Genomic DNA, 144179 nt, shown 5'->3' on the forward strand with positions numbered 1-144179 from the left:
GCGCGGCCGGGCTCCCCTCCAGCGGGGAGGGCGGCCCAGAAAAGCGCTGCTGCGGCAGCCCCGCTCCCCGCGCCGCCGCCCGGGGCATTCCCCGCGCTCCGCCCTGACCCCCCCGTTCCTCGCGCAGCCGCCGGCTCAGCCGGGGCAGCCGCGGCCGCCAGGTGTCGCCGGCGCACGGGCGTCCCCGCGGCCCCTCCTGCGCCCGGAGCCGGCGGGGCTGGCTCAGTGGAGCGGGCGGAGGCGTCAGCCCGCAGCGGGGACGCGCAGCCCAGCCCGGCTCGCCTCGGCTCGCCCCATCCTCGCACACCCCCGCGGCCCGGCTCGGCTGACGCTCTCGGCACCGCCAGCGGCCGGCCGGGCGGCTCCCGAGCACGGCCTGCGGCCGCTCTCCGGTGGCTGGGAGCCGCGGCGAGGAGAAAGCTGCTGCTGCGGCGGCGGCGGTGGGGGGAGCAGCCATGTTGGAGCGGGGAATAAAGTGACTTTCCTCAGGGAGGGAGCGCGGCCGGCGGTCCGGCGAAGGCTCTCGGGCTGCGAGGGGAGGGGGGGGTTCGGCTCCCGGCGGCCGGATACCGCTCCGAGGCGGAGGAGAAAGGGAAGGAGAAGGGGCAACGGAACCGCCCCCGGACCCGCGAAGCTCCGGCGCTGCTGGTGAGTTGTGGCTGCTCATTGTCTCCCGGCCCCGGGGTGCGGGTCCGGCTCGCGGTGGGGTGTTGGCTCTCGGCCTGCGGTGCGTGGGACGTCGCGGGGGGTGAGGTGACAGCGCGGCCGCGGAGGAGGGGGAAAGTGATGGTGGTCGTGGGGGAGAGCCCCGCGAGGGGGCCGGGGGCTGCCCGGGGAGCCCCGGGCGCGGGGAGCACCGCTCCGCGCCCCCGGGCAGGAGCGGGCCGGGCTGCGGGGGATTTCCGCTGCCCGGTGGCGGCTGGGAGCGGCTCCCGGAGGCTGAGCCCTCTGCGAGCGGAGCCGAGCGAAGCCGGGCCAGAGGGGTGAGCCGGGGATGCAGCCCCTGAGCGCTGCCGGATTTTTTGGTGATCCTGCGTTCGTCACCGTCCTTTCCCCACCGCCTCCTCCTCTTCAAGCGAGGCAGCGTTCTCCTGACAGCTCTTCTCCTCGCAGCCTCCGCACGTATGACACATTCGCTCCTACTGCAGGTCTCCCCCCACACGCACACCCAAAATATGTAGGTTTAAGTGCTTGGCATTCGAGTTTTTCTGCTCTGAGCTTTTGAGTTCGAAGGTGACAGGATACGTGAACACTGTCTGACCCTGAACTTCTGTGAACTCCTCCCTCCCCTTCCTTGCTCAGATATGTAATGGCTTGAGACCGGTGAGAGCAAAATGGTTCTCTTGAAAGGACGGGGAAAACCAGGTGGAATCATGTATCTTTTATATTTCTTGCAAATTTATTACGCCCCACCAGTGCCAATACCGTGTTCATAGGAGTGGATTAGCTGTTGTGTTGGAAGAATGCTGACCTTGATCCCCTTTGTCTCTCCTGCAACAATTTTGGTAGCTGGCTGTAGTTGTTTTAAACTCATTGCTGTCTTTGGCACTTTGCTAATGGTTGTTAGCAGTGTTGTGGGCGTTATGAGCAAAGCGGGCCTGACTTATAATCCAAACTCAGTGATTTAAAAAGCATTCATTTCATCTTTAGTATTTTGTGAATAATTTCTATTCTTTTGTAGTTTAACAGAAGATCAGTAGCAACATTCTTGTAGGTATCACGGTATAGATATGAGAGCAAGCCTGGTTTGATGTTCTTCCATTACTTCTCTCCCCCGTCACTTCTTTTTCAATTGTATTAATTGAACTGGAAACTGTATCACCAAAGGTTAAATACAGGGAAGATGCAGGGCAGAAGAAACATTTATGAAAGTAGACTTAGTATCAGATTCAGATTTGTTTTTCTTATTAGAAATGGGAAAAAAAGGAAGTAGGTGATCTGGTATTTTATGTGCTTAAGATGTTAAAGAAATTGCCATATTGCTTTGTTATAAGAATTCTCTGTATTCACACACAGCTCTTGTTATTTACATCTGCACTTCAGTAAGTGACATGAGAGAGGCTTGTTTTGAATAATTAATGTAGAAGTAACTGATATGAAAACATAAAATCACATGTTTGAATACATGGTGAAATTTTTCCTTAAAAATTGTTGGTGCTTGAAAGAACAAACTGAATTTACTTTTCCAACATAGATAAGCCATTATAATGTTAACTTGGCATTAAAAGGGCCACTTAAATTGGAAAGATGAAAGCATCTTTTGCTGGCATTATTTAAATACGGCTTTGACGATAATGAGTCTGACTTACAAAAACCTTTAGGAAGGATAACACAATGAGGTTCATACCTTGTATTTGCATATTGTGCTGTGTAGCCCTGTGTTTACCCAGGATGTAGCTCTATGCAAATAATGAGGTGGGTTCTGCCTGCATCCATACTGAAGAGTTTGCAAATTAAAGCCCTTGTTGTCTGAAGCAAATTATAGTTTGAATGTGGGGAGTCATTTATTTTAAGCTTGGCTAAGAATGTAGTGTATTAATTAATCTTTTTAATATGTAAAATGCCACTAGCGTATAGTGAAATACTTAATTTATAATTGCAAATATAATTTAGATTGAGAAACAGGTCACGGCTGTGTATTTCCCCTGAATGGCTCTGGCTTCAGTTTCTGCCTGACACTGCAGTGTGTAAATATGGAATAGCTTATGACAGGGATGTTAAGATGCTAAGTCTGCATGTGTTACTGTTATGATGTGGAGCTCTTACAGTAAAACTCTGCAGAATTTTTTGAATGGCCTAGTAACATACAAAACCTTCTAATTTCTTAAATGACTACATGCTGCTAGGAAAAAAAAATAATGTTTTGCTCATCTTAATAAGTTTCTGTCCAGCAGTATATTTGAGTAATTGCACCTAAAAAGTGCAGTTGGGAAAGGCTTTGTTGACATCTGATTCAGTCAACAGTCTACATTAAAATCTTTCAGTGAGTTTTCTCTTGACCCTCTTTTCATTTAGTAGAAGCTGTTGATATTCCATGTACCAATCAGCTTCTATTTTTTGTCCAAGAAAGCTAATGAGCTGTATTTTAAAAAGTTGTATATAGTAGTTGTGTGTTTATTGAATGCTTTATATGGTATAATGTGAAAATGGACAAGATCATGTCTAAAAATCAAGCTCAATAATGATAAAGCTTTTCTAGCGTAAACTCTCTAAATGTTGCTTACAGTTCTTAAGTTATGGGTATCTTAACTTGTTAGCTGGATGCTTTCTAATGGTTACTCTTTATTTCTGCAGCAAGCCTTGTATAGCTATTGAGGCAGCTGGACACCACTGCAGTCAGTGGCAGCTCAGAGTTTTATATAATACACTACAAGTTTAGCATGTAAAAAGGCTGTTAAAATGCCGAATGTTTACTCAACAGTTATGGTTCACATCTGAAAAACAAACTAAACCACTCTATTGTCAGCAATCACTGCCTTATTCTGCAGTGCACATAATCATAGCAATGGCTTTTTCCTTCTGAGTGTAAGAAGTGGGATTTTTTTTTTTTTTTTGGTGCCTTTCCACATACGGATACAGCAACTTGGATGATAGAGGTAAAAGCATTTTATATTTACATCTTTTGATCACTAGACAATAATTTGGTTTTTAAAAGTAAGTCTAGGCCTAGGGGGCTTTTAAACTTTGAATATTTTCTATCCTGTTATTTATTCCTTTGGGATCCTAGTAATGGTTTTCTGGGCTTTCTCCAGAAATACACTCTAATGCTGTGGGATGGGGTTTTTTTCTGTTTATTTTGTGAAGAGTCATGATGCGCTTTGGACAACTTTTATCTGAAGAATCAAAGTTAGTGCTTGTTTGGACAAATGACTTTTTATAATTCTGTATTGAATACAGATTTATATATACTCATTCTTAACTAACTTGATGGACTGGCAATTCTTCCAGAGTTGTTGGTTTCCTGAACTTCTTTTAGCAGTGATGTCAACTCCAGAGTTTAGTAGAACTGGCTAATTAGAACATTTACAAACAGCAATGTAAACCACTGGTATTCACAAGGAATAAGCAAGACTGGTACTTGAGCTGATTTGTCAACTTGGAGCAGAAGAACATTGGGAAAGAAAAAAAAAAGAGTTCTTTAGTTCTGTGATCCCTTTATGTGGAAAACAATGACCATAATGGGTGCATAAATCAGGTAATTTGCATTGGATCAGCTTTTGATACATCTGTCCTTGGATAGTAAGGCTTTAGCCACATCCTTGGAAATCATTATACCCTATACCTGTATTATAAAATACAGTAGACAAATTGATACTGGAAATCGTTGTAACAGTGCTTTACTGGCATATTTGGGCTTTTGTGGTGTAGTGCTTGCTTTTAAAGGATTAGAAATTTCATTCACTAGGAAACATCAGTTTATCAGGGGTGCTGTGCATAAGCACGCATGTTGGAGAAAAAAGAAATGTGAATTGTCAATGCAGCACCAGAAGAAGCAGCTGTCGAGTTGTGTTTTAATTTTTCACATGGTAAGACAGAATTAGGCAAAATGACTTTAAGAAGACAGAAAAGTACCAACTTTATAACATTTTTAACTGAACACTCAAAGGCTTCTCTGAATTTCAGGACAATTTTCTGCTTGCTTATTTCAATAATACCTTGAAAATGCTGTAAGCTGAAGGACAGTTTTATCTTATGTTTTGATTATGACCTTTTTGGTTTCCTTTTTTATTTATCTTCTCTGGAACAACTAGTTTTGCATATTTTATGATCATCAGGGCTGTGTTATTATACCAAAACAAAGAAATGATGTGTCTTTCAGTTGCACTCCTAGCCACAGTTCTTGCCTATCTTTAATTTTAGGTTGAACTTCTTAGGTATTTTGCGTAAGTGAATGTTACTCTGTGCCCTCTAATCATATTGCATTTAATTATTTTCTATACCTCATAATTATACTCCTTTCTCTGACTGCAGTTGTTTTCAAAGGTTTGGTAGAGTTGCACGATGGTCTCTGATTTTTAACATCTGCATTTTGTCAGCTTTGCTAAGGATGCTTGGATGCTTTCAATTTGTATTAAAGTTGTCAGAATCATGACGTTCTCTTCTTTGCTTGGTGGATTAGAGCATTTTGCAGGCATGTAGCTGTATTGAGACAGTAATATCATAGTCAACTGTCATAACCTGTATAGTCTTTCAGAAATGTCTTTTCCCAAGTATTTCTGACTTCCTGTTCTTATCTTACTGATCTGGAAGTATCTTTGTTTGGATGTTATTCAGGTATGTGCAAGGGGTCTTTATATAGCAGTCATTGAAGCTAAGATTTTGTGAGGTTTACAGTTAATTGGTGTTCACTGAAATAAATATCTTTGCAAAATATGGATTACTGAGAATTATCAAAGAATATTAGTCATCAGCAATACTGTTATCCTGTAATTGAGAGAAAGCTGTTTGGATTAAAAAGTTACAATGGTCTATAGCTTAGTTTGCAAAAATGTGAAGAAGCCAGTTTACAGAAATGTAAAGAAATAGACATTGAGATCAATTAATAAGGTTTATAAGAGAGGCTAAAGGCTGTGATGAGGAAAGCCCATGCTGTCACCAGCTATTACAATTAGGTGTATTTTAGGATGAAATTGAATTCTAACAAAGCCATTAGCCAGTTAGAAAAGCTAACGAAAATGTTATCATTTGATGTTCTTAGAATAGGTGGATGTTCATGAAATAGTGTTGTATTCTTAAGTAAACCAGCTGATAGTCATATGTGGTTCTCTGAGGCATTTCCTAAGGGAACCTGAAGGTGTTAAACAGCTGTCACTGAAGTTGTGTGGTAGGAATTGTACAAGGGCACTTTCTGGAGTGGAAATGCTGGTCGTATATCTTGGTATGTCTCAGAACACTGAGAAATTATGTAATTTCAGCACAACTAAGGTTTCTTTCAGTGATTTTAGAAGTTAGTTATATGCATAGTAATGGATATTGGCAGAGCGGGAGATTAAGCAAAGAAAACAACTGTTGCTCAGCATGTATTTATAGAGGACCAATCTTGTGAAATTAACGTCTGGTTCTCTTGATAAGATTAAATACTTCGTGTGGTATGTTGTTGATATTGCAGACAGGCGTCACTGACATTTTTTATTTGGTTCTTACGTGGCATTTTGATTATGGAACTAAAATGGTAGATCAAGTGTCAACACATGAAATGGTTTAAAACCCAGTGGATAATGTGAATCAAGTGGTTAACTATAAATAGTTGCCGTTACGTAACTGTATGTGATGAGGGCTCCTCATCGTCAAAGTACGTTCCTGAAGGAGCCCTGGGAAACCTGCTCACTGTCAGCTGTTGGGCATTGCCACTAATGAAGTGAAAGTCAGTGAAAATTGCTCATTATTTCTGTAGCTCCAGAAAATTGGGAAAACAATAGATACTGAAGAATGAGTCATTAGCGCAGGGTGGATGCTTGGAAAAATGGCAGCTTCCTGTTTGTTTACTTGATGTAGTATTTTATATCAGGCTTTAAAAGATTGAATACAGTGTATTAACTTTTAAAATAAATTAGTTGTATTTGGTAACTATATCAAATATATGCAGCTATTAATATTAGCTTTTAGTTGGGTATTTATTTTGTGAAGGTTTGGCATAGTTTCTCATGTATAATACAGAACAGATACTAAGTGTTGATCTGTATTCAGTATGTAGGGTTTAGGTAGAGCTTTTATTTTGAAGATATAGTAACCAATAATGTAATTCGTGGTACACAAGAAGAGGAAAACCAGTTATGAAATAATAGATTACATTTTATATTTCTATCAGTTTTCTGTATATGTTGAAATGAAGTTGAGTTTCTCAAGGTAGAGTTCATAAATATTCTGTGTAGGCCAAAAAAGATGTCTGTATATACATTTAACTGGGGAAAATGAGAAGTCATTTTTTCAGTCTGTTGTTAGCTTATTGCCAGTGCAGCTTCCTCTGTCCTTTCTCTCTTTGTCGGCATGTGGTTGTCATAAACAGCAGTAGAGTATCTACATGTGCAGGGGGCCTGTTGCCTGCTTAGCTGCTATTCAGTCTTAAAGCTATGTCATAAATATCGTACTAAATGGTTCAAGCATCTCCTTGTAAAGCGTGAAACTATTTCATAATTCACCTTATTTATGTTTGCTCTGAAACCCAAATACAAATTTAAAGACTTCCTATATGACTATGGGAGACTAAGCTTGAGCTGCTGCTGCCTGTGAATAACTTAGTTGCACCACAGAAGTTCAACCTGGCATAACTCTGGTGCTGTCACTCAAAGCCGCGGTGATTTTCACCATTGCTGGCTGCCACTCTCATCCCCACACTCCTGCCTTTGTACCAGCAGGTGTCCTGTGCCTCTGTCAGGGAATTGGTGCAGGTTACATTGTGTGTTTGGGTTCAGCTTTACTTTCGTGTTTACAGGTAAATAATAGTCACTTTCTGCAGTATCAATGGAAAAACAGCAGTTTGTAATTATTTATTTTTTTAAATATCCAGAGCAGATGGGAGGGGAAACTTCCTGCGTACAGAGAGGAAAGGAGGTGCTCAGCTGCTAAATATATCAATCATACATGCTGTATTAAAGTCTTTTAAAAATGAAGTGTAAAACAGCAGCTCAAAAACTTAGTTTGGTACTGGCTAAGAAAGGACAGTGTGGAAAAAATTACTGCTATATCTTATAAAAGATATTCTTAATTTTTAATATGGGTACACGTTTGAGGTGAGAGTTATGAATTGAAATAGGATTTTTGGTGTGGAAATCAGTGTTGGAGGACAGACATCTAAGAAAACTACAAATACTTTTTTTTTTCCTAGTAAATAATATTTAAACTCTGAACTAAATAAGCTGAAAATAAGCTACAGTAGGAGTTTGAAAATATTTGGAAGATGCAACAATAAAAAAATGACTTCATAACTATAGTGTTCATATTTTAAAGGGGCCTAGTAGTGGAGTGGTGCAGGGTCCTTGTTTTGTTTCTGAAGAATTGATCACCTCTAGAGAGACGAGATCATTGGCTTCACTGAAGCCACAGTTTGAATTTAAATCCCTGAAATTCACACTCACTGTTCTTGAGAATAATGACCTGTACAATACATAGGTAAAGGGATTTCAGAGGCAATTCCAAAAAGTTAAGGTTTTTCATAATGTTTCATTACCTTTTTCGATGTGATTCAGTAGGTTATGGCAAAGAAGCAAAATATTTTGAAGCTTATGTTATTTACCTTCAGGATTAAACAAGATAAACAGCTTAACAGTGTTCCCATTTGCACAAGTCACAGTATTTTTAAACCTGCTGCTTGTAATTCTGGGTTGTTTATCAGGGAATACAGTTAAGCTAAATGTTTTTGGAGGCTTGTTTTTGATACATCTCAGTATAATTCTCAAAACCAAAAATGATTGATCAAAAAGCCAAGAAATAGCTTTAAAATGTGTTTAGTCAGAAGGTGGCCTTTGGCTATTAAGCACAGTCTTTCTCTTTTCTTTTTTTCATTTTCCCTTCTGAGCTGAGGAGAAACAGCAGAATGGCGTATAGTAATTAGTTTGTTCAGTAGGTGTATGCCTTTCTTCTTGTTCTTATGCAATTTTAGTATTTTAGAAGCAATACAAAGTAGATTATGAGTTCTGAAGATATGGATTTGATATGCTTTGGTAGTAAGCTTAATCACTGTATTTTAAAAGGTGTTTGAGTATGGTTTGTGTATAAAACACAATGTGCTGTTAATTAAGTGTTCTGAACCTGCTTCTTTTAAGAGGGGCTTTTTTTTTTTCCCTTTTTTTTTTTTCTTGGTGGTCTTACATAATAGGAGTTATGGCTTCCTGGTATTTGGGAATATTTCTGGTATTAGTTGAAGGATTTAAGTCATTAGTTGTTTGTCACTGTTAAAAGTTAATTTGGGCATGAATGGATAGCTAGTGATCATTTTGACCTGTAGCTGCACCTTAACAAAATACCTATATTCTTCTTAATCATCTATTTCTAGCAGTGGGTAGATAAAACCTAAAATTTTTTTCAGTAAATAAGTTATTTGCACTAAAGTATGAATTATGCCAGATTGACTGGTGTGCATTGTGCCTTTTTTTTAATGCATATCTCTGTAATCAGTAGAAAGAAATAGATTCAGAGGGTAATCCAAAGATCTTATTACAGAGCTGTCTTTCTTTCCACGTTTACCTTGGAGGGAGCCCATAAGAACCATTGTTTTTGTATTACAGCATTACAGTTTGTGTTGAATTAAGTGCTTATTTCAGAATAATTTCTGTTGCATCAGTAAACTGAAGAGGTTTCCACACCTGTCTACATTACAAAGTTGATGGTGAAGAAGAAAGAGAGAGACTGGCTGGGGGATGGTGCTAAGCATTTTCTTACTGGTGGTGGGAAACTGTAATGTCTCCGGCACTGGCATGAAATTTTCCCTTAAGTGCCTCAGGTGCCTAAAGATGAAGTGTGTCAATTCACACCCCCTTCCACCTCCCCCATTTATGCTTTTAGGTCTTTTAATATGTAAGCAATAAAACATGCAGATTTTTCTTTATTCATCACTCTTGCTTGCAAGTGCTTAGCATGAATTAAAATTCTAGTCATGTGAGTAGTACTGATAGTATATTTTAATATCGAAATAGGTTCTTGAATGAACTGTGTTCATGTTATGTCTTCTGGCAATTTCAGAAGCTAGGATTGGAAGGACAAATAAAAGTGATCTGGTTTTTTGTAGTAGGAGAATCTTATTCTTTGAATATATGTGCTCTGTGATAAAATAAGTGAAGATTTGAGCGTATGTTACACCTGCAGTTGATGTTCATTCTTGACTTTTTAATGATACTATACTGCATTAAGTTAATGGTAAATTTACATCTTCACATGATTGGATTGTCATACGTACTTTTGGTAACTGGAATTGTATCTTAGTTCAGAGTTTGTTGTTTGTTGTTTGTTTTTACTTGAAAGATAGGATGTGGAATCTTCCTTGTACTTACATATTGAGAATTATTTTCGTGGATTGGTTGACATTATTTGCCAAGTTCTATGCTAGTTTAGATTACTTGTTGAACCTTTTTTAAAATAGAACCGCAACAGGTTTTGTGTCATGACATTGGCCAGTTCTCATGAAAAGTAGGGTATCACTAGCTAAAGAAGTATGTAGGAATGGATTAAGTCAATTTTTGGTTATTTAACTTGAGGCTTCTTTAAGATACTGATCTTAAGGGTATAGGTGCTGAGGATGTTTTGAAAATCAGCCTTAGTGGGGTTGTTTGCAGAGACTCGTTAATAGAAATGTTTACCAGAATCTATGCCACTAGGTTTTCAGACACGGTCAGGGTATTATTTCTAAGAAAAAAATGAAGGTGAAGCAAAGATAATGTATCTATAAAATACTGCTAAGCCACCTTTATACAAACAGAATGACCTAGCTTTTCCTTTTTCTATGGCAAGATGTTATCTTGCTCTTGTTCTGTTTATACCAATGTAAGTGAATCTAACCTGGATTATTTAATGTACATTAATGCTTTATGTCTCAGTGTAGTTAATTGCACGGGGCCTCTTCCAGTCATATGTCATACAGAACTAACATAATATGTAACCTCACTGCTTCCAGCCAGATCTGAAACACAGACTTGGAAAACAGCCCCGTTAACTGTCATCAAGGGAATGTTTTCTCTTGACTACATTTGATATGCAGGGCTTCCAGTAGCAAGCTGTTTTAAAAACCCCCACAAGGTCTTTGTCACTGAAGGAGGAAAAAAGCCTCAAACGTCTGATAAAGCACAGGAAGCAAAATTGTTGACAGAGAAAATTCCTTTTCTGTATAGTCACTTTTATGAGAAGAGCCACACCCCAAAGGTAATACATTTAACTGTTAGTGGATCCTGGTGTCATAATAGATTTTTCTTTCTCTTGTATTCAAAGGTTTAAGAGGGATAAAGAAAATTATGTATGTTAATATTCTTCCAATGTTTTTTGTGGTATTTTGCTGTGTTGTGCTATGTTCTAGTTTATAAATGTTTGCCTCTCTATGATCATAAAAGGCTTTGGAAGAAAAACATGTTCTTTTTCATGCAGAAGGGGGAGACATATATGATGGTCTTTTCATTTTGTTTAACTCCTGTCAAAGCTCCTTCCACAGTGTGCACAAGCCTTGCTTTTTCTGCTAGATAGTAATATTCTTCCAGTTGGATTGATTTATCATGGCTCTTTATCAGAAATTCTGGGAAGCTTTCTGATTAAGCAGTCTGAAATACAGAAAAGCTGCACTGTTTCACAGCATAGAGATACATTTTTATTTTTAATAATGTCCCTTTCCCATCTTTGGATGAGTGGCTCTGTTGTATTTTTGAACCAGACCCTAGGGTTAGCAGTGGTTTTGTTGGGTAGCAGAGGGGACAGGTGTCAGAAATGGGGGAAGGAGTGCATAACCAGGACCAAAAGAGACCTTTTCAGGTAGGGCATGGTGTTCTGTGCACTCATCCAGAATTGGGTATTACTGGAGTGTGTTCATGTGAAATACTGGGAATCTGGTGGGGTGTTGTTTCTTGGTTTTTTTAGGTTTTGTTTAACTTTTGGTGTTTGTTTGTGGGGGGTTTTTTTTTGTTTGCTGGTTTGGGGTTTTTTTGATTTTAAGCCAGAAGACGACCTAGGGGTTGTCTTAGGGCTCTGCTATCTGTGCAAATATCAACAGTGTTTTGATCTAAAAAGTCAGACATTGATGTTTATCTAGTGAAACACAAGTACATCTGCTCTCAGATCCTTGTAATGCAAGTTTTCTTTGAGAGCTCATGTGTACCGTATTATTCATGATACATGCTGATTATCTGTTCTAAGAATAATAAAATGTTTTGAACTCTAGTAGGCCATAGGGATGTATCCAGGTATTCTTTTTTCTTCTCTTTTTTTTTTAGATTACTATCATGAAACACTGTAGATTGAATAACACAATGTTGTAGAGAAGCTAGAGGTGATTACTGAATGATGTTGATTGATGTCAAACCCATGCTCTGCAGCATCAAAAGACAGAAGAGATTGAATTGACGCTAAGAAATGGTTCATGTGTGCTAATGCATTGTCTTACAGTGATATTGGTTGAATCTTATCCAGGGTTCTGGCACAATTTTTGGTTGACCGACCCTTTAGTAGAACACTGCTCATTTCTGCATCTCTACCCATGAATGGAATGCTGGGCTCAAGATCAGGTTATAAAATGCCTTGTACCAGTTCTCTTTTTTCAGTGCCTTGAAGCTTTAAGGATATGAAAGGTGGATATTGGGAATTCCATTAATAAGGTTTAAAATGCCGAAAGGCGAAAAGCAGATTTTCTCCTTAACAGTTTTGCTACCTTTTTTTGTCTGTCTGTATTTTAGGAAGTGCTGTGTTTCATCAGTAGGGGCATGCTATATAGTAATTGGAGATTTTTATATACCTAAACCTTTGCAACTTACCTGTTTTTTTTGTCCTTGTCTTTTTTAGAATTTGGCTGCTACTGGAAATGACTAATATTTGAATGTGAAATTTAGATTTTTAATTTTAGAATTTTGAAGAGCCCTCTGAATATTTTTTATCTGCCATGTTGATCACAGATCTGATGGTTTTGGTGTTACTTCAAGTATCCAAAATCCCTGAGAGGCAAAGTGATTATAGAGTCTTTATCTCAGCCCAGGTTTTCCTTACTCTTTTCTGGGTTTTGCTACATATGTTGTGCAGAAATTTGTTTACTTAAATAATTCCATGAGATTAGCTGTAAGAATTTGTACTTTTGTAATAAAGATGGAAACTTGCAGCTTCTGATCAGGGAAAGCTATGTGTGAAAACAGTACAAGATTGCCCTGTAGAATTACTTAGTTCTGTGTCATTTCAAAACACTACTGAGGGACAGTCCATCTATTCCATTGAAGGGGGGTTTTATGTTGAATTTTGTTTTTAAAATGTTATGCTATCTAACTCATAAATTCAAATAAGAAAAAGGAGGAAATATGACGTAGATTAAACATTAATTAAATCAGTAGAAAAAAGAAAGGCAGATGGATAGAAATTCTGACCTTGTAGAAAACCAAAGGTATTCAGCATTATAGTAAGCATTAGTAGGCCTTTGTATGCTTTGCTTACGGAGTCTGAAAGTAACCCTAATAAATGTGACCTATATTTAGATTTTGGACTATTGAAAATCCTACTTACGATGTATTTGAAAGTGGTCTTACTTGAAAGGTGCAATGAAAGTTTCAGGTATTTCCTTAGTGAAACTTTTGTGTATTTTGAGAGGAGGTGGTTTAAAATTGCAATCTTATGCCTGGGTGAAATTTGTATCTAGCTAATGAGATGTAAAGAAAGGCAACCACATATTCTTCACACATGCAAGTGCATGTTCTGTAAGCAGTTTCTGCAGTTACTTTTGTTGCACACTTCATGATTAGTTAATGCATGTTGGGCATGTTATAAATGCATGTCTGGCATATCGGAATATGATTTATACTGTGTAAATCATAAATACTTCATTCAGTATTTTTACTGCTCATTACACAGAATTGTCTAGCAGAACTTGAGAGAGTAAATGAATTCTCTTAAGACCTAAATGCTGTCATCAGCAATATCTCTGTGTTTACATTCTCTGCTGCATGGACCACTTTTTGAAATTACCCACTGTGCAGATAAAGAATACCAAAGTCTTTGTCATGCTAAAGTAGGAGTTTAATACAAGCACTAAATAAATTAAAAACACCATTCTTTTCTGAAAGAAATTGATGTCTCAAATTTAGATATCCAATCTCAAAACAGCAGTATTAATCATCTAGTTGAGTTAAAGAGAAAATTGCTTTTAAACAGCTTTTGGTAGTTACTCAAAGTTAATCGTGTATTTTAAAGGGGGAAGTGAACTTTCTTTGTATGAAATGGTGTACAATGCTGAAATTAACCTGATCTGTAGCATGTTAAACAAAATGATGCACCTTAATTTAGAATTGTTTAAGAAAAAAGCAATGTCTTCTAGGTGTTTTTATTTTTACAATCAGATCAACATAAATAATCTGAATTAAAACCAAAATTTGAGTCTTATTCACAAGAGGTCGTGCCTCTCTAGAAATACAGGTATGTGGGAGTGACATTTCTGTCCTGGAAGGTATGAGACTGAGTCAGGGCATGGTGGGGACCAGGCTCCTCATAGCCTGGCTGTGCCATGGGGGTTATGTGGCCACTCTGGCTTCCCTTCTGGTTCCTCTGGTGGGTGTAATCTTTAATGATAAAACTAGCTTGCCACTTTAATGCTCAGAAGAGCATCTTAAATTGTTGCTTTAATGCTTTTTTTTCAACTAGTGATGTCAGGTAAATTCTTGAGTTCTTGTTCCTGTGTGAATTCTCACTAACTTGCTAATTTCATCTTCCTAGCTGGCAGACATACACTCAGTTAAAACTTAATGTTGGTACCAATGTAAAGAGATCTCTAGGAAAGAGACTAGGTTGAGAATAGTGTGAGCTGCAGGAGAATGAGCCTTCATTTGCAGGGTATTCATCTATTCGGAGCTATACTTAAGGATAAAAAGAAGTTGTGGTTTAAGCGTAGAAAACCTTTGAAGTAAATATGTATTTGCTATCACCTCCAAATGTCTTTACTGACTAGGTTATGTACCAATGTGGAAGGGGTCCCATTGTGATTAAACGCTTTCTTAGTTAACTCCACCTGTCCGTAGAAAAGGTAGCAAATCTGTGTTACTCTGACTTCTGGGTTTAGTTCATAAAGCTGTAATGTGAGGCACAAACAAAAACATTGCTGTGGTACTATAAAAAGTGTTCTTGAACTGAGGATTTGTACCTGGTGTTAGCCCCAGCTATCCTACAGATACAGCACAAAAACGGATTCTAAGCCTGCTCTAGTGATGCCGGTAAATATCTTTATATACAAAATCTGGATAGGGGTGTGCATGTGTTTGTTTCTTAGTAGAAGACTGTCCTGAAGCTGAACCAACTTGAGTAAATTCTTTTTTTCCCCCTGCTGCATTCTGCCTGACGTTGAAAATAGCTTGCTTTAGCCTAGTCCCTACATTGTGTTTTCCATCAATGTGATGGTCATAAGGGTGGAGTAGAAAGATGGCCTTTTCCATCACCTGATGCTCCAGGACAGCCTTCCTGCCCTGCAGACTTCAAAGGACTCCCATGGTAGGGGGATAGCACACAGGGTGGTAAATACACTGTGATTTTCTCTCTGAGTGGGAACGTTATTTAATGGCATTTAGAAGAGTTCATGTTTAGTCATCTCATTTTGTTGCATGAGTTATTTGCTGCAAAGCTCTTTCCTATATATGCTCATTGACCTAAGCATTAATGTGTCAGACTGCTGTTCATCAGACCTGTGCATTCCAAAAAATGGCACATTTTTGATTTGTCCTCCAAGATGCTCTGCAAAGTGCACATAGTGTACTGCAAAACAAAGGGAGGTCCTTAGGTCTTTTAGCTGACTTGGCGATTAAATCAGGTAATTCTCATAGAGGATACTTTGACTCTGGTCATAAACGAAGGGATCCCGTGAAACCTGTTCTTTACAAGCCTAATTAATAAGAAACATTTATTCTACCCTTACACCTCATGCATAACCTCATCGTTTTAATAAATGTCAGCTAGTATAATACATAATTAAACTGTTTTGAACCATTTTTCAGTTATCATACTAAATTGTGAAACAAATAATGTCAATCCTTTAAGTCATATCAAAACAAGTGGTTTTGGGCTTACTGTGCTGTCTTAAGGAAATATGTTCAATGAAAATTTTTGCTGGTGGTTTGCAAAGCATGAACTGCACAAGAAATTAAGCTTCAGAAGTTTGTTGAGCTGTAGTTAGAGTAATACTCTTTTGATAGTAGCAGACTCTGGTCCCTATTCTTGCTTTTATTTTACTCTGAAGACTCAGTGTTTGAGTACAAGGGGTTCAGCGTGGTATTTACAATTGGGCTTGTTTGTTACACCTGAGAATGGAAAGTTTAGCTTTTAGATGTCTTGCTAGTAAGTATGACAGGAAGTATCTGTTTCAATTCTTGCCACCCTTTTTCTTTTCTTTTCTTTTTTTTTTTTTTTTATATGTTCAATTTGCTCTGTATTCCTGTGAAGAAAATGTAGTAACATTTATTTCAAAGAGTTGATACAAGATATTTCAAGTGTTTATAAATCCTCAGATTTGGCTTATAAAATTTACTTAGTCTCTGTATATACTAACTGCATCAGGATGCCACATGTATGTAGCTTAATTTACTAATCTTTGGATTGGGGATTTTTATCTCATAAATCTTCTACCAAATGAAAGCTTACTACTGCATTTTGATATTTTACATCATCTTGCTGGGATACTCATGAGCATCTATAAGGTTAATTTTCTTTATATTGGAATTTCTAATCAACTAAAAGTATTTTCTGCTTGACTTCTGTACTTGTTTATAACTCTGTCATGTTTCAATAGTAAGCAAGAGCTAATCTAGTGTGGAATGGAGCAGGATACCTGGTTTATGTATAGGTTTCCACAGCATGCAGAGAGTATGTGTAGCAAGAATAGACTTTAAAAGAGTTGGTCCCAACCCTTCTTTGCTTTGTAAATCAGATTTGAATGTTTAAAATGCAAATTTAACTATAAATATAAATTCCAAACCAAATCAATGGTAATTGTATTAACCCTGTAGAGGGGAGAATCTTTAATAGAATTATATAGGTTTTTATTTTGAAGTCTTGTTAGAGTGATCAAGAATGTGGACGATGGATGTGGGAAAAAGGGCAGCTCATCTAGATCAGTCAGTCTTACTCCTAGGGCATCCTGACTGTGTCACTGACATTCAGCATGTGAACTCTGCCATTTTTTTTCTCTGATGTCTAATTTGAGACAAGTAGCTAATTTTAATTGGTTTGAATTCAAAGTTTAGAGCTTTTTCTAGCAGGTTATCATGTAGTTAGTTGTATGTTTAGTTACCTCAGAAGTTAACTATGTGACTATGTTAATTGTTTCTTGTTGAAGGGGGAAGTTGCTTTTCGGACATTGCTTTTTCAGGTGCAGTATAAATTTATCTGCATGCTTGCTGTCCTCTACATGCATCTGAGATCTGCAAGCTGCCTATAGTTATGTTTGCAGGTTCAGTATTTTTTTCTTAGTCTCTCATACTTAATGAAGTTCTTCAAGCTTGTTACAGGTACAGATTAATTCTTGGGAAGTTAGTTGATCTGTACCTACAGAATTTATGTTGCATGTGGGAATCATATTGTCTTTGTTATAAGGATCTGATTACAGCTCATGGAAGCATATAATGGGGAATTAGGTGTTGGGAAAAGAGGTCCCTCTATGCTTGCTTTGTTTCAGATTTGCTTTGGTAATGTTTGACTGTCTTTGCTTTTATGCTGTCAAAATGTCATTATTTGGATCTTTCCCAATGTTTTTATTCAAGTGATAGGAAACAGAAGGGAAGGAACTAATTGGTGCATGTCTCGGAAACATGCTCTGAATACACGTACAGCATTTGTGCTTTCTTATCCAGATTTCCAGCATGTGAGATGTGTGATGGCAGAGGCATTGTCGACAATATAGTTACAGCTCATCGGGAGTCCAAAATGTATTTTCATCCCTGCTGCCACTAAAGCAAAGTGTGTATATTTCTCCTTAGTGAGGTTCTCTTAAATTCTTGCTTTATAATGAGGAGCTTGTCTTGTTAGTTCATGAGTAATGGCTACATCCTACCATCTCTTTTGTCAGCAGAGGGTAGGATTTCCTCCTACACCGAGGAAAAAAGAGAAAATTAGAGTGATAGAAGGTAAAACCAAAATAAATGTGAGAATAGATAGGCCAGATTAATCACTGATTCTGTAAGACAGCAGTTCTTTCTTTAGGTGAGAAAATTACTCTATTCTTGATAGTGCTATCTTTAGGAGGCTGGGCAACACTGATGTTGCTGGGCAGAGGATACTTCCATGTATTGATGTTACATATTTGATTAAGGCAGAATGGAAAGCTACCTGCAGTTCTGAAGCACCTCATACCTTGGTTGCTTCATTGCAAGAGGCTAAGGCACTTTAAAAACTCAGTAAAATCCTAAACTGTGAAAGCTTATAATTCTATTTGTGCCCAGCATAATTGTGAGGATAGTATAGGTGGCAACAATTTAAATAAAAGCATGAGGGGAAATAGTTTGTGGTGGATTTTTGTGTGTGGTCTTTTTTATTATCTTCTGTGTGTACTGCAGTCACTGCAGCAGTGATACCTGAGCTGGCTATGGAGTAAATGGTATGCACATTGCTACTGACAGAAGCTTTTTGTTGGAAGTGGTTCCAAAAAATATTTTAAAACTTTCTATGAAGTCTTACCAGTCATCTCCCTCCATGACTTGAGGTTTTTTTATTTCTTGCAGGTTAAAAACCTTCCACTTTTCAATGTTCCATTTAACTTCAGCATTTGGAGACTGAGTCAACGTTTTTTTTCAACAATTAAACTGTTTCATGATTCACTGACAGCAAGTGGGCAGTGAATGTTTATTTCCCCGTCACCCCAACAATTTGTTACACGATTTGAAAATACAGTCTAAATACACAGAATAAAAATAGTCCATGTCATGCTGAAGTTGAGATGTTTGCTGAAGCTGTGCAAAGCAAGAGCGTGTTTGAAAACTGTGTATTTTGTTGGATTGTCATCACCTGCTATCGTATTTCAAGTTTTCAAATCTAAAATGAAAGTATTCCATTGTCAGTCCTGAAATAAGCAATATCATAATGTTACCTGGGAAGTAATATTTGACAATCCTTCTGATATTCCTTGCTCTCCAGTGTTGTTATGCTAATAGGATTTTTTTCCGGTGGGGGTAGACAACTTAAAACATCCCTATTGGGGAAGTGTATGAGCTGAAGTGGTTATGAGCTTAAGTGGTCACGATCTCCATTTGAATCACTGGTAAGAGTTATGTTAGAAAACAGGTAGTGTGGCATTGCTGACACTTCATTCTACTGAATGAGAAAATTGCTTGTAACTTCTTGCCTGTAAACCAAGCTTTCCCCTCCATCTCCCATCACATCTGGAAGGCCAGGTAATTGGTTTTTTGTCTTTTTCCTTCTTTATTTATGCGTTAGCTTGGTTATTTTGTTTTTTGCTAGTCAAGTGTCCTCAAGCATAATGACTTAGCTTTAGCTGACTTTCATATTGTCATTCTATTGGCAAGATTTAGATGTAAGTTTATATGGAAAAGACAAATAATACTTACCAAAAATAGAGAGGGGAGAAAAAGTACTCTTTTTTAAAAATGTTTTTGGTAAATATTTAGATTTAGAAAATTCCTAGTATTTTAAGGTTAAGGTGAAATATTAACACATTTCTGTTGATTTTCCAGTGTATATGATAATTATTGATTCTTGGGAGTCAGTACTTGGGCTGAATATTTTGATGGTTGATAAATTGATTCAATATTTCAGATTTTCTAAATTACAATTTGTTAGATTTGCAAGTTACAGATTTTCACCAGAAAAATTAAATCAAATGTGATCTTTATTTTTCAAAAGGATTTGATTGTGTATATCCTTCTTATAATCCCTGTTAATTTCTTCAGCTCTTCTTTACAATAACTTACTTGATTCAAGTTTGGGAACTTCAGAAAAATGATATGATTTCTTACGTATTTCCTACGTATCCTGAAAAGGGTAGGATTTCCTACGTAATTCTCTCAGCATCTCTCAATACTAAAAATAGATCTGTGAAATTCTTCCCATTTTTTGGCAATTTTTCATTTGTGATTGTGCAATTTTGGTTATTTTTATTTCTAATAAAAATTTATAGCTGGTGTTTAAGCAAACTAGGCTAGCACGAAAGTGGGAATTTTTAAAATCAAAGCTAAAAGTGGAAAAAAAATGCTAAAAACATTTCTCAAGATTTCAGCATTAGAGTAGTTAATTTCTGATGCTTTCAGTAGAAGCCTCTCGCAGATTACCATTTTATTCTTTTTGTTTCAAGTCTTCATTGTAGCTTTGCTTATTTGACTACAACTATGTCTTTACTTCCAGAAAGGTTACCTTCAGCAATTCAGGAGAACTTAATCCCTCGCCTATCTGGTGCAATCAGAAATAAGCTTTGACACACAGGGAAGAGTAAGCTAAAGAGCAGAAATGCATATTAAAGTACTCTTACATAAGGAGAGTATTTTTAAATGATGCTGGCTTAGTGGTGTGGATTTTGTAAAGGCACTCATATGGTCTTGTAAGCACATGCAGTTAAAAAACAACACCGTCTTAAGCATGAGAATTTTTCTGTAGAGATCAGGGAGGGCTGAGAGACTAAATCCATTGTCAATGTTCTTTGTCATTTTACTTGGAAGGTTGGAGGGTTATTCACTGGGTTTTTTTGTTGTAGTTTTTACTTCACAGCGAGATTCAACTTGCACGCAATTTTCAAGAGCTTTCACAATTTCCTTTTTTGATGTTTTTATTAAAAGAAGAAAAAAAGGAGAGAAAATGATGAACACAAAAAAAAAAATTCACTACCTCTAAGGCATACTTAAGAGTCTGAAAATGCTTTTCTGAGCAGTGTCCATCATAATGGAATCTGAATCAGACTAGGAGCAACTGTAAAATCCATTTACTTTCTTCCATTGTTAGAATAGCAAGATGTGAACTTCAGCTGTGTTCTGGGCTGCATCCAAAGCAGCGTGGCCAGCAGGGTGAGGGAGGGGATTCTGTCCCTCTGCTCTGCTCTGGTGAGACCCCACCTGCAGTGCTGCATCAGCTCTGGGGTCAGCAGCACAGGAAGGACATCAACCTGTTGGAGCAAGTCCAGAGGAGGGACACAGAGGTGATCAAAGGGATGGAGCAGCTCTCCTACGAGGGAGGAAAGGCTGAGAGAACTAGGATTGTTCAGCCTGGAAAAGAGAAAGGCTCTGAGACGACCTGAGTGCAGCCTTCCAGTACCTGAGGGAAGACAACAAGAAAGGTGGAGAGAGACTGTTTCCAAGGGCATGTAGTAACAGGACAAGGGGGAGTGGATTAAAACTGAGAGAAGGTTTAGGTGGGATAATGAGATGAATCTATTTACTGAGAGGATGGTGAGGCACTGGAACAGGTTGCCCAGAGCAGCTGTTAATGCCCCATTCCTGGAAGTGTTCGAGGCCAGGCTGGATGGGCTTTGAGCAACCTGGTCTAGTGAAAGGTGTCCCTGCCTATGGCAGAGAGGTTGGAACTAGATAATTTTAAGGTCTCTTCCAACCCAAACCATTCTAAGATTCATAGAATCATAGAATGGCCCATTCAGTACACCTAAATGTGGCTTTAATATTTGTTGATGCTATTAAAAAAGGTAAAATAATAATAGATTAGATAATGGGGGAAAAGATGGAAAAAATGGATTCTAAAAGATCGTTCATATTTTATGCTTCGATGTCAGGCTAGTAGCTGAATTTGTAGCTAGGTAAGCAGTCCTGAAAATTGTCAGGAAAAATGGGTATGTTTTTGTAGTATTGACTTACTAACCACTTTGTACAGTTCTCTGTTTGATTTTGATCCATAACTATTCTGAACATGTTTCCTGTTGCAGTTCCTTGAAAGCTTTCATCCTAGCATTGAATCCCAATTTGTCTACTGGATGACTTAAGTGATCCCTACAGAGAACTGAGGATTGCTACACACATTTATCCAGAGCAAATGCTTCTTTGAAGATTAGTTTATAGATACGTTGTTTACATTATTTTATTTCCAGAAGTATTGTTTTTGATGGCATACTTTTCAACAGTGAGAATGCAAGTACAGTGAAGTTACTTTTTTTTTCATATTAATATTTTTCTTGTTAAATTTATCCATTTGTGGCAAAATGGTGAGACTGTCCACTTCCAGAGATCCAGTAGTTGGTTAATACGGCTTTATAAATTTTATATGTATATGGCTATGTATTTTTTCCATCTATTGTTTAGCCATACCTGCTCTTACATATTATGATCAAATGCTGCAAATGTTTTCAGTAACTGTACCTTCAGTAATAATGCATTTTTTTCCAAGTAGTCTTGTTGCTCCTTTGCTGAAATAGTTTTATAAAATGTGAAGCACTGAGAAAACAGAAAAATCATCAGTGGTGGCCAAACAGCCTTTAGCTGTAGTGTATTACTTTTCATAGTCAAGAAGAATCATTCTTTCTTCCTTGAAATCAATTCCATTATTAATATGTATGCTTCAGCAATGTGCTATTGTGCAACTATTAGTGTATTCATATATATGTCATATTTTATGGATTCAAACAAAAATTCATTGTGGGTCAGTAGCTTATTGTATCAGAAATTTTAGTTGTAGTTACTTCAAAACCAGATAAAAATATGCATTGTGACAATGTTGAAATTATGTGAAATATCAAATGTTCCTATCAAATTGGCTGAGTCACATATTTATCTCAGCTTTTCTTTTTTTATTCTTTCAAATTTAAGGAACTGTTTTGCAGCATACAAGACAATTAGTAATAATAACACACTTCAGTATTTTTACTTTGAATAGTTTCAACTGCATGAAATTTAAGTTGGCCATCTAAGGTAAAGGACTGGACACAGACGGCAGAGCAATGGCTGGCTAGTGATCTACTTCATAGTTTAAAGGAGTGCTTTAATTTTACAGGCAAGGAAGTCTAGTTTTAAAAACAGACTAGAAGAATTAATTTTTTAGAGCAAGCAGTTTAAGAGCAAAAGGATACATGATATTAAAACTGAATAACTTCCAAGTGCTTTGCCTTTGCTTTAAAATATATCTGATTTACCAAAACCAGTAAATTTATTTGCAGTACACATTGAAAATTTTACCTAGGCAGTGTAAGAGGTTTGCATATTGCTCTGTTTCTTACTCTGTGTAAGATTTGGCATTTGTTTTTGTGCTGGCATCCTCATAAATCACAGCATTGGTCTTTTGCTGTTTCTGAAAAGGAAAGAAATTGTTGGTTTACCTGCAGGGCACGAGTTACAAGTCTGTTAGGAAACCGTTTTGAATATTACCTTATTTCCGAATAAAACAAAATTCCATTGATTTGATAAATCTTTTTAGACTGTATTCTTTACTTCAGTTTCTCATGGTCTGGCTTCTTGTTTCATCACATTTTTGGGCTTTCCACTGTTTTTAAGGATGTAATAAATGAAGAGAGTACCAAAATGGAACCTGCATAATGTATTTGTGTCTCTGAGGAATAAGACCAATTTCTGTGGTATCGGTGGTCATCATTCCTTTGACTAAATGTTCAAGTGATTTTTAGAAGATAGTAATTCTGCATTGACTGAAGGCTTCCTGTGCACAGTAAAGGAAACCAGAGATCTGTGAAGCACTGGAGACCTTGTGTGTCATTCCCTTTTGAAGATTAAAACCTGACATAGGCACTTAAGGGTTCTCTAATTAGATGTGGCAAATCATTAGCATATTTTTCAATAGGTTGAAGATTTATTACCGCTTTTATTCTTTCTTGCATTATTTTTATAAGAAGACTTCACAACTACAAACTAGCCCAAACTTCGTCGTTTCGTCTTTTGTGTCCTTCTTAGGAGTGATTTCTGAAGGAACAACCCCTTGAGGCTAGACACTTCATCGAGATCTGACTAATTTTGCAAAGTTAAATAAAAAGCAAAAAACATGACACTGAGTAAAGAGGAGAATGGTATCTTGACTGAACAATTCTTGTTCCTGTGCAAGACAGAGGCTTAGTTGCAAGATGGTCTTGGTTCTTAAACTTAGAAGTGGTTCTTGAACTTTTTTTTTTTTTCTTGAAATCACTTGAGAAATGGGAAGGTGAAGGTCTGGAAAACAGAAAAATTCATATTTTACTATAAAATTTCATGAGCTGATGTAAACTTTTGAAAACTTCCATTCTCAAATGAAATTTAAAGCAAGGCTTTTAGTCTGAGGTGTGTTATGTTGGTCTAATGGTTCTCATGGAAGTTGATGAGAGTTTTAATGTCTTCAGTGGGAGAGTAAGTCAACGATAGAAATAAAAAGCAGGAAAAATTTTACTCAATGGTGGAAAAGATTTTTTTAAAACAAAATACAAATTAAGAATGTTAACTCATAAATGGACTTCTTGCAAACCATTGTTTCTTTGATGTGTGGAATAAGGCTACTTAGGGAGCCATAGGGTTTTGTGGTTGCTGTTTTACTCTGGAAAGCTGTGACTACAGCTCTCCCTCTGTGGGCTCCTGTACCTCGGCTTACAGCTGCACCTCCAGCAATAGTGGATTTCTTCATTACGCTCCCTGCAGGATCACCCATCAGTGCAAACTAGATCCAGATCAAGTGTAAGCAAATAATAACACTTCTGTTGACTGGATCAGAACATGCAACAATGCTGCCTTTCAGCTTTGTGGTGGCTGTGGTAGCACAGTTGATCCTCTGTTCAGTGTCGGTTTGAAACAGAGTTATACTTACAGTGTTTTGAACAAATTTCGTACAGAAAAGCTGGGAAACTCTGGTGCTATGCATCATGTGAGTGTGTGGGCTTTTGATCTAGTAATTAGGCAGGCTAATACCCAGTTTACTGTCTTGAAATGTAGATCAAATCTCTGTTGTTTTCCTCTTTATTGGTGAGGGAACTTGTTGCATACAGCTTACTCTAGTCCTTTCTCTCACTGTTTTTCAATACCTTGTGAATCTTCTCTCTACTTCAGTTTCTCCTCTCTTTTCATTTTGATTTGCATCTGGCTGTCATTCATTGCCCATTGCAGTTCCTGGCTGGAACTTAATTCTCCAGTGCTCTAGTTGCTTTGTCATGGAAACATCAATATGTGTTTAGCTTTAGAACTTGTTTTGCTGTAACTTTTTAAATTGTAGATTCCAGAGTAACTTCCCTATCAAGAACAGATTTGTATGTACTGCTTCACAGTCTTTTTTAGTAAATGCTTAAATATTGGTATGATACTAACAATGAAAATAACTGATTTATTTTTTTTCCCTAAGACTGCAGAATGATAGGACATAATTTCTCTTTTGTAGCTTATATGCTTTAGTGGAATTGAAGACTGATCTGCTGAAGAGAGTTGAGGTAGCTTTTATATAAATTATAATGTGGACAGCAAAGTACAGGTTGAGCTGTTAAAGTGATCATTACAATGAGGTTAGGATTGTATTTAGATCATTATAATCTGTGCAGTTCTTTCATATTATCTTGGTCGCTTGCCACTTGCAAAGATTTTTGTTTGAGATTTTGCTCAGTTTCTTTTATGTTTGTTGGTTTCAGGAACAGTATACCAAGATAATATATATTTTTACTTGTTATTTCTCTGAAAATTGATTATTTTTTTTTTTTAGCAAGCCCTGTTTAATTTAGCAAATTTGGTCTTGATTCTTGGAAACAACCTTCACTTTCATTAACTTCAGTATGTTTTATATTTTTTGCACAAAGCAAAGGTGATTATACTTCTACTGCAATTCGTCTGACACTTCATGCCTGCCACATGTGCTGCCATCATCAAATTTCTTCTACTGTTCTTTTCTTAATAGAGCTAATGAATTCAGAAGGGAAATACTTCATAACCGCATAACAATTTGTGTCTGTTTTATCATTATTTGTGATAGATAGCTATCTCTACTGTTGGAAGCAGGGTCCAAAATGAAGCTAAGTTGTGAAGATCCAATGGTCTCTTGATTCTGTAGGACCGATCATAGAATGGTTTGGGTTGGAAGCGACCTTAAGGATCATCTAGTTCCAACCCATCTGCCATGGGCAGGAGCACCTTGTACTAGACCACATTGCTCAAGGCCCCATCCAACCTGGTCTTGAACGTGGCCAGAGGTGGGGTAGGGGTCCACAGCTTCTCTGGAATGTGCTAGGGACATACTGGTTCATAGATGGACATTTGAGAAATGTTATTGTAGGTGTCAGCAGTGGTGTGGAATAAAAGATACAAATATCCCAATAAACCTTGAGCAGTGAGATGGTCCCAATTGTTTGAAATTACAATAATAATGATAATAATTTTTTAAAAGAGTCCGTGAGATTAATCCAGTCAACTGATATCCAACTGTAGTATTTTTTAAGTGAAATTTCTAAATTTAATATTTTTAAAGTAACAAGATCTGGAAATAGAACCTCAGATTTGCACTCAATTCTAGTAAATTTGGTCAAAGGGTATGGCTTGTTCCAGTGAGTCATTCTGATGCAAGAAATGGTAATGCCTAGAGGATTACTGTTAGAGATAGTACCTGTATAACATGAACCATGAAGAATAAGATATGAGTTCATTGTGCTGTATGAATATACAGTATACCTTTAGGTGCCATATTGGTTGGACTGCAACCCAACAGTTTATTTCATATGATTAAAATCAGAAATGGCAGAAAGGAGAGTGCATGTCAGCAGTTCAACAAAAGGAAGCATGCATAGTTCAGTAGACAGAAATAATTCAGTTTTTCATTTCCCTGTTGCATGGTTGCTATAACCAGGCCTTCCTTAAAACCACTATTTCTTTGTAACTAGCAAGGTTTGCTTACTATTATCAAACACAAGCATAAAATTACCTAACTCTGTACGTGTATCTCGTTTCTCTGTGAAGCAAACCTATAGTTTACTGCTGTATGGTAATAGTGCCTCTACTAATAGAAGCCTCTGGCATTCTGGTTTACCATCCAGCTGATGAGAAGTTTCATTCTCAAGTCTTGTTATAAAATGTATTAAAAAGCTAGAGTCCAGGGAGAGAAAAAATTAAGGCTCACTTCACGGTAACAGTCTGGCAGATTTTTATTCTTCAGTTTTCATCAGAATGTAAGAGCGAAATAATTGCATAATCAGAATCTTAAAGATTTGGAGTTTTTTAGTTAAGAAACCTTCTTTAACAGCAAGTGTAGTTAGTTTTTCATAATAAAAACACTCAACAGCTTGTTTTATTTACTTCAAAGATAGATATGGTTACCACGTATTGTGCTGAAACTGTATTCAAGATGCACAACTTAAATTTCAGTATGCTAATTCTTGATTATTTTGTGCTTTACTAATGAGGCAGATGGCTGGTCCTTTAAAAGTCGTTTTCTTGGGTTCCTTTTTATTAAATAGTAATGTAGAAAAATTTTGAAGAAAGTAAAGCTATAAATCTGAATTACAAGTGAAAACTAGAAGCTTCTTGGACTGTTTAATTTCAGGCTTATGGATCCTAATTATTAAAAGGAAATAAACTGCGGTGGGAAGATTTCTGATTACTCTTCAGCATGCTTTGGTATGTTGAAAGGCAGCATACTTGGGTGGTAACACAAATACAAGCTTCCCTTAGAATGCCTGTAATATTATTTTAAAGAGTATTTTGGCAAAAGGATACTGTTTTCCAAGGCTGTTGAACTGTGTAATTCAAGATCAGCTCAAGTACTTGACGTAGAAACAGTAGTTTGGTGTAAGGGTTTATAGCATGTTCTAAATTTTTAAAGAAATAGGCCTTCAGTTACATCAGTCAAAACATGATCTTTTACTCTGAGGTGACAGATGACATCAACTGGACTTTGTATATTAAGGCCTGAATACAGCAGGAAAAAACCAACAAGGGTGTTCAAAAGGAGGCTAAGGAACAAAGAACCAAATAGATAAAAATAAAATAAATTATTAAGGTAACATCTGCTTCTCTTAAACTTGGCTTGTTAGTTTTGAATGTTAGTGCCACTTTAGCATGGATTTTCTCTGTGTCTCTCTATCCCAGCACATAAATTCCAGAAAGAGAAAAGCATTATGGAAACAGAGTTACTGAAGGAATGGAGTGGGAGTGGGAGGAAGGAATTAGAGGAGCTTGGCCATCTCTCTCTTCTAAAGGGATAGTGGTCCAAATTGTCCTTGAGCCTGTTGTGATAGGACAATGGGTGGTGGTTTTAAGCTAAAAGAAAGTAGATTCAGACTAGATAAAAGGAAGAAAATTTTTGTGCTAAGAGTGGTGAAACACTGGAGCAGTTTGCCCAGGAGGTGGTAGATGCTTCATCCCTGGAAAAGCGCAGTCAGGTTGGACAGGGCTCTGAGCAGCCTGGTCTACTTGAACATGTCTCTGTTTATTGCAGGGATGTTGGACTGGATGACCTTTGAGGGTCCCCTCCATCCCAAACCATTCTGTGATTCGAGCTGAACTGGACTGTTTTGAGAGTTGTGTCATCTAGTGACATTATAATAACAGGGTTCTTTTTTTCTCCCCTGAGTTTTCCAGCAAAACTGCTTCAGTACTTCTCCAAGTGAAAAGCCTTTTTTCAGTACAGATATTTATTAGACCATAATAGTAAATGATGCTGAAGTAAGATTCTGTAGGGAATTTGAGTCTATGTAGAAGCAGCAATTTAAATTTACCTTTTCATAAAACATTTTCTGTTGGTGAGACAGGTCTTAGAGTTTGGAAGCTTTATCCAGATCATTGACAGTAATAGCAATATCAGCCTCTGCAATGTGATTAACACCCAGAATGGAAAGTAGTTTGCTGTGCAAGGGTTTGGCTCACTGTCCTTGCCAAGATGAGACTGTGTAAGCATTAGGCTCTAACAGCAGAGAAATGATAGTGTTTATAGTTTGGAAGACATTATTTTGAAGATGAATATAAAATTTCACTTCTTTCTTCTGCCTGAGAAACAAAAGAGAGCAAATGTGTATGCCCAGCCCAAATATGTATTTGGAAACAGTACTCTGTACATCCTATTTGATTATTTCACTTTTTTTTAACAGAAATTTTTTAGTAAAATATCCATCTGTCCTTACTCTGCCTTTAAAATGTAGCTTGCAGGAGGATCCTGGGGAAATTCTGCTTTTGTTGATGATATCAGTGTTGCTTGCCTGGCACTAGTCACAGTTATTTTACCTTTTTATAATTCTATTAAAAACAGATTTGGAGACTACATGTCCTTCAGGTTATGTTTCCTAATTATTCGTGTCTGGTTTAATGTTATTGATCAACATTAATACTTGTGACTCTCCAAGGTTTCTACTGGTCTGACATTTACTTGCAGATACATAGTTTAGTTTTCTTTTTTAGTGGTTTCTGTTTGTCTCCTCTACTGAGTCCAGCTGAAGTCTTGTCACTGACTCAGTTCTATATAACCTTTTGTTGTTGTTTCTCGATCTTCCTCTGGTCTCTGTTCAAGGTCCAGAAAACTTGCTTGGATACCTCCAGGTAGAGAATTGTTTATGCTAAAAGCAGGTAATGTGAAGTTTGAGTAAGTGTCCTTTGATGTGCTAGACTGTTTGCTCTGGAAGGGGAGTGGCCTCTCAAACTGATTAACCAGAGTCGCCCAGATTGCATAGTGGTACTTTCGTTGTTCTGCGTAGTTTCAGAATCTGGGAACTTTTATCTGGACAGCCTCAGTTACCTGGAGGAAGAGCAGTATACAAGATTGTGTGTAAAAGATGCACAGGGAAGAACAATCTGCTCAGGCAAAGAAAAGGAACATCAAGCGATACCAAAAGGTCTTTAGTCTCCATATCTGTTAGTCTCCACTTAGGGTTCTTGTGCTTGAGCCAACTGTGACAGTTTTGACAGCTTGATGTATGGCAGTTGCCTACGATTTTTTCCAACGGTCTTCATATGTTTAAGTAAAGAGGTACCTTTTTTCCTTTCCCCTGGCTTCTTGAATCCTGAAAAATACCTGTTGTGAGGCTGCCACCTGTTGAGACTAAATTTGGGAGCAGGATGTTGGTGCAGGAGTAAGGAGACAGAAGAAGAGTCTGCATGTAGTTTTTGTGGTGGGAATCGTAATGGCCTGAACCCACTGCAGTGGATGAAGGCACTTGTGCTTTACTTTATCTCCTATCCATTTGTTATTTTCCCGTGTCACTTTCCCTTAACAGCCCTTGCTGTTGTCCTTTATTTTGTTCACAGATTGCTTTTATTTTGGATCCCAGGTTTTGTTTAGCTAAGCTAAATAGGCTTTAGGCAAAACTGCAGTTTCTCAGGCTATTTTTCTGGTGCACAGCAATTCTATCATAGTGCTCCCTGTGAGGACAGTCTTACCTTGGATTTGATGTGCACTAATGATCAGTCCTCTGCTTCTGTGGAGGTACTGAATTGGCTTAAGCAGCCTCATGCTTTCCTCTCTGCCTCGTAGGGCATACTGCCACCACCTTGTTGCCAGCACAGCTATTTGCAAAGCTGCTTGGAAAAACATATGTTAAAACTCTTCTTTCTTTCCCAGGTTGTCAACTAAATAATCATTTGCATTAAGAATAGTGTCATACGTGTCTAGTATCCTTGGCAATGGATACTGCGATGATCCATATGTGTATATTTGGTTGACCATTAAATGGCAGCATGAGCACTTCAGACAGATGTAGCAACATTTGTCTGAATGCTATAACAGAACAAGTTGGTGCCATGCTGGGACAATCTTGACTGCTATGTAAAAATTAATACAGCAGGGAAATACTGCAATTGACTTACTGTTCAGAGATTTTTTGTTACTGAGGAATCTCTGAAGTTGTACCAATGACGGGATTGGAGAAGGGAAGAAAAGAGAATAATTTGTGAGCTTTAAAAAAATACTGAATCAGAGAAGTTTATAAGTTTGAGTAAAAGATGTTCATGAATTCGAACAGATTTTTGAACTGCAGTTCAAAGATTATTTATTGCAAGAATGAATTTATTTACTGCTCCTCTGGAATTACCTTTGAAATATCTCAGTGGAGCTGTTAAACTTACTCAGCCTGGCAATCAGACACTGTTATAGGCTGTTGCTTCTGTCAGCAGTTGCTTTCTTAGTTGTGTCCAAGGTATTCTACCTTTCTGTTATTTCAGGAATAGTAGTTGTACCGTTGACAATATTACTATCATCAGAAATCTCTAGAAAAATACAGAATACAGAAGAAACTGATAAATCTTATGCATTAAATGTCTCAAAAGTGTCAGTTTTATCATACCATTTTTTTCTTAATGTTTTGTTTTGTGTCTCTCTGTAATGCCTTCAGTGCATCAGATCTTCTATGTGACCTGTTATTTGTTGGAAAAATATACATACCTGTCATCAGTACTGTAGAGGATGTTCTGTACCATGATGCTTATTGGTCTCTTAATTCACTAAGTGAAAATTCTTTCTGTGTTGCTGATATTGTTCTTTCTTAAGAAAAAAAAAACTCAAAACCAAACCCTATTGTGAAAGAGCTTGTTTTTCCTGGCTTGGTTTGTTAGGTTTTTTTTGTCTTCTGCATGTACATAGAATTGTAAGAGAAATGCATCCAAAGTTGTATGTTTTCAAACCACTCATGGCTCTTTGATATTATTCTTAGGCACAGAGCTGTACATACAGTAATTATGGAAGGGTTTGATTTTACATTGCCTGATTGGCTTTACTGTCAGGACTTTCTGGGTTGCTTGATGGTGCTTTTTTGTGTTCACACTATACAGAATGTGTATAGAGGTTCAACAAGTAATAAACCAAAAATTTGACATTTGGAGGAAAAATTGGGAGCTAGAAATCTAGTTTTTTACAATAGTCTTCATTTTGTCTGCAGTCTTAACAATTACAATTTTTTTTTCCTGGGATGAGTTCTCCCATGGTGGGTAATTTCCAGGTAGGCCATCCTAAGGTTTCCTCAACACCTTCCCCAGAGCAATTAATTTCTGTTCTAAGAAAAAAGGCCAAACTGTTTGGGTTTTTTTAATAGTGTTTAGAAAATTGTACCCTTGTTCTTTGTTCATCCAAACAGCTGTGTCTTTAGTTTTTATCTCAGTTTATATTGCTCTGGTGTCTTTGTCTCTTGGTGCTTGATTCAAGAACATCGAAATAAGTTGAAAGCTTTTCATTGCCTTGGGTCTCAGGCTGTAAATAAAAGTTTTTTGTTAGCACAACTAGAAGCAAATGTTGGAGGCTCTGGTGTGGGAGTTCAGATGCTTAGAGGACAGGTGGTTCTGGGCTGAGAGCTACTGGAGTTTGGGAGAAGGTTCTTTGGTATGAGATTGTTTGATTTGGTGCCTGAATTGTGATTAAAAAAAAAAAAAGCAGCCTTGAAAACTGTGCCTTTTATTGACAAAATTGCTCAGGCTCACCAAAGATTGCAGGTGCTTTTCAGTCTTAGAACCAACATTGTCTTCTTGAACCTAGAAGGAATTTTCTGCTCGGTGTTTTTCCAAAGACTTGCTTGTTTGCAAGACCGAGGAAGATTGTCCCAGAAGTGATACTGCAACATTGTAAATCTGTTGCTAAAACAGTACTCGGGAGCAGCAAGCTTTGTGTGCACAACTTTTTTTTTAGTGTTTTGTTTGGTTTTTTTAAAATTTTTTTTCCTGAAGGCTCTCTAAGGCTTTATGATTATTAATCAAAGCTCAAAAAATTACAGACATTGCTTTTGGTTTCCAGTGCTCATTACACCTTTTGAGATCTGAAGTTCTGTGACTGTCTGGTAGTATTTATGCTACATCCGTGTAACCTTTTAGTTTTTGCCTTCCCCTTCAATAGAAAAGAGACTTTCAGTTTATGGGTCTGACAGCCAGTGTAGAGCTTTGCCAGTCAGCTCATTTGTTTTCTTGGCTTAAATGTCAGCCAATCTAACCAGACTCGTACTGTGTTTTTTCACTTGGCAGTTGAGAGAACAGAGCCTTTGATAATTAATGTGCAGTTATTAATCAGTATGACATATCTAATCTGGGGAGATCTATCAAATAGTACATCTCTGTTGATTTTGCTGTTTGATATTGCTTGAATCTACATGGGAGTGAATACGTCTACATTTTAAAGAATGTAAATTTGCCGTGATTACCTAAGTAAAGCTTTTTGAGTCCAGAGAAAGAAGATAAGCATAAGATATGAAAAAAGGACTGCAAAATTTGACCTTTTGGGCAAATTTGGTGGTTTTCGGTGTTTTAAATTCTGTACCAGTTGCATAGCTAAATATGTCTATAGTAATGTTCAGTATATTTTTTTACTTAAAGAATTAATTAAAAAAAAAACAACCATGAACCCCTTTTACTAATTTCTGTCCTTCATTTATTCTTTAAATGCAAAGGGATTGGGTGTGGGGGGGAGTGAAGATAAGAAAAAGTATTCATCGTCTACATTAAATTAGGACAGGGTAATTTCCATATATTTCCTCTCTTTGGAGTGGTTCTTCCAGTTGATGATCTAGATCAGGAGCTGAATATAGATGCTCTCATTCACTTAGGGAGGAGCCTATTTGCCTATATTAACTAGTAAAACTATCCTCGGATAAGAAGTTAACCTTTGTGAATACCTCTGTACCTCCAATTTTGAGTAATTGTTTGGCTGTGATTCTATAAGTACATAAAAAAGGGCTTCACTGTGAAAGTTTAGTTCCATATTAAATATTGTTCATAAGGAAAAGGCTGTGAGGGTGCTTTTGCCCTTTTTGCACTGGGGAGGTCAGACTAAGCTGTGCTATTTGACTTCACAGTTTTCTTTCATCAGTAACAAAGGCCTTGTTTGTCAGGTGTCATTATATCTGTACAATGTCAATTCTTTGACCCAATGCAGCATAAAGCTAATAACTGTTTACGTAGCTGTGTTCCTGACAAGAGGGTCTAGTTGACCGGTCTCATGTTGTTTCCAAAGACAAAGTGTGGGAAAATGCAGTAGAAAATTTTTTTCACTGGTGTGAACAAATGTGAGTTGAGACAAGTAGAAAGAACAGATGCAATGACTAAAATTCTGTGTTTAGAATCCATTCTTGTAGAGCAGAATTGTGATTGTAAGGAGGTGCATCTGTACTTTATGTGAATTTTATGAGTGCTCAAACTGGTTGTTTGTGATCTTGGGTAAATTATCCATGCATTTCTCATTAGTGTAATTAATAGTTTGCTCTGTATTTGATGTGCGACATGCTGATGTGGTCAATAGTTGCATTTATTTTTTAAATTCAGGTAGATTGAGAACAGTTTAATATAGTGGAAATCTGGTTTTCTTTTTAGAATAAGGGGACAATATCCTTGACAGGTGTTTCCTATTTCTCTTTGTAATTAATACCATTTGCAGCAGTCCTGAGTTTTTCAGGCCTCTCTTTCTGACACAAGGAGTTCATATGGAGTGCTGTTACCTGTTTTCTTTGATGTCTTGTGCCTGAGCTTTAGTTTGCTAGCCCATCTTTAAGGGCCATGCTGTATCCATGCTGTTGCTCATGCTGTCAGGTAGGATTTCTGATCCTTTCTTCCCACTTCAGCTGTTGTCTTACAGGTGAGTTTTCCAGAACAAGAACTGCTTTTAGATGTTTGGAAAATACCTACTGCCTTGTAAAGCAGCCTGTAAAAATAGTCAGGTTGCATTTTCAGTGTGTATCTGAGTGGAGAAGTAATTTTAAAGTGCTTAATCTCTATGTAGATGGGTCTCAATGCAATATAACTTAAGGAAATGGAAGCGTCATCACTTAGACTGATCCACAGCTAATTGAAGTTGAAGGACAGGTTCCCTTTGACTTCAAAGGGCTTTGAATCAGCAAAATCTTAGTGAGCTTTCAGTATTTGTGACCCTCCTGAAATAAACTGACTAAAATTTTAGCAGTTAAATAACTTTATTGGTTTTGAAAATTTTAACTGAATTTGTTTAAATTTACAAGGATTAAGCACACATGGTAATTGTGTATGAAAATCTTAATGCATTCCTTTTTTAACTTCCTAGAAACCAAGAATCTGGGAAATTGAAGGAAGTGGTAGGGCTTTTGGAGAATTTTAGCCATTGGCATTTTAAGACCTCTAAATTTTGGTGAATACATGAGTGCAGAATCTAGCTGAGTTACTGCTTTGGAATCAAAATGCTTTCATGTCTGTCTGCTATATAGCCTGGGTGTTGTGAATATATGTGTGTGCTTAAAGAGAAGTGCTTTCCTTCAGGCATCGTGGGAAGGATTGTTGTGATTCAGAGAAAGTGAGCCAGAACACACCTGTTTAAATCTAAGCTTACCTGGATCATTTTGAAAAATGGAGTTTGTTTTCAGAACTGTATTATAAAAATTACTTTTAAAAGATGCTGGGTTCAAGAAAGGGTTTAAGACTAGTGAAGTGAACTGAGTTAATGACAGTGAATATTGGAAAATAGAAATGGTAAATTTTAGCATTGTTTTCAAGGATTAACTTACATGGGTTTTAAGAACAAAAAGACCAGTTTTTCAGGGTTAGACTGCAGATTGTTTTTAAGAAGCAGCAGTTCCTTTAATACAGTGTTGCTTCCTTTATTTCATATTGGTATAAGGATTGAACAAATATGTCTCTGCCAGCTTTTGTAGGTTGTATCAGATAGTGTCATATCAGATTGCTTGTCCTCATTCTGTCTGCAGAAGACTAGAATTTGCATTAGTTGCATTCAAGTGTATGCATCTATCTACTGTGACATCTGAAATACTTGATTTGGGTATGACTTACTCAGAGTAGAGAAATTTAAAGAATAGAATAGTCAAGCCTGTGGGCTCTGTTCTAAAACTAAATATAGAAATAACTGTATTCTTCTCAAAGTTGTTAAGAATTTGGGGAAGCATTGCTTCTACATGTATATTACTGATCAAGTAACTCTGTTTTGGATTTAAACTAGATTTACTGTTAAAGGGAGATAAGAAGTATGCATCTGCTATTAACTGGTGAAAATGAGTATCAGACAATTTGGACTTTCCTGTGAAAGTGCTGTCATTCTCAAGAACCAGTGTTAGTTTTGGACTGTATAGATCATATTTTCAAAGCTCTGATCACCTATGTCTTGTCTTGAACTTCCAAGATTGAGCAGGTTCTGCAACTTCGGCCATGAGAATAAAGAGGTCAAAAAGAAGACACATCTAAGTGCTAGATACTAGTCAATTCTTCTTCCTTTTTTTTTTTCTCCTTTACAAATCTGAACTAGCAAGAATACTGGCACTTTAAGGGAGGAAAATTTGGTTTCATATTGGTGAGCATCTTTTCCTTTAAAAAGCTGATACACATTTCAATAGAAGAAAACATTCCCTCACATGTGGATTCCCACTCCTCATCCTTTTTACTGTTAAATTATTTGAAAATCAAGCCATTAATTTATTCCAAATGTTAGCAAAAATGGTACTTCATTACTCCATGAAACCCTCCCATAACAGGAGAAATGTTACAATTATAGTTAACAAAATACTTCAGGGTTTTTTTATTAGCTTGAGATTTAGAATGTGTCCTTCCAAATTTTTTACGAAACTGGCCTTTTTAGAGAAACATGGGCCATTTTTTTCAGAAAAGTTTAAATGCAGAAATAAAACAGTTTCAAGTAAGATCTTTAAAGCCTGGTCCTGAACTGAAAAGTAAATGTTCCCTTTGGAATGTCCTCTGAATGCAGTTTCTTAACAATAAGAATATCCTGCTTTTGAGTGAGAGAGAGCAGAATTATTCATACTAAGGTGTGGCTTTATTGCACATACAGCAATGCATTAAAGGGGCAGTTTAAAAACTGCTGGCTTAACTGTATCTACAGCAGTATATTTTATTTCCTGTGTATCTGTACCCAGTGCCTGACTAATTCTGCTTTATAACAGCTGTGATTGTTTAAGATGTTAGTTAGCCTGTCTTGTAGTCCGCCTCTTTCTCCTTGGATGCAGCTGTTGCTTTGCAAGTGATTTTACTGTTCATCTAAGACTTTGGAGCTCATGTCCCAAAGGTCTTCTTTTATCCAACCCTAATGTGTTAGTTGCTGTCCTAAACAACCTGGTCTTGTGAAAGTTTAGCCTCTGTATGCATTCTCCACCAGCAGCCACTTTCAGATTTGTTCTACCAATTTGTTCTCCTTTTTATTATGGAGCAGCTAAACAAAGAGTAAGTTCCACAGTTGAAATGTGTATACTTAAAGGCATGCTGTCAATATAAATGTAATCATATTCACAAATTGTTATTAAATGTGAATCTTTGGCATATTACTTCTTGCATTTCTCTGTTTAAAGGAGAACATTGAGGAAAATTTGATTTTGTGTGTGAATTACAAAGTCTGGAAGGCAAAGAAGCTCATGGGGGAAAAATTATATGAGCATTTCAGACTTAAAAGCATGCTGTGCTTATGTTGAACACTGCACATGTTATTCTTGGAGGCTATGAGCAGATGAACAAGTTATTGTGAAATAACATCAAGGGTGAACTGTTCATATGGAGTAAGGAAAGACAGAATTGTGCCTCTTGTTATGCAAGGGCACACACGTATGGCACACCACAAAGTTCACTTACCAGCTTAGACTTGTGGCAACGTGTTTATTGACCTGGACCTTTGTTAGTATGGTTTGTTTGCTTACAACTTTCCAGGGAGAAAGTGCCTTCTGCTTTGTTCCCAGTTCCATCCTAGGGCTTGACTCTTAAGAGGAACATCCATTCTGGTCACTGTTACCAGACCCTTGCTGTCTTATTTCCTTAGGTGGGATGGTGTTTAAGAAGTGCTTTTGTGTTTTCAGAAGCACTTGCAGCATTGTCCCCTTCTTCCATTTCTGAAAAGGGCAAAATATAGAGGAGTTTGGTAAGTTTTCATCATAAAAAATTGGGCTGAAAAAGAGAAAAGGTTACAGTCTGCTGTTTCGTGGGATTAGTGACTGTGGAGGAGGCCAGAGAGCACACACAGAGCAAGTTTTCAGATGACCATTCCCTTTATTATTGGATTGTAAAACTGACAATCAAGTTAACTGTTTTCTAAAAAAAGAAAAACCCAAAGGTTCTATTTTTTCCAAACAAATAAAAATTTCAAAAGTGTATGGGCATCAACCTCTGAAAACATTCTTCTTCAGTCCAGTAGACTAACCTTGCTTTAAGGATATTGTTTTAAGTATAACTTGCATATTGCCCAATTTTTCTGTAAGCCTTCCTGCATTTTTATGTCAGTCAGTTAAACTTCATTTTCTGATTAACTGATTTTTTTCTCACTTTTTGTTGTTTATTTTTGTTTTCAGGCTTCCTTAAGCCAGACTTAATATCGATAGCATGAAAAAATTTAAGAGAAGACTTTCCTTAACCTTGCGAGGAAGCCAGACCATTGATGAATCGCTGTCTGAGCTAGCAGAACAAATGACAATTGAAGAAAACAGCAGCAAAGATAACGGTAAGCATATCTTTCACTTTGTGGAAAGCGTTAAGAATTTTGTCAGGCCCTACTCAAGTGAGCATTGCTGGGGTTCATTTCAGTTTTCACGGTTGCAGGGACTTTCTCACTAACCTTTTTTTAATTTATATTACATTCCACTGCCCTAGTTCTTTCAACAGGTTGATATGTTACTACATATTGGTTTGGTTTGCTTTGGTATTGAACTGTAGAGCTATTGGTCAAAAGCTACCTAAATTTATCTTTTTATATTGTGTCCAGCAAGGCTTATAGATGCTCTTGCAGTAAACAAACTCATTGTATGAATTTAGTAGGTCTCACATCAGCTTCATATGGCTTCAAATTCAGTCTGTTCTCAAAATCATTATTTAGTAATATGATTGACTAATTGCTTAAGCATTATGTATAAAACTGTTTACCTTACATTGGTGATGCAGTGCAGTAGTCTAAATTCTGTCATCTCTTTATGTCGCTCAGTAGTACTTCTCTTCACCAATATGAAGGTGACTAGAAGCATTCAGGGTAACCAGCTTGTCTCTGTATTCTTACATAAGTCTTTGGCTGATCCCATAAATGTGCTGGCTGCTGTAAAGTTCACGTTAATGATGATGCCGCTTTTGGATGCAATCTGCAGTAACAATGACTGGAAGAGGTTTTGTTGCTTATTCTGTTTCCTGGGCTGCAGCATTTAAGTCATATTTCATCTTCAATGCTGATTAGTGTTATTTTTTGCTCTGCTCATATCTAAGATTTTTCTCATTTATCAAGTGATCTGAATTTTATTTTTCTCCCACTTAACAACAGTAAAGGATTCTGAATTTTCCCACTGAAAACTGACAGGGCCGAGAAATTTGAGTGGAGGTAGAGGCAATGGAATTTGCCATGCAGATTTTTAAAACCCCATTCAAGATATGTTGCATACCAAGGTTTTGGAAGAAGAATTTACCTTTGGCAAAACAAAGCTAATAGTGTTTTTCATTTTTACCTTTAATCCATGGTATATTCATTGCTGTTGTCCTGTTTTTACTATGGACCATCCCAGTATTTTGGGACACAAGGTTTATTACAACTTTTTATATGTTGATACAACAGGTCTACTCAGGAGCAACAATTGCAGTATTTTTGCACTGATACCTATTAAGTCCTTTCTGACACACTGAGTTGTCCCACATGATTTCACTTGTATTCGCCTTTTACTGATGCATATTTTTTCAGACCTGTATATACTTCTGCAAGATTGATTTCATTATGTAAATAAGTGCTAAGAATGTTACTTTCACACTGAGAAATGAGCATGAAAAAATTGTTACCAGCATTGAGGAGGGTAGTGAACTGGGTTGCTGAATTGATTCATTGTAAACTGAATCCAGGAAGAATAAAAAGATTTTACCTTAAACTGGACCATATCTTGGGTGCCAGCTCAAGGGATGGAGAACACAATAACTTGTTTACATAAGCATGAGCTTATGCCATCTTAAACCATCTATAAATCCATTTACAGCTTGTAATATTTATCTGAGAATTATCCCAAGCAGTAATACTTGGATGTCTGCATGCTTGTCACCAGACTGTGACAAGCTTAACTTCTCCTAGATATTTGAAGTGTTAAAATAAATAAAACATACAATTCAAGAAAATGTTCCTAATTGCAAATTACTTATCTAGCTTTTAGTGCTGTTTTTATTTTGCTTTCCATGGTAATTCATTGGCCAAAAGGAATCTTATGTGCTAAAATTGTGAAAACAATGTATGCTGTGCTTATACGTGCAAAAGGTTGTTGATACCTTAGTACAGTCTTCTTGGATATGCTGGAGATGTTGTCAGTCCTCTTGAAAGAAGACAAAGAATATAAACTGTACTTTTGCTGTGCCTAATCTTTAATTCATCATTTTATGCCATTAAAAAAAGTTTTACTGACACTTGCTACCTTTTTCAGATTCTTCCAGAATGCAGTTATAAGTACTTGTCCTGTCTTTGATCTTGCAGAGGTGAACAGCATACTACATTGTGGATTTTTGCTTTCCTTTGTTTTTCCTTTCCAACCCTACTTTTCTTAGAAAGTAGGGTTGGAAAATGCTTGCTGCTCTAGCTAGTCTTGCTTTTCTAAAGGACACACTAGCTTTCCCACAGATGAAGATATTTTGGAAAGAGTATTTTTCAGACAGACCGCAGGGACTGCGCTTTGGGCAACAACAACTGTTGGAAAAAACAGCCAAGAAATTATTTTTCTCTTTTGGTGAAAGACCAGTTTGGTAAAGAACATTGCCCGGAAAAAATCCTTCAGTGGGCATTTAAAGAATTTTGCTTACAAAGGAGTGCTTAAATGAGAAAGGTTTGCCTTGGCATCTTACGAAATCCCAGTGCTAAAAAGCCTCTACTAATTGTAAATATCCAGCTGAGACACATGAGAGGATGTAGTCTCTTGAAAAATATTATATAAAGTGATAGCTGCATTAAGATCTTGAAAGTACATCCTTTACTGTGATGGTGCTGATCTCAGGAGGCAGGAGTAACCGTCTCCTTAGTTCTGCTTTTAAGAATAAACAGCTCCTTTACCCTGTGGAGCAGACATGCAAATGTGCCCAGTATAACAGGTTTTGAATCTGTTCCTAAAGAAACCTAAAAAGCACTGTCTAGTAAATCAAAGGCATGCCACTATAGTAATCTACAGAGAATCAAAGTCGGGGTACAAATAATCTTCAGAAAGTGCTTCTTCATATGTGCTTAATTTTCGAGCATTACATCATGAACTTGAGAAATAAGAGTTGAAGGGCGTTGAAACTGTGCATTTCAGGTCAGAAGGCAAGACTAGGCCCTGAATGCTGAAGGCCTTTACAGCAGAATTTTCTTCCATTGTTACTGTCCAATTCTTTTGATTTCACTTTTTCTTTCTAGCAAATCGCTCATCTTGTCTCCTGTCATTCCATGCTGATGGCTGTGTTCACTGAAGGTTATCATTTTATACATGCTAGTTTTTTTCCTTCCTGGGAAACAGCTGTGTTACTGGGTTATAGAGATTGTAGAGACTGTGTCCATAGAAGACCATATCTGTGCTGACCAGGAATCCTCTCCATCTGATTTATATCCTGTAAAATATTTATGATAAGTTGCAGTTCAGCACTGCCATTCCAGATGTAGATCACTTGTGCATAGTACCAGGGCCCTTTCCTTATGGTCACCTTTTGCAATAACCTGTATTGTTCAGCCCCCTGTCAAGTGTTTCTTCCCCCGCAATTGCCTGTAATTTCAAGTAACTGCAGCTCCCATCCAGAGGCCCACCTTGTCATTAGCTCCAGCTTTGAGTGGGTTGTTTCAAGATTCAGAGAACAGTACTCCTAAAGTAGAACAAATTGTCCCATTTGTAGTTCACGGACATAAAGATAGATCCATAACTTTTGATTTCTTTGCAGTGCATTGATACCACTGAATCAGCTAACCTTTTGTATGCAGTCTCACTTAATACACAGCCTCCTTCATCGTGTGATGTCAGTACAATCTCAGTATGCATCACTCATCCATGAGCAGCAAAATGGGATTAGCAGGGATCAACCCATACTGTTCAATGCAGCAGCACAGAGCTGTTGCACTAAGTATAGAATAACCATTGGGTTTGGGTTTTTGGAACACCATCAAATTATTTAGTGACCAGAAACATATATATAATTAAATCTTTCTTACAAATTATATTCATCATGATTGGCTTCTGGGTGAGGAAGCGCTGCCAAATCAGGTCATAAGCCATAAAAATAGGGGGACCAGTGAAATGCCTAATAATATATCTGAAGCCTTATGAACTGTGGACTGTATAAGGTATACTTCGGGCTAGTCTTTTATCTAAGTACAAAAGCTTTTCATGGTCTCTGATGTTTCAACATATAAAAACAATTAGGTGGATTTGTTGTTTATTTTTAATTCTGCCATATTTTAATTTCTCATATTAACAGTGTGCTGGCTTGCTTTTTAAATTCTAGATTCTACCTCAATATATGAATTTAGATTAACATTAAAAATACTAAATGATAATTTTTCGATTTGGTAACTAAATTTGCTCCTGGAACTTTTGTTTGCCAATGACATACTAATGAAATTTGGCTAGGAGTAACATCCAAATCATGCATATTTAAATCCTAATTAAGTGTAAAATTTATGCAAATACTTCAAATACATTTGATCTCTAATGAAAGCAAAAAATGCAGCTGTATTGTCTAATACTATGAAGTGCATTATCATAACCTCCAAGCATGCTTTTAAAAAGAACTGCAAGATGCGTTCCAAAATACATCCACAGCTCTTGCATTAATTTATAAGTAACTTGGAAAGCATTCTATTTTGTTATGGTTGGTTTTTTTGGGTTTTTTGGTACAGAGAAATACACATGTACATAATAAACCAAAAAAGGTGAAGTTCTGATAGAAATGGCTACATGAATTTGTAAAATAATACTTATCTCCATTTGGTCTCTTTTAGCTCAGTGATGTGATCATAGGATCCAGTCTCATGAACACTTGCATAATTTTTTTGTAATTTTACAGGTGTGAGTAATAATGGAAGGATCAGCTACGGTAAAGTGCGTAAGTGTTTTTTAGGTTTAAGGCATTAATGACTAGTTAATACTCTGATAAGAAGGATGAATGTTTATAAAAATCAACACATTGCAATACTGTCTCAGAACATCCAAATGCCTTTGTAGTTTTAATCATTTCATATCATCTTCAACAGAGCTGAGAAATTTCCATTCCATCTGCTATGTATAATTCCTTGAGTGTGGAAGGAAAACAGTGTGTTGCAACATATTTTCAAGACAGTGTTCTTGAATTGAAAATATGAGCACAGAAATGCTTACTGGTAATAAATCGGTAAAATTTCTCTGTTGATGTTGGAGGAAAGTATAAGTATGAAGGTGTGGGTGGGTGAGGGAAGAAGAAATCCCCAGAATTGCTAGAGCTCATTTTAGAGCTACAGATTACTGTGAATAATTGACAGTTGTCACAGCTAAACACTGATCCTTGTACTGTCCCTTACACTGTACTGGCAATGTTTTTATTATAGTCTGTACGTACCCTTCTGTGCTGTGGTATACATCCATTTTTGTTATTACTGTTCAGTATGGTTTCTCCATCCTACATACGCTGCACAACATAGTGTTCTTTCTTCCCTTCTGTTTTAATTTGCTTCTTCCCACAAAACCTAGGGTCTCTGTTCATATGTGAAAGTGCTTATAAAGCAAAATGAGCATGAAAATTCAGTGCCTGAAGCACGCTGCAGAGAGTGAGCCCCACAGTCTTGGGGGGCATTGTGCGGGCCTTGTCCACTCATAAGTGTTTTCCTTAGAAGCAGAATGCAAGTTCAGCAGGAGAACACAATGTTTAGATGCAGAAGTGGACTCTCTAAATACACCAGATTTCTGTTAGTGTAGGCTCACTGATGGATGTGCAGAGATTTGTTCTCAAATGGTATTCAGATGGAGTCGTTAAGTACAGAAAAGTAAAATACACATAACTAGCCAACACAATTTATTTCTGAAAGTAGGACAAAAAGGAGCCAGATCCTGTTTCCTGGTTTGGTTGGCAGTGTGGTCTCACAGATGTTTGCACTGGGAGTTGTATGTGTGGATGCAAGGATAGAGGCCAGGGATACTTGCATCTTGGCTGTGGTATTGACTTGCATTAATGAAATCGTAGCTGAAAAAATTTTCTGAAGGATTTGGTGTAGTGTGATGCCTTCTGCAGTTACAGTTTTAAACTGATGGTGTGTTATGCTTATCTGATTTGAGGTACAGAACTACCATGCCTACATTCCAGTACAGGTTCTGATGGCCAAAAATATTATCTGAGAATTATCTTCTAAGCAGTATGAAATACATAAATCTTAAATGCGGGGCTTTGGTTTTGAATATATTTCACTTGATTGTGCTCTTTATGGTTTTGGTACACAGACTGAAGGCAAAACCTCACTCTGTATGAAGTCAACTTTGAAAGGTTTTTTGTAGTGTTTTTTAGATGTCTTGATCTCATTCTTTGCCTGGTGTATTTATAGTTTGGTTTTGTGCATTGTTTTTGTAGTTCAAACAGACAGAAAAAGTTCTGTCCTTTCTGTCTCAAATTAAAAAAAAAAAGTTTCTAGGACGTTACAGTGCCATTTTAATAATTGAGGTACTTCATTTCTCCGAGGAAGCTGAAGGCTGTGTTTCTTCAGGGTTATATTAGCATATTTTTTCAAATGTTCTACCAATATTTTTTGCCTTGTGTTGTCCAGGTGAAGAATATTTGCTCTGGAATGACTGCTGTACTCAAATGGATTAATTTGACCAGTGGGAGGAAACCCTTGAAGTTCTGCCAAGTTTTTAAAATCTTAATATTCAATAGTTTGAAGATTTCATCTTATTTTTTAATGAAAAATACTGGTTTAGGTGGTATTGAGTGGTTGCTCTGTTTTTACAGTGACTTAATATTTTCCTGAGTATCACATAACAGAATCTTAGGAACCACCCCATAAAATAATCTGTAAATACACAGTGTTTTGTAGTGTTCCTCATCCAGCTCCTGGAGAGTACAATATAGCAAGTGTATTGCTGCTTTGGGTTATTTAAATGTATCTTTTATGGCAGCTGTCACCTGCAATCAACTAATTTTACTGAGTGGGTCTGACTGCCTTACAGCAGTGTAATTAAATATTATACAGTGCAGCATGCCAGCTCTGAAATATCAGAAATTCACCTGCTTGCATTCTACATTTTCTGAAGAAATAAAGGGCTCTTGACAACAGCCTCTTCAGCAGTTGTTCGAAATATTTTGTATTTCAAGTCCAAAAAAAGTCAGGTTTTATTATGTAAAAACTGAGTAATCATTAGCAGAGCCTAACATTCAGATCAGGTAAATGAATGTGTAGTTAATGAGGCTGAAATATGATTAAGCTGTATGACAGTAGCATTTGAGAAGCCTACATAAATAAACTTAAAAGGTTGTGATGATGCATCACAAGCTTCATGAATGCAAAGCTGTTCAAAGAATGAATATGTAGTTTCACAAACGTAGATTTTTCACACTTCTCTGTTCTCTGTCAAATTGGAAATGATAAAAAACAGCCTTGGAAGTTTTCTGGAGCAAGGGTGAGGTCAAGGTGGTGGAAAAGAAACTAAATAGAGTCCTGTCCCATAAAAACCAGTAGTGGATTCTCAAGACATTTAGTGAGATTTTGTTACACTTGAGCCAGTCCAAAGTCAAGTTGCAGTTAAAAGTGTAAAGTGAGGTTCTGCCTCCATGCTTTTACCAGCAGCTGTGCTGTGTATACCCCATGGAGATCTAGTTCAGAAACCTAAATCAAAATTGCACTTCTTTTTTGTGGGGGGGGGGAGGGGGGGGTGGACCTTGAGCCACATTTTTGATAGAACCAGTAAATTGTGGCAGGCACAAAGATTCATCCTTACTTAGACTATGGAACATGCCTGGGTTCAATCCCCATTCTATACCCAAATCAGTAATCATAAATGCTAAGTCTCCAATATTTCTTACTTTGACTAGAAAATCTCCACATGTGTATTTTAATTTTATTTATATGAATTTAAAATATGTATTTATATGGTTTACATGTCCAGAATGGATAGTGGTTGTGGAATCAAGCATTTTTTTGCAGACATACTCAGCTCTGTTTCATTTAAGGGAAAATGCCACCTTGTATGACTGTGATTTTAGTTCTTTATTAAAGCTAGTTGAATCAAATTTCATTGCAAAATTTAGGTAGTGAAATCTGAAAAACAGCTTAGTCTCTGTCAAATAGTAGAGATACTCACAGGACATAAAAAAAGAAAGAGTTAATTGAGTACATGAAAATATATATTCATAAAAAGTGTTTTAAAATGCATTTACATTCCTAATGAAAACACTTTCTTTCTTTAATCCACCAGCTGACTGACGTGTGACAGTATGTCAGTTACTGAGACCATGCAAAGAAATGCCAGGCAATTCTGCAGGCTCTCTGGAGCTCAGCTTAAGTAAATCCAGTTAAGTAAATCCAGCACAGGAAAGAAGGTGATAGTGTGGGTCTTTGTTATCATAGATGGATGAGGAAAAGAAACATTGTGGATTAATTGAAAAATGGCTTAACTCGGAAGTAATTTGAGGTCAAGGTTTGTGGTTAATTTAAATTGCAGTTAAAGGAAGAAGAGGAAGCATCTTTATAAAATTGTTGGGTTTAGTTAATTCCTCGGCCAGGCGTCTTGTTTATACACACTGCTGTTCTAATTGTTATGGCAGTTTTCATAATTATGAAGTAAAAAAAAATTCAGTTCCACTTATGTTCAAACATAAATTTATTCCACTTTACAATTGAATAATTTCAGTGGTTCATTTGAGTTGCTTTCTGGTTTCTTATGTTTGTTAGCATTGGTGTTGGCATTATTTCAAACTTAGCAAAGCAGTGGTACCTTACTGGGTACAGTGTTTTCCTAAAATATATGTGTGTATTCTAAAACATGCCATGGTCTAGAAACTTATAATCATTATTAAGCCAGGCTGATTGCATTTTGAACTGTGTTTTCTTTGAATAGTGCTGTTGTATTTATTTTGGGTTATGCCAATAGTAACAGGAGTTTGAATGACAAAATGTGAGAAGTACAAGAAAATGCTCCAGATTATATAAAGGGTTAGCTCAGCACTCGCCAAACTTGAAAATCGAGTAATACAACAGTGCACAGTCACCATGCATTGCTCAATTTCAAACCCTGCTGAAGGTGCAAGGTTAAGCCAGATGATGTGGGCGTGGCATTTAAAAAAAGGGATATGCATTTTTATAGATATAAAACAAATGTGCACATCTAGGTATACTTTATTAAAGGGTGTCTATTGCAAGAATTTTTCAGCGACATTGAAAAGAAATCCATGTGGTCATCCTGTACATCAGTATAATATTTATAACTATTCTCATTGAGAATGTTGTTTAACCTTTTTCACACTTAAAGACTAGATTTGCATGATAGCTTAGTAGGCTGCCTAAGAAATGTAAGGGTTGAAATGGCATTCCTTGAAAGACGAGTCCAAGATTATATGATGGTGTAGCCAAAATAAGAAGAGACTATAATAAAAACTGATGAAATACAATTTAAAAAGACCACTGAGAAGTCTGTGTTTCAGCTTGTTTTCCATACCAGTTTATCAGTTTGGAGTTACAGATGACAGAGTAGGGTGAGGAAAGAGAGCTAAATGATTAAGACCCTTATTGGAATGGTTGTGCCAGCAAAAGCCAACACAAGTGAACGGCCACTGCAGAAGTCTTGTGCTGTAAGGACAGCTGGAGTTGTGCCTGTCTGTTCTCCAGACTCTGAGGATGACATTTTAGGGCAAGTCTAAGATTAGAGCCAAAAGTACAATATCATTTCCCCAGTGTATTGTATCAGTTTCTAGCTCAGAGACTTCCTGAACTAGGCAAGTCTCTGTGTGGTTAGCAACCCTGAGCAGATTGCTTGTTCAGTCTCCCCTTGAGTCTTGGAGGTTCTGGTAGTTGTAACATCCTGTGGTGAGGAGTTTCCACAGAAGAATCATTTTGTGTGCAGTATGCAACCTGCCATGGCTGGCTTTTTCACTCTTGTGCTGAAGGAGGTGGTGGATGCAGCGAGTTCCCAGGTGTCCTCTTCAGCCCTCCACTGAGTCCCTGGATTGTATCAGGCTTCTATTGTTTTAATCTATATGAGAGCGGAAGATGAGAGCTGTGCATGATCTCAAAATGCAGTAGATCCACACACTTGCACAGTGAATTTTCTAGTGGTTTTTTACTCACCTTTTAATTTCCATCATTCATTTTGCCTGTGGCTGAATATTAAACCAATAGCAACATATGGTTACTGAGTTATGTTTACCAAGTACAGTGACACTAACGTAAAGGATGTTTGTGAGTTTTATATGGGGGAAACATTTTTTTAAAGACAAACCTATAATCACAGAAATAAAATTGTAAGAAGCAATTTTTATAGATGTATGTAGTAAAGGCATTTAACTTTTACAGTTTAGATGTATTTTCAAGCCCAGACAGTTGACTTAACTCACATCTTAAAACTGCAGTGTTATACTTCAAATATAGTGATTCAACGTATTAATCATTCTGGAAAAAATGAAGTGAATTAAAGGAAATTGTAACTTCAAAAGAAGTACTCGTGGGTCTTTGGAGAGAGAGAGAGTTAAGTAGTTTTTTCAAAAGCACTTTATTTAACTCTTGTATCTCATAAATGCATGAAAACTGTAATAAAGAGTCTTGTAAATTAATTTCCAGCAACAGTTTGCTTGATGATCTTCAATATTTGTTCCAGCTCTTGGCTGTTAACAGTCGCATTTGCAGGGAGGAGGTAATATAATGCAGAATTCACGCAACCATTTCTTTAGAAGTTCCTAGCATACAGCAATGCACACTGAATTGTTGGTAACAATTCTTCAACAATACTTTTCTGAACCTTAAGCCCGTACCTTATACCATCATATGCCATACGATCCCTCATTTTGGTAAATTAATGTGTATCAGGATTTTAAACCCCTATTTATAAGCAAGCAGGATTAATACTCGTCTTAGTCAGAAATACAGTGTCATGTGAGTGTTTTTTAACCTTCGCTTCATTGTCTGCCAGCAGTTATGCCTGTCCAACTACATAACCTAAATTATTGTTGCAAAATTTTATAATGGGCTCCACAATTTAGTACAGTACTTAGGACAGTGAAGGAAGGTAATAGTTGCCTATGATGACAAAAGTTACTTCTGTGTAATTGGATCTTATTATATCAACCATTTTTCTTTCATTTTTATATAAATTTACTTAATAGTGTGATCTGTATTTATCCTTATATTTGAGCTGAACTTTTCATGTGTTAGGATATTTTAGGAATTTTGTTTTAAACTGTAAAATATATACAAATTTACCAGTGCCATGAGGAAAACAAATTTTCTAAATAATCATCTCTGTGCATCACACTGTCATGTTACTAATGAACATAAAACCCAATCTCTACATAGACATTTGGTGTATTCATAAATGCTGGCCTCTTTTGTGTACTTCACAGTTCATGAAGGTAGATTACTTTTAGCATGAGTAGACAAAAGCCATAACATACAAGGTACTATTCATTTGTGCACCAGCACACATTAACTCAGTGTGAGGTGTTTAGACTCGAAACTTTATCAAATTCAAATCAAATTAGCAAGAAAGTTGGAAAGCAAAAAGCAGATGTTAACTTACCAAATGCAGTAGTTGTGCTGAAGGTGAACCTGTGTCCTGTCATGTGGAAGTAGAAATAGATTGTATTAAAAATTGCTGAGGAATTTGCTGCCTGCTGCCTTAGGATAAATCTGCTGTTGAAGGCATGCAACAAGGAAGCTGGTACCACTCTTAAAGTCAAAAGGCTGATGCAAACTATTAGAACAGAAATAAGCATTTGGGGTAGAGATGTGCAGAGGTCTGAAGACCCTGGTCATACTTCACAAACATATACACAGATGTATGGTGTATTTTTCCTCATGTTCACCCGCTCTGAAGCTGTGTTTATCAAGGATGCAGGCAGGTTTGTAACAGTGCTGACATGTCCTTTCTGTTTTCTGCCTGCAGCATGTTTTTTTCCCAGGGCTTTTGTTTTTTTCCCTGCAGCAGCTGAGTTAATGTTTCTTGGGTTTTTGTCTCACTGTGTTATTCATGTTTATATGCAAAAATTCCTTGCATAATTATTTCTTAAGGTCACTGACCTGTCCTTGGGTAATTCTGTCTGTGTACTTCTGTCTCTGCTTCAGACTAATCATAACGATGTATCTAGAAGGTTTTTGTGTTTGTGGGGAGGGAGGGGGTTCCCTTCAGGATCCTGTTTCCCTTAGGTTATTAGGCATTTGTTGCTGTTCCTTTTCTTCACCATTGAAATTCTGCTTTCCATAAAATATGTTCTCCTAGCTGTATTATTCTTACTACCTTTTTTGAAGCTGAAAGCAGGATTTTGGGGTCCCTGCATGTGGGAATATAAATTGGAGTGGTGAAGTAGCATCCCAGAGTGCTCCCTGTCCCAAGAGGCATGAGTGAAGCTCTGAGCACACCCTGGGAGCAGTGCCTCTGGTGGGTGCTGCTCCATTCAGTAGCACTCATGCTGCAGTTGCTCAGTGCATGGCTGCTGCCTTTTCTGTCTTCTGAATAATACTAAACATTAATCCTTTATGTTAACAAGAATCAAGTAATGGAAGAGTAAAATTACTTGAATCTCAGCTGTGCTTTGGGCATAGCTTCTGTTCTTTTCTGTAGTATAGGGACAGTGCTTGCATGTAGCTGCCAGATGACTCTGATCCCATTTTCTGAAGTGAGAGTATTTCATCTTTATTTTCTGTATGAATGACTCCACTGGTGGTTCTGCTAAGTCCACTGTCAAGACAGTCAATGCAAGTAGACATCTGGTTTGCTTCTTTTGGGGGTAAAAAATGTCCTCATGTTTTTAGAGTTAGCCTGCTTCTAGGACCGTGTCGATCCTTGAGGGCTAGTCCGTGTGTGAGGAGTCGGGTTGCTGAGGGAACATGAATACTCAATTTCTGTGCACACTTGTAAATAAGATTTAAAAATTTCCAACATTTCATTCTTTTAGAAAGTTCTTATCAATGATAATAACTTTTTAAAAAAAACACTGTGAACCATCTGAAACACAATCCAGTAGAAAGTCAAAATAAAGAATTGAACACTTAATTTTTCTGATACCCTGTAAGTTAATAACCTTAATTATGGCACGACAGGTCTGGGAGGTATAGACAGGTACATTTACTTCTGAAGATGTCCAATAGCAAGGCCTTGGTAGTAGTGACCTGTGAGAATTCTGAGGGAGAATATTTTCAAAGGCTTACAGTTGATTTTGCTCATCACAGTTGATCTAACCGCTGTCCTATTTAAAAGTAAAGATGAAACATTGTGCAGTAAGACAGAAGAAAATAATTAGTGTTCTGGTTTTATTGACGTTCTAAGACTGGATATTCAGGGCATTTACTCATCCAGCAGCAGAGTGACAGGATTTAGTAAAGTTAAATTTGGGTAACACTTACTGCCATGTTTTGTACTTTTTTGTTGATAGAGAAATGACCGTAGTATGATGGTCTACTGTTAGCATGAAAGATAATCTTACCAGACTGGTGATTTCCTGTTTACTAATTCTTTTTTTTCTTTCTTTTTTTTCTTCTGGCATGTTCCTGACAATCCTGCTTGCTTGTGGCAATGAATATTTTGATCCCTGTGATTTGTAGAGCCTATTGTGAAGAATGGCAGGCCTCCAACGTCTCACAGCATGCACTCATTTCTCCACCAGTACACGGGATCTTTCAAGAAGCCCCCTTTACGGAGACCACACAGCGTCATAGGGGGCAGTCTCGGCTCTTTCATGGCAATGCCCAGAAATGGGAGCAGATTAGGTAATTTCCTACATTGTTTGTTTAAATTGATTTTTCTGTGAAAAAAAATGTTTGTATGGATTTGTAGCAAGAGGTACAGATATTCTAATGCTTTATTAAATCTCTGAATATGCAATAATTTTTTCTGGAGTTTGAGAAATTTGTTTTTAAGGAACTGAATGTCTCTTAAGATTTTCAGGAAGAAAGCAATTAGAAAAACAAACAGAAATCACCCATGAATTTTTGACAAGTTACAAAAGTAACAAAATAGTCTTTCTTAATACTTTGCAAGGAACTCATGTATCCATCTCAGTTAAGCATTGGCAAGAATGTAATACCAAAAAAAAAAGAGGATAATCATCCTGTATGTGAGATTTTTTAAAAAACTGGTGTATCACTTCTCATTACTACAGAGAAAAAAAATGTTTCTGTCAGTGACAAATTAAGGCCACTCAACTCTCAACTATAATTATGTTTTTGTTGTGGTCCTGAGCTATATTTGTGCTTCCGTGAAGCAAATAAGTTATGAAATATTTTTTTCTTCTTCAAGTAATTTATCATGTTGCTGCCTCCAGTCACCATTAATGTTTTATCCTGCTTTTATGTTATTTTAAATTATGCTTAATTAATTGATACTAGAAAATGAGAGCAAGTCACAGCTTAATTAGAGTTTTATTATTTTTTCAATCTCCTGCCCTCCTTTAGAAGTGTGATAAACTGATCTTCAAGATTAAGCTGTGAATCTTCAAGACAGTAGTCAAACCACTTATATCCTCCTCTGGTGTAATACCACTCATCTTGTTCAAAACCATGCCTTTTACTGTTTGAGTTACCATTCAAACTGCAAAAAGACTTACATCCTTTTGAATTTACTATAGCAGCTGTTGCTATCACACAAGAAAATAGGTTTTAGTATGCACGGTTTGACTACGACATCAATTTCTGATTTCACTCAAGTCCTGTACACAGTATTTGCTTTTTCATTTTTGCCAAGCCAAGCTTTAGTTAAGTTGCCAAGAATCTAACAGGAAGAGAGAGTTTTAAAAAAAAATTAATTGTGTACTTAGAGAAATCTGTGTTTAGGAATATGTAGTCCGTATGGATTATTTGTCAAGCTAGATATGTGTAAACTAAGTACAGGAGCAGCAAAGATGTTTTTGAGTACAGAGATGCCTGTACTCTCTTAATTGTGCATTGCCTTTAACAACAATTTGTAATTTTTTTGAAGTAGTATGGAATACATGTACAGAATGTATTGTGGAATCACAGAATGGTTTGGGTTGGAAGGGACCTCAAAGATCATCTAGTTCCATCCTCTCTGCCATGGGCAGGGACACCTTCCACTGGTTGCTCTGTATTTGTATGCTAAATCCCTCTTTTTGCTTTGGATACAATAATGTCTTATTTTTTAGTGTCTTATTTGATGGAAATACAAGCTACCTGTACGTGTTATCTAGTGGTGAAAAACAGGAGTACAAGTATGTGCAAGCATAATTCCTCTTTCTGCTCCTTTTTCACATCTTTCTTTCTTTCTTCTGTTCCTGCCATATGAGAATGGTTGTTACTCATCAGGAAGCTGAGGTTTTCCCTGTTGGAATAATGACATCAGAAACAAAACGGTCAAATATGCTGCACTGCATGAGACTTTTATTTTCTTTGCTTTCTTCATCCACCCTCTTTTCTTTGCAGTTTTTCCTCTATTTCATAGGTAGAAAAAGGGTATCAGAGAGATGTCCTTGAAATACCACAAAATCATGGCAGGTAAAAGGATGGTTATCTGGTTAAAGAAAACCAGATTAATCTGAGACCTGCCACAAGTGCATCTTTATGCTGCCTGTGTTTGAATGAGATTATCAATATAAAAATCGGTTGAGAAGCCCCAAGGTGTTTTGGAGTTTTGTTTGCTTTTTGAGCATTGAACTTGAGTTTCTGGAGTTGTGGTAACATGTACAATCCCAAAATACTTTAGAAGTAATTTCTACTTGGAAATTCTTTGTTAGCTTTGTTTTGTAAAATGCTGTGTAAAGGAAAAATTTTTGAACTGTGCCTTTGTTTAAAAGTTTTTAGCAATTTTTAAATTTAGTGTTCAGTTACCAGGATGATTTTAAATAGCAGAGGTGTTTCTCAGGCCAAACTGTAAAACTACTGAATGAGGGTTTAGCTGAGGGATTTTTTTTAGTTCACTTGTATCGGTACAGCTTCTACAGTCTTGTACCTCTGGAAGCATTTAACTGCTGCAGTCCACGACAAAGCCAGAGCTAATAAACCTTTTTTGGACCTGACCTGGCTGAATGAAGAGCAAATCTGATTGTCCTTGTTCCATATTTATATTAATGCTGCCTCTGGGGAGGCTCCTGGAATGTGCAGAGCTAACTGAAAGTGGTCCTCCTGGTGAACTGCAGTTAACGGCCAGGAGAGAGTTAATCCTTGCTTTTTCCAGTGACGTTGATACAGTCATGGAGAAGTTTTGTTTCATTGTCATAAATATTAGTTGAAAGGAATGATGTTTCCATACACCTTTCACAGTTCGGTAATGGTAACAGCAAAGGCAGTTTCTCACTATGGCCTTCCTCAGTTTGCATTATATTATCAGCGAAACTAATCGTACAATGTAGACACTTCATAGAAACTAAGCTTCGGAAAAGTGCACCTTGGAAGAAATCCATTATGCAAGTCACATGATTATTCTTGTAATAATTTGAAGTAAGGTGGAGAGATCATGCAGTCTGACTCAGTACTAATTAGTGACTTTGATTATGGCTCACTTGGAGGAGTTCTCATTTGCTGTGCTGTAGGTTCCCTGTATTAATTTCTTCTGTGATGTGTTCCTCACAGCTGAAATGAGGACAGCCTTTTCCTTTAAGTGTAGTTCTCTAGTTTCCCTGTTATATTGTAGTCATCTACATCTAGCTTTTCATTACGTGGCCATTCTGGATATTTAATAAGATATGTAGAGTACATTAAAATAAACATCTGTGTAAGAGAATGGCTTGGTATTGCAGTGAAAGCAATTCAATACGTTATTGGATGTTTAAAACCTCTGAAGACTATGCAAGCAAGCTTTGATGAGGTAAACTTGTCTACAGAAAGACTTAGAGAAATTAAGGAAATATTTGAATGGCTTTCATCATTGCTTAATCAAACATCATTGTGCACCTGTGTAAAAATGATTAAAATGTCTGGGTTAATGCCTTAGTCTGGGGTTTATGCTATTAAAGTAATGAACATAAGGCTCTACCAATGCCTTTTTAATTGAATCAAATAAAAGGATGCATTTATATCAGATGATAACACAGTCAAGTTATTTTTTAAAAAGCTTAAAATTATATCTGTTTAGAAAATAATTAAAGCATCTGCAAACCCTTATAAATCGGAACAGTGGGGTATTTAGCCCATTGGAAATACATCTGCTTAATGATACGTTTTTGGTTGCTACAGCCAGTATTCTGCTTAAACCCTCTTGGTTGTGGATATGTAGCTTATCCAGACTTACCAGAATTTATCATAACACAGGGGTATTCAAATCATCATCCTATGTAAGTCTGAAATACTGCACTTTTAGACTTGAATGGTAGAGACCCTTTTTGTCTTCATATTCCTGATTTATAAAGAACAGACACTCCTTGTTAGCTACATTATCTGTCCCAAATATATGGGTTTGTGTTACTAGTTCTTGAAATAGTGCTTAGTTGTGTGTTATTACGTAGCTGATATTGTTAGCAGAAGAATTATCATTGTCAACTAGGGTGCTCTATGTAATTCTGAGCATTGCATTTCCAATTGTCTTTTTTTACTAATTATTTCATAATACAAATGTTTTGTGGAATTAAACGTGTAAAAATATGACAGCATCAATTCCATAATTACTTTATTTAAATAACCAGTCTCTCAGAAAAGAAATCATGTAATTGCACCATGGCTTAAAATGTAGCACTACTTTAATTTTGTCAGTTTTTATTTTGTGAGATTGGTGAGATAAGTGTCCCTTATCTAGCTTCCATAAAGAAAACAGACTTTGGGTCCCAACTGATGGGCTTGTTCTAACATGAGGATAAATAGATTGGGGAACCCCTGTCAGTAGCTGTTGCACTTCATTTTACTAACAGAATCTCAAGAGCTGTAACTGCTAAATTGGATTACATGACATCTCAGAAAAGAGAGTTTTTATTAAAGAACCAATACGGTGAATGTGCTGTTTACCAGATATAACAGTGCTGGCGTAACAGCTTTGCTGCAAGTAGTGTTTTCAATAATGCTTTTATATTACTGAAAGTAATTTTCCACAGTTTGTTAAGAGATTTTTAAAAAGACAGCTGTCAAGTCACTACAGAGAATAAGACATTTCTTAGAAACTTGGCAAAAGAGAATTACATTTTTTCTGTTTAGCTTTAAAACTAAGGCTGATCTTTAGGAACAGCTTTCTGAAAATCTTTCCCTGTGATTCAAACTGCAGTGCCTTTAGAAGCACTGATGAGTGTTTAGCTTGTTTGAAATCAGAAGATTACTTATTACATAAGGAGTGCAGGTTAATTTTTTTTTTATTTAGTCCAAATCTGAGCGTGACTTGCAGGGAAAATTCTGATTCAGTGTGGATTTTAAATAGCAATCCAATATAAATCCGCATCACTGCTGGAAAATTTGCTTTGTGCATGAGATGCATGCTTAGTTTGTGTATTTAATTACAGTATTTTGAGTTAAAATATGTTGCTAATAGCTTACAAGTTAATCTTTCTTTTTATATCCATTCTGTTTTCCATAAAAGGAAATTTTTTGTACTAAGGAAGAATTTGTTCCTTTGAAGTCTGCATGATGGATGCTATGTGAGCCAAACTAGACAAATATTTTAGAAGATGTGTAGATAACGAAACATTGCCCTAATGGCTTTTTTTTTTCCTAGAAAATCCAATTTTCTTGCTTGTTGATGGTGGTGAAACTTGCAATTTCTCTTTTGGTTTTGGGGGGCTTTTTAAAGTTGCTGTAATGCTTTGCAAATGTTAAATACTTTCAAATGTATTGGTGGTAAGGCTGAACTGATCTCTGTGTGTTTTGCTAATATTAGCATTTTTTAGGGATAGAGTTCTGGGATTTTTAGTTGTTCCTCAGGTTCTCTTACACCTTGTACAAGATAATGATTACTAACAAGGATCAGAAGACAGGGAAATTGGTGTCTTTTGAAGCACCTACTTTATATGTATAGATATTCAATTTCTACACTAATTTTGGAGTTCAGGTATTTCAGAGGTGATGATGGAGCATTATTCATAGTGAAGTGCTTGTATGACCAATTTCCCATGTGTCCTTTTGCAAATCATTTGGCTCTTTATGCTATTAATGACACCACCTTTATTTTCTCTTGTTCGCTACAGTGTTTGTCTCCGAAGTCTGAAAAATTCCTTGGTGCTTAAAAGCAACGTACATATGTATGCATATATGCATAAACTTTTATGTGCCTGAATCTTCAGGGTTGTTTAAAAATTACCAATTTCACTAGATATTAAGATCCTGCAACATCACATAACTCATGTTGTCTGTTACGTAAATTCCTTCATAAGGTCACAAATTTCACTTAATGGCTCTTAAAAGTCAGGTCCACTTCTAAATGCACTTTCATCTTGTGAGCCTTGATTTAGATGGTCATAATACATCCCATGATTTCACACATGGATGCCTGAGGGTTTTATATCTGAAGTTTCCATATTTGTCATTTCTCAAAATAATACTATACCTCTCAGTAGGATTTTTAAGCTTTCTGAAGATACATTTAGGTTACTAGCATCAGGTAGTCTGATTTGAAAATGTTAATTATTCTCAGTAATGTTGTATATCCAGCATTCTCTTCTAAAAGAGAAGTGGTACTGAGAGATTTTAGGAACTGAAGCTGGGAGAGGGAGGTGGCTTTTGGGAATTACAGTTGGGGTTGGAATGTCTGTCTTTTGTTTTGGAAAATTGAGTTCTGCTGCAGTTCAAGTAAGTTTGCATAGAACTCCTATAAAGTAATCCTGTTCATTTTGTGGTTATTACTGAGCCATATAAAGTATGTATCAAGACTGCCATGGCTGTGATGAGTCTTTCACTCTGCTGTATAACTCAATGCATAGTAATGATTCAGTTCTTTTCTATCTGTACAAGAAAGCTGTTTGATGCATTGCTGTTTAACCGTTTTCAATTCTTTGGATTATTTTAAAGATATTGTTCACGAAAATTTGAAAATGGGGTCAGATGGGGAAAGTGACCAGGCTTCTGGAACGTCATCTGATGAAGTTCAGTCTCCCACAGGAGTTTGTCTCAGAAACCGGATACATAGACGAATCTCAATGGAGGTAATTCACTTTTCATATAAGGATCGTTTAAATTGACAAGAGAGCTGGGGGTTGCTTTAATTGTTTATTGTAACTGGTTGTCTTCTCAATTAACTGTAACCAACCGTTCTGCCATATATTTCATGCAGAAAGCATTATTTGAATACTATTTAAATTTGTCTCCATTTTTCACACAGAACGATGGTTATCTTGCACTGTTTATGAACTGTTAATTTTGAAAATCTAAATGTTTTGGAACTTGAATTTTTGGGAGGAATTTCTGAAGTGTAGCATTTGAGTCGCTTTCTCTTGCACTGTGTGCAAGCCACTGTATGTATTCAAGAAGATACATGGTTTAGACATCTTTTACTTAACACTGTTTTCTAGTCTTTGCAAAACTAATGCTACAGCAGCAGTGGTCCTGACTGCTTCAGCCTCTTCCTCTCTTCCTGTTTTTTTTCATGAACGGAACTTTACAGGATGGTAAACAAAAGGAGGAAAAGTACCTTATGAATAACTGTGCACATAATTTCCTTTATTTATGAGTCTCATTATGAATACTAGCCACCCTTGTGCTTGCTTTGTTGTCATTTCCCTTGGTGAACTAAAACAGAACACTTCCCTTTTTCTAGAGTGTATAAAAGTTACAGTTATAATGATGCCTTTGTTACAGAAGCATGTAGAATTTTGTAGTTGCTGCTTTATAGTACACATAGGAATATGCATAGTTTTAAGATTTTGAATCTTCATTCAAGGCCTCATATCAAATACTGCATTGGGAAACAGATTTGGATAAGTTACAGTAGGGTGTACATGCCAAAAATTTTTTATTTGTAAGGCATTCTGTTATGCTTGAAATTCCAAGACTCCAAGCATGTAGTGCAGATATGATTTCAAATATATGTAAATTAGCTGCATTAATTATTTATATAGTTTCTTGCACCTGGGAGGTTTTGTAGTCAAATTTTTAAATTTGTATGTTAATCTCAGGTTTGATCTCCAAACTTTGTTCTCCCAACTTTGCTTGTTCAAGTTGATTTGAGGCAACAAAGGTGGGTCTATTGGTTTATGCAGGATAGTTAAATTAGGGATAAAAGTCATTGTGAAAACTTGCTTATCAGAATGTATGCTGCAGAAACTAAAAATCAAGGAAATTATTTTAAAGGATTATTTACTTTTTGTTCATTGTCTGTTTCCTCTACATTTTGAAATGCGTATTTAGAACAGGAAAGAAATAAAGAAATTTATGATGCATAATGAAATTAAACAACTGAAATGGAAATCTGTCAAATCTTCCAGAGAGGGCTAAGAACCATTAAAGGATTCTCTTTTGTTTTGGAATTCAAGAACTCCAAAAGAAATTACTAAAGAACTCAGGAATAGTAAAGGTCAGGAAATTACTGTGTAATTTTTCAGAAGGCTTTTTTTAAATGAAAGCATCTCTTCATTTGAATCTTTAATTGTAAAACAATTCTAATATTACTGTTTAAGAGGCTTTGGGAAACTTTTAAGTTTTGTTTATGCAGTGCTTATTTTCTCACTTTCCTCCAAATTCCAAATGCTTGCTTCTGACTGTTGAAATTAACATTATTTTTTTCATTGACTGGCTCAGTCAATGAGAGCATGAATAGTTTTTTGGCATCTATTAATGTATATTCAGTGAGAATTGTAATGTTTTCCTCAAATCATCATAGTATTGATTGATACGGTGACTTTTCCTGTAATATTTCATGCTGATGTCTGCAAAGAGTCTCAGCTCTGAATTTTAAGAATGCTTTCAATGAGAGATGTTTTTGGTGGCCTTAAAGTTTGCTTCTTAAAAGTGCTTTGTAGCAGAGTAGGTAGGACTTGTACCTGTTTGTGCATTCCAGAGGGAGGAAAATATAACAGTCTTGTAGCTTTGGTTAAAATACCTTCCTAATGATAATCTTTTCAGTCAACTTTATCATTTCCTAAGTGAAAAGGCTTTAAGTGATTACATTGTCTGCCTTTTTCTCCTTGTATTTATCCCATGGGTCATTTTCTGTCAGTTTTGACAGATGGATAAAAATCTCCATTTCTAGTTCTCTATTAATTTCTGTAAAAAAAACCCTCTGCATTGGGAGATACTGCTGATGTATCCCCTGCTAGTTAAAAACCACACTATCCAGAGATGAGTTGAGTTGCAAGCTGTAAGTCCACAAAACCCCAGTTTTAGTCATTTTGCTCTTTTGTGGAATGGAATCACTTGCTTCCTTGGCCTTTGAGGGAACCAAAGCAAGGTTTCCGCTCGTAACAAGTTGTGCCTGTATGCCTTGTGTGATTTGTGCCATGGAGGTGGCTGATTCAGTAGTAGAAATGTGATTATATAAAGAGAAAGAAACAATCTTTGTTGTGAAGTAAGTTTCTATTATTTCAGTTTTATTTTGATGGCTGGTGGGAATCTGTTGTCTCTAGAAATTGGGTAGCCTGAGGACATACTCCCTTTATAGCCATTTAGAATGAGTTTTAGCTGTATGCTGTACATCACAGGTTGGAGTAAATTAGTATATGTGTGCCAGTATGTTTTTGCTGTAGTCTGCTGAAGTCATTAGTCCCAGTTGGAATCCATTGTAGAATGAATTTGATTAAATATACACAGTTGGATGAACTCAATACAGCAATATTTCTTGTTCCTCCTCACTAAGATGATGTGCCTGTCACACTGTGGCTGTGTCCTTCCTTGTGTTTAGTTTGACCAATATTTGCTGTATTTATAATAGTTTTGTACATAATTTCTTGGTTATATATGCTTGGTTCTCTCTGCTGAGTTGACAAAAGTCCTAATTCATTTTGAAGGTAACTAACCAGGTAAAGTTGAGACCTTGAAAGGGTCTTTTTTACTTACAGGAATTTTGTGTATATAACCAAATTTTTGATGCTCGGCTTGAACTTCCTATAGAATTCTGAAAATTAGCAACCTAGCCAGGTTTTTCTAAATTGCTAAAAACATGCATACTGTACTCAAGTGCAACTTAGCAAAAAAAAAAGTATTATTATTCCTGATGTATTTTGTCTATGAGAATACACATTCTGATTTTTAGTGCCCATCCCCACTGCAGTTAAATAATGCATAGCTACAAATAAAATGTTGTCAAAGAGCAGACATATTCTCTGCTGCAGAATATATGGAAGACTCTGTTGGGAAATAAAACTGGATCTTTCTAAAATTTTCATAGAGAAATACAAAATAGACAGTGGAGAGAGAAATGGAAAACGTGTTTGTTGTAGCAGAGTCTCCATAGCAATAGAAAGCTGAAATTTCATAACCTTAAATTGCTGTGCTTTAGATAGAAAATCATACTGCAATGTAACCGAATTATGAGGCATTTTAAATATGAAGTGGTGGTAGTACAATGAGAAAAAGAATCCTGCTCTGCAGTGAAAAGTCTGCTGGGGTGAAAACTTTCTATTCACAGTAGCAGCCATGGAGATAGCAGCTTTCAGTCTGTCATATCCACCCCCCCATTCCCCCATGACTTATAATTTAGGCCAGCGTGACAGGGAGATGATAATACGTTTGCTTCTGAATTCGACAACGCTGCAGTAGTGGTTCTCGATTTTTTTTTTTTTTAATGATTGTTCCTTGTTATCATGTGCTTAGAAAACAAAGAGAAAATACCAGAATCTCATTGTGTTGCCTAGATAAAGTTTATTTTGCTTGTAATCCACAGGCTACAAATTGTCAGTAAAGCAGTTGCTTTTTCTTTCTCTTTCCTTCTACTCGTTCAGGCAGGAACCATGCTGACAGTAGGTGTGAGCATCTATTGTGTGAAGAGTTTGGCTTCAAACAGCTGTTAGGTTTTAATTAAAATGTCTTGTACTCTCATGCTAATATTAATGGTTATTTAGTAAGTCAGTAAAATTGTTTATCAGACAATGGATGGAATAACTTTTTCAAGTGTCAGAAGCAATACCGTTTAAGAATCTCTACACATATTTCTCTATTTTATAAAGTGCAGGTCATGCAATGGGAAACACTTCTGCAGATCATGGGACTATAGCTTAAAGCATTTTCAGTTTGATTTTGCTGGAAAAGAAGACATGGACAGTAATGCATTAATATAACTTCATGTTACAAGCTGTAAGTGTTCACTGGGGGCCCTGGGCCCATGCACTGGATAGTGAGTGCATCATTAAGAGCGGTGGTGGATAAAAAATAAGGAGAAACAGTCTGTGCAAATTGAAACATCTGTTTCCCTTTCCCAGAAGTCCAAGGTCTGTTAGCTGTCTTAGCATGTGAACTGGCGGAGGGCCATAACCTGCTGTTCACCAGCCTGTTTCCCAGATATTTTATCCTGAGAAACAGTTCTTATCCATCCGACTGTCACATTAGTGACAGAAGTGTGTTCCAGATCAGACTGCTCCTACCACACTGCTATGGGGTATAATTCTCCCCTGGGAGGATTAGCTCCAGGGTTAGTACTTGTAGCTGAACAGAAGGAAATACGAAGGCTGTGAATTGAAGCTGTAGGCAGGTGTGTGTTGTGCTGGTCACCTTCCAAAAGAAAGAATGTAGATGAGAAATAAGTTTTTATGAGCTTCACTCTTTACCAGGGGTGTAACTGCTTAGGGGGTCTTGACACAGCCCGAGTAACACAACATGCTGCTGGTCCACCTGGGCAAGCGTACCTTCTAAGAAAAATGCACAGAATTAATTGATGTTTCATCTGATAAAATTGTTAAGAATTGGTTCATAGGCTTCAGATTAGAATGTGGTTTGTAGGTCCCCATTCTCACATGCAAATAGTGCACTCTCAGTTCTGTTCAATTGTTTAAATGCTTGAAAAGCAGACTGGATGCAGTACTGACCCAGGGTTTTGGTCAGGGGCAGTACAGCATTTTTTTCTGCCATTAGTTTTGGAAGCAGGAAGCTACTTTTTCCAGGATAGCCTGAGAATTCAGCCCTATGTATCTTGCCATCCAGGAGGCTTCCTTGAATACCAAATAGGCATTACTACCTGGGGCCTTCTCTGAGCAAAGTTTCTTCCTTCCCCCTTCTGTTCTTGGCAGCTACAGAACCCTCTCTGTCTTATTTACTGGGTTTTGTCTAATTTACATCTCTCCAACTCCTGAGAAAGCAATAGCTTTTTTTCTGATTGTCTCTTCTACAAATCTAAGCACATGATCACCTACCAGAAGATTTCAGTACTAGACGAAAAAAAATTGAAGCTTGACACAGTCAAGACTTCTTTTGCTTTTCAGTGGTCACTGTAATTATCTCCATTCAGTCATTCTTGGCTCATTTTATTCAACCTTTTCCAAGGTACACTAGAAAATATGTTATCATTTTTATAAAATCCCACTTTCATGTTTCCATGAAGCTTGGTGATTTCAAAATCCCTCTTCTAAAAACCCAAGTGTATGTTCTAAATTACTAGGATGGTTTTGATTAAACTGACGGACCTCCTTTTGATTGGCAGACTCATTTCTTCCACAGAAGAAAACTGACACTGCAACAAGAAAAAGAATTTCAGCTTAGATAACAGATGACTTTAACATGCCTTTTACTAGACTTTTTAAAGGGTAACTGCCTTTGTTATCAGCAGTTAACACTTTTTTTGCCCTTCTGTTAGGAACCTTTGGCATTTTGGTGCTAAAGTTCTTGCATTCCACTTGCAAACGCTCCTTTAGTAAAGTTACTGCACTAGGCAATATTCTTTCTAAAACGATGGAATAGATGCTTTTTTGGTTTTGTGTCTTCATGACTTGGATTTCCTTTAAGTTCCATTTAGGACTAGTCTAGTATCGCATTGGATGTGTTCAGTCACCTATAAAACACACAGAAATTCATCAGATGAGAAGTCAGTAATTGGGTGCAGTTTCATACCCAGTACTCCAGCCACACTTTCGTCAAGGAAGGTCAGATTTCCCATTTTCATATTCAAGAAGTTGGTTTCTTTTTAATTAGCCTGTTTTTTCATGGGACTTCCCTTTTGGTACTTGAAGTGCTGTTGATGATGTAAATGCTAGTGTTAGTAATGAACGTTACACAGAACTGTTTAAAAGGTCCAAGTTTACATTTTTGCAGTGATATGTTCTATTTATCCTTTTCCTTCATCTTTGCCTTGTTTTTCTTACAAGCTGGTAACTTGCACTACCTTTTTTCTTTCAGGGCAGTTTCTCTTACTACTGTGTTACAGAAACTGATGAAAACATAGAGAAATCCATGTTTACAAATCCAGAGGATGTAGTAGTAGATGAGGCAGAGCTTGCTTTGTTAGCTTCTGTTCCTGCCCAGCACCTACCACTGAGTCAAACAGCCACAGACCTTGGATTTTTGTTGAGGCTAATGCTGCAGAGTGATATCTTGATAGGTGATAATTTAGCAGGCAAACAAAATCAGACATGATATTTTTATGGTTATTATTATTATTTTTCATAGTCTTCCTTCTATTCTCTAAGTTCACTTCCTTACAAGCTTTCTGATGCAATAAAATAATAAAACCAGAAACAAGCACAAACAAACAAAACCCCAAGTAAAACAAAAGCAAAACCAACCAACCAAAAAAAAAACCCCAGACGAAGAATTTTCAAGTGTTTCTGATATAATCTGTCACAAATTCCCTGAGTATTTACATACTTGCTGAAAGGAAAGTTAATGTCTCACATTTGATTTTCATTTCTCCTTTCTCATATTTTTCAAAACTGGTTTTATGACACATGTATTTGTTTTGGTTTGGTTTCATTGGTTGTGAATAGAAGCTCCTGGAATGCAGTTTGTGAACACTGTGTTTGTGCTGATCAGTTTAAACCTCTCTCTTTAAAACTAATAGGAGATACGAAGTAAATAAAATAACAGCCTGTGGTTTTTTTGAAAAATGAGTGAAAGAGCCGGTTTTATTCAGCCAGTTGGTAGCCTAAGTAGCATATCCATGAAATGAAAATTCTTACTAAAAGTATTTTGAAAAAGAAAGTGCTCAGAATTCATATTTTTGCATGCTTAAAAAAACCTATTGGCCTGTAATTCTAGTTTTGTGCCTTCAAAAATACTAATGGTTGCAAATACTACTGAAAAAGATGCTTAGCGTATTTCAGAAGTTTTTCGTGCTGCTAAAGTAAATAAAAAGAAAGATACCTGCTTGCAGTGCTGGTTTCTATGCTTTTAATTTTTATATTATTTATTTTATATTTTTATTTGAGGGCCATAGCTACTGTAGATATTGGCAATAATTTTCTTCAGCTACTATCAGTAAAGTCCTTGCTCTGTTGGTTGATGATAGTAGATGTGCTGGGAAAATGAGACACCTAGTCCCAAAACAGAGACTAAACCCTAGAATTCATGGTAATAATATTTCACTGATTACACTTGGCTCATTGTCTTTTCCTGGCATGTCAAAATCAAATCTGACAAACTGTGTTTATGTTGGGCAGGAGGCAGAGAACATGCATTGTCTGTGACCAGTGGTATTTCTTCTGAGTCTGAAATAGCCTGTGGACCCAATCTCATGACAAAATCCCTGAAAGTGCTTTGTGTATTCGATTAGCATATTTGGAAAAAAACCCCTTTTGATTTAATTGATGAATGAATTCTACCATTATTTGGGGTCAATTCTGTCACAAATGTAAAAAGCCACTTGACTCAGTACTTAAAATTGACACTTTCTCTGAAATTGTGTGCATTTTGACAAACTGGCTGAAAACCAGCATGGATTTGTGGTGTGAGATGTAGCAGTGATCCTTCGTAGATGGATCTTAAGATTGTGTTTTCATTATTGCTACTAACAGAACAAAAGGTTTTTTGATGACCCTGTCCTCAAATTTAGCAGAATAGTAATTGATTAATTGTGAGTTAATGTTTTCAGTAAAATAATAACAATAGCAACATTGAAGTATAAGGGAAAAATGTAATATTTAGGTATAAATCACGCTACTGAAGGCAGAAAAAAATGCACTTTATGCATCATAATGAAATTATAGCTAAACCTGTCAGTTGCGTGGAGGAATGATGATGGCTTTATATACATATAAGGAAGACTGGTATAGATAACTCATCCCAGCTGTTAAAATAGTCTTTTTGGCTACAGTAATTGAAGCCTATCTATAAAGGTGTTAAAATAGTGTGCTGCAGGGATGGTATAGGTTTCTTTTGGTGGATGTGTATGCTGATGTTTTACTTTGAGACCGTGAAGGTCTACAGAACTGTAACCAAACAACACAGTTTTTTCCAAATATGTTCTCATTTTTGGGGCTGGTTTTTTTTTTTTTATATATATATTTACTTTTGCCTCTAGCAGTCTTGTTGTATGTCATAATTCTGTAGAGGATCCAGTTGGCTTCAACTGTGCTGTCATTTGACAAAAATGCACTGAAATTTGATAAGGCAACCTTCAGAAAAAAACTCCACATGGTATCTGATACTAAAATGATACAGTAAGTACATGCTTTAAAATTGTGTATTAGAATGTTTAAGTTCTCACTGGCATAAGCTAATGTCTTAAAAGTAATGTGTTTGCTTTGTGTATCGTGAGGTAGCACATAGTACACATTCTTAGTTAAAATATGCAGGGAAAGAACAGCGTAAAAATTTGATTGGTTTTGGGTTTTTTTTACTGTAAGCATGTCATGAAGTTGAACTGCATTGCATAGAGGGTTATAGGATGCAGCATTTTAAATGTCGTTAAGCATGTGAACAAAAGCACAATGACTTACTAGTGAACAGCCTGTGGTTGCAGCTGAGATGTCTCGCTGGTACTCACTAAAGCTGGTGAGAAGGCTAATTCAGACTGATGCTTACACAAGAGAGCATTTTCATTTGATCCAGAGTGGATTGTTTGGGCCGTAAGACTGATGTCTGTAGGCTTACAAGAACAATTCTTTCTTCTTTGTGAGGCTGTAACAAAATTTTATGGATGGAATTTAGCAGAATAAACTCTTAAAAGATAAACTAAAATTTAAGGGAGAGGTGACCAGCAAGTTGTCTGTTGCCATATAGTAAGTACATACCTTAAGTAATGGTTGGTCTCGGAATGTAACTCACCAATAAACAGAATAGCCAAAGCAATAAGGATTGGTATATAATGACGTAGCTTGGCAGTATAGTTTGCGTCATCCACTGGCAGAGACAGCTTCCTACTCCTGGGCTCCTAACCTTGTATCAGTGGATAATTACTTCCTTTTTTTGGAAGGGGTAGTTACCAGACTTTCTTACACCCAGCCCGTTCTCCTTCAAAACCAATGGGAACATCTGGCCACAGGCAATGAAATACTGGCTTTGGAGATACTCAGCTGTTACATTTGCTAAATGAAACATTCAGTAAGAGTGAACTGAGGCTGATGTTATCAGGGTTTTCCCTTCCAGTTTTTTTTGACAAGAGGCATTAATCTTCCTTCTCTTGCTGCAGTTGCAGTTGTGAGTGTGGTAGCAGTCTGAAATGGCCTGTCAGTTCAAAGATTAGCAGCATTTGTAGCCCAGTAGACACAAGAGAGACTTACTGTTGGAGCAAGAAAGAAGCACTCTGCAAAATGGCACATTTGTTACAGGTTAAAAGTAAAAATAGTCTGGTTTTCGTTTTTGCTTTTTGTAGTGTAGTAAAAATTGGACTTGGGAAGACCTCAGCAAATCCTTCCCTGGGGCAATTTTCTGGTTGTGTATTTTTTATGGTTAATGATGTTTTTTCTGTTTTGTCAAAAATATTAGTGTTTATTGTCTAAATGTGCTATGTAAGTCAAACACACAGTGACTTGAGTTGAGAGAAGACAGCCTAAGAAATGTGAATGTTTCAAGTTGCTTCTTTTTAGAGCAGTTCTAACATGTAGAGTTCAAACATTGTCTACCCGGAGTTATAATCATCGTTACCAACTTCAGTGAAATTAACTGAAGTCTGTAGTGCGTCTTAGTCAAAAAAAATTGTGAGTTAAGGATATCCAGAAGTTTTTTTGTTATAATACTTGATTTAAAGTGGAAAACGTTAACAGTGTTGTTTTCACAAATAAAAATAGGTTTATTCTGTAAAACAATGTACTTTTTTTGACAGGGTTTAAGAGGAGTGAAGATTTACCTGTTGGTCAGGAATAAGGCTTTCTGAGAAGTGGCACTAAATAATATTAAATTAGACAAGTCAGGCAATTATAAAGGGGAATAGCTGGTAAGTTTGTATTATGGAGAGTAGGAGATGAGAAAAGGATAGGTAGCTAAGGAAGAAGTTGACAGCGGTGAAAAACAGAAAGTGGTAACAAAATTCTAGTATTAAAGTCTTGTGAATGGTTTTCTGTGAGTGGCAAGTCAAGAAGCTGATGTTTGCAGCAGTATTTTAGGCCATCCAGAAGGGGACCAGAGGTAATGAAATAAAAAAAGTTAGGATTTTTGGGGTTTACTTGTATGTGTGAAAAACAGGCCAGGTTTGGGGGCAAGGTGGTTGTTTGTTTTTCATTTAGAAGACAGGTTTGTTTACTTAAAATGTCAAATTCCTCAGCTCACAGGACCTGCAGGATTTAAGTTGGAATTCCTGCCTCCTTTTCTTGTGTCCAAGTGTAAGTAGTTGGTGGTAGACAGAACTTCCACATCAAGGAACACACTTGGCTGTTAGGCAGATGAAAGAAAAGGCTGGACAAAGTGTAGCTCTTCCTAGAGCATTTGCTGTAGCTGGCATTAGAAATAGATGGTAAAGATAAGCACAAGTTAGGGTAGTTTATCTCCATGAAAAACAAAGTGGTATTAGTGTCACAAGTGCTTACATGTTTATCTGCCATGAAGCAGAGTAGGACAAATGTGAAACTCATTTCAGACAAATTATAAAAATAGATTACATTTCTCTGCCAGTAGTACCAGTAGTAAAGCAAAACTGAGAATAAGCCTTGCATATGATGATAGAAAATGTGGTTTTAAGTTGTAGAAGGAAAATGCCACAAGCATTCCGGTTCCCCTAACAAATCAAATGGTGCCTAAATATGTTCCCAGAGTATAGCTTGGAACTGGATTAAAAACCAGCTCATTAAGTAACATACAGTTAACCACAGGCATTTGATAATTTAGAGTACCGCATTTATTGAATACTGATATATTTTGTTGCAAGTTGACCCTAAAGATAACTATAAAGGAATTAACTAGAAAATGCTATGAATTGACGGAAGTTTTTTCATAAATTAGACCTCATTTAGAAAAATAAGTCTTAAGTGATATACAAGAAAATAATATAGTTTCAATTCTCTAAAAGATTGTTTGTTTTACCTGAAGTATTTTGTTGCCCCCAAAAGCTGAGGTTTTGCATTCTATTAAACCCTTGCTTCTTAAGAGTTACAGAGGAATGTACCCAGATTCCCTCTGAATAGTTGAGGATCTGTGTACACCACTTACACACCTGTTATGTTTAAAAAAGGATATATAAAATAACACAGGAAGTTGCTCCAATTTACTACCTTTAAATATTTAGATTTATAAAGGGATGCAAAATTAGTGTTTAAAAGGGACACTAAACTTTAGTGTTGACAGTCTCAAAGAGCATAGGGAAAATTCAGTCCTGCCATTAATTCTACATGCTTCCTTATTACTTCTTTAAACAGCATTGTAGCAAGGCATTTTATACCTTGGTTTAAGTTGTTCAGTTTTTTCTTTTCTATGGGAAATGCTAACAGGTCATTATATTCAGTTGGTCATTGAAATAAGTGTGAGCAAAGTCCTCTGTCCAGAAAGTCTCTCACTGCTTCACAGGATTCCACAGAGATTTAAGACAATTAGAAATTCTTAAAAATCTGTTTCCTACTGTTGCTGGCCCCTCCAGCCTGGTGTCACACCAAAATAGCAGCAAGCCATGTGGTTTAGAAGAGCGAGTTTTGCTGCTGGTAAATCAGCAATAGCAGGATTGCAGTGGGATGGCTGCAGGGGCAGCATGGGGAGCAGAGATGGCGACTGCATCTAATGAGCAGTCCCAGGCCTCATATACCAAGGCCAGACTCACCCTGAAGGCTGGTCAGCACCAGCAGGGAAACAGGTTGTTTCCCCTGGGCTCAACAGCCAACCCAAACTGGCCAAAGGGCTATTCTGTGCCATCTGGCATGGCATTTGGCAATAAAAGCTGAAGCAGGAGGGAGGAAGGAGGGACATTTATGGCTATGGCATTTGTCTTCCACTTCTTGAGCCACGTGCGTGCTGAAGCGCAGCTTTCCGGGAAGCACTTGGACACCTGCGTGCTGATAGGAAGCTGTGAATCAGTTCCTTTTCCCATTCTGCTAGGGCACACAGCTTTTGCTTTCCTTATTAAACTGCCATTACCTACACCCACAAGTCTCCTCACCATCCTTCAGTCTTCTCTGCGTTTTGTGGGAGCAGAGAGTGAGTGCTCCACTGGGTGAAGGCTTGACTGTTCACCAGGATCAGTCCACAGTGGGGGAGCAAGTGTCCTGCTGCCATCAGATGACCAGGCTGCCCAAGTGTCAGCAGACTGCCCGGTCTTGAACACTTAAGCCTCAAAATTAGTAGGTGTGTGGTAGGTTCTTGCTTTTCTTTTAGCATTATCTCAGTTAAATTAACTGGGATTTTCAACTGTGTCAGACTGATGCAATTTTAGTTTCCAGTTTTTCTATTTAGCCACTATGAAACGTTGTGCTTATTCCTCTCATGCACATCTAATGAATCCCCGTTCATGTTACTGTATAGCATTTAATTATAATTGCTTGCTTTTCCCAAGAGGTAGTTGCTTCAATTATTGCAAAAACTGGGAGGAATTAAGTTGGTACAGACAAACAAGGCATAATAATTTCCTTCTTTCAGATATTTGTGTTTGTAGACTAAATTACTTTCTTCAGTTTTGTCTATTTTAAGCAGTTAGGTAAAGGAAAATTGTAATACAAAGAAGACTTCTTATATATAATTCTATGATCTTTCAAATATTGGTGTCATAAAAGGTTTCTGTCTGGTAGGTAACAATATATGGTTTTAAAACGGAAGTGTTGGCTTGGTTGACATTCTAACATAGCCAAATATGCATGAGCTTTGGAAGTATAGTAGTGTAAATCATTAGGAGGAAAAATCTGTAAAATACCTGCTGCAGATTCCATGAAATCATGGTTTTCTCACAGAAAAGAACCTTTCTTCAGCTCAAGAAATTTAAGGTGAATAGATACTGTTTTGATTTTATTTAAAACATGACAAAAATTTAGATTTTCAGCACTTAATAATCCTTTTTTTTTCTTTCTGAGGGGGGAAAAAAAGAGCAATTGCCGTCATGTATTGTCTATTACATTACAAATGTGGGGAAGGAACTGTTACTAACATCAGGTATTCCAGTTCTGAAAAAAATGTCTCCTTCTCCCATCAGGTTGTGGTGTGCTGTTCAGGGTTTTTTTAAAGACATTGCGGGGGGTGGAGGTGAGGGTTGTTGTTTTATGTAAAAGTAGATTACTGTTTGTGGGGGAGTTACCCAAACTGGAACAGATTTTGGCCTTTGCAGCAGTAAGTACTTATATTCAAACTGTACTACCTACTGTGGAGCACCAAATATAAGTTTACAGATTAAGCTTGGTTTAGAACTGAGAATGTCACGTGAATCTCTGAAGTGAAGTCATGGTGCCTATTGCAAAAACGGCATAGGCAGAGGTTTTGAGAATGAAGGAATGGGAATTCTGTAATAGAATTACATCTGCCTCCCATTATCATGTTTTCTGCACCAAAAATAATGTTATCTCTAGCCTCTGTGATAGTTGGGCTTCAAAGTAATGGATTCTTTGTACCTGTGTAGAATCTTAGACTTGCTTTGTTTCCCTTGCCCTCCATCTGAAAAGGTGTGTGTTTGGCAGGTGCAGTGCACACTTAATGGCACAGTTTTCAAATTGCCGTCACAGCCTAAAGGCTGCCTTTGCTTCCATCTTCCTATATACCCATCAACTTTGTATGCTTGGGAATGCTTCTTGGAGGCTGTGGAGGTGGGTTTCACACATGGAGAGCTTTGGGGGTACAATCAGGTCAGTATTTCATGAGGCCTTTGAATTGAGGTCCATAACTTCAGTGTCCCTATAAAAATTTTCTGTTAAAATTCCTATAAACAGACTTGTTGAACAAGCACTGTGGGACAGTGAGAACAGAGCAGTACAACAGGTTTCTGTGCTGTAAGAGTTAATAGGTAAGAGTAGGAGAAAGCTATTTTGTCAGAGTTTATAGGATAATGGTGGTATCTCTTGTGTTCAGGAAGTTATATTGAAAAACTCAGCTCACTGATCTTTTCTTTTGGTCTTTTAGTATTTGTCAAATTGTTCTTCAGCCATCAGAAAAAGCAAAAAGCCAGTATATTGGCCCAGTGTTGATCTGGGATTACATTAGGAAGGTGAAGTAGAGATTGATGCTGATCCTTTTCCTGTCATCCCTGTCTTGTTCCAGCAGTTTCGTGGTTTTACTCTGCAGTGAGATGTCAAAGCTACTTTCTTTAAGTCAATGTGGCATGCTCAACTGTTTTGAACAGCTACCAGAATTTTCTGAAGAATGCAGTAAATCATAGGAGAAATAATTTTTTTTTCATAATCTGAAACCCTCTTCAGTAGGAGAGAGGCATTAGCAGAGCCTGGCAGAAAGAAGGAAAATACTGTAGAGGAAAGTACTGTTTTACTCCAGGGAATACTTATAGGTCCTGTTACAATTAGCTCCACCACTCTCCCAAAAACCACACGGGCAGTTTTACAATTGCTAATGTTTTAAAAAATTTAAAATACACAAGTTGAAAATGAGTTAATAAACTAGAAAGTATGCCAAAATGGAGCCATACTTTTTCTTTTCTTTTAATTTAGCTTCAAAATGTTGGTCAAAGCTGCCATTCTGTGAACAGCACTTTTTTTTGTTTAAAGACAATTAAAAAATTCTGTACTAGATGAAAAACAGACACTGATTTTTCCAGTTGTGCAAAGAAGCTCATGTTTGGCAGCAAAGCAGAAGCTAACAGACTTGATGCTCTGTACCTAAGGAGGTGTGAGGAGCAAAAGGAGAACAGGAGCATCAGCTGCCAGAAATTAGAGCTTTGCTGGCCTCTCTCCAAAAATTTCTGCCTGTATCAGGTGACCATAGCGAATAGCATAAGTAAATCATCCTGGAGGGTATATTATCATTTCAGTCCTACCTGAGATTCAACTAATTCCCAAATTACATAGGTTTTTTCAAAGTATATTTCTTTAACTGGTATTTTTTGCTTAGCTTTTGCTCCAGGTATGTATACAGGTCATGCATATACATGGTTCAAATACATTCCCATCACTGAAAGCTTAGCAAGTTGTTCACCAAGATCTCAAGTCCTGAAAAGTCTGATGATCCAGTTCTTTGTCAGCCTAAGCCAATTTGGCTGCTGGCTTCCCGGGCTTGCCCTGCTGTGCCTCTCTTGCCCTGCATTCAGGCTGTGAGCTTGTCTGACCTTACACTGAACCTGTTTGGAGCACAAAGCTGGCAGGAAGCTATGCACTTCTCCTGAGATAGTTTCTTGGTGATTTAGCATGCTGAAATAGTTCAAAGCTGCTGCAAAGACATGAGTAGAAGCACATGGTCAAGCCTGAGGGGAACCGAACTGGGATACAGCTGCCAACATTTGGGTTAGCTCAGGATGCTCAGCTGGAGGTGATAGTTAAGGATAGAAAAGGGTACCTTCAAGAAGGGTTTACAGCCCTCAGGTCAGTATTGATTAAATCTGAGGTCTACCAGCAGAAATACAGAGTTGCCTCCTGTGCTGGAGAAAAGTGTGAAAACAGTGATGCTTCCAGAGATGTCCTCTTCAGGACCATCTTTGGGGGTGGATTGTACACTTGATGTTGAGCATGACTTTCTTTACTGGGATAAACTACCTACACTGAAAAACAATTCCCAGTGTTTCAGAAATTGCTTCCCATTTTTTGTGAGTCTGGCTATGTTGTCCTTTTATCTCATGAGATGGTGACTGGCCATTTTAAGACAATATTTAATATTTTGGGGTTTTGGCATGTTTGAGATTAAAGCCAAACTAAAAATAAAAACAATAAGAATGTGCAGTCACCCCAAAAAAATCTTCTTTCCCCCTCCCATTTGGTAAAAGATGAAGTGATCTTATTTCCCTCTTGCCTTAGAAATAATGTATGTTGTTCTTGGAAAAATTTACTGGGGAAAAATAGAATCTGATGCAGAAAGAATGGCTTTTATGTAATGGCATTTTCATTTTCAAAAGATCCTATAGTAAAGAGTTATAAAAAACCAAATGTAATAATATTTGTAATAGTTGGCTCTAATAATGAAGTGATTCTGTTTTGTGAGACTGGAAAAAATGGACTAAGTTTGTAGCTTTTTGTAGTCAAGAGAAAGAGAGGGTGATATATTTTGAATTCTGGAAATCTCTTCTTATACTAAAGTAACTGCTATATGAAAAGAAATGCATCCACAAGTCTCTGAATTCTCAGATTCTGGTGTTCCAGGTCTCTCTAAGTATTCAACTAAACTCGATACATTTATCCACAATGTAGTTATTTGTCTTTTAATATTTCATTCCTCTTGTCAGAGTAATAAGTTCGCGCAGGTTTTTTAACCTGTTATATAAGCAAATTGAGGTATTTTAAGAAGAGAATATGTTTTTAAAACAATTTCTCTGAGATTATTTTTCATTGTATAAATATTTAAGCTTTAAATAGTAACACTACAGATGTTAAAGGATGTTTTAGGAAATTCTGAACTCTACTTGTCCCTTCTCTTTTTACCATTATTTGCTGCAGGATTTGAACAAGCGCTTGTCCCTGCCCGCTGACATCAGGATACCTGATGTCTACCTGGAGAAGCTGCAGATTAACAGCCCGCCCTTTGACCAGCCAATGAGTCGGCGTTCTCGTCGAGCATCCCTAGTAAGTGTAATGCCCCCGCCTTTCTAGCCAACCTCTCAGGTCTTCAGAATCCATTTAATGCACAGGCCTGTATTCCATAGGTATATTTCAGCTTCATTTGCACTTTGACTTTTTTATTCCTGAACATCAGCATGTACCTGTCAAAATCCAGTGAAGAACTTCACACTTTCTTTCATTTTTTTCTGCTAACTTGGTCCTGTTGTATTTCTCTCTGAAGGTCTTGACCTATTGAAATCAGTGGCTAAACTCAACTCCCGAAGTACATACTTAAATCCTTCTGCTTTTTAGAGCAGGGATGATCTGTTTGAGCAAATAGGCCACACAGTTTTAGGTCAAGGCTGGGTCCCCTTGTGATTTAGTAGGAAGGCCCTAAAAGCAGCATAATATGAAGGCAAGTCCTCCTCACTGTTCTTTTTGTGTTTGATAACAATTCTTCCTCAGAATTGTTGTGGAGACAATAGTGGATGTTTTGTAGGGTTTTTTGTTTTCTTTTTTGAAGCACATTTCCTAAAAGAATGAAGGAATAAATCCACATATACCTTTTTCGATTATTGGGTTACTTTAAAAAATAAGTCTTTTCCTTAGAGATGACAGAATGAGGATTCCTATACTCTAATTAAAGTGCTAGAAAACATGTATATTTGTTCATATAAATTATGCACATCCCTGGAATAATAAAAAACAAACATTATTGTCTTTATTTTTTTAAAAATTGCTGTGTTTCAGTCATAGTTTCAGCTATCAGTGTTCTTTAGTGTTGCGATCTTAAAGGGTTGCTAGACTGTTACTGACATCCTCAGTAAATTCATTGGTGAGAAGTTTGTCACAGAGTAAAACTGAATAGGTTTAGGAAGTGTACATTGTTGCTTTCTTGATTTAATTACTTATTTGCTGAAAAATAAATATGAAAGTACATGTAGTGAAATAGGTTTCACTACAACTGAAACTGTAAAATATCTTTATTTTATTCATTATAAATAATATCTATAACAAAGCACTATTTGAGTTTTATCATGTATTTTTACCCTGAAAGAAAAAAATTAGTGTGCTGGATTAATTAAGCTCTGATCTGCATGCCACCTTCTTCAGGAACAGTATTAAAACCAGAAAATATTTGAGTGAAGCTCTGGAAGTAATGATGATGTATCAGGCTTAAAAACCCGTGCTAGAATTTTATACCTCCTTCACCACTTAGTTGCTACTGTAGCATGGAACTGAGGAACAGACTTCCCCAAACCTCTCTTCACGTGCTGGCAAGATACCTTTTCAGTAGAACCTTGCCAGTGGAGTTAAGTATTTGGGGGCTGAAGGAGTTTTTCCTGTGAATCTGAATCCCCTTGCTCATTTAATGGTGACCCCTGAGAGTAGCTGAAGTTCTCTCCTCTTTACCTCTGAGAAGACTGACAGAAAAACAGTGCCCTCTAATGAATGTGGTGTGTTCCTGGAATCAGCTTCCTGTCACAAGGTTGTTTTGTTTCTCCTTTTTAAATGCTTTCACTTTTATGGGGCTTAAAAGTCCAAAGTGAAACCTACCAGCACTGCTGTGGTATGCAGGCATACATTTGCTATGATTTCAAGCTAAGCTTTTAAAAAAAAAAACCCAAGGACTCATTACTCTTAACATTGTTACTGAAAGCCTGCTAGTAGACTTTTACTTACAACAGATGAGTATTGTGCTCTGCTTCAAAGGCATGTCTCTTTTCCAGACTTAATAGGAAACACAGGAAAAAGGCTATAAAAAGTACCAGGTGAGGACTTGTTATACTTTAGGTCTGGTGTTCTTCTTTGAAATACAAGAAAAAAATTAATTTTTACAGTAATTGCATTTTGTGTATACATGTGCAGTATTGTATGCACAGTCATTAGAAGTAAAAGACCGTAAATATGGTGCATCAATGTTTCTGTGTAAAGTCAAGATAGATGCATATTGCAGAAAAAGATGAAACAGTTCAAAAATCATTTTGAAGAAAAGATGAAACTGATCTTTGTTTGAGGAATGTAAAACTTAATTTTTCTTAGGAGTGATAAGGAACCAAGACGTAATAAAAAATTTAAACACATTAAAGCAGGTCTTGAAGAATACCTGTCTTCTGTATATAGGAAATACTGCGTGATTTTTTGTATTAAAAAGATACTAAGTTTATGAGTCTTAATGAAAAACACTGAGGTTTCTTAGAAATGAAGCTTTTAAATTCCAGACTGTCTGGTGACAGCAAGACCAATGGCTATGAGTTCTTCTTTAGTTTCTCCAAGAAACTAAGCAGCCTGTCTTTTTCATTCTAATACCATCTAATACTTCAAGATATGTTTGTTTAAGTAGGTCAAAAGGCACAGTGGAAATATAATATTTATTTTGCTAACATTGTACCTATATCAGTGATATGTTTAAAATCTCACTGGAGTTACAAGGTTAGCAAATACCAACTTCGCTTGTATTTTGAGATAAACAGTTTGTCTTCAACAAGCTCCTAAATATGCATGATGCTGAAGTCTCTTTACCCAGTTCTAAAACATTTCAGTTCTAACACCAGTTTCATAAAGCAGAATTGCTCTTAATGTTATATTAATGTAATTATACATCCTTTTTTCCCCCCCAGATATATCAAATATGTTTGCAGACAAGATCTTACCCTTAGTTTAGATGTATTTTCATACATGCGTTCTGAAAACTAAGAATCAAACTTTCCTGACCTTCAGATATTGACAATGACATTATTGTCAAATCTTAATACAGTCAGCAGTATTTATGTTACACTGTGTTACCATGAAAGAGTAAAAAACTTTAATATCCATCAGGTTTTTAGGAGCAAATGAACATGTGACATGTGGATCTAGGTGCTGAAGACAGCTTAGGTTCAAAGGATTGTTCCTTGGAAAGAAACAGCCAATGAAGAGCTATGTTTGGAAGTGCAAGGAGGGGGTGATTACAGGGAGAAAACCTGGCTCTTTTGTCACAATGTGTGTTCAGTTGTCAGTAAAGCATAATCCCATGAAGCCTATAAATTTTGGAGTTTGACAGGGTACAGGCTATATGCATTTTGTAAATTGCTTCAAGAATTTGCATGTTTACATGTTTATTTTCAGCATTCTTTACACTGCAGGAACAATAGAAAGCTTTGGTGTAATTGACAGTGGTCTTAGGAGAAAATAACTGTAAGAGGTAATCATGTTAAATATGAGAGTAGCAGTGGATTTGAACAGGAAAAGAGTAATGATCTTAGTGTATTCAGAAGTAAATCTGTTACATAGGCAGGCACATCCTTCTGGCTTGCATTGCAGAGCTAAGTTGGTGACAAAAAAAGAGAAAGTGAATAAGTAGATCCAAGTAAAATACACAAAGATTTGGAGTTAAGAGGTATCAAATGTGAACTGTTGAGACAAAGCTGAAACTTGCAGAGAGTGATGTTTAGGGATTTTCTTGCTAAAGTTTTAGTCCAAAAGATGAGCTGTCAGAATGGGAGAGGAAACTTGGAGCTAAGATCTTGAACATAGCAAACAAATAAGGTTACTTTGAAAAAAGAAGCAGGGTATGGTTATACTGAGCAAGAGAAAGGATGGACTAGTTTGAGATTACTTCTGTGCTTTAAGTTGTAACAACCTCATTAGTAGTAATCAGAGCAGAAGAGTGGAGAAGACCTAAGCAGGCGTTAGGTTAAAGTCAGGTTTTGGTCTAAGTGTAACTCAGCTCACAATCCCTGCAGGATACACAGTAGACTGGCCAACAGGCTGAGCACTGGGCTTGGATGCTGGGATGCATTTATATCACAATGTGCTAATTTGTTCTTAAAATACCAGAATCGTGCCGTTTTAGTCAAGTATTGTCGGGTAATTTTCATAAATGAAGTTCAGCTTGTTCATTAACTGATGTATAAATGAAGTGTTTGGTTTTAGTGATCAATTTGCCATTTCTTTTCACTGCAGTCAGAAATTGGATTTGGAAAAATGGAAACCTATATCAAGTTAGAAAAGCTTGGAGAGGTATGTATAATTTTCTTTTGGAATGATGACAATGTGCTGTTTAAAATTTTGCATAAGTGTTAACTGAAATTTTCCATATCCTTCAAAATACCCGTTGAATTTATCTTTTCAGTAAATCGAACACATTCAACAAGTAACAATGTCACAACCACACAAATGTTTATGCAAATATAATGAGCAAAAGAAAAAAAAAGCAGGAAAACTGTCATAGAGTTGGGGAGGAGCAAAACTCCATTAGCAAATGTGCTGTGATCTTCTTACATAGGCTGGCTTTTTTTGCATAGACAAAATCATTCTGTTGATGATAACAATAGTTAAGTCTGGTGTCCTCCTGGCATGACTTAGGTGTTGAAACACTCATGATAGACTACAGACCAGTGCTTTTAAGGAACAGGCAGTAGCTATGCATGTTCTGGTAAAGAAGCCTGCACACCTGGGCTGGGCAGCCAGCCAGGTGCTGCCAAGTGAAGTATGTAACACTGGATTTTGTCTATCCTTCTGTGGGGGGCGGCAGTGTGGCTTTCCCCCTCCACTCAGCCTCTGACTTCCAGAGAAACAGTGGAATTCAGGAGGGGCCGAGTGTCATTCCTGTCCAGTTTGATTGAGGTTGACCAATGGGATTGAAAATGGGCAAGGAGCACTGAAATGGGATATAGTGAACATTGCAGAAGGAGGCAGGGCTGGTCAGCATCTCTGCTGTGAATATTGCAGTCAGTCCTTCATTTAAAACAATTCAATTTCCTGTTACCAAATCTAAGCCTGCCTGATGCAACTTCAAGCCTATTCCTGTTTTCCTATCTCTTGTTACTTGGGAGAAGAGGCTGACGCCCACCTGGCTACAGCCTCCTTTCAGGCAGCTGTAGAGAGCAGTAAGATCCCCCTGAACTTCATTTTGTTCAGGCTAAACACCTCCAGCTCCCTCAGCTGCTTCTCATAGGACTTTGTGCTCCAGACCCTTCACCAGCTCCTTCCCTGGACACTCCAGCACCTCAATGTCGTTCTTGCAGTGAGGGGCCCAGAACTGGATACAGGATTTGAGGTGTTGCCTCACAAGTGCTGAGTACTGGGGGACGGTCACTTCCCTGAAATTGCTAGCCACACTGTTGCTGACACAGGCCAGGATGTCATTGCCTTTTTGGCCACCTGGCCACATGCTGGCTCATATTCAGCTGCTGTCAGCCAGCACCCCAGGGTCCTTACCTTCTGAGCATCTTTCCAGTCACTCTTCCCCAAGCCCATAGTGCTGCATGGGGTTGTTGTGACCCAAGAGCAGAACCTGGCACTCGGTCTTGTTGAACCTCATAATATTGTCCTCAGCCCAGCCTGTCCAGATCCCTCTGCAGAGCCTTACAGTACTGTAGTGATCTAGGGCAGTTTCTGTACCTTCATTGCTGCTTCTTGGCATTTGTAGGGATTAGTTTTTCGTACTTGTCAGGATTTGTCTTAATTTAGCATGCTTTTAGAGTTTTGAGTCTCTTGCTGTCTAAAAATACATAATGATGACAAGAAGCTATCAAAAAGTTACATGTTTTCTTTAAGGTTGTGGAAGAGTGTGTCTGCAGCCTTTGGAAACATAACTGCAGCATAGTATAGAGATACCCAAGCTAGGTATCCATAGTCAGAGAGAGGCTTTCAGGAGTGTAAATGATCCCAGCAGTGAACTTAATGAACTTAATGATACCTGATCTGACTTCTTTGGTAGCTCTGTGGTATTTAGGTTTCCATGTAATTTCCAGAACTGCTAAGCATATACATCCCTTGTGAGTTCAGTCCTGTGCTTAAAAAATATTTCTGTGCTTTTACATATGTCAAAAGAATATAATGTAAAAACTGTTCATATCCAAAACGGAACCTATGAGATCCTCAGACAGAAGTTAATGTTTTTTTATTTAACTAATGTTTTGATGAAGGAACAACTTGTAGAAGTTCCCTTCTTTTTCCATTTTATAGGGTACTTACGCAACAGTTTATAAGGGGAGAAGTAAATTGACAGAGAATCTGGTAGCTCTGAAAGAAATCCGCCTGGAACATGAAGAGGGAGCACCATGCACAGCCATAAGAGAAGGTGGTAACTTTTTTTCTTAATTCTTAGAATTTCAGATACTTCTAGATTTCTTCTTGACCAAAGCACCATCAGTACTTGGAAATATATAGGCTACATAGGACATTAGTGAAGTTGCTATTATTATTGATGAGGAAAATTATAGTCCAGACATATTCAGAGTTTTGTTTCAAATTTATTTTCCTTATGGGGGGTGATTGTGATCTCAAATGCAGTGGGTGATTTAATACTGAATTAGACTGCTGTTAGTAAGTAACTTTCAGGTACTCAGAATACATTTTACAAAATTCCTTCTGTCTGAAATGTATAGGAAATACTTACAAGCTTGTTACTCGAGTGGGTGTTTGGTGTTTTGATTAAATACCTTTCTTATCAACTTGATCTGTATGAGTATTATGTTCTTAAAAATAGCTTTTTTATTAAAAAAACTCACATAGCTTATATGTGTGAATTTAACTAGAAATTGCATTTACTCCTCATGTGTTTTGCACTATTATTGTTCTTCCTATTCTCTCTTGCAGTGTCATTATTAAAAGATCTGAAACATGCAAATATTGTTACATTGCATGATATTGTGCACACAGACAAGTCTTTGACTCTTGTTTTTGAATACCTGGTAAGTGCTTAAACAATTAGTGAGCTTTACATTTTATTTATTGTTTCTAAGAAACAGAAGCACAACAGAATTCTGTGCTTTTTTTAAAAATACTGGGACTATTCGAATTTTCTCCTGCATCTACAGTCCTTCAGCTAAAAATGAGAAAAGTGTATTCAGTTCTTAAATTGCTGTAAATTAGTAAATACTGTTGTGATCATTTCAGAGTTTCATTAATAGCAGATAGTGGTGGTCTGCCTGAGCAAACTGTCTACTTGTCCAAAATCATTAACTGTATAAAATGGTAATCACACTATAGTTCCAATGATATTTTTCTTTTGTGACATAGCTGACTTTCAATGTAATTGGAGAATATACCAATTCTATAAAATACTGTGCCACACATAGATGGAGGAGAAGGCAACAGCAAATAATGTTGCCTGAGACAGTACAGCTTGCTGGAAAATGGGTCCTTCTATCCTCTGGAAAGCCAGGGGTATTTGTGTCCAGGCTTTTGGGTTTTTTATCATTTAATACCTTTTGCAGAAATATCATTTTTCTGATAATCATTTCAGTTCCAACGATAAGTAATGTTCATGTAATTTGTTGCCCATAATTTTACTGAACCATGATGATGGTGTTTTAATAGGACAAGGACCTGAAGCAGTACATGGATGACTGTGGTAACATCATGAGTATGCACAATGTAAAGGTGAGTGTTTTTAGTGACAGTGACTGCCTTCCAGCTTTGTCCTAAGAATTTCAGAGAGCTAAATAATCAGGAGCTGTATAGTTTAGTCTCTTTAAAAATAAAATAAAGAAATTTAACTTCCTTTTTAGCCTGACTTAACTACATTTGACATCAGATGGTATCTTTTTGTTTTAAGCGTTCAAAACATTGAAAAGAGATTATATAACTTCAAATGTTTTCATTCTCTTTGAAGTTACGTATCTAAAATTTAAAAATTCCTTAAAAATAATACATTCTTAACTCTCTTGACTTCTTCTTGTCCTCCCATTATTTTATACTCATTGACTAAATCTGTAGTTTGGTATATCCTCAAATTTATATATGGACATTGAGGAAAATGTAGCCTCAATCATGAATGTGTTTTTGGGTGCCACTGCCTACCACACAAGTAAGAAATTAAAAATATATATTTAAGAATTAGTGATTTTCATCTTTCTGTTAGTAAGAAAATAGAAATAATTTTCCTGAAGGCCTAATTTGCTTTTTCTTTTAGCTGTGGTTGTGGCCAGGTCAAGTGACTCAGTTTCCAATCTGGCCTGCTGAAACTAACTCTGGGTCAAGTGTTATTTCTCTTGTAAAAAGCAGGCTTTTATTTGGAAAACTGGCATAACTCGTTGTGCTCTTTAATACTTAGGGCTTTAGAAGAGACCAAACGGAGTACAGTACTGTCGTGAAATGATTTGGTACTCAGGCTAGATATTGGTTACTGTTTGGTGAGCTTTCCCTTTCATTCCGTTGCCAAGTATCTTTAGGGAAAGACATCTGGCCGTAACCTACTTCGTTGGTTCCTCTGAGTCTGCAAAGGGAAATTCTTTAATCTGTTTCTACTTCAGAGAGACAACCAAAAATCATAATTACGCTTGTGTTTTTAATTATCTGCAAGTTATTAAGCAGTGCTTTAAGCTTAAAAAAAATACAGGAAAGCTGTAAGTGTAGTTAGAGAACAAGCCAGAATCTGCTTGTGGTAATCTGAGCTAAGCAGAGGAACCGTTTTTCCTTGTTTGCCTATGGTTTAAGCTATGCTCAAAGAGAAAATTTAAATGGTCAGTACCTTTGGCACTGGGAAACCAGAACAGCTGCTTAGCTGTGGTAGCTGTAGGTGCTTACCTTTTAATAACTGTGGGGGTTTGAGTCATCATTAACATTTGAGAGACCTCCCTGTCATCACTTCCCTCACATTCCTCAGCTAATTTTAGGTTTTTGTGTTTTGACAAAATGAAGGTATGTGTGATCTCTGCAGGTATTAGTGTTTTAACCAAAATTTTGAGCTAATACATGGCGTCCTGTGCATTTCCAAAAGGCTCCCTGCTAACTGTGGTGAAGCTTCACAATTTCTGTAGAGCAATCTGCTTTGCATTCTTGACTAATCCTTGCAGTCCCAGTGTACACTACGGAAGGCCGTTGATTTCTATTGAAGTCCTGATAATAAAGCTTGGGGACTGATTACCCCTGCAACATTATGGGCATGAGTAGATGGAACAAGACTTGTTGCTTCTCATTCTGCTCTTCAGAAAAGAAAGCAAAGAGAAAGAAATCAATCCCAGTTCCTGTTTTTCTAGCACAGATGAATCCCGTGTCAGCAGACTGAGAACAGATGGATGTAACTACACCTGCTGTGTATTTGTCCAGTTTATGAAAAAGAATTTGGTGGTGTCACTTGGTGCAAAAATAAACCAATATGTTAGAACATGGTCATAAAAACATTCTAGTGTTTTTCCTCAGAGGTCCTGTTACATGATGAATTTGTCACATTGTTTTCTGCAATGCTCTGTATTTTTTCATTGTACATTTGATTACCTGTGCTGAGGAATGCTGTGTGGTAAATGCCAGCAATGGCTACCCAAAAGTCCTATGTTCAAGATCAGACCCTTTATACATACAGAAACTGCAAAGTATTTGCAGCAATACATTAAACTTGCTTGGCTGCCCACTGCTAAACCTTTCTCCACCCCATACTACTTTTATATCTATGTATGTGCCGGATTGATATGCATGACTGAAGTTGTTGCTTGTCTTGCTATTCCAAAGGATTAAAATAAACCTGTGTTGTGTGTCAAGGTGAGGGGATGATTGTAAATACCAGAGGCAGTTGGGCTGTTTTAATAATCCTCATTTACCCATTTATCCATCTTCCCTAAGCTTGTGAATCTATGTGTATTTTTCCAGTAGCCTGCCAAGACATTCTTTATGTAGTTTAGCACAGTTGGATAGAAACGCTGCTGAGCTGCATTTTCAGAAGAGACTCTGCGGCAGAAGGGAACTTGAGTATATAGTCAGAGACAGTTATCTTTGAAGACATTAGTGTGGGGAAGAGAAGTGGTAAATGCTTACTTTAAAAATAAACAGCCCTGTGTTCCTCTTCAGTTAAACTGAACAAATTGCTCTTAAAGTCTTTGTTGTAAAGTACAGTGTTAAAGCAGTGCATTAGCATAAAAGGATTTTAAATCTTTGAACAATAATGATGATGTCCAGAATTTGCTCATAAGGAGAATAATTCACTTTTTGAGAAGTAATTTTGTCCTGCTTTCAGTACTTAACTCTCCAGTGCCCAAATGGGCTTTCTAGTCATGTAATCTGTAGATTAACATTGTTTGTCTAATTTATATGAATGTTCTCTTTTGTAGCTATTTTTATATCAGATTCTTCGTGGTTTGGCATACTGTCATAGGAGAAAGGTGTTACATCGAGATTTGAAGCCGCAAAATCTACTAATTAATGAGAAAGGAGAACTGAAGCTTGCAGACTTCGGTATGGCCTGAAATTACTCTGTAATAACTTTCTTTTTGTCTCAGCAAAGGAAACTAATTTTGCCTTATAAAGGAGAAATGAGTACCTTGGGTCTGTAGTGAATTTGGCTGTTCTCAAATGGAAAATGAAAGTCAGTCTTTTACAGGGTATAATCAGAGTCTCTATAGGTAATACTGTCACTCGACTTGCAATTTGAAAGTAGTCTTACAGCTTCCTGTGAAATTGATGCTTAGTCAAATCCCTAAGGTGGAGCTCACGTTGCTTCTCCTAACACTCCACAGTCACTCTAAAGCAGGGTAACCATGACAGGAGAGAGGAAGGGCTTGTTCATGTGCTAAATTGTCAGGTGTTATGCTGTCAGTGATACACCAAATTCCTTGGGATTTACAGAAGAGTGGGGCATTCACATTTTCCTGTTTCCTTCTGTGTCTGGAAGATCCTTTGAAAGTTGTGCTCTGTGCCTCTGATTTTACCCCGTCTGTGTGAATGGAAGTTGCTCAGAAGATTGCATCTAACATGATAGACCTGAATTTTATTAAAGATATTGCTGACAAATTGCCAGTGTTAGGATGGAAAACCCCTGCTGATCCAACACTTATTTGGTCTGTTTCCATCATTTAGTTATTTGTTTGCCTTCTGCCTTTTGCAGTGTAGTTTTCCAGAAACAGTGTAGAAGGTTTTTGCAGCAAGGAGTTGTCGTACTGATCTAATGCTATACCAATTTAATGGAATTTACAGGATTAGTCTAGGTTTTGATCTGTTTACCTTTCTTCTGTGCTTAAAAATGCTGACCACGAGATTGCCATAAATACCAAAAGGCAATCACAAGTTGTAGAAATCTATTTATTAGGGCCTTAAATAACATTAAGAGACAATATTTAGCAAGTATAATAAGGTCTTTAAAATAGTTTGTCAGTTTCATACAAAAAGGATTTCAGCAAGCTGTACATGACTCTTCATTTCCCTTTTTATCAAGGATTGGCTAGAGCAAAGTCTGTTCCTACAAAGACCTATTCCAATGAAGTTGTCACATTATGGTACAGACCACCTGATGTTCTCCTTGGATCTTCAGAGTATTCAACTCAAATTGACATGTGGTTTGTATAGCTTTGTCTAATTTAAATTTTTGTTCTGAGTCAAGTTGAAAAAATGTCAACTTTGCTGTTAAATAGTAACATTCAAATACTCAACCTTTGAATTTTTATAGGCTGCAACTGAGTTGGATTTTTAGGGAAAGGATTGTTAGACTGGGAAGATGCTATTATTCCTCTTTGAAAATGCAGAGTACTTTTTTATTGCTCAGAGTAAGCCAGCATTAGGCCCACAGTATTAGGGAAAAAAACAGCTGCCTTTTCCTAATGACAGGGTAACATGGTATTTTACCATGAACTTTAATAAAATTGATTAACGCAACATGTGAAGGAAGAGGATGTAATATAGCTATGACACAAGTTTTGTTTAGACTTTGACAGCTCTTCTGTTGCTACACATCTTTCTAAATATTTTAATAGCAGGGCGTGGCTAACAACCAATCATTTGTTTTAATTGAAGAGAAATCCCAGAAGCCTTTATGAGCTGAAATTACAGGGTTATTGCTGCTTTATCTTTTTCTCTGTCTTTATAAAGGGGCGTCGGATGCATATTTTTTGAAATGGCATCAGGAAGGCCTCTTTTTCCTGGTTCAACTGTTGAAGATGAACTGCACTTAATTTTCAGACTTCTTGGTAAATGGATACTTCTAGCAATGTTAATGTTAATGCACCATGTTTGTATGAGAACTGTAGAACAATATTATATATTGCATTGTAATCAAGGTTATGAAAAATGATTCAGCTGAGTGTACAGCTGAGGGTGCACAATATGGGCTTACTGAATGATTTTTTACCTTTCTCCTTTAAATTACAGGATTAAATGCTTTTTTATGTCAAAGTTGTTTGTTTCCATTTTTTGAGTTGAATTTGTTACTGCTTCTAAATGCAGGAACTCCATGTCAAGAAACATGGCCAGGCATTTCTTCCAGTGATGAATTTAGAAACTACAACTTTCCTAAGTATAAACCACAACCTCTCATCAACCATGCACCAAGGTACTTTGTGTTTTATTAATAGAAAATATGCGTCCCTGTGGCTTTGCATATTCCTAAGCGGGAATGCATTTCCAAGTACAATCTGCTACTGAATAGTGTAAAACTATTCATCAGTTGTGTAACTGTGGGCAGATGATAATGCAGAGCAGAACCTGGTACTGTGTGATTGCTTTCTCTAATACCATTGTAGGTACCACAGCTCCTTAATGACCTATGGAACAATAAACTCTGATTAATGATGTCTCCATAGTAGAAGAATTCACACAGCATTTCCCAAAAAACACTACTTCTCTTCTGCTTATATACTAGGCCTAGGCCATTTGTTAAAATGGCCAGGTTTCCTGTAATCATTTTAAAACCATAATGACGAAGTTGAAGGGTCTGTGCAATTATAAATAAACTTAATAACAAAGACATTTGTTGTTGACTTTGAAGAAGAAGGTCTAACATTGTGTCCCTCTAGTAAATGAGTATTATTAAGCTTAAAAGAAATAATTTTAAAAATTAAAATAAATGACCCATGTCAAGCTAGTAAAAGACAATCCAAACTAAGGATTTGTGTGTCCCCAGTGTTTTCCAAATAGTCTTGTTCCTCGATATTAGGACTCATGTATTCACATTAACATGAATAAATGTAGTTTGGATGAAAGCATTAAATGTAGTTTGGATGAAAGCATTTCCATGTTTAGATATAATTTTCGGGTTTGATATCATTTAATGAAGTCAGCTCCTCTGCAGTTTTACTTTCATAAATACAATTCCATAACTGTTTTAATTTTTTAAAATATTTTTCTTTTTAGGCTAGACACGGAAGGAATTGAATTGATAGCGAAGTTCCTTCAAGTAAGATGTGTTTTGTGGCTTTACTTTATAAAAGTGCAAGTTTCAAGTTTTAGTATATTATATACAAAATGTATTAGAAGCCAGAATATTTAGATCTATCTCAAAGTGGAATGTGCTGCAGAGTCTGTTGTGGGTGACAGATGTGGGAAGAAGCCAGTCTAGTGTGAGAATTAAAAAACTGATGCTTGTTTTTTTTCCCCCAGAACAGATTTCTTCTCTTACTACCTTTTGTAAAAATAGAACTATTCTATTAGCCCTGAAAAAACTAAATCTCTTGTGAAATACGGTATTAAACCAAAACTTTTATCTAAAAATGCTAGATTTCTTTAATGATAAACTGAGTTTAGTACTAAAGGAGGAGTTCCTAAGGTGTAATATTACTCCTTGATGTTGCAACTGTATTCAAAAGCTGAAGTGGTATGTGGGTTTTATCTTTGAATCTGTATTAAAAAGGAGCTGGAAGGAAGATGGAAGGCCAACTCCTGCATCTTTGAGTAGATGCAGCACTGTAACTTGCTTGTATGCAGCTTTTAAATGTCTGCAGCCTTGTCCAAAATTGCACAGATGCCAAGCAGGAGACATCTAATCATTGTACCATCTATAAATAAAGAGTAGGTGTAGTTTTGACCTGCATCCATTTGCAGAAGTTGTTTTTACTATTTTAGTGATCTTGTTACATGTTGGCAGTACTGATTCTGATACAACGTTAGATTGTCATGTATGAAATGAAAGTAATGAAAAATAATTGTCCTAGTGAATTATGGGAAATATTGAGCAAATAGAACTCTTTCTCCCTTTGATGAAATCACTTGATGCAAAGAGATTTTTAATGGAAGCCAACACCCTTGTATGCTTTTATATTAATAGTATGAATCAAAGAAGAGAATTTCAGCAGAAGAGGCCATGAAACATGCATACTTCAGAAGTCTTGGAACAAGAGTACACACTCTGCCTGAAAGTAAGAGGAGTAGAAAAGTAGCAGACTGTTGTTAAGATAGTGCATTAAAACTAAGTACATGGTGTAAGGAAAAGCTCTCTAATCTATTAAAGAAGTCTGATATCTAGAGACTTATATATTTGTGAATTGAAAACATTTTTTTATCTAAACTATATAATTAAGAATATAATTTTGATCAATAAAACATAGTTTTACATTTGTATATGAATTAATTTCTTTGTTACATTTCAGGTGTTTCAATATTCAGTCTAAAAGAGATTCAATTGCAAAAAGATCCTGGCTTTAGAAATTCCACTTACCCAGAGACCGGTATGGAAAGCTTTATTTTTTCTCATGCTTGCTAAAAGAATGCTGTGCCAGAGGCATTCGCAATTGAAAAATGCTTTGTTAAATTGGTTTGTGTGAATATAGTGTCACAAAAATCCAGAATGATTTACTGAGATTCCTGTAGAGACATATAAGCTAAGTGCACAGAAAGATGTGAGTTTTACGAGGGATGGTCAGGGACTGTGAAGGTGAGAACTTTTCGGAGTTCCAAACCAGTACCGTGTGGGGGTGAACGGTGGCAAAGTGAAAAACCAATGCAGTGAGCGCCGTTAAAAGAAAGATGCTGATGTTGGGTGAAGCACAAGGGGAGTTGCCTTGAAGTAGGACAAAGATCTTGGTAATAACTTAATACTCTGTTGTGCAAGTGCTTCGGTTTCTTACCATGGTCCGTGTTGTGTTGCAGGACATGGGAAGAACAGAAGGCAGAGCATGCTTTTCTAAAGGGGGCAGTGCAGAGTCAAGGCCAAGCCTATCCTGTCGGTCAAGGACTCGGATCCGAAGGCAGTGCTTTTTCTTGGTGGACTTGGAATCGCAGTTTGTCTACACTGTCCTCTTAACAGTGGAGTCTTTTTATTTCCAACCTGCAAATTATGTTTTTATATTTGTTGTCACAGTGTGACAATTTTTTGTACAGTTGGTTTTAAGGTCTCCTCTGCCACTAGAGCCAGTAGGTTACAGCTGTTGATGTAACTGTAGCTGCAATTTTTGTGCAGGACTGAGAAACACAGTGCATTATTTATTGCGGAATCATTGCTGCTAAATAACTACTGTCTGTATAGTTAACACAACAGTTCCATGCCTGAAGAAGTTGCAATGGCTTTATAATATGTGAATGCATCTGTTTCTCTTGATAAAATGTTCTACTGCTGCAGGGCTTTTTTTGTATTTCTTAAACTGCAGTGTTTCCTGGAATGTAAACATAGCTTTGCTTGGCTATAGGTGAGCCATCTTTAATGCTCTAAGTTCTTGGCACTTAATTCCTTATTTAACATTGGAAGTATGTGTTGAAATAGTTGAAAAATTATAATGCATATTATGTTTTTGAAAAGCACATGGTGTGAAGGTTGATTCAAACAAGTGAAAAGTAACTATGATTTGCTCTCAGATCCTGTGTTAGTTATTGATGAATTAGAGCATGGAGGCTGGACATTTTGTCAGGCTTACTCCAGCATAACATATTTGCACATTGTTGTGCATATGGGGCCTGCAGAAACAATAACTTTTTTACCTTGTTTTTAACTTAGAAATACAAATAGTAAAAAGACAATTCGTATATGTTGGACCCTGGCTTACTTCTCATTACAGAGGAACAGGACAACTAATTACACAAACATGGGAATAATGTCACACTTTTCCCACCTTGTTGGTCTCCCATTTGTGCATTATTCACTTGAAATCAACTGGAAAGATGCAAGTTTGTACTTGAGAAGAACTCACTATGCTAACAGAGCTTTTACAATGGGAACTTAGAGAGTTTTTCAGATCTTAGATGTTACCTGTTTTCCAGAGATAGTAAACATATTACTACTATGCTTATGCATCTCAGTGAGTATCATAAGTACACCCTTGGTGATGGTTACAGTATTTTTAAGCATTTGTGTTCACCTTTATGAACCTATTTGTTTAGTGCATCTTAAAGAGACTGTAAATCTTTATTGGTATATTTTGAAATGGTCATGTAAATCTTTGGCTGGTATACCATGAAAATAGTCATAGGTAACTTAATTTTTCCTGACATTCACTGTAAAACGTTCAGGGGTCCTACCATTTCTGTTCAGGAAATCTCGTAGTTTATTGTTATTTAACAGTATTAAGTGGATTTTTGTATATTTCATTTTAACTTTATTTGTGAATAGTGATTGTGGCATGTTTGGGGGTGTTTTATTAATATTTCATTGATACTAGTAAATTTGAATTGGGATTTTTTTTTTTATTTTATTTTCTGGAAGAGAGAAATTCACGTGTAACGGTGACTATTGGACCACTACTGCTTTTCAGCATTTGTAAACCGGTTTTACGTTAAATCTTGTAGACCTAACAAACTGCTGTTATTTCTAACTGACCGACCTGTATTAATATTGTACTTTTGAAAGTATAAATATTATGTGGAATTCTTTGGTTTTGTTTTGAAATTTATAATAACAAAAGCCCTGTGTTGTTAAAAATACAGACTAAGTGAACTTGCGGTTCTTGGGGCATTGTTGGCAGCGTTTAGCAAGGTCCGTGTGTTGTGGGAGCCCCCAGGGTCACCTTTGGCTGCTCCTTTAGTTCCTTCAGCGCAGTGGCAGTGAAAGTGACGTGACTCATCCGTGACTGAGGCTGCTCGGGACCTTCTCAGTAGCGTGGTCCAGAGTGTCACTGCTGGTGAGCCAGCCCCGCGTGTCACACAGCCTGGGAGCATGACACGAGCCTCGGACACAGGCGCGGGGCTCCCCTGATCCCAGCATGAGCCCTACATGTGTGGCAGAGGCACAGTTGGCACTGATGACAAACCTTGTCCTGAAATAGTTATTATATATTTTTTTATAGTTGCTATGGATCTGATCTAGATTTTATACCAATTAACTTTGTAGGAAATACATTGTAGATGTGACAGTGTTGAAGAAAGAAGTATCAGAAAAACATCTCCTTTTTTTACAGAAGTAGTGAAGGTAGACTAAATGTTCACTGTGGATAAATGTGGGATTTAGCATTTCTAGAACAGTAATACTTCATAGGTCATAAAAGAACAGGTAATAATGTGACACTAATTAGTAAAGGACTTAAAGGTTTACCTGGTAAAATGAAGTGCATTAATAAACTTAGAAAGGGATCAGCCGGAGCTAACAAAAGGATGTTCCATTTTAAGTAGGAATTCAGCTTTTTTGTTACAGATGAAAAGATCTTCCATAAAATTAAAGCAGTCTGTTTATAAAGAAATTTTTTCTAAGGACCTACAAGTGAATCTGTGTTCTTTGTTAGGAGGTAGCTTTAAAGAACATATTTAAGAAACTTGACATCTGTGGTCAAGCCAGTTTGGGGCTTCTAAAAATTGTCTATTACTGAAATTCCTGCATCAGCAGAGACAGTTCTGTGGCAGTTGCCTCTTTGGGGCAGTAGTCAGCAAGTCTGAAGTTGCTGGGCAACTCTGACATCCTTTCTATGGAATTCGGTGCTCTGCCTCCTGTCTGGCAGAGTCAGGTACTACGGACTTGGTTTCACTGTCCCCAAGAACTGTAGGAGTGTTGGCCTTTTTGAGAGAAGACCTCAAGTGTGGCAAAAACCAAGCAGAGAGTCAGTGAAAGTGGATGGCTTTCAGTGTTTGGTATGACCACCTTTGCTTGACGATGAGCAATCAGTTAATGAGAAATGGCCTGCAAGTCGTGGCTGATTTTAAGTAGTTATTTTTAGATGATACCTGATGTGTCCCACCTAGCCCAGGGTAGGGATGGCAAGGTGTGGGTGTAGGTGTGTGTCAGAGTCAGGTGGGCTGGAAGCCAGGACAGAGGCAAGTGCTGGTGATGTGGTTGCATTCACGTGCAGGTGAAGGTTGAAGGGGAGAGGGTGGGTGGAGAATGGGAATTGACAGGACAGGGTTGGGAGAGGAGAGGGGCAAACCAACAGCTCAGCAATGCTCTAGTGGAACGTGCATCTCAATATGGCTGTGTTATTTTTGTGCTGCTTTACCACAGCATTCAGTAGCCAGAGTGTATCCCTGAATTGGGCAATAAAAGTTAAAATAAACAATTATTAAAGAATCAACATACTTTGTATTTGCAAATCATTTGAAAAACTGCAGGGTAGCGTTCTTGGGGCTGCTTGCTTGTTGTTTGTGCATGAGTTTTTCAATGCAATAAAGGTACATGGTTTCTGTTCAGCAATGTTAAAACGGAATTAGGGTTAAGAATACAATTTCATTATTGAGGACAAAATATATGAAAGCTATGTTGTAAATATCCCCAGGCTAAGTATTATAAACCCAGGAAATACTTGGAATTAAGGTCAGACTTGAAAGAAATCCAAACAAATCAGAGTATGGAAATGCAGAGCTATAGCACATTGTGACACTGAAGAGAATTCAGAACTTGCCTTGTCTGTGACACGATCATTTTGTCTGGTCACTAATGAGCAGAGTTCAAATAATTCATGCACCTTGTTAGCACATTTCAGTACCTTATTTACCTTCAGAAATTTTGGCTTTAAAACAAATGTAACATCTCTATAAAATGCTTTAATTTTGGGAAGGAACTTGAATGCTTACTTTATGCAGTTTGGGGGTTTTATTTTTTCAGAGGTTGGGCTGTTAGAGATTTTCCCATTTGGCCTTTGTGTTGTTCAGCAACATCCTTGTGTCTCACCGGTATCCATATCATACCAGTCTAGGAGATGGGCAAGGGCAACAAGTGTAATTGTGAAACATAAAGGAGGTGTGTAGCAGTTGGAACATTGTAGGTAAGCTCTGACTGTACAGGTGGGATGATTGTGAAAAGTATAAAAGCCAAGCAGATATATGGACTTTGGAGTTCTTACCATGCACCTTCTTCATCTGTGGAGTTCAGCTGCACAGAAATCATAGTCCTGTTCTCAGCCATAGTGGGAACCTGTTTTCAGAACTGGGATTAGAGTTCAGCTATTCCAGATTGGTTTTTTTAATCTCTTGTATGTTACTTTCACTGGGCAATACTTGTGCCTCTCTCAGTAACAGAGTAAGATTGTTGTCAATGGAAAATGTGAACAACTTCTGATTATTTTTGCATGTTTTCTAAAATCCCTTGAGTCGTTTAAGTTCTGTAACTTTTGAGCAAACTTAAACTGTGAATGCAGACATACACACATGCTACTGTGGTAAATTACTGCTTCATTTATTGTGCTGGCTGCATCCTCCAAGCTCACTCAAGAAGCAGGCCTGCCTGAGTGCATCACTTTCATGGTCCTCCTACTGAAATACAAGTCTTACTTGGCTCAGATGCCCTGCCTTGAAACACATTTTTCCCCAGAGAGCTATGAAATTCCTTCATTTGTTGCAGTGGGATCTTTCTGCTGATGGAATTACCACGGCTGTGGATTGCAAACCAGCGAAAATGCTCTTCCCTGTCTCTTCTCCAGCGTGCTCGTGCAGAGCACCTCCCTGCAGGCTTTGCATGGCAGCGTCTGCGCTGTCACCTGCCCCTCCTCTTTCACACCCTGAGTTTGTTTTTTCAAAGACTGTTTTTTCCTTTTTTCACTGTCTTGTTATGTGATTTGCAGGAGGGGGTAGCTGGCCTGGAGCCATGTTAGGAATAATTAAGTTTACATTTATGCATTTGCACTTCTTGCAGAGTGAATGTGAACTGATGGGAATCTTTCACAAAAGAACTCCAGCATATCCTAGAATCCTCTCTTCTAGGATGCTTTCTTCAAATAACAGCCCCCACCCAAGGCAGGCCATGCTGCTGATTGCTCCAGAGTCCTTGCTTGAGGTTCAGTCTGCTTTTTTCATTTAAATAAATTCATACTGCTTCTCACTCGTGCTGTCAGTCTCTTTGCCCTCAAGAAATAGGTTCGTCTCCATCTGTGTAGGCAGAGCACTCACACATTAATTGGTAAGAGCAGTTACAGTTCGGGGCTAAAACAGATTTTAAAAGTTGTAGTCTTCTGATGACTTTGGAGGGATATGCTTAAATCTGAGGCCTGTGTTTGTTTATCCTACAGGATATACAGACAGTCTGAAGATCAGAAGGGAATAGTTATGCCCTTACATAAAAGACTACCTGTACTTACTGTGCCTTTTCTAAGTTCATTTGGGTGTCATGATGGCTTCTGAAGATGTTTCCTGTAGGCACGAGATCACACAGCCTCTTAATGCAGAGACGTTACGTTAAAATTAACCCTATGGTCTTGTTTGAAAGGAACACCTCCCCTTTAAACAGAAATCTTAGTGACAGTTCTTCACTTCTTTGGTAGGTATTTCAAGATGGGTGCATGCCTGTCTGATGATAACCCACTCTGTACAGTAATGGGAACTTCTTGTGTATTCCTGAAGCATGAATAAAGTGCAAATCTTATAATAAATCCCCCAAGTATGATCAAATTGCAGTTACTACCAAGAATACTGAAGTGAGAATAAACTCCCATTTTGTTCCCCAGGATTGCTGGCTTGGAAGCTCTCCATGCCACAGAAACACTGACACTTCCACAGTATTTATTTAAAAACATTTATTTGATTTTTCTCTACAGTTAAAAAGATACCTGTTAATAAAATTCAGTAGATTACCAATAGAATATTGTCTTCAAAGCACAAGGCACAACAGTCTAGTGTTTCATGTGTTAGACTTGAGAGGCTGGACTTCATTTGTGTAAAACCTCCCAAAAGCAAAATTTTTTGTTTCACATTATTGACTGATTTAGAAGGCAGATTTTGACAGCCTATTTTTTTTCAACTGAAAAGTCAACTAGCAGAAGATGTGTTCTCTTGCTATTTTTATTCTCTCAAAGATGAGAAGACAGCACTCCTTTGCACTTTCTGTGTCTTCCATTGTTTTATTGGATTCTCCCAGATCGTTTCCAGTAATTTTTTGAAATAGGATTTTGTCCCAGAATTGTTGCTTTCTGCTATCTTTAAAAAAAGTCCAAAATCATTTAAGGGCTGGAGGGAAGCTGTGGGTGTGTTGAGCCTTTTGAGAAGAAAAAATTCTGCCTTATTAATAGTAAAACCTTGGGAAAAAAAATCATGGGAATCCGGGTACTTCCAAGAAGCTCTTCTCTGTCACATACTCCCTCCTCTCATGGTCAACTGGTTTTTTGCAGTGTAATATTCAACACTAGTATGTTTTCTTCTTTACTTTTTAAACTCATAGTGAGGAACACTGTCTCGATGCCGGGTTCTCCCATTAGCTACAGTGGCACGTACAAGACAAGACCCAATGCTGCTGTTCATGCCTTATAGGTGTAAGTAGGTATTCATTTTAAATTTTTAGGTTTTTTAAAAATGAGGCAGGAGTCAGGTCTGTAGTGCGAAATAATTACCTCTCTGTAACTTTGGTATTGAAAACTGTTCCATGTACCTGGGAGGAATGCATGGGAAGAGAAATGTTCAGTCTGCGAGCCCATGTGATTTATCTCCACTAATGTCGCCAGTCTCATCAGTTACACACTGCCCTTTCTTCCAACCTATTCTGATTTTACTTTGTATAAAATTTGCATTCACTCATAAATTTTGCATAGGTTCATGTTCTGTTTTTGACTCGGGGGTGGCACGTCTTGAGCTCTTGAAATGCTGAGTCGAGCAAATGATGTCCCAGGTGCTTCATTCGTTCTCCTCATGTCTGGCATTTAATTGCTGTGTTTATCAGCTGGTACTTACATGGATACAGCAGGTTTGTATCACTGCAAGTGGAACTGATGAGTCATTTTTGGTTGTGCCACCCAGGAGCCTGAAGAAAATTCCTGCTGTCTTTTGTCAACCACCTCTGCCCCAAAAATGGCTTTTCAACATCAGAGCTGCATTAATAAAATGTTTATTTAGCACCTTTCAGGTTGAAGGATCCAAAAGCACTTTACAAATAACTACACACATCATCACTGAAATGCATCCAAGCAGAAAATCAGCAGACAACTCACTGCATACATTTCAAAAAGAATGGACTGTGGCCAGCTGCTCGGCCAGAAAGCGAAGTAGAGGTTTGAATGACCTGTCACAAACAGGAATCAGATTTGGGGCTGGCTTTTAGGGTCTCATCTGAAAAACCAACACAGTAAAGCTGCATTCAAGCCAATTTAGCCACCTCAGGAAACTGAAGATTTGCATCAGCCCTGCCAGGATTAGAGTCTGTGGTGCCAGGGAGTCTGGCCTAATCCTAACCTGACATTTAGATGACTAAGCCATCCCCTCAAGGTAGAGGACATACCCAGTAAGTCCAAGTTGCAAGTATATAGTAACACAGTGCTGTTTTTTCATCCAGAATTCATCTGTTTATACATAAACATCCCACATGTACAGTCTCTGCCTCTTTGCAAGCACCAGGCATCAATTTACAGACCTGTAACTTTTCCAGCTTTGGGGGAAGGGGAAATGTGACCTTCTGAGCTTGAGTAGCTACAATAGTCTTTCCAGGGAAGTAGTACAAGGCACTTGGCACAGCTGAATAAAGCACCTGGAAGTTATCAGGAATGATCCTCATTCCCTGGGTGGACAGAGATTACCTGCACTCTTTCCAGCTGTAATGGTGACAGTTCATGAGAAGTACAGGCCAAATAAATTGTGAGCAATGTCTCCTTTTCCACAGAAGTACTCTCAAATGCTGGAAACATGTCATGAACATACACAGCCCAGTTCCTCCCATTTGCAATTTGACAGAAGAACTTGGGCATAAATGTGGCTTTGTTACTCTGAACTACATCTGGCTGTAACATGGATTACGTTTTTCACTTCAGCAAAGAAAAATTATAAGGCTATTTTTATACAATTTGAAAGCACTTAATACAAAGTTAACATTAATACACTGCATCATATGGCCTAGCTGTGGAGAAAATACTGAAATACTACCATAGGGCTGTTCAATACAAGTTTTTTTCTTTCAACTTTTTATCTTAATACTAGAAAATATATAAATCATTTACATGACTTTATGCAAAAGAAGGCACAGCCGGTTATAGTTTACACAAGCACAATGCATAATATGCAGAAAAAGGGATTAAAAAGAAGCTTCACATCCCTATTAGGTACATTGTTGCAATCCATTACGAAAAGTACTTCATCAACAACAGAAGTGTTCAACACTTGAGAGCTATGATATAAAAAAATTATAATTCATTTAATGCATAACAGATTTATATATACTTTTATATATAAACACTGTTGAAAAATGCTAACATAATAAAAGTAGATTATCCATGTAATGAAAAGTGCAAACCAAAGTAATAAAGGGTTTCACAATGTCCTTCTCGTGACACAGGAAAAACTAGCCCATAGGAATGAAGTGTTAAATCCACCAATACGTCCTTGGTGTGATGAGGCATCATCAGGATTTCTGAGCATTTGGAGGAAGCAGTACTGGTGAAGAGGCTCTGTCCAGACTGGGGAGTGGCACTGGTATGTGACCATTTAGCAGAGTTGGAAACTGTTAAGAGGCCAAAAGGTAAAAATCACTCTTTATCTCAAAACATTCAGCCCAAGAAGCACATGGATTTAGCATTTGCAAATGGCTCCAGATGGTTTCAAGAGTTGTGATGTCTGTACAGTAAGACATATATCAAATGCTTGCATCAGCCATTAGGAATGCAAAATAGAGGACAAAACCTGAATAATTTGTAAATGCACGAGGATATAAAAATCTGTTATTGGCCATTTTATATACAAAAGTTCACATAATACATTTATCATCACCCTGGGAAAGTGAACACTACAGAGCAGTCTTTGCCATCCATTCTGCTTCCAAAAATGTTCTTCAGTCTACATTCTATTAATTACAATACATCCTTTTTGTCTGTCTTTTATGCAGGAAAGAGTTTGGCAAAAGTGAAAGTTGAGATGTAGTTTTAGGGCAGAAAAAGTACAACTGGGGGTACAAAGCATGGGGAAAATTACTCTCAAGTAATTACAGTTTTTGCATTCACTCAGAAACTACAAATGAGCTATGCTGGGTCATTCAGCATGCAAAGCACATTGTATTGTCAGATTAACCTGCTGCTTCTGAAGTACTGTGCAAAACAACTTATTCAATACAGAAGCTGTATATTCCTAGTTCATGATGGTATCATGACAGCACCTTGCCTGCAGTGGTGGGTATTGACTAGTTCTTAACTTCTGACCTGAGAAAAAGTAAAGCAGGTAGGTGGAATAAACTTGCTGCAGCATGAGGCAGGAATTATCCCAGTGGTAGATACTGATCTGGCCTCGAGGCCCAGCTCCATGAGCTGTGCTGGGTTTCTGTTGGCTTGAGGGAGACAAGAGCTGAACAACTTTAAGCATCTGATGTATTTTTACCCCTTTATCAGATCAGTCCTTGGACAGACAACTGTGGTAACCACCCCCTCCACATGCATGTAATAACGTGCTCGTAACAAGTTTACTCTTCCATCAGATGGTAGTTGGTGATTCCTGTCTGCCCCACTCCGTGTAAGGCCGGGCCGAGCAGCGTGGTGCTCCTGGTGTGGCCCGGACTGGCTGATACCTCTGCTTTAACCACACCAAACCTCAGGAAATGCTTCCATCACTTCTGCCAAGATTCATTGAAACACTGAACCTGATTACAAGCTCTTCCCTGGGTATGCATGGAGTGTAGGCTGGCCTGTGCAGGCAGCCTGAGGAGAGCTCTGCCCTGGCGCCTACACTGGCTGACCCATCAGTTCTCAGTGGGCCTGACTGGGCCTCAGCTGTGGTTTTCATTTCCTATTTACTGTTAAAATAAGGCTTTGTGCTCTACAACTTGTCATCGTGGCCTAGGCTTGAATCAAACATAATTTATAAGGTCCTTTGGGTCTCTCAGAAGGGAAAGCTAGGGCCCCTCCTCACTTTCAGTTCCCCCAGGGAATGGCCAGCATGTGTCCATATGAGCTCATCCCAGGCCTTGGTGCAGGCACTTCTCAGATGAAATGTCTGGCTGTTTCTAACCACATGTGCAAAACTAAGGTCCAGTAGGGATTACTGAGTTTATCTGAAACACAAATAAGGAGCCCTGAGCTCCATGTGCAGCTGGAGGTGGAAAGACTTGACTATCTCAGTGCAGACAGTACCTGACCAACTACTTGAACTAAAGCCCAGCCCTGGATTTGGGCAGTCAGCCTCCCTGAAGGTTCACAGACTAGCACAGGGTCCCTGTCTAGCAGCAGCCTTCTCCTCTGTTAGTGCTGGCCATCCACAGCAGTTCATTCCAGGGGTATCCTTGCACTCTTCAGATGGCTGTTGGGCTCCTGTGCTTCTTGCCAATCAGCAGATCAAAATAATTTTTTCTGTGACTTAATGAATCAGCTGTTTTGCAGCAGCTACAGCTGGAGCTGCAAATACCATCCCCACCATCTTCTTCCTGAGCCTCAGGCAAATGCTGCAGCTGAGTGCTGTGGCCATCATGGCTTATTTAATAACTTTTGTATTTACCACATCTCTATAAAACTTTGAGAATTTTACTCTGCCTATACTCAGGAGAGAGTGGACACAGTGCTGCCTTTCTGCGATTACATATGGCGAGGTCATGCATGGAGGTATGTCCTTACTTGAGGACACATGGATAATTGGCAGGAGAACTGGAAATGGAGCCTTTAGGTTCAGAGTGCCTTGTCTTTCTGAGTGAGAAGTAGCTCATTAGGACAAAAGGATAAACCTACATCCACCTCACTGAGAGAGACCCAAACTGTCTTGGTTTTCCCAGAGTCTATGTTCCAGCCCTCTCCTGGCTGGTCACTGACTGGTCTGCACTCTCTTCCTGCAACTCTGAGAGCTCTGTTACCTGTTCTCTCCGGGGTCCAGCATTTATTTCTCTTTCCTTCACACAATATGTGTGTGCTTACTGCAGCAGACGCTGCCTTGTAGGTTCTGACTGTGCTGCCAAGGACTGGAAGAGGGTACAAGTAAGTAGGCCTCTCGTTAAAAGTGCCCAGTAATGCCCGTATTTTCTTGATCTGTTTGAAAAGCTTCAGGATGATGTGAGGAGATGTTCCCCCAATGTCTCTTCCATGTGTGCACATTTAGCAATGACAGCTGTGCATTAGGAAGACCTACCTGGAACAGAGTGCTTGGTCCCTGCAGCCTGGCAGGACTCAGAGGAGCAACAGGACTGAGGCTGCTCCAGAAGTGAATGCTAGACAGCAGTGGGCTGGGGGTCAGCAATAATCCACTGGGGGTCTGCAAGACAAAAAGCACCCCATCATGCACAGCTCAGAGTTACAGCTCCATGCAGCACTCACCACCCCTAAAGCCTTACACATCATCTACTGGCTCTGTTTCCCAGTGAATTCAGACATACAGCATGGTCAGCAGCAGCTGCCCATCCAGCCCTGCATCCTGGCCCCACAGTGGTCAGTACTGGATACTTGCACCTTTAATATTCTTTCATATGTAAATTGATTTAATTTCTATTTGCTTAACAAGATGCACAGTTACTGTTTATTTGAACCACACTCATGCATTGTAACATACAGAATAATACCATGAGTGCCCCAGTGCCTGCCACCATCACCTAGTCTCCTTCAGAATCAGTTTTTGCCTTTTGAAGGGCAGCAATTCCTTGACCTGACTGCAGCTTTTGAAGTGTTACTGCAATTGTGTGTGGAGCTGAAAGAATTACTGCTGGCCTTGGACGTTTAGTCCCCTGATGGCACCTCTTCATAATGGAAGAGGCTTCAAGAAGCATGCTTCAAGAATGCATGGGCTGAGCAGGGAGAGGCAGGTGTATGGGCTGAGTGCCCAGGGGGACACAGAGAGCACAGCTAGTTGTTTGAAAAGAACCAAAATGGCAAGAACTTAGAATCCAAGTCTTTTCCCAACTCAGAGGTGCCTCCTTCCAGTGCCATGATGCACAAGAATTGCTGGGATTGCCCTCAGCATTCTTAAAGCACAACTGGAGGGGAGGTAAGAGTTGGAACACATGCAAATCTTCATTTCAATGAAGAATTATGTGAATTATTCTGTATTCAGAGTAACTTTCATCATGCCAAAAAAGAACATGTGACAGTTTTGAAAAAAGTATATGGCATAATGAGTTAATCTCACCAGTAATCTTGATGCCAATTATCAAAATCAGTCCTATTTAGTAAAGCACTTAATGGAATTTGAGTACACACTTAGCAAGCAAACATGTGCTTTGCTGTGTAGAACAACTGCCTCGGTGCTCTGCTGAACTGGGCCATCCTTTTGTCCAGAGTTTAAAATATGTAAAGAGAAGATAGAAGATCGAGAGTATCTGCATCTCCCTGTAGTAACAGCAGGTCCTGTATTCTGGTGCTCCCCACTGGGCCAGAACTACAAATTCCCACGTAGGGCAGTCGCAGCCAGGGTCTCCCTTACCAGCTGCTGACTCCAGGGCCCATCACAGCCCGCTGCCTGCCAGCCCCTGCAGAGAGCAGGCTCACACAGGCACTGCCACAGCTCACGTGCATTTCGAGTACCACAGACTTCATTCGCCAAGCAGTGCCTGAGGCATCAGCTGCAGTGTTTGGGGCTCTGTGCAGACACACAGAACACAGACCTGCTGTGACATGCTTGCACTGCAGTTCACAACAAGGTCAAACAGTTTGGCACCAGCAGAAGAGATGGGAAAGACAAGGAGCAGCAAACATTAAAGTTATCCTGGTGATTCTGAAAGGCTGTTTAATACAAAGACTTTGCCTGCTCTTGAATGGTTTTGCTAAGGAATCTCAGAAGAAGTGAGGTTTGTGGAGAAATGTGGGAAAGGACCCTGCCACCTTCCTTGTGCTGAAGAAGGTGGATCAGAAACATGAAACCCCATGGAAGAAACCACAGTTATGTCCCAAGGAGTAATAAACCCATGGTATCACTGGGAAAGCAAAAGGTGTTGATGCAGTAAATCAGCAGGTCACAGGAGTACCAGTCAGGGCTGGGATATATCTGCATGACAACAAAAGGAGCAAAGAGTGGATGGAGGCCTGGCAGGAAGAAGACCTCAGTCTTGATCTCAGTAAGTGACAGCTCTTGTCAAAAAAAACCAAAAAAAACCAAAAAAAAAAAACCCCAAAACACTTGACAAGCAGGCACTTGTCAAAAGTCCTTTACAAAACACTCTCTTCCCAGGACCATGTTGTTTTCATGGAGAAAGAAATCAGCAGCACCAGTGAGAGCCCCTTTCCTGTGCTGCATTTCAAGCTGATGTTCCATTGGGAGGCGGCTACCGATGGAGATTTCTGAGGCTGACAACACACTGAATTAGGTCAGGATAAATACTCAGATCTACTTACAGAAGAGCCTACTAACCTTAAAACCAAAGATGTAATCAGCAAGACCCAACAACACTCAACTAAGGACACAGTACTGTGCCAGCTGTACTAAGAACTCCAGTGAGCAGCCTCCATTCTTTATTTTTCTTTAAGAAGCTGCAGGTATCCAGAAATGAAAGTGCAGTTCTTGAGGGGGTCTTTTGAAAATAATGAGGAAAATTTGGAGGCGTTTATTCCTATCTAGATACAGCCAGAGCAAGTCTTCAGAGAGACCTGAAACTGAGCTGCCCTCCGTTCATCTCTGCTAGCATGACTAACAACAGTGCTAAGCAAAAGCTCACATCCTTTGATGAGCAGAGCACTAACATCTGCAAGTTCCGCCAGAACCAAGAGCCAGCCAAAGCAAGCCTCCAAATCTGTTTAATATTTAGTGTAAAAAGAGCACAGGGCCTCCCAGGCTTGTTCTCAGTATTGCCATCAGCCAAGCATCAAAACCACCAGAGGAAACCTAAGTGTAAACAACACCACAGGACAGGCTATCCCTAAATTACATGCGGAAATTGATGTGTCACTTCATTTTCTGCCTGCATGCAGCTGTACATCTGGTCTTAGATGTGGAACCCATTGGGAAGTTCCTACTTTAAAAATGTCATTATAATCTAAGCACAGGAACAGTTTAAATAGAAATCATTCATTGCACAGGATTATGTTAAGCAATGATGCTCATGGCTCCTGACTTCCGTGACAATGTGTGTAAGCACAATCTTGTCACTTCTAGCTGTTAGATAACAGGAAGTGCTGTCACACATACATTTCTGTTCTGAAATTGATTGTGTGTATCATGTGGCCTTTCACAGCATTCCACCTGACAGTATTCCTCATGACCAGCAGGTACAGTGGAAAGCCATTTGAAATACCCTCTCAGGCAGCAGGACCTTCTCAGAACCTACATCACTCCTGCAGCAGACATTCTGTTCTGCACCTTCCCATGGCAGCAGGTGTTTCACACTGGGATCTGATAAATCAGAGACCATTTGAGATACGATGCATGTTCTTCCTTGGATAATGGGATGAACAGCAGATTTCCAGTCTAAATTATGGTTTTAGTTATTTTGCATTGTGATATTACAGTTATCTGAATACAGCTGTTATGTAATTTTCAGTTTATATTCACTAGGACAAGCGTTTAGGATGCAGGGTGCTTCTTATCCACACTAGAAAAAGGAGGCTAAAGGAGAGGATAAAAGCTATGTTGCTGTATAGCCAAAAGTTTAAATAATTAGACCCAGAAACTATCCTACACAGATGCCATATGCCTCTTCTGTGATAGGACAACCTGTAAAAAAGGTTTGTGATGGCTTTAAGTTGGGTAACACTCATCCCAGCCTTAGCTATCCTTCCTGCTAAAGGAGTGCCACAGTCCTCAACATAATTCCCTTCTACATCTTTCAGGGCAGTAAGTACACCAGTTTATAGATGAATGGGAAAGTTAAATATTCAAAGAAATAACTACAAAATGAGGAAACAAATCTCTGTTCATCCTGTGGTTTGGGGCAGCAGCAGATTAAAGTGGGTTTGAAACAACTCACACCGTTATTGTGTCTGGTTGGCATCTGATGTGATTTGCTCCCAACAAACAAAATACTGTGGTTATACCACAGTTAGAGGTTATACGTTTGTCAATGCATCTCAGTTTTGGTTTGCCACACTTCTGTTCTTCCTGTCAAACATAACTTCACTTAAAGGCTTTATGATGTCAAAAATGTCAAAAAATGACAGGTGTCAGCCCACAACTCCTCTTTCTTGGTGACACACTTTTGTATCTCAGTGGCTTACAGGTGTGCCTGAGCTGCACAAACTCGCTCTGCAGCCAGCTGAAAAGCTCAGAAGAGCAACTGCTGTGCTGGCTGAGAGCACTTGCCAACATTCATTTCTGCCAGGCCTTTGTGCCATGCAGGCACACAATGCTGCCTGCATCAAACACCTCCAACACCTTCCAACAGGGAAGAGGTGACAGGATTCTGGATACCATGTGTGTCCTAGACAGTCTGAGGTGGGTGGGAGCTTGTAATACACCTTTGTACGTATTTATTTACTGTCTGGTTTGCTACATTCAATGCTAGTATTTGCGTCAACTGCTATTTCAAGGCTGGGGATCTTGGGGGATATTCCACATTGGGATGATTTTACTCTTGGACTTTTTTTTGTCTAATTCTGAGGTGGTATTGTGAGCCAAAACTCACCAATGAACATACAGAGTCATATCTATATGATTTTCCTCTTCTGCTCCGAACTCCTAGGGTTTTTTTCACAGACTTGCTTGAAAATGAGAACTTGCTGTTGACATTACCACAAATATGTTATTAAAAAGAACAAAATAACCTTCTGGTTATTCACTAGGTCTGTGCTGAAGGGAAGCTCTGGCAAGTACTCTGTGGATCTGTACAACTTCGGAAATTGAAACTGACTTCAGAGCCTGTCTTAGGAATCACTTAATTTGCTCTGCATTCAAAAATTAACAAAAAGGTCACACTGTTTGAATGGATGCAAAATCTAGTAGAGAAATCCCACATGCTCAAGTTGTGACCTACAAAACCCCTGTGGTTTTCTTTTTTGCTTTTTCCTGCTTGTTTTGTAGATCTGGAGGCTGGTTTGAACTGATAAACAATTCATTAATGGCTGCCCATCTCCTTATCCTTCCAGGCAGTCTGCGAACAGCTACGGCTTTTCCCACACTCAATTAGGAACAAACCCCAGGAGAAACCTACTTTCCACCCCTTGTTCAGAGCACTGCTGTGTTTCCCTCTTTCCCATGTGTTGGGGTTTTGTTCCCATCAGGTGGTGACAGACCCACAGATCTAACACTCTTGGCCACAAGGAGGGAATACCTGGAGACAGGCAGGTCTTACCTGTGCAGTGAAGAAAGCTGGAGTCAGGGATCCCGAAGGAAGCGCAGGGCTGTTGAGGGCGATGGAACCAATGTCAGTGCTGGAGAGAATCATAGGTGGGGCAGAGATTTCCAAGCCTTTGGGTTTTTTAGCCTTTGGGGGAAGAGATGGGGATTTGGCCTTGGAGCCTGAGGAGAGGTTCAGAGGCTCAAGGGAATCTGAGTCGTGGCAACTGGACTCAAGGAAGAAGCTCCTGTGTTCTGTAGGGAGGGGTGAGGTGGGAGACAGAGATGGTGACCTGGAGGAGGATGATGATGGAGATGAAATGCTGGCACTGTTGGGTAGCATTAAGGAAGATATTTTAGCTGATACTGAAGAGTTGAGGAAAGCAGAGGCAGCTGCTGTTTCAGAAGTAGAAGGCAACGACACCATGGGCCTTGTAACTTGTTTGTCTGTTTTGTTTGTCACAAATCTGATAACAGTCCGGACTTCTTCAACTGGTGTGTTTCCTTCTGACTTCTCCTCCAGTTTTTCTGTTTTGATTGTCTTGTAAGGGTCTGGCTGGTTCTGTAGAGAGTTGATAGTGAAAGAGGAGTACAGGCCAGAGTGGATATATTCATTACGGCTTGTGCTTTTCAGTGCTGACAAGCTGTGCTTGTGCTGATCCCTGCTCTCCGAAGGCATCTTACAGTCGCTGTCCTGCAGCAAAAGGCTCTCTCTGCTGATTTCCACAGCATGTGGATCCATTTTTAAAATCTCAGGAAAGGAGACAAACTTGTATACAAATTTTTGTCCGATTACTTTCTTTATGATGTTCTGCAAATACAAAGAAGGTGCTAGAAAGATCAGCATTTCAGAGGCAACCAGTACTGTAAACACAAGGGCAGGAGGCAGTGCTCCCTTGTCAAGCTAAGCGGGTCATTTTGCAGGGCTCCAAATGCTGATCACCCTTGACTTACTCCAGTACCTCTTTCTGCTCAGCCAGGGAGTCCACTCCCAGTTCCTCATGGTTTCCAACAAAATCACCATCATTAGGTGACAAAGACCTACTGGTGGCCTGTTTTACTTCTGCTTCCTCTGAAGCATCTTGGGAATATGTTCTTTCCAGTAAAAGCAATTCTGCTGCCTTTGTGGGTTCAAGCCATGCCACCACTTGCATTCTGCAATAAAGGCAAACTCTTTCATTTATGCCTCCTAAAACTGACACCAACTGCCCTGAGGATGAAGTACTCTCAGAATGTCTCCAAGGGACAAAACTACCTCAGCCTCCTGGCCCCAGTTATTTACCCTCTGTTCCTTACCACATAAGGAAAGGATTGAGCTAAACTGACAGTGACTGTCTTTCTGTCAATGATCACAAACTTATGTCTGCAAAAATGCAACCCCTTGCATGTGCTGGAAAAGTACTTATGTCCTGTGGTATCCCCTGCACTACCTCCAGGCCTGCATTAGGCTCTGGATGCTCACTGGTACAGGCAGAAGGTTTTCAGCAGTCTAAGCTGACTATGGAAATTAATTACTGAAAAAATCCCAAACCTTTTAAAGGTTTGTAGAGCCATGTATTTTTTTCTTAAAGTGTCCCCTTTGTGGAAAGAACTGATTCCTTTTGAGACTTTTTATGAGCATCCTTTTTCTAGTCCTAGCTCTCCTCCTGCAAACCCAGGCTGGCTGCCTGCTCTAACACAAAGCCCGACATCCCCAAGGATATGTGAGCATATCCTTGTGTGCCACAAAGGCACTTTATGGCACAGGCCTGGCCTAGGGACTGGAATATTTACCACCCTAAGCCAAGATTTCCATGCTAATTTCTCCTTGACGCCCCTGGTGGAGAGTTTAAATTGCCTCTGAAAAACCCTTTCCAAGAGGCTTCCCTTTAGTCCAGCACATCTGCTGCACCTCCAGCTGCTATTCTGCAGACATCTGCTTTGCTGTACATATGGGAATGTAAATATTTACAAATTTCCTAAAAATCTAATTGGTTTTTCGTTCTACCACAGCTTCTGACACCAACAGTGGAAACATTTGTTAAACTAAATGAAAATTTTAAAAAAATTAAGGAAAAGAAACATCATCTCTCTCTATGTATGGACAATATGTAGGGCTGGGTGCTTGTAGTGCCTGCACTACACCTTGTTCAGTCACAAAAGCAAGGATTCTTTTGTGAAAGAATCTGCACTTGAGTATCAGAACCTCTTCTGTCTTTCAGCTGAGCTACTGCACTCTGTAATTCATCTGTTTGAATGTCCTGGCATTTCATTCAGGCACCTTCTTGAATACAAAACTAACCCTACAAAGAACCCTGGGATGCAGCTTTGCATCACAGGTCAGGAGCTGTGTCACAAATAGAAGATGTTGTTTCCCAAATTGATAATGGGGATCTGTAGCAAAGAGAAGAATTAAATTCAGCAAGCTCAGACTAAAGGCACAAAAAAGCTGCCCTCTTCCATGCTGAACTGTACACACATCTACTCACCTAGCAGATGCTGCAGTGTCTTTTTTTGCCCTCCGAAGGTTCAGGACAAATAGTTAGCCCACAGAATCTCAATCTGCATGATCTTTAATTCCCATGGCTTTGGGCTTGGCCTAGATTTTTTTTCACTGTTAATTAGATGCAACATTGGATGAATGCACTTCTTCTGCACTCTCAGTATTGCATTCTTTTTCCAAAAAGCAAAACCTCCAAACTACTCACAAATGAAAAAAACCATCCCAACCAGATTTTTGTTTTCTTTCTTTAATATATATATATACTAATTTAAAATAATGCCTCCCCTCTGCTCCTGGCAGCTTTGAGTTATTGTAACATCAAGCACTAGCAACTGAGATCCTCCTTGGAAAATGTGACTCTCAGCAGAACAAGATTAACTGTATTTAAGGGTTACACTTTAACACTGATGCAGGCTTGAAATGGGGGAACATTGCTATAAAAAGCAACTGAACAGGCTGGTGAGTTTATACTTCCTTTGTTATTATTAAATATAGTTATATTTTAAGAACATTGCAGTGCTGCTCCTCCGACTCTGCCAGCCTGCAGCAAAGGCCCACTTAGCAATGGCTGGAGATGAAAAGATTCAAGTGCAGATCCCTCAAGCACTTTTCAGGTTTCTCTTAAATGTGTAGCCTGAGGAAATCTCCACCAGCATGCAAGAGAAAATAAGGACACAAATTAATTAAGTGCCTTGGAAAGGCACCGACTTTTCTATATTTTTGACAAATAATTGAAGGTAAAAAGCAGCGTATTTTTACCATCACATCAGTGATCTGTCAGAATCATTCTGAGCTATGATGGCTCAAACAGAAGACAGTGACGGGCACCACAACAAGCAGTTTGAAAGGGCAAAGAATGCATCTGCAGGAAGACTAGACCACTTGCTTGGTAGCAGGACAGTAAGTGTATGTGAACATTTAGCCCTATTTTATTGCTGTTGTTTGAATTTCCTAGGTAAATTCCCTCACGAACAGGCTTGCAATGAGTGCTAGTGGCTGCTGGCCAGGGCTGCAAGGAGCCAACAAAGGACTGCTGGGTCCATGCAGCTGCTGCAGAGAAGAAATGAGCAACTAGGACAAGAGCAGGGGCTCCAGTCCAACAGCTTAAAAAAAAAAAAAAAAAATCTTATCAATAGACAGCACTCTGGCACTGGGAGAGAGGGCAGGCAGTAGGGAATGCCCCTCTTCTGTTGGCTTCTTGACTCACTTGAACACTTTACACTTTCCCTCCTCTGCCCCCAGTGTACAAAACAGTGACTACAGCAAACGCGACCACTCCACCCTGTTGAGAAGTGCTTAGAAAGCTGCTGATACGAGCTGGGCAGAGCACTGCCTGCTGCCTGCTCCAGCACATCAGCCATGTTAGGGAGCTCAGGCTTATTCATACCCCAGCACTTCAGGAACTCGCTTTATGAACCCTCCAAAACCAGCCTCACCCGAGAGCTCCGAATCACCAGCTGCAGGGATGGGTCTCCTCTGCCCCTGTCCTTCTCCACAGAGCAGCTGGCTGAGCTGGATGCCAAAGGCTCGGTGGACTGGTTCCCCTGCAGCTTAAACTAGACTATATTACAGCAGGGTTGTGTCAACTATGCATATGCGCTACTGAAATCTATCATGTGTTTGTGTTTTATTTTCATCAGCTCTGACTCCTACTCCTTGTTTGAGCCATTTAGAGCAAATGTGTAACTACACTACCAGCATGACTGAAGGACTTTAGTGGCTTGGCCCAAACCTGTTAGTTAGCAAGTTTGCTGGCTGCAGGAGCCACTTGGGAGACTGAGCTGAGAAAAGGGATCCACTTCCTAGTTGAACTTCAAACTAATGAGGGACCTCAGGAGCAGGAAGACCATTTTCCCCTCCTCCCAGGAAGTGACCTATAATTAGGATGCCTGAGATCACAAAATTTATGACAGAGCAGGATGAACTTGTCTGTAGGTACTAAGCATCCCTGGTCAGGAAAGAAGAAAGATCAGAGCTGTAGCTGCTGCTCTTAAGTCCCACTTGGACGTGTTGGAAGTTCCCTGGCTTCAAGAGTCCTGAGGGGTGCAACACGTGTTAAAACACAGGCTATGAATTCCTCACAGAACTGTACCCAGGCTGCTTCCAGCTATTGGGACCCCTACCCAGACAGAGGGCTGCTCACACTCCAGTGTCTGAAGTACATATGCTGGCAGGAGGTACCCGTGGCAGGATAGTTTGCTCTGAAAAATGGGGGTGTGTCCACATCAGCATGTGCAGGCAGGCAGATTCTGCTAACATCACAGATTATGGAGGTATGCTTATTATACTGGGTGTGTAGAAGCCAGATTTTGTAAAATTTTTGATGCAGGCACAGGTGCTACTACACTGTGCACCTGTACTGACCCTTGGAAGACCAAGGTTCTCATTTAGTTGGATTTCAGTCTTTCCTCACTCACCTCCACTCATCTGGAAGACAAAGGCTATTTCTCTGGCTGGCACCTATGACCAGGTTCTCTGCTCTCTCTACTGCAGTTCACTGGACATCCCTTTCCTCTCACATCAAACATGAAATATTTTATGTCTCTTTTTGGGGCAGGTGTTCTTGGTTTTTCTCCTCTACCCATCACCTCTTACTGAGTATCAAATTCTTTACTCCCATCTTTCCATACGGATATCACTATATAACCATTTATGCCAGATCAGCCAAGCTCTTTCTTGACTTCCACAAATCACTTTTGGATGAAGCTCCTCCCAGTTTTCTATAAAGGTACTTTCTAATGCTCCTTAAAGTATTTCCTTGTAACACCTCTTACCTGCACCACTACAAAATGTCTGGTTGGTAGTCCAGCACAATCGCACTGCTATTGTTTCATTGTAGGATTCTATTTCCCCTGAGGTATCTTAAGAGAAGACTTTGCCAAAAGCAAAATAATAGTTTGCATTATCACTTTATGCCCTGAAGGTCTGTAAGCACCCAAGCAAAGGACCCTTGCCCAAAACAATTCTTCCACGCTGCCACCTACACTTGGACATTAAAAGCAGGAACCAGTAACCAGGTTAACAGGTTTGACCTGTTATGGGAGGGGAGTGAATGCGCTGGAACCTCTGAATCCTGAGACCACCTGAGAAGCCCTGTCCCCCACACTGCAATAAGCACAAAGCAGCCCATATTATTTTAGTACCACTGCCAAGCCATCTAAACAAGTGGGCAGCCATTAACTGAACCTAAAACTGAAACAGACTGAATAGCACTCACTGAGTAAAGCCTGGGCTCACATACTGTTCAGAGAGGATGCAAAAATACTGAATAGCTGCTCATTACAACAGAATGTGACTGTGTAATTAAAGATGCAGCATAACTCATGCAAACATTAGGGTTATCCAGGGAACTTTGACTCTTGTATTTCCTAACTTCTGAGGACTTGACTTCCACAATTGCTACATCCTATTAATGTCAGGATCTGCATGTAATTTCCTGGATTCACTCTCCTTTCCTCAAAAATAAAAACCCTCATGGGAAAACTCACTAGCTTCTCTCTTGTGGTGTCATCTTGAAATATTCACAGGGTCTTTAAGTAGTCTTGAAACCCCTGGTGACTTCCAAAAGATATGTTCCATTACAGCTACCAGAAAAACAAAATAACTGGGCAACTTGAGAAAAAAAAAGAAACTTATTAACCCTACTTTTAAAGGTATTTTACTTCAAGCTGAAGTGCTCTGTGTGGGAATAGTGCCAAAGCATTTCCTTGCCTGAAATCATTACAAGAGATTTCGGACCGGCAGAAGTGTGTGACAGGATGGACACAAGCTGTAGGTAGAGTGCAGGATGCCTTTCCTCAGTGCTATCTGTGCTGCTGCTCTGTTGAGGCAATAGGGGAAATGCATTAAATAAAAATAAGGGGGGGGGAGGGGGAGGAATTTGGGGAACAAATGAAACAGGAAATGGGGTCTTCAGATTATCTACAAACCTTTAGCATCTATAATCATGGTAGCAAATTACAATCAAGACATGCCATACTCTACATTTCCTAGGGTGCTTTTTATGTGAATTTAACATAAATCTAGCCATCAGCCTCAGCAGCACGTCATGCTTGCTTTCAAAGCCAGGCTAAGGAACTTGTCCTAATTGTGTTATTTTTCTCCAGTACTGGAATTAATTTACTTTTAAGTTCAGATGAATCAGATGATGAATTTTAACAAGTTAGTGTTTCCCCCAAGCAAAAGGCAGAGCTCATAAACCCCCATTTATCCAGCGATCAGGTTTTATTTCTCCATGGTGAATAATTTCAAAGATAGACCATGAAACATTAGTTCAGTGTCAGCTGTATGCAGTAAGAGCAGAGGCCAGTCCAAGAAAGGAAGGTCTAGCCCATGTGCTACCATAATTTCTAAAAAATCACTGACCCCTGTCTCAAACTCATATGCTGCCAGATCACTTAGGTTATAGGTAGAGAAATTCCTGTCAATAATTCCACAATGCAAATGAAGTCTTGTCCAGAGTTCTGCCTCATCTTTCCTGCTGCCACTCCCCCATCTGCAGCTCAGTGTTTGTCCCATTTGTTCAGTGTACATCCCATTTGCCCCAACACCCGCAGCTGCCAACACACCCATCACTGCACACAAGTAGGGAGAGGACAAGGATCTTAGAAGGCTCATTAAGGCTACCTCAGCTCTTTCACCTCCCCAGTCCTTCCCCCTTTGTTCTCTAGGAGGGAAGGAAGAGTGTTAAGGGGAGCCTTTCCTCCCGTTCTTGACTTCTTCCTTTCTGTGCTATGCAGTATAGACTGAACTGAAGGCAGAGAAAGCATTTAGGTCTGAACCCACTGCCAGTCTACAAGGATTCACCATCTGCTATCTTATGCCATTATCTCTCACACTTTAAAACCTGCAGCAGGTTGCTCTGTCCCTTTGCACTCTCCCAATAATCCACGTTTCTCCACTGTCTGGGAACCTACAGGACACAAAACACTATACTCACAGAGTGAGAAGCTCCCACTCTTTTCTTCTAAAGGAGTTACTCTTTCAATTTAAATAGGAATAGCCACAGGTCTGAGTGGGGGTGCAAACCCTGATTGCAATACACGGTGAAGAAAGAACTTGCTCTTCTTTCCATCTAGGAGCTCCAACTTCCATTGGACTGCAGAACGCCTGAAAAAATGGCCAAAATCTTTGTGCCACACTTAGGTAAAACTGTCAGACAGAAGACCATCTCTACAAACAGCAAGCAGCCACCTCAGCCACAGCCCTGGTGAAGAAATTGTACAGCTAGTCTGGCAGATGATACTTGAGACACAACAAATGACAAAGGGGTGTGTGTGTACTGAAGCAGGGGAACTGAAAACAGAACTGGGGTTAAAAAAAAAGGTTAAGGGATAAAAGAGAGTCTGAGGTAAGGAGCCATTATATTCCATTACATCAAAGAGATCAGGGAGATCTCAAAGCACAAGTGCTACAAACATCTTGTTCCTTGTTTTTAAGCAATGTCTGTTCTGTCACTAACTACATATTTGGGCTCTGCCTGGCTGTGCTGCTCATGCACCAGCAGGCACTCTGTCTCCATTGATCCCAGTCAAGTTTATAACCAGAGGGGTTGGAGTCATATAATGAAGCAAGCTTCCCCATGCTGAGCAGAAGCCTTTTTATCACTTAGTGAAGGGGATTCATCACACCAACTGCTCGGAACAGCCACTGCACTGTCCTCGCCAAATCCTTTTGTGCCTTCTCAGTCAGGCCACCTTGGAAACATGTGAAGTGGGAAAATCTGACTTCTAGTGGACAAAACACTTAACAGCTCTAAATCTGAAACTAAAAAATTCTTTCAGGAGAAGGAGTCCTTGTGAGTCATGAAAAGTCTGATCATCAAATTGTTCATTGTTAATTTGCAGTGAATGTGTTTTTTGATCGTGGTGTTAGATTGACGGCATAGAACTCAGCCCCACTGTGCCCTGCAAGAATTACTGCACTACAAATAATACATGACAACAGTACTTTAAGGTCAGTCCAGAAAAAAGATCTACTCTCTTCTGCCTTGTGCAGGCAGCAAACATGCCCTAACTGCTGAATACTGGCATTACTCACTGTATAATCCCATCTCACCCCCTTTTCTGAAAATCAAGATGAGAACAGGGTACTAAGCATGGCTATGAAGTTTTCCTTTTTAATACATAAAATATGTAACAGTCTTTGTTATTAATATTTAATCTTAAAGAATATAGGAAATAGTAAAACCTAATAACTTGGAATTTAGATAGTTTATTGAAAAATATCAATTTAAAGAGAGCTAATCCTGAAAAGATTTAATATCGATTAGTAAAAACAATATAATATTCATCCAAAAAAGGGTGCAGAAACAATTTGGAAACTCCTTGAATTTACTGGAGTCTAAAATTGAGAAATGTGAATATGCAAGATTTGTGTTCTACAATATTTGTGTATTTGTGTTCTACGATCTTTTCCTTCTAGTATCTTGACTAGTTAGAGGAACTTTTGAATAGCTTACACACAGAGGAGAAATATTAACTGGTATCATTTCTATTTTATTAGTCTGCATGAGAATAACAAAATTTACCTTGTCATAATAGTATCTGAGCGCTCGGCTCAGCTTGTCATAATTCATATTAGTTTTGTTTTTTCTGAGTCCCCACAGCTTAGCCACTTCTTCTGCCTTGAGTAGCTTGAATTCGCCATCATTAGACGTCCAGCAAATGAGGTGCTCGTGTTTCTGGTCTAGCAGCAACTGCAAAAGGAACTGCCACAGTGTGATTGCACTCTCCATACCTACAAGGGACAAAGGAGAGCAACAGTGTGAAAAACATTTGGGAGCAGGTGTTCCACCCAACACTCATTTCAGTAATAAGCTCTGTGCAAGAGTCATCCTACGTAATTGAGAAAAGGAAGCTACCACACCATTTACAACCAAACAAGCACAAGACCTACAGGTCTTCCACTGCTTTTTCAGTATTTTTCCCACTGCTGTTTTCTGAAGGACACACAAAATGGAGGAAGTATTTAGAAAAGCACTGCCCACATAGTTCACATTGTACGAGGTCACCACCAGTTGGTGTCTTCCATTCAGTGTAAGCAATCACTCTTCAAAGGAACACATAAGGGCGGGGAAAGGACTTATATAACTATCCACTGAAATGATATTAAAATCCTGCTGTTTACTGCTGTTTTTCCCAGGAGGATTATACTGGACTTGTTTGGATATGTCACTGTGAAAAAGGGGGGGGACGAGGGAAGACCAGAGCAATTGCCTTTGATTAGAGGACCAGAAGCCACATCCCTTCCCCCTCCCACCACCATACAGCCTTTGCCTATTTTGTTTTTTCCAGGACCTGAAATTACTCTTGCTGTTTCTGCCTGTCAATTCAAATAGTTCAAAAGATATTCTTTATTTTTTAGAAAAGCTGGAAGTTCAGTACACTTAAGCACAGTAAAGTAAGTGATGTTTACCCTGAACTCTCTTTTCTTTCATTATCATACGTACTACTGAGAATTAGGAATATTTTTAACAGTGCCTGAGTCTCACATCTGAGGTTGTTTGAATTTTTTTTCTCTGCTAAAGGTTGTTTGAATATCTTTTTCCTCTGCTAACTGCCTGTGCTACTGAGCCCTCCCTAGAACAAACCATTTGTTCAGGCACTGCAATAAAAGGATAAACTAAAGGCTGGCTATATTCTAACTCAGCACAGGTATATACACAACTTAAAAATTGGGAGCATTATCACTGCTAAAAACTTATCATTTTCATGAAGATGCAGCTAAAGTTGACCTTTTAAACTACAGAATCAGAAAATGAAATTTTCACCACTTTCAAAAACATTCCAGCCTTACCATGTTAACACTGGATCAAATTATTTTTTTCTTGGCCTCTTCTGATTCTTAACTTGGGTATGTTATGTCACACGGATTTATTGCTGGTATTGATTAATTGACTATGGTGCTAATGGGGCTAATTATTACCTGACTTACCTCTCTGCATGAAACAATGGATATTTTTGTCTTTATCTAGACAAGCTCACGATTTTTAGCGCCCTTGTTCATTTTGTTTCCCAATATATTGTTGTTTGTGCCCAAGCAGATGACACGGAGAGAAAGCCAGGCTTGTTGCCTGACGCTTCCCTGGATGTGCGTACCACAAGAGGGCACAAGACTTCCAGCTATCCACGGCAGGGAACGAACGGAACAGCAGAAGGCTGCGGGAACAGCTGCCTCTTCAGGTCTGCCCCAGCATGAAGGAAATCACCGTGCATAAGGTTCACGAGTATAAAGAAAAATAAATTGCACGAGCTTCACTAGTGTAAAGCAACTTAATGCTACTAGAGAACACTGTCAACAGTTTTACGGAAAAACAGGATTTGGAACTATGTTTTGGTCCAAATAATTTCTAAGTACGCTGGCCAAACAAGGGTCGGCAGAATTAATGATGGTTCTACTATCTCTTCAAAATCTTAATTTCTCTAATTAACTGAGAGTCCCGTCTGAATGACAAAGACAAAACCACTGACGCCCAGCTGAGTGATACCGTAACAACGAAGCGCTTTCAAAGGTCATTTGAGGCTCCTAGGATTGTTAGGGATCCTGGAAACAGAACTGCCCATATGGATGGTTGAGCACTTTCAAAGGTTTGCATTTACTTCATTGCATTTTGATACAAATCCTTTCCCACACAGCATAAGGCAAGAAAAAAAATTCATAGCTAGAATTAAATATACCTGACAGTTACTCACTTTACAGCCTTTAAAAGTTCCTGTAAACTACACCCTCTGTGCAGGTATTAGCATCTTTAACAGATTATTTATCTATAACTTCATAGATAATAAAGTGTCCCTATTAATCTGGTATAATAAATATACAGATACACCACATATATATATATATATACACTTTCTAATACTTGTAAGTTTTGCAATTTACTTTGCTAAAAAGGCGTATTTATATACAATCATATTCCTCTTAAATAATCCTATTTTCTGTATATCACATATTTTGCAGCCATACCCTGCATAATTTCAACTTGCATCATACAACTCTTCCTAACAAGAAATCACAAACAGAACTTTAGTTGCTCTGGAAAATTTTAAGTAACTTGTAAATACCTTGCTTCAAAATTGTACTAAAATGTGTCCCATGCTACAAAGACCTGTAAGGAGAACTTCAGCTGAGGAAAGTAAAGATGGATGAGAATTGTAGAAGTACCAATACAAACTTCACCACCATTATCATCACCCAAAACAGTGTAATACCTCAGAGACACAATTCTCTCATCCAGATCTTAAACTACAAGATCAGCAATTGTGACTCTTCAGAGAGGTTAGGTGGAACTGAACTAAAAGTGAAGAACATTTTGCTGCAGCCTGCTCCATCCCCATTCACCTCTGCCCATGAACACTCACAGGGTAATCTCCAGCTAACTTTGTACTACACTTTCCATTATGAACCTGTTTTCTGATGCTTATCATCTGTAAAATGTAAACAGTTTTGGATTCCATTTTATCTACTGAGTGTGGTGTTCATGGTGACTCAGCCATAGGCATAATGTAAAATGCATGAACAGCACAAGCCTGGGCAAGAGAATCTGACAGGAATACTCACTCCACAAATGGTCCATGCCAGCGAGTAAGGAGAGGTGACTCCCATCAGGTTATTACATGAAAGGTTATTGCCACCTTTCTGGAAGTGGCTCAGTTATTCCAGCTGAGATGCACGGATAATCTCTGGGGGTCACTTCAGGTGATGGATCCAGGGCAGATGGCTGTGCTGGGATTAGATTTAGGCAGCTCCTCACAACCCTGGCTTGCCTGACCATCAACTCTCCCAAGCGTGTGGCTCTGAACAGGCTTTATAAAGGACCTGTGTACCTCAGAATTCAGCGTCAATGTGCTCAGTTGGTACATGCATAAATCTTCTACTGGTATGACCCAAGTCTGCCCCTACAGAAATGAGATTAAAACAGCTCAATGCTGCATTGTGCTTCATCCCTCCATCTGCCACTGAGTTCCTGTATAAAGCTTCCCATATTGCTGGTACAGCAACTATATGTATGATCCCTACATGAGGCAAATCATGCTAATTAACTTTTCAGCTGATCATTAATTGTATGGTCCTACTGTTCCAATCACCACACTTGAGGTGTTCAGGTCTGAGTTGCACTGAATATTCACAGCTGTAACTACCTATAACAGAACCCTTGTTCCAAGCATATATGGTTAAGTAGAATCTCAGATTCCTTGAATTTGGTAAACTGGTGTTAATCTCATTTCCATTCTGTAAAATGTGATTTGCAGGGGAATAGTTGTAGCAGGATGCTGTGCGTGGACTCCTCTCTGAGAAGGTGTTTGTAAAGCAAAGGGGTCCCTTCTGCACGCCGTGACTCAGTGGGAAGGCTTCTCTAATAAACTTTGTCTGAAGCTCCCATTCTACCCATGGCAAATTCCCATTCTGCCCACAACTACAGTTAAAAATTTAAGATCCTACAGTGACAAGATTTTTTAACTGATACAAAATATTTAATTTCCAAACAGGCCAATAGAAGTATTAACCTGCCTTTCTCTGTGGGAACCATTTGGGGTTCCACAAGGCAATAACTGTCCCCTTGGGAGGACAGAATGGCCACAGAGTTTACTAGGGCTTAAACTTGTGCCTCATTTGAGTGGTCAAGCAAGAGAATCGCGACAGATGTACTGGATTTATTACAGGACATGTAATTCAACCAAAAATCTGGTACCTGTATTAGAAGTCATAATAAATTATGACTGTGAGGAGTGGGAGATCTTCAAGAAAACATTATATTTCATTTATGTATTTTCTAATTCTTTTGAATTTTTACTGACTCAAAGGGAATTCAGTGCCTTGCCTTACTTTGACAGAAAGGGTTGTTAGGATGCGGTCACTTCCTACAGTGACCACATTTCATTCAACTCTTTATTAATATTACATAGTAATAAAAACTATGCCTCTTACTTCTGTTCTCAGTACAAGATTTGAATGCAGGGCAATAAATAATACATGGAACCACATACTGAATTACATGGATTAGCAGAAAAAATAGTTTTAAAAAAAACCTTATCAATGAGTGTTTAAAAAACACTCATCAATTGGACAGAATGAGAAACAGAACCTATGTTAGAAACTTATATCCTGTGTCATGGAGAGCCTTATCAAAATTCATATAGACAAAAGAGTCGATTTTTTAAATTCATTAACTCTGACATATCTGATTTTCCCATCTTACCATTTTTTAAATAATTATTCAATGCATTTGACAGTCAAAGATGCTTTCTAAGCCATGAAACAAAATTTGCTAGTTTGACCTGACCTAGATAGCCAAGTAATTTTACTTTGTGATCAGTTCCACTATCACTGATGCAAATAATCATGGGCATAGTTAGAAGGAATTTTACTTGGAAGTGCTGTGCTAGACAGCAAAATCATATTTTGAAGACTGAGTTTTCTGAAAATCCATTTCTCTGGCAGCTGTGACATGGAACCACACTAACACCATCTGCATTAGCAATTTACATTCCTTGCAATGTGCTTCCCCCCATACAAACCCTTAGCAACTGCATGATCAGTGTGACGTAACATGCTCTCCACACACCAAATTTTAAGTTTAGGTCTGATGCCAGAAGGTGGCAAATCAGAGTATCTGTGCTGATAATTCTGCTCCTATTTCAACCAAACTGAGGGACTAACAGAAATGCCTAAACTTGGAGCAGGAGCAGAGTCAACACCGTAAGATCTCCCTGAGGAGGATAATGGAAATGGACAGACATCCATAGGGCAAAGTGTCCCATCTGAGAGATGACGCTCCTGTAAAGGGGCTACCCAAATTTTTCACTTAGGCAAGGGACCTCCATGCCAAACACTCTCTCTCCCTTTAGCATTTGAAGACTGGCTTCAACCAGCATGAAAAAACACTATGAAAACATTATTCAAGTTACACTAGAAATAGTTAAGATGTGATAATATATGTGCTGATGAGCTGCATAGGCTTTTTTTTTTATTACCAAGAAAATACTTATGAAATTCCACGCGTTAAAATGGCAGTCAGTAAAGTGGCATTAAAATACAAAAATACAGTTATTAATCTGCTGGTCAAAATAAAACAAATAAGCAAGGCATCTTAAATCCAAGCAGGAGAAAACCAGGAGGCTCAGAGACAAATCTAGCTAAGTAAAATCTCAGTATCGGAAAGATTTATGACGTGAACTGTGAAATAAACAGGATAGTCCTTGAAGCATTAGGTTTTGTAGGACTCTTGGATAGGAAAACCCAAATGAAAAAGGCAAAAAGCTGGAAAGCAGCTCTGTAGCAATTGAGGACTTCTGTAGAGTTCCTTAACTTCCATACAACTATGTTACAGCTGTAACACAGCTCTGCTCTCCAAAGTAGTCCAGGTTTCCGACTTAGATTTTTTCTCCATGTTAGCTCCCCTAGAGCCTTTCTAAAATAGAGATAAACTGCTGATCCTGGACAATCAACATGAACAAGTTCTGAAGGCTAAAACTAGGAATCCCTCCAGGCACTAGGATCAAAACCAGTACCTTTTGCTTCAGAGGTCTGCAGAGGAACAACATCTGGGAGCCTGAGCTATAAACCAGGTCATGGGACTTGGGGCAGAGGAGGGACAGCTGAGTGGGGACAAACTGGCTGGGGTGCCCAGAGGCTGAAAAAAAACAGCTGGAGATCAATTAAATCAGTAAGACATAAAAGGTGTTAGCCAGCATTAAGCCATATAGGTAGTCACAAAAAGATGGTGATCAGACATGTACATGAAAAGGATTAAGAGGCTGAGTCAGGACAGGGAAATTAATTTCCCTTAGCATATGAAAAAACTGCTGATTCCTTCTGTAGCCAAAGCAGCTGCAAAAGATTCAGCTCCTTTTTGTATGCCCCATCACAGCGGGCACACACCTCCACTTCCATTTCCCTTACAGGCACGTGTGTGCTTTTGCAAGCACACAGCGTTTCTCAGTAACAGATGCCTTTTTTACCATTTCAACTACTCTGGAAAACGTGTGTACATTTTTTGTACATCCATTTTCTGCTTTTGTATCCTAATTCTGTCCGGCACATTTCTCTGAGCAGCGTGACGTGGGGCATTGTTAGTTTCTCATTCACGTTAGCATTTGGCTTCCTTTATTTCTGCAGGTTGCAGCCAGGAAACTGGAAAATGGGCCACAGGAAACCTGGCCTCCTACATCTGTCCCAGTTTGTAATAGCAGCTCTGGTTTTATTTTTCTAAGTGTCTCAGGTTCGTTTTAACCCTTGAGATGACTGCTGCAATACCATGTGCAAGAATGTGACTGATTTGCCATTTTTTTTAACCACCATTTCTCAATACTAGAAATGGAGATTTTTACTTAATTAATTTTAAAGGCTATTAATACTTAGAAAATAAACAGTTATATGAGTTTTTTAAAAAACTCTTGTTGAAAATTACCAAAACAATTCCATATATAAATTTCATGCTATATAAAATATCAAAGAGTATATATAGCGAAAAATATGGAATAAGGCAGTGTCTATATACATCCTAAACATAGTTCTAAAGTGAATGTCCATATGAAATATCGAAGAGCTTATAAATCCTCTAGTACTATTTTTCTATTTCACATTTTAGTTTCCATAAAAAATTGAAGTACACTTGTTTTGCATTTAATTACAGAAGCAAGTGTGTCAATCAACAGAAGGAGCTTTCCTAAAATAATTAAAAAATCAGTCAGCCACAACATTTTTCACTGAAAATTCATCTGTGTAACTATGAGTATATCATGAGAGGTTAATGACAATTGCCAAATCTTCCCAAATGTTTGCTCAGAACTATTTGAAAGAAAAGGCTGAGTCAGTCCTAACACTTTATTTCTCAACAGAGATGCTTCAAGGGTGATAAATAGGATGTGGTTGCTGAGGAGTTAGTGATTCTACCAGAAAGGAGGAAAAACAAATATTAATTTGTTTACTCAGAAAGTTTTCAAATATTCATCAAAGGAGATCTTACTGCTAATTTAATTGGGCTTGAAAAAATAAGCTCTCAACTACGTGTGTAAATATACCTTGTTTCATTTGATGCAGAACTTTCTCTGTTCAAGGTAATAAATCAAACTAGTGGTGCAATCCATACCCAGGACACTTTAGGGAACCAACTGTGTGTGTGATACAGAATGCTGGTAATTTTTCCACATCCAGAAACCAGGACGCTTCCTGTCAGAGCATCCTCCAAGTCCTTCCATTGTGTTGAAACTGCAAAAACTTTCTAAATCAGGACTTCCTCCTATTATATTTTAGAGGCGTCTTTCTGGGAAATGCAGATTCAAGTGAAAAAAAAAAAAAAAAAAAAAAAAGGGAATTCCTGCAGCACCACCCAGTGGAAACATTAGAAAAAGCTACGGGGTGCCCCAGAGCACAAGTTCCGATTTACTGCAAAACTACAGTAATATTGCCACAAAACCAGACTGGTTTAAGGATGTGCCGAAAAAACACAGAGGGTTTTGCTGGCCGACGTACTTAAGAGAGTCATACAAGGTATGACTACTCTGCTACTCCTGCGTAACAGTCATCTTTTTACTTTAAATTCTAATTGCAAAGATTATTTACAGTAAAAATTTACAAGGTCTCCTTCTCAAGCAAGAATACCCACTGTTATGACCCAGCACATAAAAGAAATAAACAGACTCCTGTGATTAAGAGCAACACAAAAGAGACAGCAGCACAATCTCGCAAAATATTAAGGGATAACATCGAGTTCCACTGCAGAGAAGAAAGCACTCACACATACGTCCAGTAATGCTTCAAGTAGATACGTTTGGTAATACAGTGTTTGCAGTTTTTAATTTTTTTACGTAAGTCAAAGAAAAGCGGAGGCAGATGTCCATGGGAAGAAAGTTCTGCAATCTCCAAACTAATACAACAAAGGACTGGTTGCCTGCCAAGCAGAGGTGTGATGACATTGCCTTTAGAACACAAGTGTTTTCACATTTTCTGTAAGGATGCAGTTCAAGAAAGAGTTTTAATCCCACTGGAGTAAAAGCCCTTAGCAGGAGGGAAAATGGCAAGTTACTTCCCTGTGAAGGCTTAAAAAATAACCTGCTCAATTATTTCTAAAGCTAGCCATAAATAAAACTACATAAATCTGTAATGGCTCCAACCCTTCACCTTGGGACAGACATAAAATGAGTGCAGACTCCTCACACTGCTTTCTGTCTGCTCATGTGGTGCACATCTGTGGCATGCTGGCAACACGCTATGCTGCAATCTGAGGGACTCCTGCTTTCAAAGCCAGTTCTATATGTTTATTTTCCCCATATGACTTTCTCTTATATTTTTGTTGGCATCAGTAGGATGCAGATCATGATTACCTGATCGTCCTATATAAAACTTCTGATGTTCCCAGAGCTGAAGAGGGCAGAGGTTCCAACCTCCAGGAACAGTGGCTATTCTAAAAGTTTACTTGATATATCAAGTGATGATTACTCCCAGATGTAAATGCTTTTATCTGTACTCCCTTCTTCAAATGAAGTATTAAAATTTTCAATTTTGCAACAACATACCAAATGCTTTGTAACTTGTGCAGTGGCTCTAATATGTTAAATGGTATATTATTACTATCTGCTGCCTCAAAGGCTGCTTTAATACATTTCATATTCAGATGTTTAAACTAATATTCCCCTTGTCGTTGATTTTTCCTAGACTAAAGCTCAGATAAAAAAGCAGGTATCTTTCATAGTGTGAATAGAGAGGAACCTGGCCAAAAGGACAGGAAACAGTCCTTGGAGTTCTGTTAAAGAAAACCAAGGTTGCTGGCAATTTTCATGAAACCTGAAGCACAGCAAGATCATCACAGCTTAGACTGGTAGTCAGACTTGCCTTACTATGCATACAAAATTTTCAGAATTTGCTGGATTAGCAAGATGAGCCATTGAACTGTTAACATTCAGGCTTACCTGCATATTGTCATGTTGCAAGGGGAATCAGTTATAGCATTATACCAAAAATGGTATAACACAATTCAGCAGATGGTAACCTACAAATATGGAATCATTTTACCTGGACAGTTTGTTCCTAAAACACTGGCTCTATTGCAGTAGTTCTTGTAGCACAATACAGAGTATAAGTTCCTTAGCCATAAAAAATAAGCACCTAGGCACAGCACTAGTCAAGGTCTGTATTTTTATTATCTCATAGTAAAAACATAAATTAAGAATCACTCTTACATGTAAAAATCTCAAAGATCTGGTATTCTTCTTTGTCAGTGCTAATCAAAGTTCTGATATGCGTGTTTATCATGCACTAAGCTAAACCAAAGCCCAATTAAAAGATTTTTATCTTCTGACATTATTCATTTGCCTACTACACCAACAAGGACCTACACATTTCACCTAGCATTCTTCATTAAACACTGGAATACCCCACAGAATGCATCATGGAATACATGGGATTTCAGCCAGGAGAAGATCTGATTGTCACTCTCCTGTACTGTGTCCTGTGTGCTTAAACTAATTCCCACAGCTGCTGCAAACTATGAATGAGAGACAAATGAGACACTATTTCAATAATTACAGCAAACTTTGCTGTACACGAAGTGCTCAGATTGCACATGTTTAGAAGTGACATCAATACACCAACTGGTTTGTGAATGTCTCTGCTGCTCAGGATTACGTAACAGCCACTATTTTGACTTGTATGCTGAATCCTGTAAAAAATGACACATTTAAATGAAATGCAAAGACTCTCTTTCCTCTCCTCAACTTGGATGAGACTGCACAGTCAGCATTATTGTGCCCTGCTCCCAGGGAATCAAACTGCTCTGTTTTGTAAGGGTTTTTATCACAGAGTTCCAGCACTGAAGGGGCAGCACTGAAGGAGTGCTACAGTCATATTTCCTATACCAGCTCTATTCCACACTCACAGTTTGCTAAACTAACCACACACACCACTTGCTCTGAGTCTGCTCTGAGTCACCAGACTTCACAGAGGTCTATATCCAGAATCTAAACCCACATTCCCATCTCAGCTATGTTAGTGTAGCATGGAAGAAATTCTCTGAAGGTAGTCAACTTTCTCCAGATTTCACTAAATCAGCTGCAAAAGTAATTCGTTCTTATTTTCTAAATGCTTTTTAAAGATTGTTTCTTCACATGAATTACTGTTAATTGCTAGGAAGAGATAATGGTGGTACTTCAGTCTATAAACTTTTTGTTTGTGCCGTATTGTGACTTGATACAGCAAAGGCCATTCAACATTACCACAATATAAACATTTAAAAACAATATCAGACATTAGCATCCTTCTCAAAAAGCCTAAACTGAAATACATCTGATCAATTTTCATTAAAAAAACAACAACAAAAAAGAAATATACAGAGACATAGTAAAGAGGTGCTGTCACCACATTAAAGGCAAATGAATGTGGAATAGAAATCTGTTTTCCAGATGAACTATCAGCTGTGTTGCAAAATGAGGATGGGAAACTTATAGGAGGACATTTGATTAAAAACATTTAGGTTCTCTAGATGAAGGATATAATCCAAGTCTACTCTTATGTGTACAACTGCAAAAGCATGTTTAACACAAACATCTTTGCTTGTTCACTAATGTTTTCAGAAAAAGACCCATCTTGTAAAATTGTATTAATGGGACTTAATACTTAGGTTAGAGCCTAGAAAGCTTTTACCAATTTTGAATGATTGGTAATAATAATAAAAATTACATATTATTCATTACATAATTAAATAACACTGAAAACTAAAAGACAATGTGTAAGACATGAGTTTTCCCCTCATAGTACTTCAAATGATCTTCAAGTTAGGATCCACAAGATAAGGAAATTGTATACTTTAAAGCTCAAAATCTAAGACAGGATTGTTTGCACAAGAACCAAAATATATTAACATGTAGTAAACTGGTATTTGCAAAGATCATCCAAGTTATATTCTGAATCTTCAAATATTGGGCAGTAAATTGGTAAGCAGAGACACAGACGTGATTGAAATGACTCTCTGAAATGGGTCTGGGGGAAGCTGTGGAAGGGGCAGTATCATTCACACACTCAGTACACCTTGACACCACAAAATTTAGAGCAAAGCTATGGAAGACTTTGAGGACCCTTCACTGAGCAAGCAGGAGCTACGGCAGTGCCTTAGCTACGTTCAACATGCAACTAGTCTCCATGCATTAACAGAAGTGCTGACACACTCTAAAGTAAATACATGCCTAAGTGCTTTAAAAGATCAAAACAAAGTAAGTTTGCGGCTTCCTACAGAGACTCTTCTCCTGAAGATCCTGAGCTGTGCCTAACTGCTCAGATGTAGACAGATCACATGCTATAGTCTTCAAAACCCTTTCTTTACATAGTTGATTGATATTTATCTTAGAAGTCCATAGGTGTCATGTCCATAACTGTCATCATATAGTTGAACAGTTTTCAACACTTGGCCAGTGCACGTGGGGGTCAATGGACCTTTCTCCTGACAGCGAGGCAGAAGCACTGCAGCACTACTACTGTAGGCACAACTGCTCAGAAATAATGATGGATCCACAGATAGGAGAAGGACAAACCCCACTGCTCCAGATAATCACAGCAATGCTACTTGAGCAAGCAGCCCAAAATCAGACATGGTGTTGAGAACTGTAACTCTCCTACAGTAAAAAAAAAAATATCATTTTCAGCTGAGTTGTACCTGCCTAGCACATGGCAAAATTGGCCTCCTATGTTCTTACACTCCAATATAACTTTAAAATATTACTTAAATATTTAGTTGTCCATTATAATGTGAGATACTACCCATGAACTGCACCTATCAAACAGATCGACAGCTCCAGGGTACATTTTGGTAGTGCAAAAAACCTACAACAGTATTCATAAAAAATTTAAAATGCAGAATTGACTATACAGATATTAACTGGCATTGATTTAGCTGGCAAGTAGTGCCTTTATGATATTTTTGTATCAATGTTTATTGGCAGGTGTTTTCTCTAGTTCTTGCTTTTAGAAAAGCAAGTCTCCTTCAAAGAGCTTTTGAATTAAAATCCACTCTTAACAAGAAACCCTTAAGAACTTGAAATCTGATATAATTACTGGCACATAAAATCACAATGCATTAAAGAAAGTTTTAAGGACAAAGATTAATTTCTTTTTGTGAAGTGCACAAATGAGAGGCACTTTGTGCTTCATCTGCTTTGTTTCCATCCATGCAGCCTGGTATTTTGTGGTGCAGTGAGCTGGACTTCCGGTGCCTACACCTTGACATTCTCCTCAAAATCATGACTGAATCCTTAATCATTCATTATTCAACAAAATACTTCAACATGAGAACAGACATATTCGGTCTTTCAAGGGCTCTCAACAGCCTCCAGAATACTCATTGATTCATTTAACAAGCCACAGATGAAGTAAACATGTGTCTAATGATTCAAGGCTATGACATTCCCTATTGTGGAAAACACCAAGGAGAAAGCCACGGTGAATCAATCCAAGGATACACGGCGCAACAGGACTTTCACAGGCCCGTCAGTGACAGCCTGTGGCATGAGCCATTGGGTGTGGTTACCAAGCACAGACTGCAGCTCAAAACCAACAGTGCTCTTTGAAACTGGCCCAGGATAACTGTCCTATAATCAGTGTCACAGCTCCGAAATGGATTCCAGCAGCAGCGTCCAGGCGCACCGTGCACTGGAGCCACCTCCACCAGAAGCAAGCCACAGACTGATAAATCACCTCAATTGCACTAATGAGTGCAGCCTGCTATATCTTTATGGGAAGAACCAGCTAATTTATCAGTTCTTCGCTTAGATTATTTAGCATTGTGACAGCGCACCCCTCAGAGAGATAATGGTAACTACATGAACTTACAAATTTTACAGGACGTCACCAAAACATACTAGTTAAAATCCTTTTTTATAAATACATGTATCACAAGTAACTATGTGTTCGTGCTCCCACCCTTATTCCATGCTCCCTTTAGTGGCCAAATGTCTGTTTCTTTTGGTACCTGTTTCTTTCTTCTGAAGCAACATGTTGGCACGTGATTGCATTCCCAAGGCTAAGCTTTGTATTTTCCGTACAGCTGATGGACCTCCATGTCCGTATTAGATATAGCTACCTTCCTACATGTAAACATATGAGCCTCAGAGCAAGCAACAAGCTGCATGCACCTTGGTGAACCTGAAAATTGACTTTCATTCTGTGCTAAGTCTTGCAGAACCAGTTTTTGGTCAATATTTGTGTTCACTTGACCAAAAATACCTGCCCCTACAAATAATTCTGTCATAAGAATACCTCCATCCCAAGAAGGGCATTACAACAAGAAGGCAAAGTTTACATAACTGGACTTTCTGCACAACAAAGAGGAAATACTTCAGTCTTTGGAGTGATATACTTGATTTCTTTCCATGACTTAAGTTTAATGAAATAACACTAAGTAACAGGAGCAAAGAACCACTGTGAATCAGTAAACACTGAAAATGGCTAATGACTAAAACAAAATACACTTTTGTTTCTACATAAAAGTGTCCATGTGTGTGGCGTTATAAACAGTTACAAGGAAGGCTGTAGCTGAGTTTCTCCCCTGAGACTGAGTTGCTTATTTCAGCTGTTGCATCTAGGTGGAGTCGGTGATATCAGAAAGGATGTAAGCCTGTGGGTTTTTTCTTTTTAGGAACAACTTACACAGCTGATTTGGAAAAATCAAGATGTTAGCAATGATGATAACTCTTGGAAGACAATATATATTCCTAGCACATTTTTGGACAGGTGAAGAAAAAATCATATTTACAATAAAAGCACCTTTAATACTTTTTTATTTTTTGAGTGGAAACTAACATGCATTATATGATAGTTGGATTTTTTTTTATTCCAGACAGAACCGGTCTATCTTTAACACATCTATGGATTACTTCTCATTCAGTCTTTCAAATTTATAGAACACACAACACAAAGTACACTGCTACTACATCTGTCTTCCTGAGGACATCAGGATGTTTTACACTTACGTCGAACGAACACAACATACGAATTCATATAGTGCGGATAGACTACATATATATACATATATATATATATATATATATACACGTATGAATGTATGTGCTTCATCTACTCTGATCAGTAGACAGCACACTGAAATTCCAGCAATATTTAATGCAGTAAGTCAACAATTTAATGTCCGTATTTCAAAGAGAGACAGTAAGAGCCAGGAAACACTCTTCAGCAGGTTTTGGTGTTGCACACCACACTAACAGCTCCATAACATAATCAACAGGTTTTTGAACACTATGTCCAGAAATGCACTTCTTTCTTTAAAACTTAAGAATTTTACAAAAGAAGTAAACGTCCAAAACTGAAAAAGAATCTCTGGCTTCCTGATGACTGCATTTGACTGAGACAGAGATTAGGCATTGTCTGGTTTGTACACTATTCTAAAAATTCTTCACTACCCGGCTAGAAAATCAAGAGGCATCTGTGTCTGGAGATTGTGTCACTAATCCACTAATAGAAGTCTTCTGTAAAGTGATGTTAATGAAGAATTTTTCTGTGTCACTTGGACATAGGAAGTGCAGGAAACACTGCAGATCCTCAGAGGTAAACACGTGGTATACTGCAAGCACTATTTTTTTGCATAATGTTTGCCAGTTTAATGCTATCACATAGTAATTCAAGTAGGTAGCTAAGTGTTAATTCCTATTGCATACCATTTTATTCACATTTATTGACATTTCCTTTAGCTAAAATTCACTTGCAAGCAAGAATCCATTTTCTTTGCTTACTCCAGACTTTTTTTTTTTTGCAAAAAGTTGTTAACTTCTAATTTAAAGATTGGTGGGGAATGGAAAAAATCTTTCAGTTCTGAAAATAGATTTCTTTCATGACCACTATGAAAGAAAATCATCATGAAATAATTACACAAACCACTAAATCAAAACTGGTATGTACAAAATCACTTGAAATCCAGATATGAAAAGCATCAATACAGGAAGGCTATGCGCATGAATATATTTTTCAAATATGGCCATCATCTCAGTATTTTGGCACAAAAGTCCTCTAACTTTGCAAATACATGCAATTGTCAGACATGCACAGAACATGTTTATCATAACACAGACTTCTGCTACCCCATTTCTATGCTTCACCCTATGGAAATATTTATGCATAAATTAATCTGAAATAATTGAAAAGTCTTTATGAGCAAAATACGAGATGAATCACGACTTTCTGCTTGAAATGAAATGCAGCGATTGACTTTTGGAGTCCTCATGACCTAAAAGATGCTACATTATATAAATTGTCATAGCACTACACTCCTAAGTAAATAAAGATGTAACTTGTCTCCCTTTCAACTGCAACGTTAGAAAGGCTGACAGGGCTTCACAAAACCCTCCTGTGTTAGGGAACGGAAACTCCTAATGAGATTAGTTGGTGTGTGTGCAGACATTACTTAGCCATGACTAAATGGGCTCTCTTCCTGCAGCCAGTGGAAAATTCAGGGAACTTTTTCCCCCTGCAGCATCAGAGTCCCTCTAACCTTCAGCAAAGCCAGATCCAACAACAACTCTCCACTTTCTCTCCCTTTCTCTTTCTTTTTTTTTTTTTTTTTTCCCCTTCCCTTACAAACATTTTTTGTGTTTTTCTTCTTTTCAGTTGGTCGTGGAAACTATCCACGTCGGCCAAGGGGTCTGGGGGCAGGGGGTGGCTAAGAAAAGCGGGTGGGGGGAGGTCCGGGGAGAAGGCTGAAGACTACAAAGGAAACTGTAAAAAGGAGCAAATACATAAACCTGAGAGGGAGAAAACCACAGAGTTTCTTTGTGAGCTGCAGTGACTCATTTTCAAGATGTTGTCTGCTGCCAGTTTCAAACCGGAAGCGCATGGCAATTAGTCTTGCTGTTTCCAGACAAGCCAGAAACTCTCCCGACACTTTTTTTTTTTTTCTTTTTTCCTTTTTAAAGCCCCTTCTGCAGTTTCTGCAGGAGCTTTCCCTTCCCTCCCCCCGCGCCCTCCCCGGCCCCGCTCGGCCTCGCAGCGCCGCCGGGGACCCCGCGGCGCCCCCGCCGCCCTGACAGGCACCGGGCGGCCCCCGCCGCCCCGAGCGCCGTGCCCGGGATGCCGCTGGGAGGGGGCAGCCCCACGGCACTGCCAGCCGGCACCGGCGGGGAGGGGGGGCACGATACGCTCCGGCACCGCCGAGGGGCTGCGGGGCGGCGCGGGGTCCCCGGGTTCCCCGCGACCCCCGGCCCCTCCTTCCCGGCCCTGCCCCTCCTCACGCCCCGGCTCCTTCTCCCGCGTCCCCCCCGCCCACACACACACACGGTCCGTCCCGTCACCTGCACCCGCAGCTCCCGGGGGACAGCAGGGCCCCCGGGGAAACCCTTCACCGGGGCGGGGGGCCCCTGCGGCGGCGGGAGCCTCCTCCGGCATCCCGCCCCCCCGACCACCGCCCCCTGCCTCGTTACCGCCGCGCTGGCCGGGCCCGACCCCGGGGCAGGACCCCTGGGCTCCCCGGCCCCGTGCGGGGCTGCGAGCCCCCTCCCCGCGGTGCCCGGCAGCCTCACCTCCCTCCCGCGGGCTGCCCCGCGCTGTCCCCGCTGCCGCCCCACCAGCGAGCGGAGCGCGGCCCCGCAGCAGCCGCCGGCCTCCCCTTCCCCTGCCCGCAGCCCCCCGAAACTTTGCGGGAGCCGGGGCGGGCGCAGAAGCACTTGTACCTACCCAGCGGCTGAGGGACTTCTCCGCTCTCTCCTGGTAGTCTAGAGGGAGCTGAGTAAAATTCCCTGGTTCTCCATGCTGACAGTCTTCTGCAGGCGCTCTGTTGCTCTAGTAATGAGATCCTGATTTTGTTTTCCCTTTTTTCTTTTTTTTTTTTTTCCCCTTGGGCCGGTGTGTGTGTGTGTGTGTGTGTGTGTGTGTGTGTGTGTGTGTGAGCGCCTGCCCGTGTGAGGGAGCGAGCAGGAAGCCGGGGCAGTCAGACAGCGGCCCGGCTCACTTCCTCTCCCGCACTATTCCCCGGGCGGTTTGCAGTCTGTGTAAACAGCCTTTTCCTCCCCGCGCCCCTCGCTCTGGCCGCCGATGTGCAGCATGGCTGTAACACAAGACACACGCATAGTAAAGCGGGCAGCGGGGACTCCGCCGGCTCGCAGGGAGCTCCCCGACTCCCCCGACCGCCACCCCTTCCTGTGCTACACCCCTGGGGAGGAGCTTCCCGCCGGCCGCCCCAGCTGCTTGGGCCAAAATATCCCCGCGTTTCCCCGTGAGACACAGGAGAGATGCTTATGAACCCCTTACGAGCGGTGCTTCACCATCCCGGAGGATGGTGACGGCTTTTGGCCCCTGGAGAGACGGCCGCCTTTGTCCCACCATTCTGGGACTGAGATCACTGTGGAGGGGAGCCTTGGGCACCTCTGGCTGGGCTCATTGGGGGCTGAGGGGCTGGTGGGGTGCAGTAGCTCACTGGACACTCGCTGGCCATCTTCCCGAGCTGAACCTCACATGGATAGCAAAGTACAAGAGCAATGCAACACGGTTAAAAATCGAGGAGCACTCAAATTGTACAATCATGAAATGGTTGGATTTGGTTTGGAAGGGACCTTTAAAGGTCATCCTGTCCACCTCCTTTGCAATGAGCAGGGACATCATCGACTTGACCAGGTTGCTCGGAGCTACTGCTCTAACCTGACCTTGCATGTTTTCAGAGATGGAGCACCTCTACCTCCCTGGGCAAACCTGTGCCAGTGCCTTACCTCTGTCATTATAAAAAATGTCTTCCTTATATCCAGTCTGAATCTATCCTCTTTTAGTTTAAAATTATTACCCCTTTTCCTATTGCAAATCATCAAATACAAGCTGGATCTTCCAGCTCTACATCCTATCTCAAGAGTCAGACCAGTGGTAGTTTGTTGATTGAGATTTAGGTTTTGACCTTCAAGCTGTAGACCTCAGATCTAAGCTGTTGGTTAGGATTTATTAAAAGGGACACATTTCCAGTATTTGGAGTTTACATCAATTTTCTCATATATCAGCATTTCTAACTTTATTTGGAAATTTTCAGAGTGCGTGACATTATCTTCTGTCTGCCTAGAACATCAGTGACATTCAAGGCATAATACTTCAAAGTCAATACTGCTATTTCTTTTAATAGTAATGAGATTTATCATTCCAGCACTGAAACTGCAGTTCAGAATGTTTTTGATGAGCACTGACATAGAAGCTGTGATTACTTCTTATCACTCTATTGGTTTGTTGCTTGCAATGTCATTGGGAACAAAAGTATGTTTTGATGGAGTTAAAGAGATTGTCTGAATTGGCCACTAAGCATCAGTCAATAGCATCTGAACAGAGGTACAGGATCAAAATCAGTCTTTTGTGGAAGTCCATCAAATTTCTTCCTTCTCATCTTGTAACAAGCCATAGAGTAACAATAACTTGGTACCAACACCAAATAATGTAACTTCGTTATTTTTCTTAAATCATTTCCTTTTAGAAGTCATTCTGAATTTCAGAATACAGATGAGGTCTGATAAATCCTCATTTTGTGTTTCCCAAATAAAGAAGCATTAAAATTTTTTATTTCAGATAGTATATTTCCTAGATTAAATGTACAATCCTTTCTGTAAGCACTAGTTGAAGTCATTAGGATGCAGGAATCAATCTTTGTTTGGGAACTACAACTGAAGACCCAGTTTTGCAAAGCAGGGCAGTCAGAGAAGTTTTTATGGTGTCAAAATGAAACATTGGACTGACAGCTGGGGGTGCCAGTATTCATCTTCTACGTTTACCTTTCATTGGCTTTCTGACCAAGAGGTGAAGTAGAGATATAGGAGAGTTGCCTTACCAGCTATTGGTGTGGAGATCTGAGAGAACAAACTCTCAAAAACAATACAAGTTCTTTTCTTTTACAAATAACACTACATCTCTAAAAAATGTTTAAAACTTTAAAAAGTTTTTCTCCGATTTCCTATGCAGCACCAGTTTACAGTACTTTTTAATTTTTTTTTTTTTTTTAACAGCAGTCCTTTTCTTGTCTAGTCAGGTAGAAACCTAAATAAGGCTGCCATGCTGGAGGTCAGATGACCACTGGATGAGGTCCCTTCATAATTACCCTACAAAAGCTAGAGTAAAAAGTGCAGAACTCTTTAACAGAATTAAGAGACCAGGATGTGTTGGAAACACAAGCAATTCAGAGAGCTCTGAAGGAAGCGGAAGAAAATGGGAGTTTTTGGCCAGGGCTACTGATCCTAGCACTATGGATATCATAGGAAAAGTATTTTTGGAAACTACATCTGTGTCTTGATAAAAACACTGTGCTTTACAGAATGATTGCTGAAACTGGCCTCTGCAATATCTGCCTGGCTCGATTAATGTACACTTAGAGTTATCCTTAAGGATTATCTGATGTAAAAATACAAGATAATGAATGAGGAAAACTGTGTGTTTGTATTGTGTAGGAGCTTTTTTCTTCTGTTTTTCAGAAAACCTGTTGGTTGACATAGTTATAAAAATTGCCAGTTATATTTTTAGCAGTCACTAGTCAGCTTCTGTGTCTCATTTCACATCCATTCATCGGCACATGATATCATTACAACTATTAATTGTAAAGCTTTAGTTCTGTCCTCAAGCTATGAAGATCTGAGGGTTTAGCTTTGGAAATTGTTTTTCCCTGCTCAGAGTTGGTCCAGACAACAGCTGTTCTACTTTTAAACGACTAAGTTTAACTGAGACAGCTCCCCTTCGACCAGAAAGGCAGGTTACTGCTGCTGAAAGTCCTAATCTGATGGGTTCAGGCAATCCTTGAACAAACATATGCACCCAGGATGTCTCTGTTTACCTAGAGACAGGGCAATTTGTAGAAGAGCCTGTATTTATAAGCCTCTCCTGCTGAAAAAATTGCCCCAAAGCATTCCTAAGAATAGTGACTATAATTCTGCCTCATTTTATTAGATTACATCAATTAAGAATCCAGGCTTTGTCTGTCTTTTCAGATTGTTTCTCCTGCATTTTTAAACTGTTCATAAATCAAATGTGCTGCTGTAATTAAACAATCTAAGAGAAGGAAACAAAAAAGTAAAGGTAGATTTGCTGTCCTCCAGATCTCTGTTTAAAGCTCTTCAGGCTGAGACTCATAAATGGGTTGGTCTAGGTTTTAGTGTAATTTCACTCTGAGACTTGAGTCCCTCTTTAATTAAATTATTAAAATAAATTATATAATTGTAATGTCACTTCGCAGTATACAATTTTCCTTAAGTGTACATACATGCTTATAATCGTGTGTAATTATCAAGAACAAAGTTGAAAGCATTGGAAAAAATTGTTGTTTCATTTAATATTTTAATTCCTAATATATTTAATGAATGTATACATTGTTTCATCTTCTCTAATAGTTTTTTATTTCTTTCTGGATTACAGTCTCTGCAGTGAAGAGGCTTCAGATTTGTGTCTGCCCTTATGACAATGAACACAATAGTTCTGTAGGAGAATCGCTCTTAACCATCATTCTCTCTTATTTTCTAGCAATTCTAACTTGAATAACCACCTGATGAGTTACAGGAGGATTTCCAGGGAATTTCGGAAGCTGGGTAAATAGAAACTAATTACCTCAGCTGAAATAACAGTCTAATTCATGTAAGATTCGTGGTTGCCCTTCACAACATATTATTTGAATGTCTTGTGAATGTTGCATCAATACTGATGAATGTTCTCTAGGAGGTTTGGCTTTTCTCTTTCACACTCTCCTGTAGCTGAACGAGCACAGGCTTTAGAGCCAACAACTTCATTATTGCAAAAAGCCCTGGGGGATCCATACTGCTCACAAAGTGGTCAGGTCCTCAGTTTTATCTCATCTCACAGGCAGCTTCATTGGCAAGAAAAGTTCTGTGTGCAATACTGTAGCTCCAGCATGTAACACTGACTCTGAAGCCATGGAAACCCAAGGGACCAGGTTGCACAGTGTTTCCCACAAGCATTTCTTCCTGGGCTTGCTGCTGAGCTATCTAGAGTAAAATAGTGAACTTAGAAGAGGTGATGGCAGACATCAACAGAACTGTGTTTGTTCTTAAAAAACCTCTTGTTCAAATTGGTTCAGATTAATGGGAAAAACATTGCATGTTACCATCAAAAGCTTCAAAACCTCATGTCATGTCACATTTTGTGAAACAAAGGAGTCCTGCAAGTTTTAACCTAAAATATTTCCTGTCAGAGGCAGGAGAAGGGCTAAGTGCTTCTTCACACCATGAAACAAGTATACTGTACAGATGGTAGGACTTTGGCAAGGAAGTGGGAGCCTCTTCTGTCTTCCCAGGGACTTCTTTCTCCCTTAGGGAGCATGTTCTAGTCCCTCATGACTGTCTGTGAATGAGATTTGTTGTTGGGTTGCAGTTAGAGATCTGCCTTCAGTCTTAAGAGAATGATGTTTTAGAGACCCCAAAGTTTTCTTCTTCTTCCCTATCCGCCCCCGGAAGGCTGTGGTGCTTGATCAGGAAGGAGTGTTTGAGGGAAATGAATGCTTTTACACTCCTCTTCCTCTGGCACATTTTGCTTTCCTGAATGTTCTGCTTTCCCTGTGTGCTGTGGAAGAAAACACATGACCCAACATGTTTCAAGTAAAAGTATCATTGCGTGTACAATTTCATTAGGTTTGCCTTCTTAGTGAAAGATTTATAAGGAATTACATCCTGTGTGCACTGTAATTGCCTATGATATTTTTTGTCATTAAAGGAATGTGGTGTCACTGTGTATTGAAGGAGCCTAGAGCACCTAAATGAGCAACCCTTGAACACAGGGAAAGAGGATTCCATGAATCCCGACTAACCATAAAGTCTAATCTAACTGCAAAGATTAACTATTTCAGAGGTCACCAGGCTTCTCTTAAATCTTTCAATCTGTTCTACGGCAATTTCTCTTCCAGGCTAATTAATTAGAGGTCTGAGCTAGAACTTTAGTTGCATTTTATTGGTCTCTTTTTTCCTCCCTCCCCCCCCCCCCCCCCCCATTTCCCATCTGTCTATTTTATCCTAACCTAATCTCTGAATATAACTGATCCAAGGTAATTCTACTGCCAAATATCACCATAGCATCTGAACATAATTAAACTGCTTTTACTGTTCTCAAATGCTTTTGGCCAAAAGGAGCACAACTCACTGCCACTTCTGTTCAGCCCACACTAATTCTAAGACTTTTAAATGATGAATGAAATTGAACAGATTTTACCTGTTTTATCATGTGACCTTATAGTTTTTATGTTTCCCAGTGTGATACACACTTTGGGACACAGTTCTACTTAAAAATTTTCAGATAGGTGAAAATGAAAACTTTTTTTTTCTCTTCTAATTACTGTGTATTTTATTATAATGTTCCAATTAATGTATTTTTGTATTTTATAGCTACAAAGTTAATTATGCATGTTCTTGGTGATGTGCATTTTCTAATAAAATAACTGATGTTTTCTTAAAGCCCTTCCTGTTCTCATACTCCATAGCCATAATTATAAACCTCATATAAAAGACACTTTGGAAAAGCAAAGTCTTCAAAATATGCTTAGTTTTGAGAAGTCAAAACTAACCCCTCAACCAGTCATTGGTGCAGACCATAAAGTACACAGATTATGTGTTTCTTACGGGAAATGGCTGCTATTAGCATAATTGTAGCTCCATTCTGCTTGTTAGAAAATCCTTTTTTCCAAGTCATGTTACACAAAAAGAGTTTAAAAATTAGTGTGTCTTAATACCTTTACCTTGCGTGTGCATATGCACTCCTTTTTCTTGAATGGTAATGGAGAAAGATTTTGGAAAATAATTCAAGGCATGTAAGTTAGAACCCTGATATGAATGATCTGGAGGTGCCTGCTTCTCCCTGATGACTATGCAGGGATCCTGGCAAACTTCTCCAGATAACTCAGCCACCCTAACTACATGCTTAGGGTTAGAAGACATAGGTATATCTTTGCTTCATATTCTGCCTTCTGCATGGCTGAAATGTGGAATCACTTTTCATCTGTTTATGAGGAGATTTTATTTGCTATACATTTTACCTACAAGTGCGAAAGGTTTTCAGTGTAGACATACATCTAAGTATTTAAAAGTGACAGCATTTTGATCCTCCTAAAAACTCAAGTAATGTAGGCTTGCAATGCAAACTTGATCTTGTTCCTCAAAAAAATTCCCTGTTTATAAATTTTTCATATATTCACTTGCTCCATAATTGATCATGACTGCTGTCCTACCTGTACCTTTAATGCACACACTGAAAAGCCGATGGCCATTAGCCCAGCTGATACCCTTTCATCACGTTGCTTGTGGTAGTTGCAGTTCTAAGAGAATTGATGACGGACAGCCAAATCTACAGTTGTATGAATATTGCCTTGGCTGTTGTTGTGTGCTTCTGACTGGGTGCTATCAAAAGATGCCACATTTATATAGAAAGTTCTTTTGATGCAAACCACAGGCCCCTTCATAGCCAGACTTAGCAAAAGGCCGTAAACACAAGCCAAAGTCCATACTTACTGAACAAATTCTTAGGAGCTAACCGTGTGCTCTTATGTTTTGCTGAACACAAAATGTATTCAAGCAACTACATGTTGAGGAATGCATTTAATGCAGGTAGCTCAGGGTGCAGCTGCACTTCAAGCTGCGGGCTGAGCTCTGGGTGGCTGGAGCCCCAGGCAAGGGGCTGTGAAGTGCGTAACAAAGGGTCCAGGGACATGTGGCACCAGCCAGGGGATCAGACACTCAGAGACACAGCAGGAGACGACAACCCTCAGACTTCCCCGTGCTTAGGCTGTGAGGGGATAAAAGCAAAGCGGCACCTTTTTTTGGGGTCCCTCCTCAGAGATGCCACCTCCAGTTGGTGTTTTGTTAATTAGTTATTGCATCAAGATTAAATTATTTTAAGGATCATCTGAGACTCTGCTAAAGGAAACCTGGGGTCGAGCTGGTGTGAATGTAGCTGGGAAGGGGCTCCAGTCTCAGCTCAGGTGGTACGAGTGTGACTGCCAGGGTGGCTCCTGGATGGTCAGACAGGGATGTTTCCTTTACATACAAGCCTACGGGAACAGCTAACACGGATGTGTCCCACCATTGGCACCATCCCACCATGGCTGCTCCAGGTGATAGGTCAGGTCTTTGGCTAAACTCTCTCATACGTATTTCAGCTGCCTGCAACACCAGGTTTAAGCATGTTCTTAACCTTTGCTAAAGCAAGGTCTTCAATCCTTCTGTAAAAGGTGTTGAGGTTATGTTAAGTTTTCTTTTTGGTGGATTCTAACCAGAGGTCTGTTGTGGAAGTGGTCTTCAGGGGGACTTTGGTTAAATACCAAGTTTCTTCAAAGTTCTACATAGATTGTAGTATCAACTTGTTAGTCTGACACTTGCTCATTCTGTTAAAAGGAGGATGCTATCCCAAATAGATTATTGTATACATTACTCTTATAAAGCTTTCACAATTCATGTTAAAAATTGCTTTGAGATATTATTGCAAGAGAAATTGTAAAAATACGTACACATCGAAATGTGTAGTAAACTATACTGTAATGTAACTGTCCTTAAACATTTAAAAAGAAAAAGGAAACGTTATAAAGTGTTGGTAAATTTTTTGGATGCTGTTTATGTTTGAACTTTTCTCTGTTTTCCTGTAGAAACTTCCGTATCCTCTTCCTGTGTCCCTACAAAGTTTTGTACAATGCAGAACAAGAAATGCTACAGGGATTGTGCTCCACCTTTCTCCTTCCTGCTGGGATATCCTTTCTGTAGAGAAATGTAAAGTATGTAATATTCAAGTAAAAATGTTATATTATTCTTTATCTCAGTAATTTTCTGTAATCTACAACATATCAAGCTGAGTGGCAGAAGTGCACCGCTATTTTTACGTCTTTATGACATATGAGTTTGTCAGGCAAAGGTAGCTAAAATCTATTAGAAAGTTTCTTGTTTTCCAGAGTCTTATCAAGGGTTCATGTCTAAGCCAAACAAGACAAGGGTGGGTTGGGTTTTTCTCTTCATTGTTTCGACTGAATTAACAGGAAGGCGGGAGTGCTTTACCTGTCTGACACTGGAGCAATATTCATTAGCTTCCACTTTTCACTTGTCTGTCTGTCCAGACTCTGTCTGCATCCTTGTGGGAATTGTAGGGGAATTTCCTAACTCCCTGTAATAAATAAGGAAATTAGTAAAGGCTTTTGATCCGAGTTCCAGTTTTAATTCATTCTTAAAGTTAATACTTACAATAAAATAAAGGAACAGGACTTTAGAAGCATAGGCAATGCTAATGGACCATGTTCCTGAGCAATCAGTGTAGGCTTTAACCATTGTACTCTCCCTCTGTATGTTGGAAGCCTGTTTTATAACCCCACACACATATAAATGCAGATGTATATATTTATGTTTCTCATTTGGATCATTTAGCAGTTATTCCCTAGCAAGACCAATAAGGCATGATGCTGGTTACGATGGAGGAGAATTATTCCATCGTCTGGTAGACAGGGAAGATCAGAAAACAAACATTTTAACTGAAGTTCATGTACGCAGAATAATAAATAATCCATAGGGCTACCAAGCTAAAAACAATGTAAAAAGGCAGAAACTTTAAGAAATATGCAGATGTTTCAGACAATTTGTTGAAACACATAGCAAATAGTAAGTAGTTGGTTTAAAATTTACTTTTAAAATAATACAGAACAAAACTCCTACCTCTGCATGGATAAGATCTGCTGAGTTAAGTTCCCTATAGTTATCAGTCTTTTATTTTCCCTCTACCTTTTCTGATAATGTATATATTTTATTGGGGGGATTATCTTTCTTTTTGTGCTAAATAGAAAAAGCAAACAGAATAAAGTGAAGTGTTTTGACTTGCAGGAAATAATTAGCATGAAGAGCAAAATAACAATGTAGCCAGCAAAATTCATGATTTCAAGTTTGTGTCCTCACTGATTACCAAAATGATTAAGAAGTATATATCAATTTAACATTTATTTTATTTTTCATACCTATTTATATTATAATGTACTTGCCTGGCCTTTACTTCTATAAAAATTATGTCTTTAATAATAAGTAATTTAGCACAAGGGTAATATGTGGCAAGGAATGGTCCCTAAAAAACCCCTTGTGTTTAAAATTGATACAATGACACTGCAAATTAGCGAGTGGGTTTTTTTCTAATCAAATCTCAAGAGCGCAGTTAGCAGTGGGAAGTATAGTTTTGCATGTGGCAAGTATTTATGACTGTGTTAGAGCATTCTGCTTCAGTGGTTAATGGATTTGATTCCAACTCCTGTTCTGCTCAGGCTCCCTCATGTCTAAATTAACAGATCGCTACTGAAATCATTGGTGTTACTCTGAATTTTCATTGGGCTAATTACAATTTCAGAGTCCTGTTGATGTTTCAGAAATAAATATTGGCTTCCCAATCCCAGAGACAGAAATAACTTAAACCCATTTTTTGGAAAGGATGAGTCTTTTCTGAACACACACCTTGCAAGCGCAAGTTAGAGAACCAATGTGTGTGCGACTGTAGATTTGCACACTTTGATGAGTTTGAATATCATCTGCCAGCTCTCCCTGCTAGCAGGTAACCCAGACTTCCCATTTCAGCCAAATTGACAGAAATGGTCGCAATGGTCCAACCAACATTAGATTCATAGAAGCATAGAATAGTTTGGGTTGGAAGGGACCTTAAAGATCAGCTAGTTCCAACCCATCTGCCATGGGCAGGGACACCTCCCACTAGACCAGGTTGCTCGAAGCCCCATCCAACCTGGCCTTGAACTTCCAGAGATGCATCCACAGCTTCGGGCAACCTGTTCCAGTGCCTCACCACCCTCACAGTAAAGAATTTTTCTTAACATCTAATCTAAACCTACTCTCACTTTGAAGCCATTCCCCCTATTCCTGTCACTACAGTTCCTGACCTAAGAGTCCCTCTCCAGCTTCCCCATCAGATACAGTGACCAATAAACAGCTGGACTAGAAGGCAGTCTGGGAAAATCTGCCTCTTGGACCCAACTCTGCTGCCAAATGGTAGAGAACTCAAAGTACTTAGAACATGGAGACTCGTTGGTCTGTATCTCATTTCCCCATTAAATACTGGAAGGTTGCTATGAGGTCTCCACTCAATCTCCTCTTCTCCAGACTGCACAGCCCCAAATTCTTCAGCCTTTCTTGATAGGGAAGCTGTTCAGTCCCCTCATCATCTTCGTTCCTTCCTCTGGACTTTCTCCAGCAATTCAATATCCTTTTTATGTTGGGGGCACAGAGCTGGATGCAGTACTCCAGATGAATTCCTTGCCGCATATTAGCCTTGTGCTAAATTACTTATTATTAAAGACATAATTTTGATAGGAGTAAAGGCCAGGTAAGAGCATTTTAATATAAATAGGTATGATAACTAAAATAAATGTTAAATTGATATATACTTCTTAAACATTTTGGTAATCAGTTACACTTCTGATCAGCTTTTTTAGATGAGACAGATAAGACCTGGGCTCCATGGAAGTAGACAGGGGCTGCTCTAGTGAAAGACTTACTAAAGAACAGTGTCTTGAATGTTTAATAGCTACTTCAGAGCCTGCATTTTCAGGTATGTTTGTTTGTTTAAACCTCATTATAAGCAATTCCAAACAATTATTTCTTCACCCCAGAAAAACTGTTTCGTAATTTGATTCAATTAAAAAAAAAAAAAAAAAAAAGTGGGTGTTTCTATGAGGAGTTTATTGAGGTAAAGACACAAAGAAAAGATGAGTGCTCTGTGTAATTCTGAAAACAGTGAAGTCAGAATCACGACTTGCGTCTCCTGTGGGAGGTATCCAAGTTGGGCATTTACCATGTTGCTGATTGAGTTTCCTTCCTCTTCCCTGTGCTTCCCCAATTAGCATGGTCGGCAAGACCTCCATGCACTCAAGTGCCACATCATTCAATCGTGGCTCTAAGTCATATTTAGAGCAGGGCTGCATCTGCCCCTCCAAGTTCCACAGTCTTCACTTCCATTTGTCTCCCACAGCAAAAACCTTCCTTTGGCGCCTGATACTTTCCCTGCTTGAGCAGAACAGCTGCCAAGGGAGTTTATGTTTGTGAAAAAACAAAAATGAGTCACAGGCAGAAGATTAATTTAATAATCTAGAAACAGATGCCCTCGAGGATGTGTGGCATAGAAGAGGAAACAGCAACTTCTATGATGTCTGTCTTTCTTCCAGCAAGAATCACCTCTGTCTTTCCTCACGGCAGCTTTGCCAGCTACTTTTAAGGTACGACTGCTAGCTTAGAGATGTCTAGGCACAAAGCAAATCTGGAATTGTAGTATTTTGGTCCTTTTTAATGAGTTTTTCTTCTGACGAGACTGCTTAATTTCCATGGAACTGTATGGAAATAGAGGTGGTATCTTTTTTCCCAGATGCTTGTTGTTTCATCACCTCTCTTCAAAGTTCTGTGTAACAGTTGAATGGGGTGAAACAGGAAACTGAGATGTTGTGGGTCTCCTGGAAAGGGTTCCAGGAAGTGATGAACAGTTATTGATAATGGTCCTTTGCTTCGGGAAGGGAGAACTTACTTAGCTGTTTTAAGATCTTTGCCGAATTGTGAGAGTATTTTATATCTTTCGGGGAATATTATCTTGCAGTGATTTGCATTGTCAGCCTTCTCAGGTCTGGAGAAAAAGGGAGGTCATCGGTCTGGAAAACATCTGTTTGAGAAGGTGGAGCCCCAGATGTTGAAGCTAAGGCTTCTGGCATTATCTGTCTGGGTTTTTTCCTGTGAAATTGCTTAGAAAGGGGTAGGCAAACTCTGCAGGTAAGATATCAATCACCCTGTCACTCTGTAACAGGTATTTGCTATTTGAGTGACTTCAAGCAAGACTTACACTGAGTCATCCGTCTGGAGATGACAAGGAGTCATCTGTCTGTGACATGAGGATGGGATTCTTCCAGGGTATAGGAGAGAAAAAATAACAAAGAAGGAAAGGAGACAAAAGACATTTCATCTAGTATCACCAGCTTCCTCGAATGCAGAATGGAGGGCTGTAAAGTGAACAGCACATGTGAGAAGACAGAAGAGAAGAGAAGAGAAGAGAAGAGAAGAGAAGAGAAGAGAAGAGAAGAGAAGAGAAGAGAAGAGAAGAGAAGAGAAGAGAAGAGAAGAGAAGAGAAGAGAAGAGAAGAGAGAAGAGAAGAAGAGGAAGACAAGACAAGGGATTTAAACCGTGTTCAGTTTTATCTAAGAGTTTACGCTACCTATACAAATATCCTCATTTAGGAGTTACACCCTCAAATATTTGTGAGCTTATATACCCAGTGGATATTCTATATGTTTGCT

At 38.6% G+C, this 144179-nt stretch overlaps 2 protein-coding genes across 5 annotated transcripts; one reads left to right on the forward strand and one right to left on the reverse strand.

Moving 5' to 3' along the window:
* Positions 1 to 255: 255 nt before the first annotated feature.
* Positions 256 to 90834, forward strand: CDK17 (cyclin dependent kinase 17). 3 transcript variants are annotated; one of them, XM_082279723.1, is made up of 18 exons: positions 256 to 648; positions 37757 to 37905; positions 42438 to 42476; positions 51142 to 51306; positions 57472 to 57605; positions 74250 to 74375; positions 78297 to 78353; positions 80304 to 80418; positions 80937 to 81031; positions 81660 to 81722; positions 84386 to 84509; positions 85486 to 85606; positions 86136 to 86233; positions 86490 to 86595; positions 87396 to 87438; positions 88306 to 88396; positions 88628 to 88705; positions 89127 to 90834. In XM_082279723.1, exons 2-18 carry the CDS (start codon positions 37788 to 37790, stop codon positions 89162 to 89164), a joined length of 1611 nt encoding a protein of 536 aa, XP_082135849.1. In that variant the 5' UTR covers positions 256 to 648; positions 37757 to 37787; the 3' UTR covers positions 89165 to 90834. The 3 variants fall into 3 exon arrangements, with proteins under 3 accessions (XP_082135849.1, XP_082135850.1, XP_082135851.1); XM_082279724.1 differs by lacking the exon at positions 42438 to 42476; XM_082279725.1 differs by lacking the exons at positions 256 to 648; positions 37757 to 37905; positions 42438 to 42476 and adding an exon at positions 42671 to 42750.
* A 4048-nt stretch (positions 90835 to 94882) lies between these two features.
* ELK3 (ETS transcription factor ELK3) lies at positions 94883 to 131980 on the reverse strand. Of its 2 annotated transcripts, XM_082279654.1 has the most exons (5): positions 131605 to 131980; positions 114473 to 114681; positions 105478 to 106272; positions 100398 to 100520; positions 94883 to 97800 (listed from the first exon to the last, which is right to left on the reverse strand). In XM_082279654.1, the coding sequence occupies exons 2-5, from the start codon at positions 114677 to 114679 to the stop codon at positions 97702 to 97704; spliced, it is 1224 nt and encodes a 407-aa protein (XP_082135780.1). In that variant the 5' UTR covers positions 114680 to 114681; positions 131605 to 131980; the 3' UTR covers positions 94883 to 97701. The 2 variants fall into 2 exon arrangements, with proteins under 2 accessions (XP_082135780.1, XP_082135781.1); XM_082279655.1 differs by lacking the exons at positions 114473 to 114681; positions 131605 to 131980 and adding an exon at positions 107930 to 107979.
* Between the last annotated feature and the right edge of the window lie 12199 nt (positions 131981 to 144179).

This window comes from Coloeus monedula (assembly GCF_965178545.1).
Source record: "Coloeus monedula genome assembly, chromosome: 4".
NCBI classification, from domain to species: Eukaryota; Metazoa; Chordata; class Aves; order Passeriformes; family Corvidae; genus Coloeus; species Coloeus monedula.

Coding starts and splice junctions, on each gene's coding strand:
- CDK17 (XM_082279723.1), top strand. CDS start 37,788: ATGAAAAAATTTAAGAGAAGACTTTCCTTAACCTTGCGAGGAAGCCAG. Junction 74,376..78,296: donor GTTCTCGTCGAGCATCCCTA/GTAAGTGTAATG, acceptor TTTTCACTGCAG/TCAGAAATTGGATTTGGAAA. Junction 88,706..89,126: donor TTCCACTTACCCAGAGACCG/GTATGGAAAGCT, acceptor GTTGTGTTGCAG/GACATGGGAAGAACAGAAGG.
- ELK3 (XM_082279654.1), bottom strand. CDS start 114,679: ATGGAGAGTGCAATCACACTGTGGCAGTTCCTTTTGCAGTTGCTGCTA. Junction 100,521..105,477: donor CAGCTTTCTTCACTGCACAG/GTAAGACCTGCC, acceptor TTTGTCTTGCAG/ACCCCCAGTGGATTATTGCT. Junction 97,801..100,397: donor GACCAAGCACTCTGTTCCAG/GTAGGTCTTCCT, acceptor GCCTCTTAACAG/TTTCCAACTCTGCTAAATGG.